We start from the raw sequence: 112,571 nt of genomic DNA, 5'->3' as shown, positions 1-112,571 counted from the left end.
TCAAAGCTCCCAGGAATAAAAATAATCAAACTTCCGGTTTCATTAAAATGTAATACATCCCACAATATGGCCACAAGGTGGCGCGTCAGGTTTGGTTTGGAGTTGACTATATACACATCAAATTAATAGTTCATAACTACATACTATACACATTTATGTGAAGCAAAATTATTTTCTTTACATTACAAGTGTGAACCATGACTTATTTTCAATAAATTGGACAATCAGTCCATTTAAGGGAATTATGTATATTTGATATTATATATGGTTTTCTTTTACTTCCTGTACTTTACTTTGTATTTCTTTATGTTTTGTTGGTGAAGTATATAATTATCTAAACACAACGCTGCATTTAAGGCACACTGGTGCATTTGACGCAAGAGGAGAAGGTGAGTAAATCGGCTCATTGCGCCCCCATGTGGTAAACGTACACATTGCATCTCAGTGAGGATGCGGCGTCCCATCCATCCTCCCGCAGCGACTCACTCACGCGAGATTTCAACTCACTCAGACTTCAAAATAAGTAACAACTACACCTATGAAAACAACAAATGAAACATGAATAACATCTCTATTAAAAGTCCAGGTTCACCTCTGCCCATATAGACAAACTAGCCAGAGCCTGTGTTTCGCCTTCTGAATCAGAACCTTACCACACAAACAGAGAAAGACATTCGCTGTGGTGAAGGACACTGCTGTCCGACCACTAGATGTCACTATTTCTTCTAAACAGTAGTACACCTTTTAACTTCAGCACTACTCGCACTGATATTATCCAAAATGGACTACTGGTCTTTAAATATGACCCAGAAGAGTTAACCTCTCACAGACAGTTAGTGAACGTGAAATATTGCAGTTTTATTCCTGTACATCGTTGTTTTCTGGTTCAGAGCCGCAGACAAACAGCTCTCTGCAGTCAAATACCACATCACGCATGCGCAGTGTGCGGATTGGCCCCTCGTCCCCTTCAACTGGGCAGGCGAGGTGGGAGGGAGAGGTTTGCGTTAACGCACAAGGGCATATACCGGAAACTAGTAATTTTGCTTTCAAAATAAAGCATCTTAATGTGATTATAACGTGATTATGACGCGATACTCACTTATCGGTGAACGAAAACGTCCTTGGTGACTCTGATACGATGAAAAGCTTATTTTAGAGCCAAAAACCCCAGACCGTTTAACAAATAAACCAGAAAAGAAAATGCTTTATTAGTTAGAGTAAAATAAATGGTAAAATCAGTTACTAAATAAGTAAATAATACAATAATTAATTGGTCAAATTAATATTCCACATTTTAGTTAACAAATTAAATAATAATAATAATTGTTGTAAATTCTGTTCTCGTCATATTTTGATTCTTATTTATATCTTACTACATTTTCCTACTACTTTTTTTTGGATTAGTTAATATTACTTTATAAAACTATTATTATATCATAATTACAGCATATAATAATATTTAGCGGCGCAATTCGTTCATTACACATACATGGACATTGATACGAAAGTTTAGTTTTGCACGCGTCAATGTGGGCCTTTATGTTGAAAAGCTTTTGCCGGAAGTCATGTCGTCCCTCTAAGCTAGCTTGACGATAGCGTTGGGGAGCTCGAGCGCGGCCGAGCAGGAGGGAGTGAGGGTGAGAGAGTGTGTGTTTCTGCGGCAGCTTTTAGCTTTAAGAAAGCAAACTACGGCCGGAGAGGAGAGGCACAAACCCCGCAGCAGCTTGAGACGACCTCGGCGCACCATGGATAATGCTAAGTGTTAAACAGAGGCCGGCAACGGAGGGCTGTTTTGACGACAAGCGGCTTATTGAACATCTGTAGAGCGTAATGAGGGCATCCGCTATCCTTTAACGGTGGTTTTTCCTCCGAAGGTTGAGTCAGACGCGGAGTGACAGTGTTTATAACTGCGTCGCTTTTCGGCATCCTCTCAAAGAATAGTCACAGCCTGCATATATTTAGTCATTCCCACCTTCCATGTCCCCCGGGGAGCAGTGAAGTCATTTGAGAAGAGGACACGTCTTAATCATCTCCATAGTTTTCAGTCCACAGTTTTTTTTGCGAGGAAAAAACAGAATTTTTTTCCCTCCTCGCACCAGACCTCCTCCGCTTTCTTTCTATTTTTAAATCTTTCATGGTTTTGTCGTTCTGAGCATTCGTCGCCGACGCTCCTGTGGGCATTTTCCTTGTTAAAGGATGCCGGATCAAATATCGGTGTCCGAGTTTCTCTCGGAGACAACAGAGGATTACAATTCCCCGACGACATCCAGCTTCACCACCCGATTGCAGAGCTGCAGGAACACGGTGAATGTGCTGGAGGAGGTAAGGCCACGCTGACAGCCTGTCTCTGATGGATGGATGGATGAATGGGTGTCGATGGAGATGGTTTATTAAAGGACACAAGCGTAACAGTTTAAACTGCTGTGGTTAAAATGTTGCCATTATGGACGATGCGTGAGATCATCGTCCATAATGGCAACATTGTGATGTCACGTATCGCGATAATAAAGCGCAATAATTGATCGTGGTGAATCTCCAGTGTTGAAGCATTCATGATTGGTTGGACACAGCTGTACATACAGTATGTCTAGCTCACCAGCATACAGTCTTGGTGATTTACTTTGAAGTGCCACAAGGGGGCGCTCACATGTTTCACATTTTTCTGAAAGCTCCGCCCATTTACGCTAAGTAAAGATATGTAATGTTTGGTCGGGATAACCGTGACAGGAAGTTTTTGTGTTGGTAGATTACCATAATTGATGTAATCCTGAATCGTTGGTGATTTGAAAATGTTGTCAAGTTGGCCAAAAATACAAATGTAATGTCTAATTTTGAAGTGCCACAAGCGGGGAAGTGGTGACATCTAATGGTAGGTCTGCAGATTGCAACACGCAGCTGACTTCTTCTTCGCTAACCCCTCCCTTTCCCTAGCATGTTAGCGAACTACGGTGGCCATCCCCTACCAGAAAGGATGTTGCTCGTCAAGTTGTCCGCCGGTTGATAAAGTTCAGTTGTTTTTGAATATTTTATCCCATTAGAAGCTAATTTACATCATTATAACATGTATACATGCTCCTTAAAGAACAGTAATTGCACCTGTTGAGCTATTAAGGTGCATTTTCGACGTTGTAATTTAAAAAAAAATTAAAATTAAAATGGGGATGTGTCTCCTCTTGAATGAATATGCGGAGCTAGAATGTAAAGGTGACCTCTAGTCCTGAGTGGTTTGACAATCTGCAGCTCTATCTTGCCAGATATGTAGAGTAATGATAATAATGAAAGGGACAGAAAGAGTGAGAGTGCAGGAGGAGGAGGGGGGGGGGGGGGGGTGGATGAACGGAGTGGTGTGCAAGAGTGGAGGGAATAGAAGGATGTGCACTCAGGCCTGCAGCTCTCTATGTTCACGATTACATAACTCAAATGTTCAGAGCATGCTGCCACAGTGTATGTGTGTGTAGTGAGTCTCTGGCAGTCAGATCTGGATGTAAGACAGTGTGTTTACATGCACACTTTAATTGAGCTAAGGCTGTAGTCTGACTAAGACGGGACATTCGGACACAGTCCGAGTATGCATGCGGAAGAGAAAATTGATTTATTGATCTGACTCCACCTCCATAGGTGGTGCTGTATCTCTCTACTGTATAAGGTAGTGAGTACTGAATCAGTTTTCCTGTTGACTGCAGTTTATACGTTGTCTATTTCTACTTCTGGGCCAAAGATCTGGGATGAAATAGTTGGTGAATGCGCAGAATGCCAAGTCCGACTCCAGTCCGACTAAGTGTATACATGCAGGAGTAATCGGACTATGAATCGCATTATCCAGGTATATTAGTCTCACTAAGACTAGCCCGCTTTTAGTCGGACTAACATGTTTACACAACATTAAGAAAACCAAATTATTGTCTTAGTCCGACTAAAATCTGACTTTTAACATGCATGTAAGCACACATGTAGTCTCCGCTCTCTCTCATAGGACAGGTGAAATGTTTCTCCGCGCAGAACGCCAAGTCCGACTCCAGTCCGACTCCAGTCCGACTCCAGTCTGACTAAGTGTATACATGCAGGAGTAATCGGAGTATGAATCGCATTATCCAGGTATGTTAGTCTGACTAAGACTAGCCCGCTTTTAGTCGGACTAACATGTTTACACGCCATTAAGAGAACTGAATTATTGTCTTAGTCCGACTGAAATCAGACTTTAACGTGCATGTAAACACACATGTAGAGTCTCGGCTCTCTCTCATGTTTCTCCTCAGAATAGTGAAATAGTGTGCAGTAACACACCTAAAGTAGGGCCCTATGAAATCCGTTTTATTTTTTTCCAAATTCCGTTTTATTTTTTCCCAAATTCCGTTTTTTCCGTTTTAATTTTTTAGAATTCCATTTTTTCCGTTTTATTTATTTTTTATTCTGTTTTTTTTTACCTTTTATACTTACTTTACCACCATAGAATGTGTGCTTTTTGTGTCAATGCAACTTTCTTCTTGAATCCACTGACTTCTCAATTGTTCAATTGTTTTGACTTAAGTTAAATCCTAATTAAGTAAATGCCAGTGAATCTTAAAACAAGCCATGCAATGCTGGTCACATTTAAAAGTAAAATAATAATAATAAACATAAATAAATAAGTGGTAGTGCCCCCTCATCTGGTGCAGACGGATTTCTGCGCACCGCCCCTGCGCTGTACTGTTCTCCCTCTCCTGCGCCGTGCGCTTCTCCGTATCCGACTGGATCGTTTCTCAACACGCAATATTACCTCTACAACGCTGTAATTAAGGGAATAACAGATGCATCAGATGAGCTGATGTCTTTAGTTAACTGTTCAAAGAGAGAGAATGTTCTCTGCTGTGAAGTGAAAGTCGCGGGGAGTTCATAAGTTTCACTTTTGCGCAGATACTTTCCAGCATTTAACAGGCGATGTTCCACAGTTTACTCGCCGTGGTTCGGCCGCCGAATTATCGGTGCATTCCTAAATACAACATCTTTATTGACAATAACAATATAACCGTAATAATGGCGTATTTGATGGTGTGACTTGGGTTTCAATCGGCACCTGGACAAGGAGACGCTCGCCGGTTACATGCGAGCGCAGCGCACTTGTTCCGCGGTTTAGAAAAAAAAAGTGTATATAAAGTAAATAAACAAGCAACACGCACTGGGGGAGACCCTGACCGGGTGAGTGTTTGTGGGGAGATACACGGGTGGTGCCACGAATGAGCGTTCCCCGGAACATTTCTCCAGACAAACGTTCTTTCTCCTCACGATGACAGCATTTCAGTCACATTATGTCAATTTCCGCGATATTCCGCGTTTAACATTAGATTCCGTTTTTATTGGCCAATTCCGCGATTCCGTCCGCGATTCCGTTAACACGGAAATCATAGGGCCCTACTAAAGCCACTCTCCCTCCCTCTCTCTCCCTATGATGCCGTGTCAACTTTGATCATGTAGGAGGAGTGTAATCAGGCCAGGCAGGTGGGCTGCGATGTGTGAAAATGTGTGTGTGCGTTTGTTTCCTTCTTCTCACCCTCTGCTGGCATCCTTCCTGCCATGATTGAATCGAACATCAGACTAGAGAGAACCATCACTGATGGACGCAAATGCCAAAACATGAGCTAATTTCCTTTCTTGAAGCGCATTTAGCTGCGGACGAGTGACTTCATTCATTTTTCTTAAGTGTGAGGTGTTTTCTGTCACGTAAAGCTGAAAATGTAGCACTGTTTCATTTATGCTCCCCTCAAAGTGATTAAGTCTGGGTTTAATTGTTGGTCGTATGTAAACAGTTATATGATCAGGATAGTAAGCATCCCCACCTGCAAACTGAAGATGTAAACTTCAGAGAAAATCATCACTTTTTTACATCCCAGCACACAGGAGCTGTTCAGCCACTGCTGCATCCATCACTAAGTCAAAGACTGTTATGTTTTGACTTTGGTGTTTGAAATATTTTCCTTGGATTAATCCAAAGTGTTACAAACGTACCAAACAAAGCAGCAGTAAGACCAGCAGCTCCTGTGTCCCTGTGAGGTAAAAATCCTCGCTGATTTTCTCTCAGGACTTCGGAATAGTTTACAAACTCTTAATTTCCATTTGGAAAAAGGAGTTTGACGGAAAGATAAAATCGCAAAAACTATGTATTGTGTGTCAACACCTCAGGCAACAACACTTAAAAAACTGAAGTATCCCTTCAGACGAGCCCTCTCTTCCACACACTCGCAGCTTTTGCTGCTATCCATCACTTTTAGCTGCACTTCTTTACAAGTTTATTACATCGTAGCAATAGAGGATCTACTAAACCAGAGCCAGGGCCATGTTTACTCTGAGCCCAGAGCACACTTTTGCGTCTGCTGACTGTAACAAGAAGAAGGCTGCTCACGTCGTGAATCACCTCTCTGGCTCTGACTGCAGCAGCACAAACGAAAAACATCTGTTCGAGAGGGCCGCCATGTGCGCCGGGCTTTGGTAGCCACTCTGGAATTTTTTTGCACAGATCACATGACAGTGGAAGAGCGTTATATTGGCACCAAAGAGCGCAGGAACATGCTCTTTCGGTGTTGAGACAAAAAAAAAAGACCCCCACCAGTGACTCAGACTGGGATACACCCATCACATGGAGCAGTCATCCAGGCCCAAGCCACGAACACTGTCAGATTATATAAAAATTAGCCGCCCTGTTCGAGATTTGCCCTAAAAAAGTAATGGTTTTCACTGCCTTTTTTTCCTCTGAGTCACTTCCTTGATATGTTGACAAGGTAAATTATGCAAAGGTACGGCGTGAATATTTAATGGTGTAACCCGAGGGCGAGAGTTGACTCCACAGGAGGGTTGTCATCCTCTGCTGCCTCCACTGAATCATCTGGAGGCGCAAAGAAGGAAAAAAAACAGTAGAAGAAGCCGTAATTCAGTGCCACACATCAATTACTGATCAGGGTGTAAAGCCACGAAAGACATTCATGAATCAACAGAGGTTTTCCCCTCTCAGAGGTCGAGGGGAAGCACTTTAAGATGTTTTCTGTTTGTACTTGGGTCAGAGCAGAATTATGGAAAACAATGAACGGCAAGATAAAGTCCCTAAAAATAACCTTTCTGGCCTGCTCTTCTGATTACTGCAGACACAGGAGACGGGGTGGTGGTGGTGGTGGTCGGGGGGGGGGGGGGCATTGTGTGTTGTTTGTGTGTGGGTGGCAGAGGGGATGAAGTGTCTGGGTGTTATTTTTGTGACATCTCTGCTGCAAATCTGCCATTGTTGTCGCGTTTTTTCCTCTGCAGTGGGTGGAGAGAGGTGTGGATTTTTCTGCGGTGTACGTCGGAGGAAATGAGTTTGTAATCGCTTTATTTTGATGCGAGAGATGAACTCACGTTTGGTTATTTTTTGCAAAGATAACTTGAAATAGCCTCCCACGCTCCATGAGCACGCCGCTGTTAAAAAGGGTTTGTCAGGGAGTTGAATGAGCACTTAATTTTACATCTAAAATATACGAGTGAAGTGTAAGCAGTGTTTCCCCCGCCATAGATCATTGAACACCTCGCACAATGATTAATATCAATGTGTCACTAAAGATTATCACTCATGACTTGCACAAGCGATCGTCGACATCTGCAAAATAAGATCCAAAAAACCAAAGTTGTTGAGCATTTGGACTTGAATGAATAATGGGCTGTGCTGTTGTGGGGGTATTCTCGTGGACACTGGGACAAAGGAACCGCTGCAGGGGAAATATTGCATGTGTTCAATAAATAGTTGAAGTTGCAGTGCAAGAACTTCTATTGCCCCCTGTAGACTTTGGAGTAATTACCACAACACTGTGGTTCCGATTTGACCTAGTTTTTCCTCCGCCCCCCCACTCCCTTTTCCACACACACATAAACAGAGAGAGTGACAGAAACGGAGCCTTCTGAAACTGATGTGTTGTTGCTCTGTGTCTTTTACTGTTGCGTTACTTGACCCTGTGGGGTGCAGATTGGGAGATTTGTTTCTTAGAACCACAGCTTTAAGATCAGAAATTGCGCGTCTTGGAGGAAACGTTTAGCAGAGTTAGCAGAGCATGGCTGATTTTGCAGAAAGTGATGCTCTTTTTCTGATAAATTAAGAGAAGAATGCTGGAAACGGGGTGAGCGACCTTGTCGAAGGACGACACAGGGGTTAATTAAACACTTTAAGTTTATAGCATGAGAGTGAATGGTTGTTCGTCTATGTTGACCATGTGATGGACTTATGACCTCCAGGTTGGACCCCGCCTCTCACGGATAAAGCGGTCGACGATGAGTAGATGGATGGATAGCCTTGTCCTAGTGCTCTGTTTGAATTGTTGATTTGATTTGTTTGGTGCACAGTAACAGATCCACTATTCAATATTTGACCCCATTGAAAGTGCATGAGTAGACTCTCAGCCAGCGCCTCTACCTTGTACGAGTGCAGGAAACAGTCAGCAGAGTTATTAATAACCAAATGAATCCCGATTTCCTACTTTTTTTCCCCCCTCCAATGACCAAAAGAGGAGGAAACATTGTGATTTAGGTGACTTAAAGAATTGCTCAGTAGAAAAACACGTCACAAACTGTCATTCAAAGACTCTCCAGCTTTTGTAGATTTCCTCTGATATTAGTTATTATTAATAACAGTAACACACACACATATGTCTATTGTCACTCCCTCCCTAACCCACAGATGGTACTTTGCATCACTCGGCGTTTCTTTCCCCTCCGTCCACACCAGAGCCACAGCAGCGACACAAGGGAAACCCCTCACTGCACTGGCATTCCTCTGAGCATGCCTTTCACACCACGTCACATGGGCCGGACAAGGAAAATGTTGACTTTTCACAGTCGCTCTGCTCAAGCGTGGCGGGGCTTGACCTAATACGCGCACGGGTCTTTTATACATCCCTACGTTTACGTAACGGCCTTTTCAGTCGCTGCATGTTTGAACAGCCCTGAGACTCTAAAGATAGTTTGATGCTTCAGCGGCTGAATGAGGAGTTTTATTCCAAACCACTGGGTTTTTTATGTTAGAAAGAATGAAAGTCATTGCATTAAGTCGTCATTCCGTGTGTATGTTGTAAGTCCGAGGAGAGGGCTTAACATTCCTGTCGTTCTTTAGATGCTCTAGTGTTTATTTACAGTATTTTATCAGCAAAGGTTGGTTATTTCACTGAGGAAATATGTAACACTTTTGTTTTGTTATGGAAAAGAACAAACACGCAGTTTGACATTGGGTAATAGGTGACAAGAAATAGCTCAAGGAGAAAAGATGATGTAAGCAATTGTAGTTTGTTTTAAACCATGAAAAACAAATGTTTCACTATGACTCATCCAGTCGGCAGTGGTGGATTTTAAGATTTTGAAATGTTGGTCAGTGGGAGACCAGCATTCACTGTGGTGTCTCACAGCCTTCAGTGTAGTGTAGGTTACTTTCTGTGCTGTGTGGGAAACAGTCATCATTTCTGGTAATAAAGGTCATCCAGAGAGTGTTGTTTGTTGTTAAAGATCAAAAATACTCTTATTTGTCATTTCAGAACTGGATTCAAGAAATCAGAATAATTTTACCTCAAACATAACAAAAAAAAAATAATCTAGTGTACATTTGTGTGGATTTCACAAAAGCCTCGTTGTTCGTGCTGAACAGTGTTTTGTCCGTCGTAGCTCGGAGTTGTTTGTCTCAAAAGCACCAGAGGCTGCAGCCTTTCACGACATGTTAACCATGTGAGGCTTCATCTCCGTCACATGTGACCTCAAGCCCACCAGCGAGGAGTCGGCGGTGACGGTTTCTGCAGAGCAAACGTACAATTATTGCTGTTGTCTGTCACTCATGTGATCGGTCATTTAGCCTTAGAGGACACAGTTGCACCGTTTCATTGATGAAATTTGAGAATGATCTGACTGTCAAACGACAGCAACCAGGGATTTTTAATTCCAAATAAGCTTTTTTTTTTTCTACTGCTTTATTTTGGAAGTATAGTCAAGCGATAGTACAGCTAGGTGAACTTAAAGTGACGCAACAAAAGGGATTCGACCTACTACAACAATCTACTTCACAGCATACGTCACAATTAGTTTCCCATTAGCTTCAGTGTTACCGTTTACAAACTGTAGGAGAACAGATCCTACTATGTGTTACTTAAAAGCATGTTTAAAAGAACAACAAAACTAATGTTTTATACCTAGTACTTTAATACGAAGGATACACATGTAACTACAACTCTATGAATGCTGGTCTCTCAGAATCCTTGTAGGCTTGAAAGGAAGATTCTGTAGGACCTGATCCTTGGGGGACAGGATAAGTATTTGGTCCATCTGAGGTCACAGGTATAAACACATTATACTTCTCCGACTGCGTAATGCGTTATCCAAACTGCGTAACCACTCTGACAGCCTCTCCGGCGACATAGAGGGGTCTCCGTAACCTACGTAGAGCACTTTACGCAGGAGTATAAATTGGGCTTTAGATACTCGACCTACGCATCCGCGAGAGTGGTCTTCTGGTTTCCTCCTGAAGCCAAACAGGAAATAAGTATATATTGGATAGCCAATAAGAATTAAGTTAATACGTAAATTAGCTTCTAATTCTATAAACATCAGTAAACAGGTAATAGTTTCCTCCAAATGGAGCTTTTAGACGATCCGTGTTGCATTTTCGTGCTTTCTTTTTGTCGGACGTCACTTTAGCAACAATGTCACAGTTTCAACAAACACCGAAACTAATACTCCGCATGACAACAGGAGTCACGTTACACCTTCGGTGTTAGGTGACGCTTACGCTGCAATTTCTGAATAAATGTGAAATGATGTAGGCCTCACGAAAATGATAGAATCGTGCCACAATAAATACAAGTGCATCCCAAAAAGAAGTTATGTGTGGGGGGGGAGGTGTGACTTTAAATCTCCTCCCTAAATATACTACCAAACGGACTCTGAGGCATTTTTTCTAATTTCTCCGCTGTCTCCCACAGCAGGAGGAGAGGCTGTGATGCGTTGCTTGTTTGTCGGCTTGTTTGCCGTCTGTGGCTGAAATCTGATAATCGGTCCGTGGGCCACAGCTGTTGGCCTACCTTCCTGTCACAGCTGCACTGTGTATATCATCAAGGGCTATTAGCCGGCAGCGGATTAGCCCCAGACCAGACTCTGCTCCGGCATGCTGATCCCCCTCTCTGCTCTTCCTCAGATTTAGGTGAGGAAGAGTGGGTCAGTGTTCACATCTGTCCGTCGCCTTCCTCACACGGATGGACGGTGTTAAGTTCTCCCCCCCCCCAACGACTGCCATTTCTTTAAGGAGGCACAGCATGATGTCAGCGAAGCAGGGATTCTTTTTCATGACACTTTCAGTCGTCGTTTTAATGATGTCAGCGTTCACCTGACACTTTCAGCTTATTTATTTATTTACTTACATTGTTAAATATTGTACTGATTATTAAACCTGGTGTCCTATAGACCTCATTTAGGCAACATTTGTGAACATGATTTGTGGCATAACCCAAAAAAAAAATGTTCCCATCGTCCTCAGGTGTACTTGTTTGTGTATTATTGTTAGCATGATTCCACTTTATTCCCTGATTATTGTTGTTTCTGTCTTACATTTACACACCCAGTTCTCAACAAAGTTGGAAACTAATAATTCCATCATCTTTTCCGACATAAATGTTTGTACATTCATGGCAAATTTTCACTTTTCTGTTTTTATTTAATCAGTTACTAAATTGCTAACACGGTAAATATTATTACCTACTTAAATGTCAGCATGTGGGCACTGTCAAAGTTGCTGATGTTGGCATTTAGCCCAAATTACCACTGTGTTCCTTCACAAAGTGACTAACACAGCTGGAAACCACCATCCTCCCCTAGTGTAGTTTTTATTTTAATACTTTTTTAGGCTTCAGGGGGAAAAACAACCTTCTCTCTTTGTCTTTTGTGGTCTTTTTTTTCTATGACTTATGTAAGTAAACTTGTTGTCCTCAAAGAATCAGGAGACAGTCAGTGTGTTTATGTGCATGTTAAAAGTCTGATTTTAGTCCGACTAAGACAATAGTTTGTTTTTCTGCGTGTCATTTAAACATGTTAGTCCAACTAATATCAAACTATTCTTAGTTGGACTAACATACCAAGATAATGTCATTCATAGTCTGATTACTCCTGTATTCGCTGAAACGGACTCGAGTCAGACTTTGGCAACACCATGGCAACAGCTAGAGCAAAAGCTGCGGTCCATCTTGCCCTTTCTTAAATCGAATTTCTCCTCCGTATCTATACTCGGACTCCGCAAGTTTGTCCGATTGCCTGACTGTGCATGTAAACACAGTGAGTTTTGTCATGTGACGGCCTGGCTGTGTTGTGTCCTCAAAGGTAAACAATGCGTCTCTGTGTATGTGTGTGTGTGTGTGTGTGTGAGCTTTCATGGCGTTTGACCCTGGACTGTCACATGTAAGTGCGTACCGCAGTTCAAGCCTTTACAAGGCTGTTTTGTTCAAAGTCACCTGCCTCAGAACAGCCAAGTGTCTGCAGAGATCATTGAAGGTCATATGAAAGGCAATGTTGGTCCTTCGCTAGGATTTGTTTTACATCGTTTCCTTATGCCATTTAAGGTAATAGCTCCACTTTTTTTTGCTATGGGTTTACGTGAGATACTGACAGCTAGTCAATGTGGACTTTGCTGACACGTAGATTTTCATCTTTACTGGAAACACAGTTGCCAGTCACTTAACAAAGAACTCGCCTGATAAAATCTACTCTACTCAAGAGCAGAACTCAATCAAATTATCTCACATTTTATCATGATAATTATCAATATCGACCGACTTATAACATTTTGTGGTCATATATCCCAGCCCTCACACTCCTGCAATGAAGTTCTTTGAGAAAATCAGCAGTTTTACATCACGGCACACATGAGTTGTTGTGTAATGTGTTATTTTATGACTTCAGAGTTTGAAATCCTCTATTCTGATATCACTAAGTGACACACAATTACCAAAAGAAGACAACACTAGAACAGCAGCTTCCATGTCCCCCGAAGGCTAAAAACACACATTTTGATGCTGGTGAGACATAGTCTTAAAGAGCCCATATTATACCCTATTACCCCAAGTTAAACTAGTTCCCGATGCCCTAATGAACATGTCTGTGTCATGCTTTAGTCAAAATATCATAAGGATGAAGCACAATAGCAGTTCAATAATCATAGATAGATATCATAAATCAGGTATAGGTTTGATCAGGTGAGCCTCTTTCCTGTGTGGCCAGTGTTGATTTATGTTTCAGAACCTCATACAACCTCAATTTTCTTTTAAAAACCTTGAATTTTCCATTATTGTCATCAGGAAAAGTGTAACACCACATCCTTTTTTTCACTTGTAAAGCCACTGTCAGCGTGAAAAGAGGGAACACAAGTTCCACAAGTGGTGTAAGCCTGTGTTGGTTGTCGGTGTCCCAGACAGTGAAGTCCTCTGAATGTCCAGTTGCTCGAATGTCTTAACATCCATTTGGTCAGTGGGAGTGGATACACCTGTGGTTTTGGAATAGCTGGTCTCTCACCCAGGCAGAGTCCAATAAAGTGTGAAATCTGAGACTTGGTCTGCAGGACAAACTCGGGGAATGCCTTGAAGCGCACCGTACAGTCCTCCACTGTGACTTTGGCCAAGGACTGGCGATGACTGAGCAGTGTTTCAGGAACATGAAAAATAATGCGACTTCTCCTTGTGCCTGTTTATCAAAGGAGTGCATTGCTTGGTGGTGTGCACTAATAGTTTTACAACACAGGGCGGCTGATTGGTGGGATGCAGAGCTGGCAAGCTTGTCAGTTGATCGATGATAAGAGCTCCAAGTCGTTTATTTTAGTTTTCCTTTGATCGACCTATGCAGTGCTGGGCTGTTTCAAAAGACCAACCTTGCTCTTTTTCAGGACGGTATTGCCTAAAATTGATATTGTGGAATAAAACAAACAAAGATATATAATTTTAAGGATATTTATTGTCCGGGCCACGAATCTCTGAGCGTTTTAATGCCAGAAAGCCGCTTTTCTTGACAGTTCGGAACGGCACCGTGTCTTTATACGGGTACAGAGTGATGGCTTTTGTAATTTCCCTTCATTTGTGACTTTATTTTGTCATATGGAGAACCTTTGGAAAATGCAGGAACTGTCACCTCGTCACATCTTGCAACACATCTTTGTCTGTTCTCGGTATGATTCTTTGAAACCAAACCAAGTCCATACGACTGACGTTACACCCATCTGTTTCACGAGTTCCTCATTCTCACTATACCCAGACTCATAACACTCATCTATTTAAAAAAAAAAACTGTGGTTGCAACTTTAGTTGTGGCTCACGTTGTTTGATTAAAATGGTCAAATTCATATCGCCCACCTCTACTTAATTAATCTGCAAAGCCTGATAAGTTTGTTCAACTCAAACTGTCTTGTATTATATATATATTATGTTTATTGACTCAATTAATATGAACTTAAATACAGTTAATTAAAGTAGCTAAAGTATTTGTTGTCAAGGTAACTTGGGTAGATTTAGTATATGGTGCAATTCAGATGAAATTACCTCTTTTATTAACACGTGCTTATGTGTTTTCTGTTGAAACAATAGGCCTAGCTTTCCTGTTTGACCTGTATCGTAACAGAGACAGAATAATAATAAAACTGCTGTCAAACATGTGGTCTGTAAAGTGTCCATAAACACGCAACAAATCCAAGTCCAAGATAATCCCCCCGAACCCCAAATTTTTATGATTCAAGGTAAAGAAACCATTTATTTTTGAAGTGTGATGATTCATTTCAAATGTGATACCTTTTAAAACAATGCCGTTAACAAATCACAAAGGCTATGGTTGAGAAATCTTTATTATTTCTAAAAGGATTTCAAGAGATATAGAGCACTGTCAGACACAAATAATTGCGTTAACCTCTTAAAGAACTCTTAGCTGTTAGAGAAGATGAAGACACTGTTGATACTGATACTGTTGCAAATGAGAGTCTTATGTCATACTACAGCTGTAACCATAAATGTATCGATCCTTTTATTAAATGGTCACTTCATTTATTGCCGACTATTTTAACAATCGATGAATCATTTTAAGTGTTATTTGTTCTCAGAGTATTTTCTGGTATTTGAATAAAACATTTAAAATGATTACTGTGTGATATTTGTGCAGATCCACGAGAAACAACCTAGTTTTCTTCAGTCTGTAGAATATGATGAATTTATTGGACAATATTTTATCGAAAATGGTCATTTGAAACGCATTTTGGCTATAAGAAATACCGTGCATCCTGCAATTTGAAAGTTGCAGTACAATTTTGATAAAATTTTGAATAATGAGTAGAAGAAATGGTAGTAGGGTTATGCGTGTCAGTGTTTTTGACAGTTTTGAATTTGCTATTTACTTTCAGACTGCTTCACATGAACAATGACTTCCTCAGTGCTCAATGTAATGCAGGTGCAGTTTTTGCTGCTTGTTCTAGGGTCGGTGAGTGTCACTCTACTGCAGCAGTGTGTGGGTGTAATTGTGAAAACATGCACATTGCTCGAAACAAGTGGTGGGCTGAGTGAGAGCTAGCGTCGCACCGGGGGGGGGGGGGGGGGGGAGCGAAAGCTGCCAAATCATGTGTGAATGCAACACCGCTGCGTGCACGGCTGGACTTTTCATGCACGTCAGTTCCTGCGCCAAGACTCTGGAGATGCACTGCAAAGAGTCGGCGTCCTGGCAGCGCGCAGAGAGTTGGCTCTCGTCCACCATGTGACCTCGCCAGAACTCGCCACAGAGCAGCAGCACAAGCAGCTGAGCAGCTCATTTTTGCTCTGTGGGAGGGCAGAGCTGGAAGCTAATCGCAGCAGTATATAATGGATTAATGGCTGACTTGTATTGACTTCTCTTAGTGGCCAGTAACATTAGCAGGTCAGGATTTGTGTTTATTAGAAGCATTCGAGCTGCTTAGGGTAGATGGTCCAACAAACTGCCAGACAGGATGTATATCAAAGGAGTATGCCGGTGGTTTTTGCACATTTTAGCCTTGGGCTGTAAATAAAGATGGACAACGCTTCTCCACTTCGTCCCACGGTGCAAAAACTAAAGCCAAAAAGCAAAAGGAGCTCCGTTTGGATGGAAGTTTATGTGAAAATGAGTCCATGTCTCACTTGACATCAGTAAAAAAAAAACTGTCCTGAGGAGTTATTGGTCTCAGTCTTTCTTCAATAGAACCTGGAGTCAAATTTGTAAATGATGTTCCCATGTGAGTGGACATGAGTGTGATGGACAGCTGGTATATCATCCATTAGGAGCCTGGATGCAGGTGGTTGTCTGTAAAAACCGACATGGCACCAGTCAAAAACGGTGAAAGTGGGGGATTTAAAGGAGACGTATAATGCAAAATCAACTTTTTAATCATTGTAATACTTATATTTGGGACTCTGGAGGCCCTATGAGTAGGCAAAGTGTGAAAAAAGATGACTCACTCGTGATTTTGTGGTTCGCCTCAGTCTAAGTACAGGAGATAAAACACACGGTGTTGACTTCCGCACTCAATTGTACGTCACAATGAGACATTCCTGAAATTGCGGCGCTCCGCGATGTCCCTAAAATACACGAGAGTGCAGGCCAGGGCAATAGTATCTGGAAGAGCAGAAGTCTGCGAAGTGTTCTATTCTTGGCTGCACAGTGCAGCACAGAGTTCTACACAAATTCCCAGCCTCAGAGGATTTACATTTTATACTTGGTGGCAATGTGCCGCTAAAATCACTCAGCACTCAAAAGCGAGCGTTCTGAACAGGGCTGTTTTAGGGTGATTGACCTGCGGTGGTGCTTCATCTTTAAGGTATTTTGACCAAATCATGTCACAGACATGTTCATTAGGACGCCAGGGAACTAGGGTAACTTGTAGAAATAGGCTATAATATGCCTACGGCCCACATTGTCCATTTTTATGTGCAGTGTGTGACTTTTAACAGCTATTGATTCAACACTGACACAACCATTGACCTTTTTGTGACATTTTAATATCTGTAGCCGCGAGGAGCTTTTGTTCACAAAACACAAATTGTGTTTTTTTTCTTGCTATCGATTAGAAGAGGAAACTCTACACTATCTTGAAATGTTGTGCTCATACTGAGCTGTAACCGCAGCCCATTCACAAAAAACGAAATCATCAGGGTTTAACTTGGAAACTCCAAACAAGATGTTGCGTGAGCTCATCCTTGTTATGTCAGTTGCCATGTCAGATACACGACGCTGGTCATGTGACCGTCCAGATGCACCTCAAACCAAAAGCCCTCGCAGTCTCCCTCTTTCATGAGAGAAAGAGGGAGCGTCAGACAAATAGGCCATCAGACCTCAGCTGCTTTTGGAAATGCTACATCCTCTCATTTTTCCCATTCCACAGGCCCAGAGAAAGGGATGTGCATTTGTTTCCTGCCAATGAAAACGACTCCCCTCCCTTCCTGCTTGACTCATGCCACATAGACTCGACAGAAAGAAATGACACACAGACTTATCTTTACTGTGACTTCTTCATTTTGACAGCACTCTAGTAGAAGCTGTTGTGGAATTGACAGAAAGGAAATGAGAAGTCCACAAATAAGCTGAAATGATTAAAAAAAACACAGATCTGCTCAGTCACTCTCCCTCAAAAATATATATACGACTGTGGGTGTTTTTTACGCCTGTTGTTTTGGCTCGTAGGAAGTCCTTTGATAGCTTTGGCCCTTCCTGTTTTCTTCTGAGGAAATCTTTTGCATATGAGCAGTTTTGAGACCTGCAAGTGTCCGTTTCTGCCTTGTTAGCAGCAACGACATCTACACAGAGCCCGGCTTTTTATTTAGAGCAGCGTCCTGCAATCTCAACAGCGAAGAAGAATGTGGAGCCGAAGCGCAAGATGGCTAAATCACATCTCCTTGGTAACGGCACAGTCGCCCGTCAGCATTGATGCCAAATGCTGGTCGCTGCAGGAGGAGGAGCCAGGCAGGAAGGATGAGTTCAGGGAGGAAGTGAGGACTTAAGAAAGTGACAGCGCAGGAATTTCGAGTGAATCAACAAAAAATGACTTTCGCCTGCTGCCAGAAAGTGTGTTGTTTTTGACTTTTTCAGCTGTCAGCAGAGAGCGGTCGGTGTCATTAGAAAGGGGGGCTGCCGTCCGACCCAGGACACGACACTGTCATGCCTGGCCGCTTCCTGCTTCCTGTCAAAGGACGGCTACAGGGGAAACGGCAGGGCTGCTGAGGGAGGATAAGGCATCGGGCAGGAAGCGTGAGGTCGAGACAGTGTCCAGTCGGTCATGCCGAGTCACCTCGGCCGCCAATTATCCCCCATGGTGGGCAGTTTGTTTGGAAAGTAGAATGTCGGCTTCATTCACCACACTGCCCACACCAGGGACAAGTTCATTTTGCAGTTATTTTCAGTTATAATTATGTAGTAGTGTATGTATCAGTACTACTTTTGTTTGTCTGATATGAGATCAGTATCACAAATTGCTCATCAGTCCAGTAGATTCTTTACCTTTTTATAGCTGCATTTCCCAGCCATTTCAGTAGTCCTCATTTATGCCACATGATGGTGGGTGGAGGTGAATATAATTTAAGCATTTACGTCATATTTATGGTTAAAAGGTTGTATCGGATTTGTCTTTCCTTCTGATATCCGATCCGGTTGAGTTTGGGCAGTATCGGATATCGATGCAGGGTATTGTATCAGCTCATCCCTAGATTAAGATAACAAACATGTTTTAAATACATCTAATTGTGGGCAGTACAAACACAGAGAACACTAAGAAGAGAGTGGAGCAAATGAGAGTGATCATCTTTTACTCTACTGATGCTATGATTGACTCAAGTGCCTCATCCATCTACTCGCCCAAGATTAACTGAAAGAATGGATGAAATGCCAGAAATGTGTTTCCTTCCTCTCTGTTCTGAATGCGAGACATTTCAAGGACAGTTCCTTTCAGACATCATCAAGAACATATCTTAATACCGAGGCGCCGCGCATGACCACAGCCCGTCACCTCCATTAACTTGGCCGTTGACCTCTTTCTGGCTCCGTCGCTGACAGACTTCTACTTAAAAGCATTCTGACACTGACGTGTTGGCTCTCGCAGCACAAACGGCTCTTCAAGGATGGATGTTTCTCTGAGGAATAGCACATGGCCGCGAAACATGTTCTTCTCCTTACGTTCTCAGCAGCGCTGAACAAATCGCACGAGGAGATGCGCGTCCCTCGCCGTTTGGGGTGGGGAGACGAGCGACCGCAGATGTTTTGGCATTGTCACGCTTGTTAATCCCCCCGCGGCTCGAGTGGGAGCTCGCTATTGGACGCTGGCGGATGAAAACAATCCATTGACTATATTCAATAGTTGTCGGGCCTTTTTAGAAAGCAAGAGTTTGGAGGCATTCTCGCCTGTTGCCAAGGGTTTGCAAAGACGGTGCCAAGACGGTGCTATTTCATTGATTTTTCTCCTCCTGAAAAGCGGAGCGAAAACAGCTTCTACAAACCAGATATTTATCACGTATCTGTGATCATTTGTTGAAAGAATTAACTCATTCTTGTTCTCCTGTCGAAAGCAAATCAGATTATTGCTTGGACGTATGGACTCTTAAAGCTGCACCCAAATATTAAATTAACAGCACAGACAGAGTGGATTATGGGGTGGCTCTTGGGTGGTTGGTGCCAGCTGCTCTCAGCAGGACCACCACAAAGGTCAATGTGCCTGCTCAGCTCCATGTGTTGTGCTCTTCATTCTAATCAGCACACAGGACGGCAGCCTCTGAATAATCACACTTTTCCTTTTGGAGGCGTTCAGCTGCAGACGGGAGTGAGTGGCGAAGGCGGGTTTTTGGCGTGTTGCAGAGAGAGCTAATGCGAGACAAAATGGAAAGAAAGAAAGAAAGAAAGAAAGAAAGAAAGAAAGAAAGAAAGAAAGAAAGAAAGAAACAGATTAATTCTCTTCCACCTTGTCTCAGACGAGAAAAAACTTTCTTTAATGCTACGTAGTCAATTGTGAATCAGAGTCAAACAAACGATGGTGAAGGACATGATTTTGGGGCGTGGTTATGATGTGATTGACAGCGGCTGTGGTGCACATGTGCTTGCATTCTTTGCCGGCTCCACCCTCTCGTCCAAATATGCAGGGTTGGAACTAAATCTGTTGATTATTATCTGGCCTCATTATTCAGTTGTTTCAGCCAATGCAGAAAATGCTGTCAATCGTCCGCTGGTGTTTTCCAAGCCTCAAAATGACAATGTTTTATAGTGTTTTTTTCTTCTGCGAACAACATAATTAGATTAATGTCACAGAGGAGCAAAAATATGGACATATTCACATTTAAGAAGCTGAAACCAGGGACCTTGTTGTTATTTTATGCAAAAAAAAACATGAATAATGGATAAATTGTTGTAGACTGGTAAATGCCAAAAGTGAACTACAATGTTCCTTGATGATATAGAAACATAGACACTCATAACAGTGGGGAATAGAAAGTCATTTTTGGTTCTCGGTGAAGCTCAAAAGTCTGTTTTCATACCGTTTGAAGGTTGAGATTATAGTCATTATGAAAATCATATACAGAGATGATATTGGCCAAGATAATGGTGCTATTAAATTTTCATTTTCGGTTCCACATTGGTTGACATGAACACACACACACATATGCAGAGGGCTAAGCAGGGAGGCGTCTGGGCAGATGGGATCAAAGGGCTCGGGTCTGGCAGGACTGGCCCTGCGGCGACAAACTACCGTTGCCATAATTGAGCGGCAGCCATGTTAAACTGTCCAGGGGGAGGCCAAGGAGGACTGCTTAATTATGAAGTTTTAATTAGCCCACTGTTGTGTGTGTGTGTGTTTGACTGACTGACCTTGATCTAATGTTGTTTTAATATCATCTGTGATGAGCAACGCTGTGATGAGTGTGTTTTTTAATGGGTAAAATGAGCTTGATATGGAATATTTGTGCTCTGATGACCACCAACACTGGCTTAAAATGTATATTATAGATTATAAATGCAGGTGGGTCTTTATGACTATACCTTGTTTGTCTTCCAATACCAATCAGAATCGGAATGATTCATTTATCCCTGCTGATCTCTGGCGTAAACAAGGCGACCATTCTGCACGACCTAAAAAGTACAAAACTGATGAAAATGAACACATTCACGTTTGAAAAGACGAAAAAAGAATGACGAAAAGTTGTCGGAGCCAACGCAACAGGCTGCATACACATTAGATATCCGTCTAGTGCAGTAGTTTAATATCTTTCTAAACTTGTATTAACCTTCTTACAGAAGATTTGTGCTGATGCATTTACCACAGAGTGTGCGTAAAATATTATGCTTCCATAAATAAGACATAAACAGTCGGGACGCTGTTATAATAGTCTCAGTTGCTAGTTTCAAGTCTCAAAATGTCAATAGTGTTGTAAATTATGTCGTCCAATAGGAGCCTGTGATTTTCCGGGTTGCAGAAACTGTCACGGTCACGTCAAATGGTCGCTCTTGATGAGTTTATTTCACAACTGAAAGACTACGTTCAATTTTTATATAAAGTCTATGGTTAAAATGCTGCTTTTTATTAACATCTTTATAGTCTGTGAATAGCGAAGCATTTAGATTTAAAGTCTTTTTTCTTGATATCCAATCTGATGATTAGATTATAACAGACTCTCATGTTACTGATGTGCACTGTGTGTGTGTGTGTGTGAAGTATTGTCGTCGCTGCTCCTCCGTGTATGAAGCAGATCACGAACACATAGTGTATTCTCACGATAAAAACAAATATGAGCTGTAAATTTCAATAAAGAGCACTCACGCTGGTCGAGATAAACGATCTTTCATTAAGTGTCCCCCTCTCTCAGTATTTACATATGTCAATCACGGTGGCAACTGTAGATTATCTCCATCATCGGTAAATCTGGCAATTATTTTCCTCAATGACTGCATTACTTGTTTTTGTACTTGTACAACAAATAAAGTGATTTTTCATATTATGGACAGATGGTGGTCACATTCAAAAGGATTTTTATTGACATGAATAATACAAAGAAATGTGTTAATATGCAGCCTGCTCAAGTAAAGTCTTATGTGTGAAGTATTTTCTTCTCTACTAGTCATTATTTTTAATTCCCCGTTGCTGTTGTTTCTGAACCGTGAGCGTTAATCTCTGAAAGCGCAGCGAAGCGGGACAGATAATTCACCAGGTCAGCCGCGTTGTTTATATTCCAAGCATTTAAATTGTTTCTCTGTGAATAATTATTTATCAGAATAAATAGCCTGAGCTTGAAAAAAAAAAAAGTATACGCTGCTTATATTTGCTTTCCGGTGAGGCAACAGGGAGAGATTTCTCCTGCAGTCATCAGTGCTGAAATAATGATTTATGCCACATTCAGGTCAAGCGCTGTATCGCGAGCACCGCCTGCATTAGTTCCATGTAGTGTGAGTGCATGCTTTTGAGTTGTTGTGCAAACATGAGCCCCTAGGCCCATATTTTTTTTTTAAACATGTTTTGCTTGCTCTTGATGTGATTATTTCCAGTTTGTCGTTAAAAGAAGGGAAAAGTCGTAAAAGTGTCTCCTCCCTTTTTCCTCAGGCGCTGGACCAGGATCGAACCTCCCTGCAGAAGGTGAAGAAATCAGTGAAGGCCATCTACAGTTCAGGACAAGGTGAAATATCCTGTTTCTAAATGAATCAAGGCTGCATTTGCTTTTAGTGGTTAGTTGGGTTCACAGTCATAACCGTTTCCAGAAGAAAACCCTTAGAGGAAAACCCAGGCTTTTTCTTAAAAGTCTTGAGTTATTTCTTTTTTTATTTCTCTTTTGTTGCACAGATGTTGTTTTGTGCGTATCCAGATCGTCCCAGAAATCAACACCTGAGTGTGCGTTTGCGTGTCGCTGTGACATAGATCCTCGGTAATCGTCCTGTGAATACTTCTGAGAGCAGCCTCCTCCCCTGCAAATTGACAGTTTCAGACGTTTGTTCACAGGGGAAAAAAACCAACAAAACAACCAAGTTTGTTTGTTCCTCACAGAGAGGAGTCACTTCACTGTCTTTGTGACCTGTAGATTCGGAAGCCACAGACGTCTCTGAACAACTGGAACCGATTTAAGTTGACTGTCTATTCATGTTATTGTGAGACAGTAGATGTGTATGGATTTATATTTATATAACATATTTAAAGCGCAGGACAACAAAATGTAGTGCAAGATCTGGATGTTGTGTGCATTCTGGTACGCAAAAGACGTCGGAACACTGCGGTCAGGATATCGATATAAGAAAAGAAATTTGCAATGGTTGCAAGTGTTTATTTTTATATAATTCCAGTTGTTGATTTGGCAAAGGCAGGTTTTACACTCTTAAGTGCCTCCTAAGCAAAAGTACCTCCTTTGTCAAAAGTACAACAGAAGAGAAACCAAACTCTCGCATTGTTTAAATAAGGACGCCAGTCCTTAAATGCATCTTTTTCCCCCCGTCACGTCCCCAGGAGTCTGATTTCAGGCTGCACACAGAGAATGACTTTTCCACACAACAGTGCAGTGTTGGTTACCTTGCCGAGGAGTAGGTGTGCCGCCGCTCGTCGCCTGCAACTCTTCATTCAACAGCTCACTGAAGCTGCACCTTTTTTGTTCCATTACGCCTTCAAAAAAATTAAAAATGATGTGCTGGTTAGGGGGAAAAATAAAAAATATATCACCTAAAACGATCACAGTCAGCATTAACGCGGGTGATGAATACTTTTAATTTTGTGTCACTGTAAATGTAACGCATTGTTTTGTCTGTGGGAAAGGTTATAGTGACCAGTTACGCTGGTATCAATGAAATGATAATAAAAATAAACACATTTCATTCAGGTTAACAGTTTAAAAAAAAAAACTAATTGTTATCTGACTAACTAACTAGGTTGGTAAACAGTAAATAACCAGATTCAAAAATGTAAATAAATGATTAACTGAGAGAACTGACCTCATGTCAGGTCTGTCGTTAAAGCTGTAGTGCGTAATTTTTAAGACCAACCAAATGTCCGTTATATTCAAATCATTATCATGAGTCATGATTAAGCCTGTTAGCTCCACAAGAATCTATCTGTGTGATGATATTTAGATCTTGTGTCACCTGGCGATATTTCCACACTGCACACAGGAAGTGAATTGTTTTATGTCGAGGCGGACGAGAAGAAAGAAGAAGAAGCCATGAAAAGTGTCAATAGTGAACTCTACTGCTCAAAAACCAGGTCTTTGAGCAGTTGGATGAGATAAACGCCACTTGTCCCCGCCCCTGTCCGACGCTGTATACCACAAGCGCTCCCTCAGTGAAGTCTCTTACGTACTGCAGCTTTAACTTTCCAGTTTAGTTTGACAAGGTTTCCAAAATGGCTGCAGCCTGAATCTGAACTCCTCTGTCTCTCCTCCCCCGTCTCTTTATCTGGGACTTTAGAATGGAAGGACGGACGGATGCAGCTGTTTCACTTCCATCTCATGTGTTTAAAATGTGTAAAAGATAATTTGATTCAGGCACTAAGTGATCAAACGTTTGGTATTTGACTGTCTTTTTTTTTTTTGATGTTTGTTTGTTTTTGACTTTTTAGACCACGTACAAAATGAAGAAAACTACGCCCAAGCTCTGGACAAATTTGGCAGCAACTTCATCAGCCGGGACAACCCTGACCTGGGAACGGCCTTTGTGAAGTTCTCCTCCCTCACTAAGGAGCTGTCTACCCTGCTGAAGAACCTGGTGAGTCCAGCATGTCAACGCTGACACTATAATTAAACTTAAATGCCTCAGAGGGCCTGTCCTGCTGCATGTTACTGGGTCGTTTTTGTCCCTGCATGGATAGACAGAGTAAGAGAGAGTATTTTTCACTGTCTTCACTGGGATAAGTGGTTTAGGATTTGGGTTTAGGGTTAAGTTTAGGATTAGGTGAAAGGTTAAAAATGCACATGTAAGGAAGACATCATTCTCTTTCTCTTTCTCTCTACACCTATACACACTGTATACAATCAAACGTGTCATCACATCCTGACAGTACAGTGTTTATTTTTCCAGTCAAGGCTCTTATCTGTCTGCTGTGGATTTCCCCTGATGTTTTTTTGGTTGAATATTGTGTCCTGTTTGCATCCTTGTGTGAGGCTCCATTCTCACCCTCGCTTCCTGTGTGGCTGACGGCAAGATTAGACTCCATAAATACTCATGGCAGCACCACGAACAACTGTGCCTGTGTCTGTCTGTTTCTCTCTCTCTCTGTGTGTGTGTGAGAGTGTGAGACAGTTGGGAAACCTAGTCATATCACCCACTTGTCAGTTCTACCTGCACGTTACTGGAAAAGTGAAATTGCCTCTCATCTTTTTTTTCTTTTTCTATTTTGGGTATCAGATTGAGCGAGTATCTCGACTTCAGTGGCGTTGCCCTCAGGGCTTCTGGTGTGTGCGCGCACTATAAATGACTATTGATGAACTCTGCTCGTTCAGGTCATGTCCTACATGTGTTGAACCGGTTTAAATGTAAGGATTTTGGCTCCTGCTGGATTTTCCTCAAAAAGTCAAGGATCCTTCCTGAATAGAGCAGATCCTTCCTGGTTGGTTTCCTACACAAACGAGGCGAGGTTCCCGCTCAGCGTTCTGGAATAGTACAGGCTGGTTGAGCTTCTTTTTGTCAGCTTTATTTAAATGTTTACTTTCAAATCACTCAGACACAGACATTAGACAAGAATTATGTACATAATAAATGAGGCATAATTGAATAAATAACGAGGATGTACGCAAAATGATGAAAATTCATCTTCATTCATTTTAGTGATTAGCATTTTTTTCATGTGGAACACTCACAACTTAATTTTTTTGGAATCTATTATGCAAAAATAACATCTATCCATTCATCCATTCTACCCCTTTATTCTCCATATGAGGGTTTTAGAGGTTGCTGGTGCCAATCCCAGCTGACATCCAAAAATAATAAATACTATAATTACTAAAATAATGAGTCACATTTTTCAAAATTGCACCAAAATATGATATTTCCTTTACTCATTAAGGGAGTTTGTCAAACTATGGGTAGAACTAGTAACGGTAGTTGTCACAATAGATATGGTCAGGTCATTGAGAAGGATTGTGTGTGTACTTACGCTGTGCTGAGGATACACAACAGACCTCCAATGGAACAGTCCTGTGGAGTCTGAAGATGTAACGTCCTTTAAATTCAACTATTAGAAAAGGGTTTCTCACTCCTGGTCCTGGGGAGCCATTTTCCTGCATGTTTTAGGTTTTTTTACACACCTGATTCAAAGAAATGGTTCATTATCAGGCTTCAGCAAAACTTACTGACGAGATGTCAATCAGGTGTGTTTGAGCAGGGAAAACATCTAAAACATGCAGGGCAGTGGCTCCCCAGGACCAGGAGTGAGGAACTAATAGCTGCATTCTTCCTTAAGATATCGTACAGTAAGATAAAGCAAAAGCGATGGAGACCGTTTCCAGGATGTGCTGTTAGAGTACGTCGGCATTTGGCCCAGCGGAGCGATTGATTCTGGCGTTGACCGTATGCAAGACAGGCACTTAAGAAACACATTAGCGCCCATTAAGTGTTGTTTACTTCCTTGACCCGGCCTGCTTCTGTGTTTCTGTGCGGACTTGGCTAACAACAACGGGGGGTGGGGGGGGGGTCTTAAATGCTTAGCACGGTTGTAAATGACCTTGCTGATCCTAATGGTTAGAGCTGATGAGCAAAAGCTGTGGCAACGCGAGCTCTTGGCATCGTCAACCTTTGGCAAATTCTTTAATAGACCGACTTGCACTTGCTGTTTTTGGCTGGACTTTTACTATAACGTCTCCTGCTGAGTGACTGTGTTAATGTGCTGCCCTGTTGATCAAAAGTTGACACTGGTATATATTTTTTTATTTCAATATATCTGTAAGCTCTCAATTTTGTGTCTGATACCAGTATTACAACCTTGATTATCTACTGATACAGTAGTTTTACACTTTTTAATCTGCAACACTCTTAACAACCACTTAGCCATGGGTTAGGGTTAACAAATAATGTGTAACAAATCATCTATAAAGAGGAAATAAACAGCCTTAAACAGGACTAAACTTAAGTGCTTTCGTTGATTTCTATTTCCATTCTTACAGTGTAATACGTAGTGATTTTGACCAGTATTGGACAGATACTCGCACTCCCAGTTCCTCCCTGCTGAAGCTGTCCTAATCAATATTTTCAAGACACATTTTTAACATTTTTGCCTTCATTTTTAAAGACACAGTGAAGGAGAGGCAGGAAATGGGGAGGAAGAGCGAGTCAAAGAGGGACATAAAATAAACGGTCAGGGTCATCCAGGAGACAAATCGGTCGTTTAAATTATAAAGATTCGGCTTGTGAGTGAACCCGTTCATCAATATAATATACTAACAATAAAATGTTCTGTCGTTTGGAACGAGGGTCTATTAGGAACAAACTTACGGAGATTTACGACTGATTCTGCATTTCCCTTTCATCACGTTGAGCTCTTCTTTAAGTTTTTTTTTTTTGCACCAATCCACAGACCAAGTTACGGAAGATGAAAGAGCAAAATAACTTTACTATACACTCTTAGAAATAAGGGTTCCAGAAGTGTCCTTCTACAAGGGCTGAGGTTCTATCTGGAACCATTTGCTTCTGTATTTACCTCTCACCTTGTGTTATCAATCAATCAATCAATCTTTATTTGTATAGCCCACAGTTTACAAAACATAGTTTGTCTCACGGGATTTCACGGGGTTGGTAACATCCTCTGTCCTTAGACCCTCGACCAGGGTAAGGAAAAACTACCAGGGGAAAAACCCTTATAACAGGGAAAAAAGGTAGAAACCTCAGGGAGAACCACAGGTGAGGGATCCACTCCCTGGGCGGACAGACGTGCAGTAGATGTTACCCAAAACATACAATACACAATTACAAAGAATAGAAATGTGATATGACATGCTGCATATGTTATGCTCATAAGAGGAGTCAGAAACTAACTTCCTGTGCCCCTCCCTCCTCCCCGCCCCTCTCTCTTCTGTGTGTCCTCTTTCAGCTCCAGAGCCTCAGCCATAATGTCATCTTTACCCTCGACTCGCTGCTCAAGGGCGATTTGAAAGGCGTGAAAGGGGTAAGATTCACTGTGAAACACTTTCTATTCTCGACGCACACTTTGCTCACCGACGCACACTTTGCTCACCCAGTCACGGCACATGTCAGCAGTGCATCGGGAAGACGCATCTCTATTCAGCTCTCACTTTCTGCTCATGTGACTCGGAGAGAGTTGACGATGAGAGATGGGGGTTGTTAGGAGTTCAGCTCTTTGTTTTGAAGAGCACACTGTAAATCTGGCAGAAATAAACATCGCCTCTGTGTTTTGCTTGAGGTGAGATGCAAGTAACTGGGTCATGAAAACTTGACGTTCGGGTACAATGGGGGGGGTGGGGAGCAGTCACTTGCTGTGCTTCCGGGGCATAAATCGTGAGCGAAGTGAGGCGTTCGCTGTGTCTCTGGTCGTGATCCAACTCTGCAAATACCTTGGTCCCCATGGAGACCTCGTTTTAGTTTGCTGACGCTTGTCCTCCCGTGTTTCTGCAGGACATAAAGAAGCCCTTTGACAAAGCATGGAAAGACTACGAAGCCAAGTTGTAAGTGGATAATTGAAGTCTGCTGTTGTAACGCTGCACATTTGCATCATGTCACTAATTGTAAAGTGAACTGAATAATGTATTGTGCGCTTATTGTGTTCGGCTCCTCCAGAAGTTGCCGGCCCCCCGGAAAACGTGCACGCAAAGTAAAGAACGTGTGAAACGGAGAAAACCCATTCATCGAGTGACTTGTCCTCTCTTTTATTCCAGTACAAAGATAGAGAAGGAGAAGCGAGAGCATGCCAAGCAGCATGGGATGATCCGCACTGAGATCACCGGCGCTGAAATTGCTGAGGAGATGGAGAAGGAGCGGCGTCTCTTTCAGCTCCAAATGTGTGAGGTAGGTAATGAAATGTGTCTGTTACCTCATTTACGGCTAAAAATAACACGCAATCTGTATGTGAATATCCTGTCTGTGTAGGAACAAAACCAGCCAGACCTGCTACACTGACATTTTAATAGATTCTACGTGATCCGGTGTACGGATGAGGAATTCTCGCAAATATTTGAATGAATTGAGTGAAAGTAATGCAGGGTTCACAGCGTGTTGGCGCGGTGAACGAGATGCATTCATGGACCCTGGTAAATTTAATGACTTATATGGTATCAAGATCATGTTTATCCTAGAGTAGCTGCTTCAAGATGGAGTAGAAATATTTGTTTTCATCAAGCGAATAATGGAATAATCAAATACTCATGGCCGTCCCTAATCCGAAGTGGGACTGTCTTGTCATGCTTTAAATTAAATCTGTATTACATGACCTCATTCTTGAGGAAAATATCCACCCGGCGCCGTTGTAAGGGTTACCTGCTATCTTAAGCCAGAGCAGCAAAAGCCACAAGCTATATCAGTCTTCCAGAGGCCGTCCTTGTCCTTGATTTGCCTCGACCTGAGATGCTCCGTTTCAGTTTGTGAAGTCACCCGCCCCACATACTGTAAGACATTTGCACTTAAAGATGTAATCGCAATGCGTTCCAGGATCAAGGAAAGAATGTTAATTGATACCAGTATTAAAGAGCCATTGATCTAACACCAGTATCATTGTTTAATAGCACGTTTAAATTGAACCAAAACAAAGACAGTTTATATGGCCTTCTGGGCGCTAATCAATCAACAAAGCAGCCTGGCTTTGTGTGCCTTCCAGTTATCCTTAACTGAATTATTGAAGCGGCTCTCACTCTTTGTAAATCATTGTGGATTACAGGAAATAGCTTCACATTGTTGTTGTGCTATGTCATGTTCAAGGTTTAGACCAGCAGCACTGCTTTTAAAGTTGTTCTGGCCAAGAAAGTAAATAAGTAAACCTACATACTGGTGGATCGTGGTCATTCAAACTAACGTTTTCTGGAACATATTTAATCTTCATACCGGTAGCTTCCATAAGTTCTCAATAATACAAAGTTGTGTTGGGTTTTTTACTAGTTCATCCGCAGCATTGGACTGTACTGTACTGTGCTGTGCTGTACTGGACTGGACTGTCAATGGTTAATACAAAATAATACAACACACAATACATTCTCATGAAACGTGATGAGTGTGTTTTAAATACTTTGAGCAGCTAACTACCCGTAAACACTGAGCCTGTTTGCTTTTAGTTTCTAAGTGTTTTCAGATGGCCCATTGTTTCTGTAAACTTGTCTGCCTTTGAGCATGTCGCAACACCCCTCGCTCTTAATTCCCAAAAGGCTGTTCTTAAAGAAAAGTGACAGTTAGAATTGAGTGCAAAACCAATGCAAGCTCTTCATGTGCCCGGGAGAATCAGAACAAACTGTGCTTTGCCAAAAACCTCTCTAGTGGTGGGTGGTGACGCCTACACACTCTCCACTGTTTTATCCTGCTGCTCTGCTGTTGGTTACGTGAATTATTATCTAGAAAAACAGTGTGTATCTGCCTCACTATGGTGATCTGCTCTTTTTGCACAAGTACTTCCTTTGTCTGCCATTTTTGCATTTACATTGTTTAATGTTAAATGCATGTTAAATGTCAGATTTTAGTCGGATGAAGACAATAATTTGGTTTTCTTAATGTCGGTAACACTCCAGTCCGACTAAACTTAAACATGCAGGAGTAATCGGGCTATGAATTGCATTATCCAGGTATGTTAGTCCAACTAAGACTAGCTCAATTTTAGTCGGACTAACGTGTTTTCTTGACATTAAGGTAACACTTTAGATTGGGTAACACATATGGTGAATATTAACATGCTTACTAACGTGCATATAAGTAGCATACCAGCCTTTTTTTAGTATATAGTATATAGTATATAGTATATATGTATTAATGTTTACTAATAAAGGGCTAGTACCTAGTTACTGGTGAATATGTGTTCCCTAATCTAAAGTGTTACCTTAATGTCATGTTAACGTATTAGTCAGACTAAAATCGAGCTTAGTCGGACTAACATACCGGGATAATGAAATTCATAGTCCGATTACTCTTGCATGTATAAGTTTAGTTGGACTGGGGCTGGTCTCTGCGTTCTGTGCGTCCACCAAAATTTCCTCCTTGGTCTTTGACCCGGAAGTAGAGGGAGATGAAGTACGAAATGTGGCGACCTCGTCTTTCTTCGGACAACACAGCAACCACATCGATGTTTAGTAAATATATCATCATTTTAGTCGTATACAGTTCGAAAATATTTAATTCCTCCAAGTAAAACTCCATGTTTCTTGCGTTGTGTGACTGATATCCACACGATAGCTGTGCCATTGTTCAAGCATGTCGAGTATTATGTGCTAATACCATAAGTCGTCTGATTTGATTTACTGTACACAGGATGTGGTGCTGGTCATCCATTGTGCTAATAATGGACTACTTTTCTCCGAGACAGTTTTTAGCGTCTCGAAAAGACAGTTAATCTCTTCATCATTTCAGTAGACCTCCTCATTAGTCACTGCATTATCCAGTTTTTTTTTTTTCTGTTGCCCGCCTCCGGTTGATGCAGGATGCCAGAGACAGAGTTGTAGCTCCCACATTTATATTAGCATTGGCTTCCTCTCTTGTTGGCCTCCTCACATTCAGATCTGAAATTCTAATAAGCTGCAGAGCTTTGCATGTTCAATGCACGAGCCAGGAATGTCTATACATGCAGTATTCAAATGTTATCTCGGGTTATGACATTGTAAATCCCCCGTTTACCAAACGGCTGCTTGATCGAGAAAGTCATGGAAGACATATCAAACAACAGTTATCCACGCTGTGGATATTTCTTGCTGCTGATGTGTGGTACAGTTGTGGCAGTCAGTCGTATAATCTGTTCATCTCACTTAACCTAATTTTCCCGTGTTGCATGCACTGTGTCGCTGTCAGGCTCTCTCTCTCCCCCCGTGTTACTCAATCACCAGATTACAGGATGCTCTCACTCTCTCAACCACCCCGCACCCCCATCTTTTCATCCTACGCTGTCACCGCAGGAGCGCGGAAAGGCCGGGATCAGCAGGCCGCATTATATTCTGCCCAGACACGGCAGCAGTTTGAGCGTTTGCCGCTCGTTCGCACAAAAGAGCTGAAATGAGCGCGTGCAGGCAGCAGCGCTCTCCACGCAAGACTCAGACAAAATGTGGATAAACTCCGATCCAGCAAGCACAGTCAGGCAGGCAGACAAAGGCACAGCACGCTTATATGCACGTGCACCCATGCATTCACATACATGATATAAGATATAATTGAAACTATGTCAGAAGCTTTGTGAAGCTACCTCTTTTTGTAGTCCTTTTTTTACTGTGGAGCTGAAAATGGCTTTAGTTTTAGCTGGGGACTCTGGAAATCCCGGTTGGATTGGTGCAATGTGGGATTAAGATTATCTTTGGTTTTGTTTGTGTAGTGGGAGCGCCGTCTAAAGACACTTGTTTTGAATCCTCATAAGCCCAGACTGAGCATTCAGACTGCAAAACACGCACAAAAAAAACCGCTGCTCTCTTGGCGAATGTAAAATGTATTTCAACACCCTTTCGAAACTTAATTTAGATGAAAAAGTGATGGTATTTCCTTGTAAAGCGTGTTTGTCTGTGTTCAGTCCCCAACTCTCAGTGTCAAGGCAGCGTTGGCAAATACATCAAAGCCTTCATAATATGTGCAGTCGGATGTGAAGAGCGTATTGCAAAGTGTACATATGACAGAGTTTATGGCAGAACATGAGTCTTTTCTCTGTGTACAAACACTCTCATCCTCTAACGACCCTGAATTTTAACTTCTTGATGAATTTAACATCTTTTTTTTTTTGCTTTGCAGTACCTGATCAAAGTGAATGAGATCAAGACCAAAAAAGGAGTGGACCTCCTCCAGAACCTGATAAAGTATTACCACGCACAGTGCAAGTAAGTACCACCTTTAATCCCGCTAACCTGAATTCATGAAGCTCTGCTGTCACATGCATCATACTCACAGAGAAGTGGATTCCCAAAAAAACAAAGAGAAAACTTTCGCTGCCTCTTTGCTGCTGTTAATATCTTTCCAGGATCCACAGATACAGATATATGAAGCTCATAAATATGCAGAGGTCATCATACAGATATGTACTGACAGCTGTGGGGCTAAGCGGGTAAATAAGTGGATGCGCTCCTCGGTGCCAGAACTGCAACTCGCAGCGGGCTGTCGCAGAATTACAAATTTTCTGTCAGGGTTGCTAGGTCCTGTCATAACAGTGGGACAAAACAATATACTTTTCTGTTAATCTGTTCAACCTGTGCCTCAGCGGAACAGAGAAAGCTGCACTGGTGATGGATTAAAACTGTAAAGGAAGTGAACGGAGAGCGAGTATAAAAACGGCTTACAGCGAAAAAAGAGGAAAACAGTTTGCGTTCTTAAACCATTTTCTTCGCACAATTCATTATTGGTTTTCAGGTCATTAAAATGTGCAGTCATGAGCCGTCCTCTCATGTTTGTTATTTCTGAAAGAAAAGTGAAACTCGAAAGCGAAAGTGCATAAATAGGTCGAGTAAGTGAGCTATAGGGATTTCCCGTGGATTGCTTTTGTTCTGTTTTTCACCGTCGCTGTAGCAAACATACCTAAAAGCAGATTTTTGACCACATCTAAGGCCATTTTATCCAAGCGGAAACGCAACTTAACCGCTACTTTTTGTTCTTAAGGGTTTTTTTGTAAAGGCGGCATCATTTCGAGAAATGTCCTCATCGACATAAAACCCCTCAGAACCGACTCCAAACCTATCAACTTGCTGTAACACTGCTACAGAGATACACAATAAAGAATGTGTGCTGTGTACAAATCGTTGTCAAAAAGAAAATAATGCTTTATTTGAATATAAACACAAGAAGCAACGTCAATATTGCAACAGCTAATGCAAGGGAGAGGTGGGGCCGTGACATCACTGGTTTCCCAAAGTAAAGTGTATGAGTTGTTTACACAACTCATACATTTGTTTTGAGATTTTCCCCCACTCTGGGACCCATTTCCTGGATTCTCCTGAATTCTCCTTGCGCTGCTTCTCATGCATGCGTGGTAGGTCTTCTGCTCACCTGCTGTGGAGCTGCAGTGTGGTTTCTGCTATATTATATATAGACTTTGCCTTCAAAAATCATAAACCATACTTTTAAATACCTATAAAATGCCAGGATTCTTCAGTATGGAACCTCAAATCCATCACTTCTGCACATATTTCACAATAAAACAAAGAATGAAATCAGGGAACTGAAACACTGAAGTACTTTTACTTTAGCATAAGCGGGAATGTGCTGTGTATGTGACATAATATGTGACAGATTTAGTCGCCGAAACTGTGAACAGAGATCATTTACAGTGTATATTTGCAGCTCGTGCGCGAAACGGGCGAGAGATTTATACCCAAATGTCGCTCTTGCAGCCAGCGTGAACGGTCTCATAAGTGAACCATGTGCCAAAAAATTAAAAGATTGACGCACTGCAGCCGTGCGTCACACACACATCTAGTGTTGAAGCAGGGCCCCGAGTCTTTTTTAACTGACCTTGGTTTTTAGCGCTGCTGCATCTAATTCTGGCAACTTGAGTCACTGACTGTGGCTACATCCACTACTACTCCCATTTTGTTGTTAAAATTCTGCTCTGCATACACCTGTCATCCACAGTGTTATTGAGCCTTTTTTGGGATGCACAATATTATTGGCACAACATTGGTTTTAAAATGTCCCCAAGATATGACTAAAACAGTAGGCTGAATAGGCTGCTAACTCTTTGACTTCAACCCACTCTTCCTTTTTAATGTTTATTATTTGCACAATGAAGAAAATGTTAAGATACATCTGCAGTGACATGAGTTTGCAAGATATTTTGTCAAATTCACGACAAAAGAGACTAAATAACCTCTGCATTTTGGCACAGGGAAAACAGCCCAAATAGTCCAATATTGTGCATTCTCGACTTTTGCAGCCAACTGCAGAGGAGAGAATCACCTGTTTACACCAGAACACTAATGTTTTCCCTAACTAAAATGTCAAGTAATACATTTTTAAGTCGTTTTAGTATGAAACCCGTTTTTTTTTAAATAGAACATGGATAAATGGAACATCGCCTCTTCTCACAGTATTTCCAAAGGTTCAGGTGCAGAGTGGGAATAAAAGAGGCTCCATTCTCCCTATGACAAGTCAGTGACCCCTCAAAAATCATCCTGGAGCTGTTATTATAAATAAAATAAAAAAGGTTGCATAGCTTTGCTTTCACTCTGTATCCTGACAGTCAGCGAGTACTTGACACAGATAGCCGGATGAAGTGCGAGGTGAGAGAGAAAAAAAGGTGCAGAAGAGTCAATAATGAAAAGAGGAAGAGAGAGAGACGTATACTCTGAAGGAGAGAGTATTAGCCTGTGGGTGGGAGGGGTCATTAGTCGTGATTTGTGGCTGCAGTGCTGTATCGAGGTGTGTACCACACACACACACACACACACCTGGAACGGATTTCAGGATGTGCTAAGCAGCACCTCTTGCAAAATCCTGCAGCGTCGGTCACCTGCGAATTCTGTGCCAAGAGGTAAAGGTGGGCTATACATTAAACATAAACTGCACCAATTTCTCTCGGCGTGACCTTCACGGTGGCGAGTGAGGGTCGTCGTGTGACACCTGACATTTAGCAAACTAGATTCCCCCCTAAATGACAAATGTGTCTCCATTTTTTCTCTCACGCGTCCCCTTTTTTTGTCCCGCAGTTTCTTTCAAGACGGCTTGAAGACGGCGGATAAGCTCAAGCAGTACATCGAGAAGCTGGCAGCCGACCTCTACAATGTAAATACTCCGCACTTTCACCTCTTTATCTCATCATCTGTCATCTGTGTCCTCCTCCTCCTCCTCCATCAGCTGTAGATATCATTCCACAGCTGAGTCACTGTTTATGTGTCGCAGGTCTGTGTCTGTGTACATGCAGACAAAGACTTATGGTAACGGCTGTAGTCGGAAGGAATTCTAGCAGAAACTAACAGAAGCAAATGGTCACAATAGCAAATCCAAGATTCATAATATCCTGGAAACCTTTTTAAAATCAGTTCACGCTGCACCTATTGTTCCCACATCAATCAAATGTAACACAGCAAAGTTCTGAACTTAATACTTGACCACCACTGATCCTCTGTTAAATTAGATTTATTCAGTCTTGGATTGTTCTCCAATATGAGGCATTTTTTTTTCTTTCATTAAAGCAAAAAATGACCTCTTGTAAACATAGCTGTCGCTTCTCTTGATGCATCTCTTCCTCATAATGGCATTTTTTTCCCCTTCCCTTTCAACAGATTAAACAAACTCAGGACGAGGAGAAGAAGCAGCTGACTGCCCTGCGAGATCTGATCAAGTCCTCTCTCCAGCTGGACCAGAAGGAGGTAGGCAAATCTGGGTTTTAACTCAGTCGCTCGACATTTTTTGGTAATTTGATGCTCAGCAAAAAGCTTAATGGGCCAATACAACGTCAATTCATGCCCTGGTGAAAAGTTTCAATTAGCTCCATTTAACCGAACACCTCCAGCCACCTCTCTGAGGTACTTACTGACATGATTTGTAGCCATATCTGTGCTAAATGTTCCTTATTTTTTAGATAAGATAGGCTTACAAATAGCGATAATTGCACTCAACACAGACAGAGTGAACACTTAATGTGTGAAAATGCATGTTTGTTTCTTTCAGATAGTGTTTTTTTTTTGGTATTTATTTAAAAAAACACATTTCTAACTATATTTTTATAGTCTTGCAGTGCACGACACGAATTGTTCCAGTAAGAAACATTTTGATCCAGAGAACCCTTTAAAACCCCTTTCCTGAATAAAGGTTTTTAAAAGGGTTCTTGGTGGAACCTTTATAAAAAGGTTCTACCTGGAGCCAAAAAGTGTTCTCCTATGAGGACAAGCCGAAGAACCTTATATGGTTCTACTTAGCACTTTTATTTCTAAGATTGTGGTGAGGACAGTCCCCTAATTTCACGACACTTTTGCAGGGATAATAAAAGTCTATGTAACTTAGAGCTGCAACTAATTATACATATATATACAAATAAATAATCTGTTGATTATTTTCTCGATTAATAGTTTTGTCCAGAACATGGCAGAAAATTAAAAAAAAAAACGTTGATCAGTGTTTGTCAAACCTGGAAATGTTGATGTTCTCGAAATGTCTTGTTTTGTCCACAAACCAAAAATGATTCAGTTTTAATGATTTCTTTGTCGTTTGGAGCAAAGAAACGAAGAAAATATTGACATTTAAGAAGCTAAAACAAAAATTAATCAAAAATCTCGTTTTAATCATGAGAAAAGCTTTAAAACGATGAATGGATGATTCATTTAGTAATCGATGTTCTACAGGTGAGAGGACGGTTGTTTCTGTCCATTTCTGTCCATAAACACATTTAAAATTGTCACACTATGATCAGGCCAGATTTGAATTAGCCCAAATGGAAATAATTATGCTATATTATAGTGTAAACATACTAATTGAACCCCCCCCCCCCCCCCTTTACTAAATTTGACCACGCACCCACTCTCACTCTGGCCACGACCAGCTTTTGGAGCTTGTCTCCTGCAGCACAGAGCGAGTGCCCAGTGCTGTACCATGCTGGTAGCCAGTGTGTGGTCGGCTTTGCTGGTGACCAGTGTTGTGCCTCACTGGCTGCTCAGTGGAGAGCACCTCACCACCGGATACACACACACACACACTCACACACACGTTTAAAACACAGGTTTTACCGTCCCCCTCGATTCACACTTTCGCACTCTCTCAGTCTTATCGCTGTGCACGAAACAAATCGTAGACTTCCTTCACTCTTCACTTCCACGTTCTGTAGCGTTTCTGGTTAATGACACCTGCTGTAAAGCAATACTTGAAGAACGCAAACCCTTCACGTTGTGGTCGTCGTTTAAGCGAGCACACAACACACAGTCTTTCACACCCACCGCCTTGCACCTGATCTGGATCTTTCACACCTCTCCCTCTCTATCTCCCCCCCTCTACTTTTGCCTTCTGCTTATCTGGAATCAAGTCTAGAAGAGTAAGTGCTGGTGCATGTCGCGCATGCTGGAACTCTGTCTGTTATGCTTCACAGTAGAGTGGTTTTTGCAGAGCATGCCCTTGTAGCACTTTCTCTGTGGTTTAGAAAAGTGACCTTGTACTTTTGCTGTCAGACAATCACTTTTTAGTGCGTGTTTGTGTCTGTGATGCACGTCCTTTTGTCGCTTCTCTCTGCACACAGGCGGTATTGTTTAACGTTTTAACGTGTCATACTCTCTGCACAGGACTCGCAGAGTAAGCAGGGTGGGTACAGCATGCACCAGCTGCAGGGGAACAAGGAGTTTGGCAGCGAGAAGAGAGGCTACCTGCTGAAGAAGAGCGACGGGTAAGAAGACCGTTGTTTTTGAAAGTGCTGCACTGCACCGCTGCTGAAGATTTAAAGAATCTAATATGGGTTTTCCCTCGCCCACACAGACTGAGGAAGGTGTGGCAGAGGAGGCAGTGCTCGGTGAAGGGGGGCATGCTCACCATCTCTCATGCTACAGTGAGTATAAGTACACACACACACACAAGCACACACACTACCTGACCTCCACAGGTACCTGTGAATCAAAGGCACAGCATCATCGTTGCAGGAAGGTTGTGTTGGACTTTCTCAATCTGGAGCCTGGAATGGAAGAGAGGAATTGACATAGATGGGTTGTCATAGCAACAGTGACCCCCTCCCTCCTCCCTCCACAACCACCCAAGCCCCCACCGCCCCTCCCCCCTCTGCCTGCTGCGCCTCGGTGACTCATCTCAGAGCGAGTGAAAGTGCGCCGTATATGCTGTCATGTCTGTGGCTGTCTCCGCTCTGCAGCAGCAGCAGCAGCAGCAGATACATTTCAGTGTGGTTTTATTTTCTGTGCAGGAATCAGGAAAAAAGCCGAATTTAGATCCGAGCGTATTCTGTAACACTTTACGGCCTCGTAGCTGCTTTCTGAACCTCAAAACGAGGTTTGTTTACTGGACAAAAAGGTGTCAGTAAATTTTGCTCATTTCCTCATCACACACACAGACAGGACTGTGAACAGACAGGAAACAAGGCATTTGGTTCCAGAAATGAACAAGAACATGTGCATTTAAAATACTGTTGAAATATGTGTAAATCTTGTATGGGCTCTATCTATTTTTTTTTTAAAAAGCTCAAAATGTCATCTTTGTACATTTGACCTCTGCGTTTTCTTCATTAGATTTGACCTGGAAAAGCGTGGACCCTGTTTTACATATTCTAGACTGTATAAATGTATATTCGTCACATATACGCTTACCAGTGGAAGTATTTTTAGGATCAGGCTCCTCGTCTCGTACTTCTGCAGCTGCAGCTGTGATATTTTCTGCTCTAAAATGTCTGGAGATTTGGGAGCAGTTCTCTTGAAAACACTCAACGCTGAAAACTTTCTATGTTTATAACTGTGATGCATTAGCGTGCAGGGACAGTAAAGTGCAGCGGTCAGGCGTGTCCTCTTTTTTCCCCCCAGTCACAAAAAATAAAAATAATACACACTCAAAACAGCATGGGTTGCCAGAGCAGCAGCGCAATAACCTACAAAAACACGATGAGTGTCATTATATGTAATTAGTATTTCCAGAATCTCCAAAATCAAATTACATGAGTGCATTTTTTGTCAAAAATAATTTTTAAGTGGTTATACAAAAATCCTACCCCTTTTATTGTGATTATACGCCGTATACCTGCATATAACATAGACTACACCACTGGTATTTACTGAACTCTGGTCCTGACTGTGCTTTAGTTCTCGTTCTCATTCAAATTCGCCAAGCTAAGATGTTGGTCTTGATAAACCTGATACCCGTGAGATGTCAGCATGTTAGCACTGACTCTGTAAACTTAAAGCGTGCTGATGTAAGCATTTGTTCGTACTCGTTGTGAGTCCACTTGTTGGTCTATCAGGATTTAAAAACAGATACAGGTGCTCCAGCTGGAGCGCCGCAGGGGAGCATCAGCTCGCACAATCTGTAAAACGATCATTTGATCATGAGTCCCGTGCAGCTTTATTGCTATTTTTTTTTCCACAGTGTGAGGGAGTGATCATGATGTTGAAACTCCATACAGCTGCTGCCTCAAACATGATGTCATCTCTGTCTGTGAGAAGAAGAGAGGCTCATGGGAAGTGGTCGTCTCACGTGTGATATGAAAGGTTTCCGTTTGTGTTCAGTCGATGGGAATACAAACGTGACTCTCTCTGCGGAGCCTGACCTTTTGCGTGGTCGTTACACAAGAGCTCATAATCAATCCCCCCCCCCCCTCTAGTGCTAGTACAAGTTTTATTTTAATTCTTCAGTCCTGACAGCGTTGACATGGCAGCAGGCCAGAAACAGCTCCAAGGCTCGTCATAGTCCGTTGGTATTTCATTAGCACGTGCCCTGGCACCTCCTCTGCCCAGAAACAAGCAAGAGACAATCCTCGGGTCTTCTTGTGCCAACTGGGCCCATTTTTTTTTTTACAGTTCACAGTCCGGCCAGCACTGTCCGGTGTCTGAATAAGGAAGAGAGCGGCCTATTTGGATAAAGAAGATGCTTTTTTTTAAAGTCTAAAGGACACAATTTTAGTTTTTTCCCAGTTTTTGTTGATGTTGAAGTCTATTTTCAGACATTTCCAGTGAGGTGCGGTTAGGTTCATGACTCATTCACATTTACAAAAAAAAGTAGCTTATTCATTATTCAATTGGCAGCACGGACATTGACTACTGGTTATGCTTCATAGCTCATCAGCATTCTTTACACACACATAGGTAAGTTACTAAAAAAAAAAAAGGCTAAAAAATAACTTTACATTTAGAGCAGGGGTCTCAAACTCAAATGACCTGGAGGCCAATACGTATCTACTGTGGTCAAGTGGGGACTTTATAATACTTTTTATGATGCAAAATGAATGTATTAATATCAAAAACAGATATTTATTTTAAATTACATAAATAATAGTGTGGACAACTGTATTAAAATTCGTACCAGGAGTCGTTTCGGCCACTGCCATTCGTGTAGTGTAGTGTATTTAATTGAATGTTGTATATGATACATTTAATATACAACATGGGGCCGCATGTAATCGATTGGGGGGCCTCATTTGGCCCCCTGGCTGCCAGTTTGAGACCCCTGATTTAAAGGAACAGCAGCAACAAGCACATGTTGGGCTTACATGCGCCCCCTTCAGTACGAAAAGCCACTGTCCTGCCTCACTTAGTGCCTTTTCAATGCAGTTTTATATCCGCATACATACAGTAAAGATAATAGCCTGTAGAAAGTGCCGCACATCTCATTTCTTCTTCTTCATGTCAAATTCAAGGATTTTGTAAATAAAAATGACCAAAATGATTGAAATCATACATAAAACATGCCTCCCCCTGACCGCACGTCCTTGGATGTTTAATATTTGTAGAAAATCATTGCTTTAATCAGATTAAGGCTTCAGTGTGATGCACTGTGTAAATCTGTGTAATCCTGAATGTGTGTGTGATGCTTAATCTGTTTGTCTGCAGTCCAACAGGCAGCCGGTCAAACTCAACCTGCTCACCTGCCAGGTCAAGCCCAGTTCAGAGGACAGGAAGTGCTTTGATCTCATCTCTCGTAAGTTTGCCGCTTACACACACACACACACACACACAGATATGTAGAACTACATGAGCGTGGTCTGTGGTTATGAAACAGATGAGCAGAATGGAAAGCACATGAGAAGTCACACTTCGTATTATTTGAACGGTGAACGGAGCCGTCTGATGATTTAGGTTTTAAAAAGCGACATTTCGTTTCAACACAATGGTTTCTCTCTTCTCTTCCACAGATAATAGGACGTATCATTTCCAAGCTGAGGATGAGCAAGAGTTTGTGATGTAAGTTACTTCAACACCGACGCTTGTAAAGTTGTGCTTTTTCCTCTTAAAAGAGATTGTTCTTGTACCGTATACTGTATGACCTTTCACCTACAACGTTCGTTGACACAGGATGTGTTTTTATTATTTCGTGAAGAGCTGAGAGACTGTTGAGAGTCAGGGTACCGGTGGCATTTGTGGTCTGCAGTAATTCAGGTCGTGGTACCTTGAAACCTGTTGGTTCCCATGTATTCATTCACATACTGTATAGATAGAAAGACTCTTTATCTCAGTATCTCATGTCCCTTCAGATGTTTAAGTGATCTTTATTGTGCCTAAGACGAGAGACATCCGTTTTTGTTAATATACAGTCTACTGTATGGCTTATAATACATTCCATGAATTAAATAAGAAAAGAATGACTGATTCATTTTACTACCAAAGGGTAGATTCCATCACACTTTCCATTCATTCGGTTTATTGTGTCAGGGTGGAATATCGGTTAAAAACCACAGTGAATCATCGTAGATGATCAGTCTTTGTTGTGATGTGTTTCTCTCTCAGTTCTCCAGAATCGAAACCTCAATTCAATACACGTGCTTCGTTTGAAGCGGCCTCTTTATTTAACAGCAGCATCCACTTGTCTCATGACATCAGGGGCTGTGTGCATCTTCACTGCGTCGTATGTGAAGTTAAATCTGAAGGAAATCCCCTCAAAAACGAAACAAGAGTGCATCTGCGAGTGAGCTGCAGCTTCAATCCGGAAAAAAAACAAAAACAACGAGCACTGTCGTGCAGCTATAATCGATCGTGTTGTTATTGCATTGATTCGGAGTCGTTCAACCGCTACCTTTCAACGGCTCGAATGTAAATACAACAAATAAATCGTGTTTCCTGTTATAGTTTGATGCAGAAACTCTGTAGATCATTCCTTTAGGGGTTTGTTGAAATAACTATTAACCTCTACGTTTAACTCATCCTTATTACAGAACAGGCAGCACTTAGCATTGGGTGCCTTACACTCTTAGAAATAAAAGTGCTAAGTCGAACCATATAAGGTTCTTCGGCTTGTCCTCATAGGAGAACACTTTTTGGCTCCAGGTAGAACCTCTTTATAAAGGTTCCACCTGGAACCCTTTTTAAACCCTTTATTCAGGAAAGGGGTTTTAAAGGGTTCTCTGGGTCAAAATGGTTCTTAGTGGGACCATTAGTGTTATTAAGAACCCTTGAAAAACCCTTTCTTCGGGAAAGGGTTTTTCAAAAGCAAATGGTTCCAGGTAGAACTTCAGCAGTTGTAGAAGGACCCTTTTGGAACCCTTATTTCTAAGAGTATACCTAGGGGCACCCCAGCCCTTGACCTGTCCTAGGATTTGAACCAGAGACCCTCCACTTACAAGCTCAAGAAGTTTACAGGAAGTGACACATTTAAATGTTTTAGAATCAAACAAACAAAGCTGCTGATAAACCAGTTTTTTTTTGTTTTTTTTTCTATCCATTCAGATCTGTCAGGGACTGAACCATTGACAGAAGACTGAATTCAGTCAGACTGCGTCTTTGAGAAGTCTAAGACTAAAAACCCTTTGATTTCCTCCACTTTGGTTCTAAATTTGCTTCAACTTTTGTTCTCCCTCTGATGACGGAAACTTTTGTTCTGGCCTCGCTGTGGTTGTGCTGTTTGGTTGAGCGCCGCTCGAACACGCTGTGCTTTCCTTGTGTGCGTGGTGTATTCCTGTGGGATCGGCTCGCTGCCTGCGCTGTCACGCACCTCCAACTGCACCAGCAGCAGCCTCGGCATCTTCATGGGATTTTCCATGAAATATTTAGTCTTCCTAAGGCCTCTTGCTGTAGGCGATCGTGCTCCTCTTCAATTAGGCTGTGATCAAATTCTAATTCATATGATTAAATCAACACACATCTTGCCGTGGCTCAGCAGCTGCACACCTACAGATCTGTGGATAAAAATAACATTCTTTTTTCCCACACTTACGCGTAAACTCACAGTCTAACACATCAGGCCGTGCTTCTCCCACTCCCTGTCTGGCCTCTGCCTTTACAAGTAGAGATGACAGAGGATCTGCTGACGTCACTCTCATAAAACCCACTTTGTGTGTATGTGTGTGTGCGTGTGTAGGACTGTATTTTTTATGACCTTTTCTGGCATAAAATGTGACCTTGTCAGGAGCAGTAGTCCTCATGCAGACCAAAACATGGTTCTAATGAGACTGAGGAAGTGTTAAAGATCTTTAAAATGCTTTTTTAGATTCTGGCTTTAGAGTCAGGGTTAGAATTGGGTTTGGTTAAGGTTCTGCACTTAGTTGTGATGGTTAAGGTTAAGGTAAGGGACTAGGGAATGTGTTCACTCTTAGAAATTAAATTGCTAAGTAGAACTATATTAGGTTCTTCATATTGTCCTCATAGGAGAACCCTTTTAAAACCCTTTATTAAGGAAAGGGGTTTTAAAGGGTTCTCTGGATCAAAATGGTTGTTACTAGAACCATTAGTGTTACCAAGAACCCTTGAAAAACAAAGGGTTCCAGTTAGAACTTCAGCCCTTGTAGAAGAACACCTTTGGAACCCTTATTTCTAAGAGCGTTGTGTATGTCTCTGATGTGTCCTCTTTAAAGGTGCCATATGTAAGAATGTGGCCAAAAACGGTGACTACATTTAAATTCCAAATACTGAGGTATTTTAGGTTTCGTTTTCTGAAGTAACTGGCAACCCGTGGTTGCTCGGCAGCTGAGACTCTACTGACTGCAATGATTGGTAGACCACATGCCAAAACATGATTTCAAAACATAAACATGATTTGCAGTCTGCAAAATATATTTTTTAATGCAAATATTTTGGCTGTACTGTTGTTGTTGGTGAGTTCAGTTTGTTTTGTGAACATTATTCCTGAGTCTCTGTGACATATTAGGTGGATTTTATTGCCAGTTGCTTTAGATTTAGACAAATTACTCATACATCCTTGTTTTACCAGATGTGGCGGAAGATTCTGTAATTGACTTGCCCTTAATTGTTTTTTAAGTTGAAATTCCAAGCTACAATGCCAAACATCATTGGCCAGTTTCCTGTTTCATTTTAAACACACATCGATGTTTTGTCGTTTTTTGACAGCTGGATCTCGGTGCTGACCAACAGCAAGGAGGAGGCGCTGAACATGGCGTTCCGTGGCGAGCAGAGCAGCGGCGGCGAGGACGGCTTGGAGGATCTCACCAAGGCCATCATAGAGGACGTGCTGCGAATGCCCGGCAACGAACTGTGCTGCGACTGTGGAGCTTCAGGTGTGTACTTCTGCTGCTGCTGCAGCTGCTGCTGTTTGTGTGCTCACAGAGGCTTTATATGTACTCATCGGCCATTTTATTAGGTACGCGAGACACTACATAATGTGTCAGGAGGAGCTCCCGTTGTGGTTTTCTGCTACGTAAACTTCAGTGTTCGACATTCAGAGATGATTTTCTGGATACCTTAGTTGTAAGAAGGCATTTTCACCAGAGAACTGCTGCTCTCTGGATAGTTTTGTCCTTTTTTTTGGACCATTCTTTGTAAACCATATATAGTTTACCTTAGATTCCCTGTTAGGGTAGATTTTTTAAATACTCTGCTTTTGATGCTTAGTTTAACTTCAGCAGGTCGTCTGGTCCTGATAAGATATTTGCATTTACAGTTGACCAGGTGTACGTAATAAAAAAGTGCACTGTACAGGTGTGTGTGTGTACTGTATATATATATATATATATATATATATATATATATATATATATTTTGCTTTGTCAACCCTCACCTTGCACCAGAAAAAAAAAGCCATACGCCATCACTTCAGCATTTTCAGATTCAGCTTAGACCAAGTGTTTTATTTAAACCCCACACACTTATCTTTAGTTTTTTTTTTTTTTTTTTTTTGCAGTGTCACTGAACAAGCTGCACTGTGCTATTTCCCCAGCAGCCTTTAGCGCAGGCAGGAGCGTGTGTGCACGTACGCGCATTGGCGTTGTTAGCATTCAGGACACAGCCCGCGCTGCTCAGTCCCTCCCCCACATTTGGAAGCAAAGACTTGCACAAACACACACACACACACACACACACACACACACACACACACACACACACACACACACACACACACACACACACATGTTCCCTTATGTCAACATAAACACACACAGCCGTCCGGGTCGACGGGGAGGACTTCATGCTCTGAAGGGAAAAAGCAAAATTGATATGTTTTGAGAAACAACATCAATGCATCACGTTGTCACATAAGTCACGAAAGAAATCTGCGATCTGTCAAGTCTTCATGAGCGTTAACATTTAGCTCACGCTGAGGAAATGCCGTGCCGACGCCTGCCGCCTTAAAATGAAGGTCGCCGGTTGAAAGGTCACGGCGACGGCTTGTAAAGGCCGTCTCTTTTGATTGAGCGGAAAAGAGGAGGATGACTCCATCTCCCTTTTAATATTCACTCGGGATCTCCCCTCTGTTACACACAGCTTTGCAGCTTTAGCATTAAGCAGCTATACGAGGTCATGGTGCATCAACTCTCCGTGCTTAGCATGCACTCTGTGACCTGTCACCAGCTCGCATCTGTTCATTGTAGTGTGTGTGTGTGTGTGTGTGTTATTAGGGTTGGCCGTTTGACATGTGCACGTGTTAAACATATTCTTCTAGTTCCCACTCAACGGGAAACATCTCATCTATTATTTTGAATCTGTCGTCTGGGTTTTTAAGTGGAGTTTTTCCACAGTTCGTTCATAATAGCGCCGGTCGAGGCTCCCACGTTTTTCTCTCAGGTTCAACAATCAGTTTCAGTGAATCAATGCGGAGACGCTGAGAAACCGATTTTCCACTCACAGCAGCGTTAAAGGGCGACAAAACAACGTAGCTGTACTCTCTATTGCAGGCTTTTTTATCACTAAAATCTCTTTTTTTTGTTCCGTGAATAGGATTTCCGCCTTTATCGCCTTTATTTTTCAATAAATATAACAATAAATGAATCAGAAATACACTGTATACATTGTTAATGTAGTAAACTACTATTCTAGCTGCAAATGTCTGTTTTTAATGGAATATGTACGTAGGTCAATGTCTTGACTATACTTTCTATTCATTTTGCAACTCTTTTAATGAATAAAAGTGTGACTTTTAATGGAAAACACAAACAAATTGTATAGGTGACCCCAAACCTTTGAACGGTAGTGTAACTTGAAATAGTTTTACCAGACCTACTCCGGCTAATCTAATGATCACACACTGAAGTTATATGATGATATTGTCTGTGTTTGCAGACCCTAAATGGCTTTCCACCAACCTGGGCATCCTCACCTGCATCGAGTGTTCTGGCATCCACCGAGAGATGGGAGTCCACATTTCCCGCATTCAATCTATGGAGCTCGACAAGCTCGGGACCTCTGAACTCTTGGTGAGTCCCAGATATTGTCCTGTCGTGTGCAACAGTAGTAGCCGTCCACACCTTTGACTATTTTTCACTTGTGAAATATCAAACTCTTGCAGAATGCTGCAGAGTTTGATCCCTAAAGCAGCCATGTTTCATACTGTCTTCATCTGGCTCCGATTGCAAGGAAACACTGCTGTAATTTTGAACATGAACATGTGATCTGGTGACTGATTTTTCCCCTCGTTCTTTTCCCCAGCTGGCCAAGAATGTAGGCAACAGTAGTTTCAATGAGATCATGGAGGGAAACCTCCCTCCCCCTTCACCAAAGCCCACTCCCTCTAGTGACATGTAAGTGCTGTCACAGTTCCACGTCCAATTCTTTTCCCTCTTAAAAACACACTTTACAAACCAGCGTCTCCTTCACAGGACGGTAAGGAAGGAGTTCATCAACGCTAAGTACGTGGACCACAAGTATGCGAGGAAGACGTGCTCGTCTGCCTCAGCTAAAATGATCGACCTGTTTGAGGCGGTTCAGTCCAGGGACCTGCTGGCCCTCATCCAGGTGTATGCGGAAGGGGTGGAGCTAATGGAGCCATTACCAGAGACGGGGCCGGTGAGTTTGACCTTTTTGAGATGATGGTTTCGTTAACCCTCAGGTTGTCGAATAAGAACTGGACCCCAGAACATTTTGGTCCCAGGCCTCAAGGAAAAGAATAATGTGATGTGAAAAAAAAGAGCTTAATAGGAACATCATGTGACCCTGATGTCTCACATGCTTCCCATCACCACAAAGAAACAAAAAAGTGTCTCGAGCTTAGGGCCAAAATGTTACCTGGTCGGTTAATAAAGACATTTTTCTGGGAACAACAGCTGATGTACAGACTTATCGCTTTTTGTCATCGCTCTGCACCAAGTGTCTATTAAAAGTGGATGTGCGTGCCTTTGAACCCGCTTCTTGAAGAGGTCATACACCTTTTAACTTTAGCCCTGTTTCTACCACAAGGAACATTTGCAGCTTCTGGTGCTCACTTTTATAAGTTACAAGTGGCATGTTGATATTTATTTGATATCATGTCAAATTTTAGCAGCGGAAAAAAGCTGCAGTGTGTAACTTTTTATTGATTTTTGTTGCATCTATTGCATCTATTTCTGAGCAGAAATTATTAGTGCTGGGCACGTTAACACATGGCGCGTGTTTCCATGACGACTGACGGGAAAAAGGCGTGCGCGACCTCGTGTTTATGTGACTCCAGATGGTTAAAAGGAGTCTCTAAAGTAACGCTAAACTTTAAAAACAGAGTCACACATACGCAGTACACAGGTACGTTGGTTATTTGTATCGCTGCTTTTTTCGTTTAATAAACTGTAGACTGTAGGCACGCTAACGGCGCTTAAGGAGCTAATGCAGCTAACGGAACTCACTGGTAAACGGTGCCTGGCTCCGGTGCCGCGGCACGTAAACGTGACGCCATGCGCGTCTTTTTCCGGTCAGTCGTCATGGAAACGCGTCATGCGTTAACGTGCCCAGCACTAGAAATTATGTTCCTTCGCTGTCTCTTCCTGAGCATTTGTGTGTATACAGCTGCAGGGTAGAGCCAGACCAAAGAAGCATTTATTTAGCACGTGGAGCGTTGCGTGAACTCATTTGACAATGATTTGAATGTAACTGACATATGTTAATATTTTAAAAGATGCACTACAGCTTTATATTCACAACACATTGAGACAGAGAGAGGACTCAAGGATGTTTGCAGCAGTGTTTACCAAGTCCAATCAGTGTTTACTGTCCCTAACCGTGCTGTGGTGAGCTGATCTGCTTTCTACCACTTGCTGTAAAGGCAGCTTTGGTCGGCCGTTGCTGTTGCAATTGACTTTTCCTGCTCAGCTCAGCACGGTAACATCCTTCCGTGACCCCCACCCACAGTATATATTTTCTATCACACTCTCAAGTGAGCTCATGCTCAAACCCCATGAAAGGCCCAGGAAATCACCTCACCACAGCTCTGATGCACATGCCGCTGCAGTGGTTCATCCTCATGTGAGATGTATTCCCATCGACCCGATGCTGACACATCACTGCCAGTTGGTGAATTACTTGGTGGGCAGGGAATGGGCGTAACATTAGGAAAAATTCTGAGTCATCAAGGGAACTTCACCAGCAGGTGGTGACAGCCTCCTCCACACACTGTTGGGCATAATCTTGGTCGAGTCTGTATTTATTTTAAATGACTGCATCTGTGTTGGCTCTGTGTTTCATGTGTCTGCTTCTTATTCATCCCCCGTTTTTTTTCTCTTTTTTTTCTCTCTTTGTTCGTTTGAAACAACGCGGGTGGTCAGACTTAATCTGACATAAATGGGTCAAGGTTTCATAACACAGACGTGGTTTTTCTCTCAATGAAAAAAATGAAGTGGGCGTTGATGCAACAGTAGAGGAGAGGATATGATGAGGTGACAGAGGGAACTGCTGCTGCTGCTGCTGTCTGTGCTATCAAAGTCTGACTCACCGATATCTGAACTGCTGCTGTCGGTGCGTCTGAACGGCTGCAGACAACACAGCAAAAATCACACTCTCATCTTACACTTAGACACAGACAGAGTGCCTAATTAAACGCAAGCGCCATTAATGTCACCGAAAACGCAGCGTCTTTTGTCTCCGTCGTTAATGTTGAATCCAAAGAAACTGCGGCAAGCCAAATCGCAGTTTCCTGCCCGCTTAAATATTATTTTTTAGGAGCCATTTTGTTTACTGCAGCTTGTTTAAATGCTCAAAGAGACACAGAGAGGCAGTGGATACAGAATGGATGCTGCTCAAGATTGTGTCTCACCGTGTCTTTGCTGTGTATGATGGCCCCCTGCAGGAAGCCGGGGAGACCGCACTGCACTACTCGGTACGGACTGCTGACCAGACCTCCCTGCACTTGGTCGACTTCCTTGTGCAGAACAGGTAATTTCCTTTTTTTTTTCCTCACTTGAGAACATTAGACGAGCACCGCATCGGCGTGTGGGTTTTTAATGTGAATTAAACAGCTGTTAAAATGACTCTCAAACATCAACAGCTAAATGATGTAGTAAACAACACTTTTGGGTTGGGGAAAACAGAGTATTCAGTGTGATCCGTCCGTCTCGCTGTGTGCGCCCCAGTCTGTGATAATAAAGCAGTGGTTGTGCAGAGGAGAGAGCTTAGTGCTGCACACACACACACACACACACACACACACACACACACACACACACACACACATAGCTCGGATCAGATTCCCACAAGGCAAAAAAAAAAGAAATGGGTCAAGCACTTGTTCTCTCTCTCTCTGCTTTAATTTATTCCTCTCTTTTCAATTGTTTACCCACCGCTGCTCCTACCGCACACACAGCCTTCACGCAGCAGAAGTGGAAGGAAGCCTCTCATTAATTAATAGCGGCGCTTATACAGTGTCATGCTTGGCCCCTCATTATTCAAAATTATGCAGAAGATGTGAAGTAGGTTATGTGACTGTAGTATTGAGGACAGTTTCGGCACACTTGTACATTTTTATCTTGTTAGACTACAGATGGAAAAGGTTTTTTTTTTTACATCACAAAATCCTCTGTAATAAGACTTGAACTGTGGAAAACACCCCCTGGCTCCTGACTAATTTGAACATATATATCTGTGTTTTTTTTTCTTAGTGGTAATATGGATAAGCAGACAGAATATGGGAATACCGCCCTGCATTACTGCTGCATGTACGAGAAGCCCGAATGCCTCAAGCTGCTCCTGAGGGGGAAGCCGGCGACTGACATCAGTGAGTCACTCGCATGTCGAGGTTCATCCTCGCAGTTAATGTCATCTGTGCACACGTGTGTGTGTGTGTGTGTGTCAGAGTCTAACTGTTGATTATCCCTCTGCTGCCCCCGCAGCCAATCACAACGGAGAATCGGCACTGGATGTTGCCAGGCGACTGAGGAACCCTCAGTGCGAGGAGGCAGTAAGTAACAACGGCCATCCCGGGCCGGAGCTGTGAGAGACGGCACAGGAGATTTGAACGGTCTTGAGGATATCTTTAAAATGAATCGAGATCAGACCAAAGGAGATGAAGGAACGATATACTGTGGTGCATACAAGTGTTGACCAGTCACTGGGCAGAGAATATAGGACACTAGATGGCAGTCAAAGGTCTGCTTCTAGCTGCAGGCAACAGAGACGGCAGAGTGGAAGTAAATGTCGATGTATGTTTGTTAATTTGTGGTGCAGACTGAAAAAGTAGCATTAAATATAGCGTTTCTTTATGGTTCGTCTAAGGACACAAAACAAAACCTATGGTACAGTGATTTATAATGTACCAGTTTTCATTATATATATCCCTGTAATCTTAAAAAAACGAACTTATACTGAGAATAATTAGTAGTCGCAGCCCTAGAATACCTTGACTTGAACATCCTGTGTGTTTTAGCTTGTGCAGGCCGCAGAGGGGAAATTCAACCCTCACATCCATGTGGAATATGAGTGGAGCCTCAGACTGGAGGAGATGGACGAGAGTGACGACGACCTGGATGATAAGGTGGGGACAGATCGCTCATTTTATTCTTTAAGCCTGAATTCATCACACTGGTGTCCACTCACATAATGCTGCTGTGCGTCATCTATTTTTAAAACTAGAGACTAAGTCCTTTGTGAAATGGTTACTGATATTATAAAAGCGATAAGTCGACTCACTTTCAATTTGACTGACATTCAAATTGAGCTCTTTTTTTTTTTCAATTTTTTGCCTCCCGGTGGCTAATTGCTACCTCTTTCTCCAGTTTCACTTTCCAAACTATAAGTTACTATGTAATCATCAGCATGTCGGGTTTTTATTTAAACCTCTGTTGATTTCCCCCCTCTCCAGCCCAGTCCCATCAAGAAGGACCGCTCCCCGCGGCCTCAGAGCTTCTGTCACTCCTCCAGCCTCTCCCCCCATGACAAGCTCTCCCTGCCGGGCTTCATCAGCCAAAGGGACAAGCAGCAGCGTTTGTCCTACAGCGCCTTCACCAACCAGATGTACAGCGCGTCCACTGACCTCACCTCCTCCCCCGTGAGTGACGGGCCACCCCTGCCACCCAGGAACCAGGGAAAAGGTCAGAAATGCCTGCTCCGAGTGCCTTCAACCCAGATAATGTTTACCTTTAAATGCTAAATTTACAGGTAGCCTGTAATGCTAAATAGCCTGTGTGTGTCTGATGACTTCAGAGCAAAGACAGCTTGTTAAATTGACTTTATTAACATCTGTTAATGTTTAATTTTGAGCTGCAAACGTAATCACTTTTCCTGAAAGTTTCTTCCGTCAGTCGGTCTTAACACACACACGCTGACAGATTTACACACACACCCTGCAGTGGCATGCAATTTGTCAACAGAGAGATCACAGGTGTCATTAAGACTTGCTTACATAGTGAAGCTTCAGGAAAACATGACTGCAGGACAGGGCAGGGTGTGTGGCAGCGGGTTTATTGTCAGGCGTGTGAAAAGGAAGCTGGATACACACTTAATCAGTAACCACAACACATTACACACACACACACACAGTGTAGCGTGGGCGTGCTGTCTCTGCAGTATTAGAATTAAAAATAACAGTGATCCCTCTGAGGAGGGAGGTTTGGAAGATTGCAAAAAAAAAAAAGCTGAAGCTGTGAAAACATCCATTCTAACAAGTCATTTAATCCATTACTCTGTGTTTTTTTGTCTTATTTTTCCTGAAATTCCACCTGTTTCCAGTGCGATTAAGACATGTTTTCACATGGGTTCCCAGAGTGCTTGAATTTTGTGCAAGAAAGAATTAAGTTGATATTTAGGTAAATGTCTCCCTTGTTTGTTCATGCTCCTTGCATTGTTTGATGTACATAGACCTCTGTCTGCACCATTGACATGAGATTCCATGCGAGTAACGTTAAGCAAGAGAGAGAGCAATTGATACGATGCCTGGGAAATTAAAATTCTAAGATCCGTGTCTCAAAAAAGAGAATTACAAAGACTGACTTGTCCTCTTAGAAGTTGCCCTCCCATCTTAAGCTGTGTCAGCACATCTAGTCTTCTTCTAGCTTTTCATAAATCTTAAAGGTGCCATATGTAAGAATGTGGCCAAAAACGGTTACTACATTCAAATTCAAAATAATGAGGTCAAAATACTGAGTCTTAGCTGCGCGGCAGCTATGTGAAGACATATGTTATGTGAAGAAATGCAAAGTTTTAATAGAAGTTTTTTTAAAGGTTTTTCGCAGAAATGATGCAACTCATAAATATGTTTATACAAGTCTATAAAACAAGTGGATTTTCACAGTCTTAGAATAAGTCCTTTTATATGTGCTTTAGCCGAGGTGCTTGTTTTATTGCGCCAGTCGTCCGAATGTCTTTTTTTGTGTTAAGATGTAGAAGAATACGATACAAACAAAGAAACTTTCTGACACGTGAGGGCCACCGTAGCTTCCTTAATGCCCTTGGAAAAGGGTCAGATGTGTGGAGGCGTCTACTTTGGACCTTGTTATGAAGCGAATTAGAAAGCAGAGGTGGAAAGTAACGAAATACATTTACTCAAGTTACTGTATTGAATACTTTTTTTGTGTATTTTGTATTTTTTAAGATCAGGATTTTGTATTTTACTTGAGTACGTATTGACTCAAGTATTGTACTTAGTTACTTTATAAATCCTATCCGTTACTGAGTAAAAATAAAAATTCAGCACAATGAAGACCTACAGGGGGGAAATATACACCAGAACCAGACGAATGATGATGTGATTAGCACCAGCACTGGCGCGTGAACATAGAGGGTGATGATCTCAAAAGTGATGTAATATCCTGTGTCGCGCCAGGCACGTGAGCTCCAAAATAGTTTTCTGGCCCCTTGTCATATTTCTACTACCCTCACACCTCACGCAAAGTAACTAAGTAACTTTTACTTAAAGTACATTTCAAATGAACTACTTTTTACTTCTACTTGAGTACATTTTCAGATGACTACTTTTACTTCTACTTGAGTAATACTTCATCAAAGTATTGGCACTTTTACTTGATTACAATATTTTAGTACTGCAACACTGGAAACAGGTGTGATTTTGTATTTTTTTTTGCAAAAATAAGATGAAACGTGAGCTGGGGTTAAATGTCGTACCACCCTGCACACTGTATAGATGCTAACTTTGCAGAAGCTCCTGATAAATGCTTCTCTCTCTTTTCTCTCTCTCACTCTCTGGGTGTTGATGAGTCCGCCCCAGGGCGAGCATCGCTCCGTTTCTCCTCTTCTTTTTTCTTCTTTTTTTTTCCTTTTGCTTGCCACTGACAAGATTTCATCTTGTTATTTTATAGTGTGTGGGAGCAGCTCTTTTTTTTCTTCTTCTTCTTTTTCTTTTTTTTTTCTGTTAAAATTGACATGCTGTAGATTCTCTCCCACACTCCTCATCTCGCTCTCTTTTCTTTCTCTTTATTTTTTGTTGTTTCTCTCTATTCTTTCAGCTCCACACTTGGCATTCCTTGGCTCTCATTCGCACTACGCCACACTGGCTGGCACTCGACCATACATCAGTGAATATCCTGGTTTTTTTCTTTACGTTCCCCCCCCCCCCCCCCTCTCCTTACTCGGCTGTGTGTCACATATACAGTTTTCCCCTTCCTTTATTACAGCTCAGTTTTTTTTAAAAAGGGTGGATTTTGTTTGGGACCACGTAGGCAAAGCGGAGTAAATGTTTTCTTGCCTACGTGATTTCTTGACCTACCATCCTTTGAGCTGTAAAAAAAAAAAAAAACCTTTACCACAGCTGATTCCTCTCTGGCTGAGCTCTCTATTAGCTGCTCTCACACGACATTTTCTCCCTTTAATAGAGAGGCGCAATCATAAAACATCTAAAAACTCACTTTTGAGTTCCCATAATCACATCTCCTCTCTGTCCATGTTTCATCATCCTCTCCTCTCTTTTAACTGTTTCTGGGATTTTAACAGAATGATATATATTTTTTATTTGGTTCGGTGGGCGGGGGAGTGGGGGGTCCTCGTCATCACCTCATGTGTCTTATGTATCCGCTCCTCCAGCTCCTCCCCCATCCGGCCCTCCCTCTACACTCACACCAGGAGGCAGCTCCACCCTGTCCAAGAAGAGGCCTCCGCCCCCACCTCCTGGACACAAACGCACCCTGTCCGACCCACCCAGCCCGCTCTCTCACAGTCCACACAGTAAAGGGGGCTTGACTGGGGGTGAGACACGCAAAAGCACACAGGAACCAGTCGGGCTGAGGCAAAAGTAGCACTCGACGACTCTCATCCCAGCTTATTCCAGATCTTACGACCATTTCATCAACCGAGATAGAACTCTACCGTAGAGAAAGCAAGGAAGCCACAATGGGGTGACTCAGCCGGGTTGCAATAAGACCTCATTTTGAATGAAAATCTATGGGAAATTGAGCTTTTGCCTGTCATCGACATCAGTTAAACATTTTCTTCAGTCGTTAATGGTCTCAGTCGCTAGTTTCAGGTCTTTTTCTATTGAACAGGACATCAAATGTATTAATCATGTCCCAATTTAGAGGGAAAACGATGATAAAACATTGCAATTATGATTTGACACTGTGTGATTGACGGGTAAAACTGTCGTGGCACATATAACAAATTGAATTTTTATTTTAAGACGACATGCATTTCTAAAAGAGCTGAAACTCGATTAATCGATTATTAATCGATTAGGTTTGAAGCTTTTTTCATAATTAAAACTAGATTTTTGACTGTTTCGGCTGCTTAAATGGGAATATTTTCTGGTTTCTTTGCTCCATATAACAAAGAAATCGTTAAAACGCAATCATTTTGGTTTGTGGACAAAACAAGACTTTCGAGAACATCGTCATTTCCGGGTTTCCAGGTTCTAACCAAACGATTGCTCGATTAATCGTGAAAATAATCAACAGATAAATCAATATGAATATGAAAATAATCGTCCAGTCAACACTGTTCCGTGATGGTGAAGACACTTGCGATGCTAATGAAAGTTCCAGAAGGTCCAGCAGGTGGTCACCTGGCAGTGTTTGAACATTTCCTAAACAGTGCATTTATTAGAGACTATTTTCAGCCGCGGATTCATTTGCATTGGACTCACTCATGAATATTTATTCGTACATTCAGGGCTGTGTATGCAGATTAGCGTCCATGTTCATGGTCATGAGAGAACATGACATTCAGAGCACAACAGTCACTGTTGTTGTTTTGGTTTTTTTAATCATACAAAGGACTGCACAACACAGAAATGTATCATGTCGTTAGATTAATTAATATTATATATATATATATAATATAATATAATAATATAATATATATATATATATTAATTATCATGTGCAGAATATCATCGTCTGTACTGAACTTTAAGAATACATTTTGATATTTGACAATTAAGGGAAACCTCTTTGTACCTTCTCTCATTGAGAGTTTAAAATGTGTGATTAATTCAATATTAAACCTACATTCTTGTTTTTCCAAATAAAGATTCAAGGTCAAAAAGGTGACTTTATCCAATTAAAACCCTCAAATTATCCATTATTTATGACTGGGAGAAACAGGGAATTAAATCAAACGCGCCTCATTTTGCAACCTTATATCCCATAAAGTGTATAATGAGGATTTTTTTTTTTTAAGTCATTATTTCACTTGTTATTGTTCATCCTCTGTGGTTTGGTGTTTGTGGATTCTTTGTCGCACACATTATTGTAACACCCAAAAACGCTAATTAAATGATGACACTTCATTTTGCACCATGTTGGCTTCCAAATAAGCCAGGGCTCATGGAAAGCTCAGCCAGATGACGCCTCCCTCATTATTTTTAATTTATTTATTTATTTTGTTTTCAAAGCCATCACAGCATGTTCATGTATTTCCACATTTACATTAATACAATCTCTCGGTCCGTGCTATGATGTGGTGTTGACTCATCAATGTTAATGTTCCAGGAAGTGACTCGACTCCGCCGCCCGTCAACAAGATGTCTCCTGTTTCTAACAAGTTTGAAGGCATTCCTCAACAGCAAAGGTACCAAACAAAAACACTGTGAAATCCCACAAAAAAAGTGTCACTCACTGAGACGAAAGTTTATTCCAGGGTAATAAGATGCAACCAGCGTCTCAGATTTAAGTTTTCAGTGCAATATAATGTGTAAATCTCTTCCCAGCACTACTTCAAGCAACACAAAGTCCACACTTGGTCCAAGGGTTCTTCCCAAACTACCTCAAAAAGGTAAAGTCAACCACACTGCTCTGTTTTTATTTAAAAATGCATAAATTCTGCTTTATTATGACCTGGTAAGACATGGTACCTTGAACCTCTCTTCTGAAATGTCCAGATATTGTGTATCTGAAGATGTGAGTAATATTATTTAGAGTTGTGAACAGAAGCCTTGAAGTCTGGATACAAAATAAAGGAAATTATCATTTATATTTGAATGAAATAGATGTGCTTCAGTGTTGGGACTCATGGAATGAGATCAGAAAAGCCTTAAAAGGCAAAAAATAATGAAGGATTATTTAAATTAAGAGAGAGCGAATGAAGTATTGTTGTTTTGTTTGTTGCTTTTTAACATTTTAAATTTGGTTTTGTGGGATTGTTGCTCTAAAATTCCATGGATGGATGTAGATTGCATCTGAAACAGAGCAAAAATCCTAATTTGGATGATTGAAAACATGGTCATGTGGATTGAGCCTAAAATATCTCATATTCAAACCTGTTTTTACTGTAAATATTAAGCCCATAATTTACCTTTTTTATCGTCCTTTTGTCGACATTTTCCTATAGTTTACTTTGCAATGTTATAACTGAGGGTCCATATACTGCTTTCCACAGTGGCGTTGCGGAAGATTGACACCATACACCACCCGTCTATCGACAAACCCAACCTTCCTCCAGAGGTCTTCCAGAAGTCCCCGCCTGCGACTGACACCCCACAGAAGGCTCCTCTGGCAGACAGGCCCCAGTTGGGCGACCTGCCCCCCAAGCCGCAGCCGTCTGAACTGCCCCCGAAACCCGGAGAACTTCCCCCAAAGCCGCAGCTGTCTGACCTCCCCCCTAAGCCGCAGCTGGGAGACCTTCCGCCCAAACCGCAGCTCAAAGACCTCCCTCCCAAGCCTCACCTCGCAGACATCCCCCCCAAACCCGGAGCGGCGGAGTCCGCTCCGAGGCCGCCTCCCGGAGACACGCCGCAGAGGCCTCAGACGCAACCGCCTCCTCCGCCGCAACCTCAAGTTCAGCCGCAGCCTCAACCGCAGCCGCAGCAGCCGCAGCCGCCGCCGCCTCCTCAAGCTCAGCCGCAGCCTCAAGACTCGCCCTCGCCCAATCAGCAACCAAACATAGCCACGCCCTCCCACCAACCTGCTGAGGACACAAACGGGACGCCAGCGGGGACTGCAGAGACTCCTGTGCCACTACCAAGAAAGATCAACACGGTAGGGATGATGCTTAACGTTATATTTTATAGGCAGATTATAAATATACTAACATTTGAATACTGCTTTACTGAGGCGGGCCATCTTGTGCCGGCATGTTTCTATAGCAACACAATCAGGCAGAAACAGCCAGTGTGTGTGGAAGTGGAAGCTTCCATTGGAAAAGAGGAAGAATGACATGTTTGTTGTATTTGAGGACATTTGGTATCAGCAGTCTCACCATTAGGTGTCACTAATTCTTACCACCTGGAATAAAGTCACAGTTAATTGTAGTTTTTTCTTAAATCTTACTTAAATCTTGTAACTATTACATTTCATGCTTTTCCTTTTTTAACAGAAATATCGGGCTTTCCTATGGAGAAGTTTTATTAAACTTAAACTGTAGAATTTCTGCTGAATTTAAGTATCAATTTCATCCCTCTGCTGTTTTGAAAATCCCCTCAGGCTGTACGTTCAGTCAGTTTTAAATCATATTTTTAAAAAATTCCCACTCGCAATACAGTAAAACTGAAAGACTCATGTGATCTGAGACGTTTGGAAATCACCTTGTGGTGAAATGGCATTCTTATTTGACTAGTTTTCTTCTCTTTTTTTGATTTATTTGATCCTCTTTAACCCTTTAAGGTACAACTCAACCATTTGGTTGACCACACTTTATCTCATTGAAAAATGCATCAAGCTGAACTCACTAACACTGACTTGTTCTGAATGTTGTACTTTATAAATTATGCAAACCAGGTTTATTATGAACAGACTTCTCAACCGTTTGGTAGAGGCCTGTATCTGAAATACTGTAGGGTCTAATTAAAAAAGAAAAAAAAGATTGTCGTTATTGTTATCATAACAATAACGACAATAAAATAATTAAAAGAATGCAAATAAATAATTTTCCCTTTGCTTTTTTCTTGGTGCGTACCTTAAAGGGTTAAGGAATATTGTCCTGAACCTGGGTTAATTTGTGGATTTTTACCTTTTTTTGTCACTCTGTCAGCTCAATAATGTTTTCTCAGGTGGTACTTAATAAAAAAAGTTTGAGAACCCCTGCTCTAGACTTTTATATTAATATTTATATTAAAAGTGGTGTTTATTTGTGTCACTTATAACAGTTTTGATGGTGTTTTACATTCAGGGGAAGAGTAAAACTCGCCGGGTGAAGACCATCTACGACTGTCAGGCCGACAACGACGACGAGCTGACGTTTGTTGAAGGAGAAGTGATCATAGTTACAGGCGAGGAGGACCAGGAGTGGTGGGTAAGTCCAGCCTCGCTAAGAGAGCTCTGTGGTCTTCAGGTAAAAAATAAAATAAAAAACACCCACCACTTTATGGCGGATTATAATCTCTCTCCTTTCTCCTTCCAGATCGGGCACATTGAAGGAGATCCAGACAGAAAAGGGGTGTTCCCGATGTCTTTTGTGCACATCCTGAGTGACTGACAGATAGACTTGCACTACGCCTCTCCCTAAAGCGGAAGATCCTGTAAATAGCGATCATAACTAACACCTCTTGTCACGTGACAAGTGTCTGAAGGAAAGAAAAAAAAAAAACAAGCAACCCCTCGAGAAGGATCATGGAGCCGTGGATGGATGCCTTCATCCATGCTGTACAAAGAATGTGTGTATTCTTCCTCTACCAGTATTATCTTAACCCTATAGCACGGCTGCGACGGAGCCACTCTCAGAACCCTAGCACTTAACCTAAAGAAAAAAAACAAAACAAAAAGTCTATGTTTATGCTGTTACTGTGTATATATGTATGTAAATATATATATTTGTGTGTGAGTGTACATACATGTTTTATTGTACAAAACATGTAACCACTGCTCTGCCGCCCCCGCTCCGATTAAGCATCAGGGGGCGGCAGAGCGTGAATTTTATCTGTATTAATTTTACTGGCCCTCGAGTAATTATTATTATTATTATTATTATTATTATCAGCTTATATTTCCAGGGGGTAAAGAAGAAAAGATAAAAAAATAAATAAATAGGAAAAAGGAATGTGAAATAGGTCATGTCACTATTTGTGTCTTGCATCCCTGTTTGCCACCATAATTGACCGAAGGAGGACGGGAGTCTCTACCCACTGATCTTTCCCGACGATGAAGACTTTTCATTCAATGTACTCCTTGTTCTTGCTTGCTTTGTGTGTGTGTGTATATATACACGTGTTACGGTTGTTTTACAGTATAGAAACCTGCTGCTACTGTGTGGTGGAACATCAAGGCCTGTGGTTCACTGTCGGTCACTAATTTTACGCCCCCCCCCCTCGTTACACTGTTCACTGTGTGTGTGTGTGTGTGTGTGTGTGTGTGTGTGTGTGTGTGTGTGTGTGTGTGTGTGTGTGTGTGTGTGTGTGTGTGTGTGAGAACTCCCCATCTCTCCACGGTCCCTTGACCTTTTTTTTTTTCTGTGCATGGCGTAACAATGACTGGAATGGAGCGGAGTGCTGCGTTCAAAGACGCTCACCTCAGGGGTTTTTGAAGAGCCACTATTAATGAAGCAGGAGCACGCACGCACACACACACACACGTGTGGTGTCCTGTTTTTTTTTAAAGCCACTATATTAACATCGACAAAGTATGGGAACCCTAGAGAGGACATCTTAGCAATAACTTGATTTCCTGACAGGCTAGAACATTTCACATCAACCTGTGTTGACAATTCAGTGTCTTGTAAAAACCTCATGAGCTTGAATTTTGTTTTATTTTTATTTTTTTTATTATGATTATATATTTCATTCGAGTCATGTAATATCATTCCATGTTACTGGATTCAGTACATTTCCTAGGTTTGCTGCATGTGAACCAGAGATGTTTTTGAGATGAAGAGTGGACTTTGTAAAGGAAAAAGAAAAAAAAAAAAAAGCCAGAGAGCTGATGTATTTTCACCAGATCCTCACTTGACTTGCAGTTTTTTCCTCCCCCTTCCATGTTAAGGAAATAAACCCCCATCAACCCATTGTATCATTAAAGTGCTGTACTTCAACCCTCAGCCTGCTCCTGTACTTGTTACCACATTATTCAGATTTGTTCGTCTCCTCCTGGTATTTTAGAAGAGAAAAAGGTGTTTTTAATATGCTACAATTGACAATTTGCTAACACATGCAATTGATTGTGCCTTTTAACTTTGAGAAACTCAAAATCAAATTTATCACCATGTCGAATTCCATTTTTAACCAGCAAGGATTATCTTCTAAACATGTAATTTTGAAGGACAAGTGGCGTAAAAAATTTAAATTGAGAATCTTTTCCGATGATTTAAGACAGGATTTCTCAATCCTGGAGTTCCCTGTATGTTTTCAGATGTTTCCCTTGCTCCAACACACCTGATTCAAATAGTCAGCTCATCAGCAAGCTCTGCAGGAGCCTGATAATGACTGATTTAAAACATGCATGCAAGAGCAGGGAAACATCTGAAAACATGCAGGAACTCCAGGATTGAGAAATCCCATCTTAAATCATGAGGAAAAGTTTCTCCATTTTTAGGGAGAACGACAGGGCAGTGGCTCCACAGCAGAATAGTTGAGAAATCCTGATTTAAGAGACCAACCAGGTTAGAAAACACCCTGTGGACATTTTAAAAGCCAGCAAGAGACCAAGTACTTGTATCTTAAGTAATTCTCAACATTCCCCTTGAAATATACAACATACAAGACAAAAATTTGCCAAACAATTTATTTGTCATCTCAATTCTGAAGTTACATTTTAACAGAAATACATCATCCAATTCTTAAAGCTTCTTTTTTTGGATTTAAACACAGGAATAACTATACATGTCAAACACAAAAATGCATATACTTTGTGTCCAAACACAAAGATTCAGTCTTAATAAAATAAACTGTACACTTAATGCACTAATACCAAAATCCTGGTAAACAAACAAAAAAATTACACTTATTTAGACACTTGGGCTTTCTGTGGTCTGGAGCCTTGCTCCTTCACCACCGACTTGATGACGCCCACAGCGACCGTCTGTTTCAGGTCTCTGGCTGCAAAGCGACCTATGGAGAACACAAAACGGGTTAAATGACCACAGAAGTCATCTAATATTTTTTTTTTACCAAACACTTAAAAAGCTGTGATGCTGTACCTAAGGGAGGGTATGTGAAGAAGCTCTCCACACACATGGGCTTGATGGGAACCAGTTTGACAGTGGCTGCATCTCCAGACACCAGCACCTGGGGCTTGTCCTCCAGCTTCTTGCCCGATCGACGGTCGATCTTCTCCTTCAGCTCGGCGAATCGACAGGTGACGTGGGCAGTGTGGCAGTCCAGCACGGGCGAGTAGCCAGCTTTCACCTTCCCTGGATGGTTCAGGATAATCAACTAAAAAAAAAAAAAAAAAAAAAAAAAAAAGACTGTCAGGAGATGAGTAGAACATTTTAGGGTCACAGATTCTGCTTTTACCAACCTGAGCTTCGAAGCTGCCGACGTCAGACGGAGGATCCTGTTGAGCGTTGCCGGCCACGTCTCCGCGCCGCAGGTTCTTGACGGACACGTTCTTAATGTTGAAGCCAACATTGTGTCCCGGGAGAGCCGTCTGCAGCCCCTGGTGGTGCATCTCAATGGACTTGACCTCAGCTGTGATCTTGGCGGGGGAGAACATCAGGGTCATTCCAGGTTTGAGGACACCGGTTTCAATCTTGCCCACTGGAACGGTCCCAACACCTGGAAACGAGAACAATCAAGCACCTGAACCTCATTTTTGACCACCTAGAATTAATCAATTGATTCCAATAACTTGAAATACCTCCAATCTTGTAGACATCCTGCAGAGGTAATCGTAAAGGCTTGTTAACGATGCGCACAGGTGGCTGAATCGAGTCCAGAACTTCCAGTAGAGTTTTTCCGCTTGAACTCCCTTCTCGCCGTCTGATTTTCCATCCTTGGAACCAAGGCATCTGCATGGAAACATCACTTAATATGTTGCAAGTCATCTCTCGGGTGATCAAGCCAAACATTTTTACCTTCTGTGTCGCAGTGATCATGTTCTCCCCGGTCCAACCAGAAATTGGAACAAAGGGCACGGTGGCAGGGTCGTAGCCGATCTTCCTGAGGAAGCCGCTCACGCCTCGCGCCACTTCGTCGAAGCGTTTCTGACAGTACGCCGGCTCGGTCAGGTCCATTTTGTTCACGCAGACGATGATTTGCTTGACGCCCAGCGTGTAGGCCAGCAGGGCGTGCTCTCTGGTCTGACCGCTTCTGGACACGCCAGACTCGTACTCTCCCTTGGCTGCCGAGACCACCAGGAGGGCAACGTCGGCCTGAAATCACATTATACATCATTAAATTGGATAAACATGCAAGTGGAACAATGTATGCGTTTTATTTATTTACCTGTGAGGTCCCTGTTATCATGTTTTTGATGAAGTCACGATGGCCTGGAGCATCGATGATAGTCATGCTGTATTTTTGGGTGTTAAATTTCAGCAGCGAGATGTCGATGGTGATGCCACGCTCCCGCTCTGCTTTCAGCTTGTCCAACACCCAGGCAAATTTGAAGGAACTCTTCCCCATCTGGAACAAAAACAACATTTAAAACAAATTAAACAACTTTTGTATATATTTGTGGGGCTTGGGGTTTGGGGTTTGGGGCTCCCCCCCCCCCTTCTTCCTTACCTGTGCAGAAGCTTTCTCAAACTTCTCCAGTCGCCTCTGGTCCACGCCGCCACACTTATAGACGAGGTGTCCAGTGGTGGTGGACTTGCCGCTGTCAACATGGCCGATGATGGCCACGTTCACGTGAGTCTTCTCTTTCCCCATGGCTGGAAGGCAGCAGGTCTGCTCACAAACTGCAGGGTTCTTCTGAGATGAGATGAGATGAGTAGCGTTGTAGTTGTCGTCTTTCGTCCCAGTTCTTCTGTCAAATGGATTCGAACCTTTTCGCGCCGACTTTTAAACCCTTCAAGGGGCCAATCAGAAAACGGGGGCATGGCTTAATTAATTAAGCTTGATTGGCACCAGGTGGGAGTAGTTTGGAACCTGGGGAATAAAAATCTGCAATGCTTTGAGAGTCATTCACAATACTTCGTTCTTTTTTTATTATTATTTTATTTTTTAACAACTATTCACATTAAGAAATGGTGAAAATGCTACAGCCATGACTTTAATCAGTGCTGCAGTGAGTTTGCATTAAAGTTCACGAGCATGAATGATGTAATGGGCACGTAATCACCTCATATTACAGCCAAGTGTGTGACTTTAGATAGATAGATAGATAGATAGATAGATAGATAGATAGATAGATAGATAGATAGATAGATAGAATGAATTAATGAATCTGGGGGGTTTTAAATTACAGAACGTTGACGTGATACTGCAAATGTAAGTACATTACAGTATATTTAAAACATTTCCATATGTATGAAGACATTACTCAAGCGCTAAGTGTTGATAAGTATATTAATTTACCTGGAATGAACTGAAGAAAATATTTGAAACTTAAAGGCTTGGTCTAACCAGATGTTGAAAAAAAATAGATTTTTAATGTCAATGTGTAATAAATAAAGGTAAAAAAAAAAAAAGTGCTATTCATCGCAAGTATTACAAGGACAATATAGTGTTTAAATAATACCAAATAAAACCTAATAATCTGGATGTTAGCCCATTTTTTCCACATTAATAACAGGGAAATCTTTTACCAACCCTGTGCAGTATGTGACCTGAGATTAAAAAAGGAGCATGAAATAACACAACAGCGCCCTCTGCAGTTTGTTATGCCCCAATATTAACATCTTGCTCACGCTTAAAAGAAAACTTTGAGATTTTCTGATTCGAATATGTTGTTTAATCTGTTTTCTAACAGTTGCAATTGCCTAATTTGGTGAGATATATTATCGGTGCGGGTCACCGTTGAAACACATCCAACGGGTCTCCGTGAAGCGGGCGGGTACATCTTGAGCTGGGTGGTGAAAAGGTGTATCCGCCCCCCCTCTCCTCTCCGTCCGCGCTCTAAGGTGCAACAGAGCGAGCTCCCCTCCGGTTTGACGTTCGATAACTAACCCGGAAACAGCAGCAGCCACAAATCGCTTTTCTTCTTCTTCTGCTTTCAGCTCGTACCGCTGCCCGAGTGTGAGAGCGTGGTGTGTTTCCAGCTCGTCCTTTTCTCCACCACCGTCAAGGTAAATGATAAAAACCAGAAAACTACCACTTCTTTATTCATTTATGTCACACATTTGTGTCTCCTTAACTGGCCGCGTTTACTACCCACCGGTTGCCATTCACGCGAAGCCCCGTGTCCCTCGTTGCTGAAATGAATGGTGAATCGTGAACGTGAGTGGCGAAAAAAAAATCAAAACGCACGCATCGCTAAGTTTTGTTCAAAAGAAAACGGGGATAAAACATCACGTATCGGTTTGTGTCACATCATCGGAGCACCGTAAACTTCCCTCTTTTCGCGTCAACGCTCGCGCATCAACGCCGTGTTTTTGCCTCTTTATTCCACCACTGGCGTTGAGTGTTGTAATAGTTGACCCGATTTATTCGCAAAGCCACGTTATCGCACGTGCAATAAAGTGAGCCGAGATGATCCGAACTGAAACCCTTGTGTCTTGGATTACTGCTGCTCGCTTACAGGCTGTTTATGGGATGCTTCATTAAAGCTGCATTAAGGGAAATGTACACGCTGACAGCTGGGGGCTCGGTTCACGTGAGGGCTGTCGCGATAAGACGCCAGACACGATACGATTATTCGAATCAGTCATCTGGGAAATTATCGCGAGAATTGATTGAAACTTGCTGTTAAACCCCAGTTGTTTGTGGTTTTAAATTGACTGGTTGTTGATGGGGGATTGAGATTAAATGTTGTGTTGCATCCAGTTGCAGTTGGAAGTCGGAATTTCCGTTTCATAGCTCGGAAAGTAAATTTCATAAACCAAGATTTACTCAATCGAAAAACCTGAAGCTCCTGGACACTTGATCTTCACGGTCAGCTGACTGCAAAGAATGAGCCAACATGTCTCAATCTACTACAGCCCATGAGCAATCACATTTTGCGAGTTTTGTGTATGAAAAAGGGAAATTGGAAGACCATTGCATGTAAACTGTGTGAACTGCTGCATTTCTTGATCGTGCCACTCGACACACAGATGGGGGGGCACAATGATGACTTCAACCTGGATGTGAGGGAAGAAGATGGCAATGGCTTGTGTTTTGGACAAAAAGACCTCGTAGTGATTCGATTGCTTTGTTTTTGTGTCTTTGCGACGAATGTCCTCACTTAAAAACCCTAAACACACGTTGCTATTGTATCTTTACTGGGGGTGTGGGCGATATGGGCTAAAAACATCTCTATTTCTTTGGCGATAACAATAATTAGTTGATATCCTAACCTTTAAAATTTAGATTTTAATTGTTTGTCATTAATAGTTAGTAATAATTATTAATGATCATTACTAGAATGTAAATAAAACAGTGCTTCATTGGACTCTGGGTAAATTGTCTTTCAAACAAACAAGAGCAAATAATAAAGTAATTTCAAAGTCTTAGTTGCGGGGGCTGGTGTCGCCATGTTGTCTCCCTGTTAGCATAACCACATGTGGCTAACCTGTATGGCAGGGAGGATGCTCATGAGAGGTCACGTGATCTCGTAGGCTCACTAATGGTCATGTGACACTGAATCCTACTTCTGCTGCATGCTGCATCGTCATTTAAATACTCAGTAATTTCAGTTTGCATATCTTTTAAAACGATTATCTTTGACGATATATTGTGCCCACCTCTAATTATTACTGGAGCAACAATTAAAATACTTAAAGAGAAAGATGTTCCTTTAGACTTCCTTTTTAGAGGAAGTCTAAAGTATGAGCCATTTTCCAAACCTCCAACTCAAAATGTTTTCTGTTGACGTGACACAGACAGCCAGCAAACTGTCATATTTTAACCGCAATTATTATTTGACCATCAAAATAGTTCTTGTTAATTTTATTAATCATTGCAGTTGTGCATTATATATAAGCCTGCAAATGATAAGAAAAGTGCAATATCACTCACTGAAATGCAGTATGAATCAGCATGAATTGGAAATCTTCGTTACAATTTAATGCTGTACAAAAGTCAATCATCTCAACACATTTAATGTGTTACTTGAATCTCATAAGGCTTTTCATTTGGTCCACTGATAAATCTGTCCCTATCTCACAGTAGCAGAAAATGGACCCGGATTGGAGTGAAGATTTTTGGTTTCTTGCATCAGTGGAACCACTGAGCGGAAGTGTGTTATTTCCTTTCTGCCTAGTGTCTGCATAGCTTCTGAAAGTGGAAGTGAAACGTCTTGAAAGCCAGATTTAATTCTGAGTGTTGACAAGCGTGAGTTACTTTTGGATACATGCAATTTATCTCGGAGGTGTTGCAGTGTATGCTTGTGGGAACTAGGCCAGTCACTGAAGTGAAGTCATTTCTGTCAGTGGTGGTTTGTGGACTCATCCATTCTCGCACAGAAACAGACATTTTTCTGATCGGATCTTTTTCTTTTCTTTTCTCTTTTTTTTTTTTTTAATATAAACACTGCATTGTCTCAAGAAATGTCTCATCATATTCATGAAATCTGCAACAGCACCATGTATGTGATGTCTAGTGGGGTTAAGGGTTAGGTTAGAGAGGTGGGGCTATGATATCATTGTTTTGCTGAAGTTGCACATTTGTTGTACACATGGAAACTCAATGGTAGTATATTGAGATCTTTTTCACTCTAGGACCAGTTGTGTATCATCCTTAACTTGTTCTAGTGGCAGTCCTTCAGAGATGTCTTGCCTTTACAGGTGTGGCTCTCAAGTGTGTGTTTGTAGGGGATGTAGGAGATCCCCTTTACATTTACTGTTGAACATTTTCAGACACTTACTGTCATTTCCTTTTATACATCGAGACAAACTTCTGCTCTCATAATGACATTTTGGACTGAAAGCAACATGACAAATACCCATCTTTTCCCACAGATGTAGAGCTCGTAGACAAGGTGCAACTTGCTGCTGTGTCTCATACCCTCTCTGCAGTGGTGTGAACAGATGCCTGACTGCTCAAGCACTTCACTGCTGTTCTCACTCAGAGCCACCTCCTCCCTTCTTTGATTTATATATGGAAAAAAAAAAAGTGGCAGCAGAAGTTGCAAAAGATTGCCAAAGTGAGAGGAAAGGCTACTTGCCACAAAAGAGTGACATTGGGTGTTGCTGCAGGAAGTCACATGCAGAAGTTTTTTACTCTTCTTTGGTTTGTGAAACGAGCATGTAATGAGAAAGTGGCTCATTTGGCTCGATGTACGCCCTCGTAAATCAGCCCCGGTGCAGGCAGGGGCATGCAGGTTGTGTTAGGCATGACCTCTCTAAGAAATTAAAAATTGATTGGATGGTGTGCTGCTGCGTTGCCAATGCCATGCACAACAAAGGTTTGCTTCCAGGTCAGGAAGTGGTTATCTTGAAGCTTTTATTTATTACTGTTTAGTTAAAATCTAAAAGTAACCTTATCCATGAGTCATAAGGAGTTTTGTTTAGATGTTTGTGTTGGCATTAGATTGTATCTGAATCAGTGTTTACATAATGGGTGCTGAAAAAGAGGAACAAATACATGTTGAATATGGTCAAAATAGCCTGTCTCTGTGCTGTTAATGCAGTTATAAAGAAAAAATAATAATTCAGTAAAACCACATAGTTTCTTCAGCAAATGTATTTTTAGTTTGAACTTTTGGAAGAAAACTGAGTTGATGGATTATAAGAGAATAGAAGAAGCATGATGGCAGGTAATTTTAATTATTAATAATTTTTTCCAGGAGTCTTAAGTGCCCTTAAGATGGAGATGTAAACGGACTCGCATTAATCCCTTTTAAAAGTGATTTTTCGTTTCTTGTGTCCGTGCATTGATTGGAAATACATTTTGAAGAGTAAACCCCATAATTTCAATTGGGCTGGGTATTGTTACTGATTCCCTGTATTGATTTTAATTCACATGCCAATTTTGCTTGGTTTTGAAAGAGATGTTCACCGAGCTGATGCTGGAAAAAAAAAAAAATCAAGATTACACACACATTTTGGGGTTTTGGGACAGTTTTCTCTGGGTCATATCAGGGAGGGCATCAGATGTAAAACCTTTGCCAAATTAAATATGCGTACCACTGAAAACAATACAGAGGCAGATGATTGGCTGTGGCAACCCCTAAAGGGAAGTGTTGAAAGAAGAAGAAGAAGAGACACAGTCTCCAGTGACTTCACAGGAATGTCCCAAAGCATCTTAGGGGTGAGGACCCACTGTCAAACAAACCCCACTCGCCCGCCTGACACACCCAGTGTCACTGAGCTGCTGGCGTCAGATTGAGTTACGCTCCTGGTATGAGGTTCATTGAAGTCTTCTGCTGACAGACTTGAACTATTTATTATTTTCACGGCAGTAAATGGATACACTCACACACGTGTTCACCCTGAGTGCATGTCTCATCTAGCTGAGTCACTGCTGTAACACATTCAGCTCATGTACCATTGTGTAGTTTTACTGCGTAGTTGTAGCAGACATTTCCTGCAGCTAACGTCTTTATTTCACCACAGTGAAAATGCATCATTGACCAATTTAATGTTCTTTTATAGCCATTTATTCAATGCTTCTCTATGCTTCCCCCCCCCCCCCTCCCATCATCCTTGTGGTTTGACACAATACCATAATCATTTGAGTGATCATGCAGCCTCAAAAACAATCAGCAGCTCTGCGGGTCAAATAAAGCAGTATTTTAAAATGAAAACAATTCTGCAGAGCAGGCAGCGGGTCTGTCCAGGTGCTGCTCTCTGCACAACGGAGCCGTATTGATCCCTTTCTCCATATTGCTGTTTCTGCAGTTATTTGTATTAACTTCCTCTAAATGATTTGGCCTGTTCAGCGTTTTGCTTGAACATGATCACGACATGGCTCAATCCATAGGAGGATGAGCCTTCTCTTGTTGTGATAGACGTTTTATTGACCATGTTTGTGAAAGAGAAAGAAAGCCCTGAAAAACTGAAAAAGCATTTGTGTGTATGTGATTTGTTTAAGAGGATTATGGTGGGAAATTATAATGCTTAAGAAAAGACCCGTCTGACAGCATAGTAAACCTCTGAAAATCGTTCATAGATCACACCGTAAGAATGTTACACTTCACATTTGCACTGCTGCACTCTAGATTTTCCAATCTAGGGCCACTTATTGAAACTACACAAATCTGGTTTGAAAATTAGGGTCGATGTTTAGGGTCCTCCCAGCCCTGAAAAATATCAGATATGAGTTGAATCGGTGGAAATAATAGGAATTGAACATAGTCAACAACATAGATTTTTGACTAAGTTGTTCAGTTGTATTACTGCCCTTGCCCTAGTACATCCCAGCACTCGATGGGAATCAATTAATTGAATGAAGTGTGTCTGCACCCATTTTCAGCTTGTTGGTATTAGGCAGTTTGAGGTTTAGCTTGCAGCGAGTAGTTGGCATGTTGAGCGCCATTGAGAGACGTCCAACTGTCTGTGAACTTAAAAAATATAAATGTCTTGAAGCTGACTGGCCTGAAAATTGCACTGGCCTGATATTTGCCAGGTTTCTGTTGCTGATGTCTTCTGTGCACTGACTCCTTTTATTTCTGTATTTAAGCAGAGGATGGGACCAGCAGTGCACGCAAAGAGCGTTTAGGCCAGATTGAGTCCAACTGAAGGTGAGCACGAACAAGTAATTCGACTCTCAATCACATTATCTGGATATGTTATTAAGTTTTACTGATCATCTCTGCAGAAGAATGTCCTATACCTCAACTCCAAACACACCCCATACTGTCCCTTTAATTGGCACACTTAGGTTAATGTTGCAGAGTTTGTATGGTTGACAATTCAGAATAAATCAGTCACGGACTCCTGTTGAGAAATCTCATTTACGACTCGAGTGTACACACTTCTCCCTCTTCCATCACTGCTGCATGCCCGCTCTTGTCCACGAGCAGATCATAGCTGAAGTGATGACACTCGAATCAGTCAGTAGGAAAGGCTGACTGCTCGTGCACCCCCCTCCCTGAACCTCCCACCCCACCCTGAGAGGAGGAGGTCTGTGTGTCTGTCTGATTCAGCTTTACACGATCCCTTCTCTGAGTGAGTATACAGTAAAGGATTGTATTGCATGTTCTTGTAGCCTGCCTGTATCTCGACCAAGACACTCCTGTACAATTTTCCCATTATCCGGCTGTAAACTCCTTATTCTTCAGCCAGGTAACTTTTAAAGTTTCCCTTTAAAGACATGAAGTAGCGACGTCCAGTGAGTGAGACTGGCAGGGACTTAAGTTAATAAAATGTTTTCCCAAGCGTATCATATAATATTATCATATTGGACGAGGATATACCACCAAATAGAATATTGTGACCCTAAGCTATTCACTTGTAGGAAGCGTTTATCCTATAAGATGACATTAATGCTGTTATCAGCCTAATACGAGACATTATCACTGTATCCGTTATTGTAGCTAAGTGGTAAATGCACCAATATAAGATGTCTCGTCAACAGCGAAGATGTTAAAGAGATGAAATAAAAACTACTTTGGACAGATATCGGTAATGGAAGATACTGAGATACTCAAGGTTGTGATGTCAGGATAGTATTGGAAATAAAAAAGTTGTATCGAGCCATTCCTAGAATCCACTTCTGAAACTTCTTGTCGACACTCGACTCCTGTTACAAACATCTTGCTCTTTCATTCTTGCCTTTGTCAGTATTGATGTAAAACGAATCACTTCCTGTGTGCAGTGCTGGCACAACACTTTCTGAGTACCACAGAGAAGCTGATGGGCTTCATCAACATTGTGTGGAAATGGCTTTAATGACATTTGTTTTTTTAATAATTGCAAAGCCTTAACTTGCTTTAAAATATAATTTTGATTTAGTGATTGTGAGATAGTTTTGACCCTTTTTGCCGCCTGCCTGCTCGTCAGCCCACAGTTGATGTTGTGTATTGAAGCAGAGAGGGATGGTCTGGAGCTGTGGTGCTGGTGTTTTGTAGCCTTTAGTGGCAGTGGTGAGTTTTCTACTTTTGATGTCCACAGTACATGGAGTCTCTGATGTAGATGAATCAGTGTGTGTGTGTGTGCCCGTTTGTGATCTGCTGTGCTGCTAGACTCAGAGCATTCCTCTCAACTTTCTCACTTCCGTCCTGTGATGTTGGCTGATCTGAAGCCTTGAGCGCGTGCATAATGAGAAGAGAGCGAAGTCTCTGATCTTTTTTCTTTTCCCCCTCCTCTCCTGTAGGCAGCCTATCATTCAACAGGATGCTTTCATTTATGTGTAGCACCAGCTTTTTAAGAGTAAATGTGTGTGGGGGGGGAAAAAGGCCAAGTGGACTTTGTATTGACTCTCTCAACATAAAGCTATAAATATCATGGCCCATTAAAAAAGAATGGGTGGGAACAAAACAACAATAATGGGGATTTAATGTACCTCTACGCCCACACACCTTTCACACATTCAAAGGAAATTGCCTCGGGCTGATTGCCAACAGTTGAGATCAATCTTTTCTGTGGAAGTCAACGATTACTCAATATTCCTACTAAAAATCAAGAGAATGAGTCCCTTAAGAAGTGTTCAGTAGACAAAAATGAGCCGTTCTCTATTTCTGTTGATGCTATTATTGTAGCATGTAAAAACATGCTGACATGAGTTCCTCACTTTGCTGCCTACTGTACATGTTAGTGTGGACATGCACAGGGAAGGAGGGAGAGCGGGTGTTGCTACAGATGGCAGACCAGCAGGAAATGCAGTTTTTTGTGTGTGTTGCCGCGCAGCCCCCGCACCAAACCTTCATGCTCACATAATGTTCGACAGTCACACAAACCCGTGGTGAAATTGTGTCCCACTTAACTTTGCTTTTAATTAATTAACCATGTCTGGGTTTTGATGATTAAAATGCTCTCAGTACTGAACACAAGTAAAAGTAGTGATGATATATGTTTGGAGGTTAGTTAATTCCTTCTTTTTTAATGATGGGACATCAGTAATTAATAGTGAAACAAAAAAGCTTCAGTAAAAAAATAAATCAGTAAAACATATACATTAATATAGCTTTTTACAGCATGCACAAGGTATCCCAAAATACTTATTGATTAAAAGTTGTCAGAATATCACAAACGATAAAAAATTTAACATGCAATAAAATCAATAAAGTACATTTAAAATCACTTGAAGGCGCATTATGTAATACATCTAAAGCAACTGGCCATAAAATACTCCTAATATGTCACAGAGACTCGGGAATTATGTTCATATCACATACTGAACTCGCCAACAACAATGGTACAGCCAAAATATTTCCATTAAAAGAAATATTTTGCAGACTGCAAATCATGTTTATGTTTTGAAATAGAGTCTCAGCTGCAGAGCAACCACGGGTTGCCAGTTACGTCAGAAAACGAAACCTTTTGGTCTTTTAGGTATTTTGAGGTATTTTGAATTTGAATGTGGTAACTGTTTTTTTGAGATTATAGAAAGGTCCTCTTTGTTTTGCTGTTATACATAACCAGCACATCATTTGTTTTTTTTCCTCCTGCATGCAAAAATCTGAAGTTACAATCATGTCACTGTATACCTCGACGTGAAACTCTTATCCAATCCAACTTTATTAATAAAGCACTTTAAAAACGAACAACAGCTGAAACAAAGTGCTGTACATCAAATATAAATGAATAATACATACAAATGTGTGACCTAATAGAACAAACAATAAGACATACAATAAGACATACAAGAAAATACTGTCATACAATAAAGTACAAATGGGACAAGAAAAAATGTAAACTGTGCTTCTTAAAAAAACAGCCCTGACTCGTATTAATAATTAAAAGAAATATGGAACATATACAGTATATACAAACAACTGTGCCACTGCTCGTCTGGTTGGATTGACTGTGATCACTTGGTTTGATCTAAACCAGTGCTGGGGTTGTGGAGATGAAAGCAGCTCTCCACAAGTTTATTTGTTGTGACATTTTTACTTGGAGCGTCTCCAGTCATTTTCCACAGAGGCTCTGCTGTGCTCCGCTGGCTTCGGCACCTTCAGTCGATATCCCAACTCGACTTGCCAGAAGGGGAAGGGGGGGGATAGAAGTTGTCATGGCAACTTGAGCTTTAATGGAAGTTTTATTCAGCGGTGTCGAAACTCACACCACGAAGGGCCGAGCCGTGTACCAGTGCCTTGTGCTTCAATTCCGTACAGGCTGCTCTTCAATAAAACACACACACACTGAGGTTTGTGCAGCTTTTCTTCTCAGGACACTGCATTGAATTCCATTCATTTGGACAGTGTAAACAAAGCATTATACAATAACCAGTTGATGTGTATCCTTACCCTAACCACAAGTCAAACTTTTATCCCCGACTGGTTCCTCAGAAATTAGATTCTGCCTCATCAGGACCAGCTTACAAGAACACATGCATACACACTGTGCAGTTATAAAGTAAGATTTATTAGTAAATAAATGGAGTCTTAAATATGTTTCATGCGTCACGGCAACAGTCTCACCACACTATCCAGTTACGACCAGTTTATGACACCATTTGATCAAATCATGGCAGAATGAGTTGCTCTGTTGCTGTGCAAGTTATTAGAAATTCAGGGTAACTTATGTTACAAGATGCATTACATGGCCCATGGTAACGGTCATGTGATATGACCGTTACCATGGGCTAGGGATGGGCCTTATGATTTGAATATTCGAACACAAGAGGAGTGAACATTTTATTAATGCAATTGTTGGAGAAAATTAAAAAAAAATAATGGATAGAATTGAATGTTCATGCTATGTCTGTTGAATTGGAGTGTACAAAATGGCCGATATCTGGAGTTGCATTATTTCCATTATTAAGCTCACTGTGAACAGTCATCGCATGAAGACTTAGTGGAGAATTTTTGTTGCAATTCTATAGTTAAATATTGATGTTTTTTGGCGCTAGAGTATTGATTAGGTGTATCTCATGACAATATATTGGTTTATTGATCACATTTGCTGGTTTTTTGGATACTTGAAAGACTTTTAATTGACATGGACTTCAAAAGTATGATTCAAAACCCAGTATTGACCGCGGTGGAAGCAAAACCAATGATTTAAAAGGCATCTATATCGGGGCTCTCCAATGCGTAGCTCTTTTTCCAAGTAGCTCGCTAAAGATTTCAATAATCGAACGTAAACCTGCTTTATATTTTTGTACAATCAAGCAAGAACACGTACACAAGTAGCTCTTGGCCATTTTCATTTTGTCTCGGGAGAAAAAAATGTTGGCGACCCCTGCTCTATATTTTTCATATTTCACCAGAACTGTAAGCCTCAGGTTATGTGCGTGACAAATAGACAGACTGCACATATAGATCCTATTGATTACCTGAGTGTTTCTGTCTATAGGCAGATTCAGCACAGTCTGTAGCCGGCCCACAGTTATTGACCTCCTTTTACGTGGTGGAATGAAGTTAAAGGGAAGCAAATGTATGTGGCATGTTAACGACATGCTGCTTCTATAATGTGGAAATGCTGCGATGTGCATACATTTTTCATGTGTGGCTTTATGTCGACACAGATGCTCTGGAAGTAAGTGACGCATCAAAGCGAGCGAATAAGCGTTTGAAACAGCAGGATGTGAACATTTTAGTTCAGTGAAAACACTCTGAGCAACATTAGTTTTATTGCTTCTGATCCCGTGGGAATAAAGCCGCATGAGGTTAGTTGTGTTTCTGAGATTTTAGGGCATTTCATTTCTGGATCTTAAGCTTCAATGTCTTGCTGCTCTGACTCGGTGTCATTGAAATGACTTGGTGAAGGTTTTTGCTCCTGCAGAACAAAGAATTTATCACGTGACAAGCAGATGCCTCGGAGGTATTTGAAACGGCAGCTCCGCTGTTTAACTGTGCTCCAGCTTATTTTCACCGATGGCCTGGATTTAACTGTTGCTTGAAGGGATGAACAAGGTTGAATCAACACACACACAAAATTCCACTGAGTCATGAATGATCTCATCATGTGGGTCTCCTCTGTCGTCAGTTGTGAACGATTGAAGTCACTGGAGATTTGCTAATTTATCAGTTGTACCTTGGTGTCACAGGATATTCACCTTTTTCAGCTCATTGGCCAAAATAATCCTAATAACACATTCACTGATAAAGACGTTGATATTTATTGGTGTTGTACGTTCTACTAATTGAATGTGAAGTTGCATTTAAGATAGAAAAGTCTTTAAAACTCTTTTTTTTGTGGTCGAGGTTGGAAATAAGTGTTATTTAATACATTTGTATGATTTGTTTATTCAAAAAAGTAGTAGTTTTAGCCCTTTGTCCAGGTGTGTAGCAACGAGATGACGAAATTAAAAAAGACAAACAAACCTCTTGCATACTGTTTAACGTGCAAAATAGATGTTTCTGTGTACATATTAAACATTACGTTTGTTCAAAACAACTGTATTTTTTTGTAGTTTCCACTTTTATGATGAGATATCTGGGGGAGTAGATTAAAAATATTAAACATGATGCTCCTCACACTGTAACTGTAGCATCTATAGGCTTCAGTCGTGGTTGTTTGGTGGTGGATTTGGTCAGTTGTTGTGCCCTCCAGCCATAGGCATGACTCTCATGATCCTCATACTCCCATGATCCTCTGCCACATACTGTATGTCACACAGAAAGTCAGACCTCTTGGATTAGGAGCAGGTCGCGGCCAGTTAGCAGGGAGGAAAAGCCACTGTTACACCACCTTTTTTAGGCTTTTTCCTCTTTATTTTCTACAGTTTGTCCTTGTGCGTTTTGAACTCGAATGAGAACCATCTTCGTCCTAAATTTCTCACGGTCTCTTAAGCTTGTTCTCACAGCTTTTGGCTCGTAGTTGAACCTAAGGACTGAGAATTATGGCGTGACTCACTACATTTAAAAGGTGTGTTTCAGATTAAAATTTTTTTTTTTTTTTTTTTAAATGCTTGTTTAGTTAGCAGTTTGGATTGTTTGCCTCGTCAGTGAGTGTACACAGTGTGCACACAAAGCATGAGCTGGCTGGAGTGTATTTAGTCATGACACTGGTACAGGAGGAAGCAGGGAGGTTTGTGCTAAAAACCTGAAGTGAATCAGAGGAAGCGTTGTGCAATAGGAAGTGGTGTGTTTTTATGCACGTCTATTTGTTCCAAAAGAAATTTACACTTGGCTCGTACTCCACCAGGAAGGCTCGGCAGTGCATGAGGGCACATCTGTATTTACAACCTTACCATGGTAACTGTTAAATATCCGGTCATTTTATTTCTCTTGTGTGGATTATACATTTTTTTTGTTGTTGTTGAGCTGTCTCGTAGAAAAAAAGAGAACTGAAATATGCATGTCATATGATAAGGCAGAGACAGATTGTCTGAAGGTTTATAGATGGTTTAACTTAATTTTACATTTTCAGACGCTGACACCTGCGGGAGGACAGTGACCCGGGGCCACCTGCCAGGCCGGGCCTCCCTGCTCCTGACTGACGGTATCACAGCTCCACTGCTGGTGAGTCCTCCTTTAATTCTCACCTGTGAACCTGATTCATCTTGGGCTACAACAGGGGCTGAACAATTAAATTTCCATAGCTAAAATTGCCATTTAAAACCCCTAATATTGAGTTTGAGAACTACAACTCGGTAACAGTTGGAAAAATGTGTGAACAAACACTGTTGGATAATTTTCCATTGATCGGCTATCAAACTATTTTTATATATTATTTCAAAGTGATCCCTGCATCTTAATCTGTCACTGTCATCATCCCTGCTCTTTGTACTGGATGATCTAGCAGTTTTAATCTAATATGAGAGGGACATCAGTAGTTGTAATCTTTAAAATCAAGTGTTTCCTCCAAATTTAAGTTGTCTTTAAGACGATAAGTGGGGAACTTCCTGTTCAAAATGGTTCAGTTTCGGTGAACAGTTTTGTCCGTGTCCCTGCATTACACTGTGGACTTTGTCCCTCATCTCTACTACACGTCACTTCATCAATGCAAATTTCACCTTTCATATTGTAAGCGTCAGCCAGCATTCAAGATTACCAATCTACTGTACAGTATCTATATTTGTTTCCATAGCTATTTACATCTATTTTAAGGACATAGATCATATCTGGTCATGATTTGAATTGACCACGATGCTGGAAAGGCGAGTCATTGTGAGCAGTGGACGTACTATTCCTCATCTGTTCTGTTTGTGTGCCTGCATTTCTCCCATTGTTTCTAATGGAATTAAGGCCATAGGGCAACACGGAACACACACTTGGAATCAATGAGGCGTTTTTGTGAACTGCTTTGGAGTCGCAGGTTTAGCTTTTCTTTCCACTGGAGGTGTTTTCCATTCTGATGTGGACTTGGTGCAGGTGGGAGGAAAAACTGTCTTTGAGATGTTGTGTACAATTTTTTTTGCGGGGGGTAAAATGATGCTTATTGTCGGTTAAACATCACATCAATCTGTATGGGCATTGTTCCCCAGCATGTACAGTTTGAATTTTGACACTCATGCAAAAAAGCTTGAACTTGAACTAATTGGTTTCCTTAAACATTATTTAAACGTCATACATAACTACATAGATGCAGTTTGAGTAGCTGTCTCTTAAATGTTGTTGTTTTAACCATGATATTTTTGTTGATATCTTTATTTTACTCGTGTCTTTATTTGCTAGTTTCTAAGCCCCTACTTAAAAGTGTAAAAAGTAGGTGAGTTTTTATTCATTTGGCAGATATTGAAGATAAAATGATTATACTTAATTTGGTTTTCATTACCCCAGAATTAGGCTTTTTTTAAAAATTGTATCAGGTGCTGAGTCACCTCTACAGAGGCAGCAATCATGTCCCACAATGAACTCAGTATATTTTGAGTTTTGACGTCAACTGAAGGCTACATAGGTTCTGTAAACACTTGAAATTAAAATGCTTGACTACCCTTTAAGATACACAAATTAAATATGAAGTATAGTAAATGCTAAAGCAATAAACATGTAAAGAAAAAAGATCTGTGCTCTTTTTGTTCTTCTGGATTAGCTCAATCTTCTCAAAAACATTTCATAGTACAACTTTATATGCTATCTTTTTGTCACTGAGGTTTTGAAATCTGAGCAGAACTTCAGTTTTAATCTTTCCAGTTATGGCTAATGTGCATCAGTGCAGACTGTGTCATTATGTAAGAGCGTCTGTGTGTGTGTGTGTGTGCACCTATGCCTATTATTATAGTCTTAATGTGCCGTGCTGTGGGCGTACGTGCGATGCAAGCGCAGGAAATGAAGGGCATTGTGTGCCATAAAAAGGGAGCAGAGTAATGTACAGTAGGTGCTCTCCTCGCTTCCTGCCTCCTCGAGGCCAGTGTGTTTGTGCAACTGCAGGGCACAGGGTCACTGCTCTGTCATGACAAACTGTCCAGTATTTCTCTTACACAAATGCTTATTCCATGTTTTTCTAAATGTGTACTTAATCTGTGGTGTTGTTCTTTAGTGATGGACCTCTTCCTCTTTTTTTTGGGCAGGTTTCTTTTTATTTTTCCCCCTACGTCAATTATTAACTCATGTTTCCTGTTCACGTTTCCCTTTTTTTTTTTTACATTTTTAAATTCTCATCTCACCTGCTCACAGCTCCCATCGTCTCTACCCCTGCTCGCCTGTCTGACCATCCCTGAAGTATTTTTCCTGCTTGGAGATTGTTACCATGACAGCTAAGCCTCAGGTGGTTCGATGAGTATATGGTTGCTTCACTAAGTCGATATATCCTCGTGAGAAAGCCACTGTGTTTGGTTTGTGTTATATAGGCTGTAACACCAAGCTGCCCTGGCTGTGCCCTTATCAGACTCGTATCCATTCACAAAAATAGCCTGCGTGACGTGCTATTTTACTTAGCATGCAGGACACGACCCTGTGGCGGTGCAGGCGAGCAGTAGACTGCATGCTGCATTATAAATGGCTGTGTTAATGCAGCAGACTGAGTTTTGTGTGAATATATATCCAGGATGGATTACCTCGCTAAGCCAGGGGAGGAGGAGGAGGAGAGCAGCAGGAAGAGATGCTTTTCTTATCTCTCCTGTTGCTAAGATCATAAATGGGCCGACACTGCCCCCAGCTGGCGAAGCCTAGTCTTGACATACCTGTGTAGATGTTTAATTATGTATTAAAATATGTAGTGTGTATAGATGGTGTCAGATTTTGTTAGGTTGCTTTAAATATATTAGATTTATTCCCCAAATTAAGCCAAGCTTGGCCTAACCTCAGTGCTGTGGCAAAGTGAAAACATTGATTAATTGATTAAAAACAACTAAAATATCACATTGACATTATTTCGTAACCTTGATGAAGGAAACCTGGTAGTTACGGCTCTGTGTCAAATCGTTGGGGTGCATGTTGACTGTTAATGTCCTTTAAAAACATCCTGGTACATCTTGTTAAGGAACTCAGACTGGGCTGAAAGTTCACCTCGCAAAAGGACAATGACTCCACAATGACACAGCTAACATAGCCATGAGATTAATTTCATCCTCAAAGCTCGAATCTACTTCTGCAGAAGAATAGCCTACTTAAAAAATCCCCAAATCCGGGTGTGCAAAGATTCTCACCAACCCCTGCCAAAGGTACAGGAGTAAGGTCGTGCATATTTGGGTCAAAGTGGTAGTTTGACACCTTTTCCCCATTTACCCTCCCTCTAAAATTCAGTTTTTGCCGTTACGAGGTATTATGTGAAATTAAATGTAATTTATAAAGTTAAAAGTAAGAATAAAATGAATATCGGACAAATATGAAAGATTTTAATATCCTCTTTTGCTCTTACACCATCAAATAAACCACAAAACAGAATGAAATATTACTTTGCTCCACTCTTTTAAATCAGCATATAGAAGACGCTGCTGCTCCCCGTCAACCCCACTGGCTGCATAGGTAATTTGAGATAATATGTCTAAGTGGGTGTAATATACAGAGTGGCTTGTTATGTCAGCTAAAAGCTCCCAGCTTCTCTATTATTCATACCACTGGAGGGCTGACGCTGTAACTTCCCGTCCGAGTTTTCTTCTCGTGCGCGTTGGACGTCCTTAATGTCTGGCAGATTAACATGAAATTGGTGTTTTAGTCTGCCTTTCTTTTATCTGTGTGTGTAAAATTAAATTAGTCCCTCTCATCTACTGAAGTGTGTGTATGTGCATGTGGACAGCAGATGTTGCTCTTGGATCAGTCATCAGTGCTGCTCTTCTTATTCTGAATGAACCAGCACGTTATTATTATTATTATTATTGTTAAAATGTCTGCAGCAAATGTGACAGATTTTACAACAACTCACCTTTAAGACTCTCAATGGTGGCCTGCATTTTTTTTTTTTTTTTTCTTTTTAACATAGCATCCCTAAAGCTGGCATGTATAAGGTTTGGGAGTGGTCTCCCTCTACATTTTTGCACGTCTGTTTTCAACCACCAGGTGGCAGTCATGTCTCACTGAATGAAATTACAGGAGTGGCACTCAATCTGATGGGCATCATCCCTCCAAAATCTTTACTGTGCCCCACCCTAATTTCTCGAAGTGTAATTTTGTGCTTGGGGGGCAAAAACGACAACTTAATGCTATGTTGTTTTTTTAATTCAAATTGTAATTTGTCATCTTTTAATATTGGGACGAAGCCAATTGGGTGAATGTTGAGTGAGTGAGTGACTCTTGAGGATGCTGTAATGTCAGTGAGTTAATCAGAAGGTCAGGAGAGTAATGCCGGTTCTGGGCTGTTTTGTGCACTTGAAACTGGACGGTGAGCCGTCTGTGAATGGGTTTTGGAGGCGGTTGCTTGCGTATAGCGGCCGGCAGTGAGTCAATATGCCCCCCCGTCTTCTAACGATTTCCTAACACGTTCTACTTGGAAGGAGTTGGAGGACTCTCAAGGGCAGAGTGGGGAGGGCCTCTCTCTCTCTGAGACAGATGTTCAGCGGATGCAGAGGAGAATCAAGAGTGGTGAAAGAGTTCGTAGAAACACCGTATACTGGTTTTTACACAGTGCATCTGTCATTTCCTGGCTTTATCTGATTGTTGTGGTGTTGCCATTTTAAACGATATCAAACCGCAAAGCATGGAATTCAGTTGTTCTATATAATACATGTGGTAATTCTTGACTCTTAGTTAATGTCCTTGTATTAGAGTATATTAGTTAATTAGTCTGGTGGTAATACTGCACAACAATGAATATTGAGCTGAGCCTTCATCCCCTGATGCCACTAATCATTTCTGACTCATGTCGGCCAAAAAATATAGACAAGATCTGTCCTGTGGTTTTTTGTCCGTCTGTCCGTGAGCAGCATAGCTCACAGACAGACGGACAAACCCCGCCACCAAAAAACCACGGATAAAACAAATTGCAATATCCGTCGGAACACAATTAGACACTTTCCCGATATCATTCAGCCCTCGTGTTGATTTAGCATCTTTTAAAAATCAGTTATTCTGATATTAACACCATGCAGGCTGCTTGGTTAGTGTGTGTGCGTGTTGTGATGGCGTTAAGTGTTGCCTCGGTGTAAGTGGCGCTAATAGCCTCCTTTTTATAGAGCTTGATTTCAATGGAGCCACAGCATTTTAGCTGACTCTTTGTGTACGTGCCTGTTGCCATGGTTTCCAACTTTCATCAGATGCAAACGTCTAAAGAGAAGGGGAGGCTTAGCCGAGGATGAGGCGCTCCCCACTTTCATCCTCTTCTTTTTCTGATCTGCTGCTCCGGTCAAACGACCAGGTTTATGTGTTAATTTGTATTCATGCTATTCATGGGTTCATCATGGCGGCAACAGAGGTGGAAGATTTTTCGGAGGAGTTGATTTTCAGAGGGGGGGGGGGGTGTATTTTTAGCCGCACATATGTTTTGCAGGAGTAAGACGATATAGTTGCTGTCACTGGGAGCATCTCCGTCAGTCTTAGTCATTCGGTTTGTTTTGATTTGACAGAAACTGGGTAAGGGGGGCAGGAGCTGATGTTTACGCAGGCGTAACAATGCCAAGGCGTGGCTACGAGGTAATCAAGTTCACTCGCATAAACAAACAAATGGCATCACTTCCCCACCGCCCCTTCTCCTCCCCACCATGTGTCTCCTAAGCCACTTTTAGTCAGCTGGGTTGAATTGGTAGTGCATGTCTGCGGGGGGGGGGGGGGGGAGAGGGCAAAGGGAGAGAACGCATGCCAGCTTCCATTTGGGAAGTGCTCTCCCCTATATTTCTGCCTGTCAAAGCGGGGCCATTGCCGGTGAGCTCCGGCGGGTCCAGGTCTGACTGAGTGGGCTAATGCGATGTGGCGTGTCACCCGGGGAATCTAGGTCAAGTTTAAAGCTGCCTAGCTCTGCCCGTCTCTGCCGCATTGTGACGCCTCAAATCCCCTCCCCTTAATAATAATAATACACACGTCCTCCATCCACGTTCCTCTTTTTTATTTTTTATTTTGGACGTAAAGCTCCAGACAAAAGCCAGTCCATGCATTTTTATTTCCCAGACCTACATTTATAGCAGACGTAAACACTGCTCTGTCTCCCCATCCCCCCACCCTCCACACCCCAGGCGAGCTCTCAGCCGCTCCACGGCGGAGCCCCACGTGATGCGCCGCGCGGTGTCTATGCCCCGGCTTTGGGGATGGGGAGGGCGTTGTTTTTTCCATCCATAGTAAAAGCAGCAGGGGCACGTGGCTCCTCATGCTGCAGCCGAGTAGTGGAATGTCAGCACAATCCTTCCCTCACATTAGCCAGCCGTCGCCCCCCCCCTCACTCCCTCCAGCAGTTTTTCGTATAGGATGCTGCCGCAGTGCTGGGTTTCAGCTGTGCCCTGCTTCTCTGAGAGCAGGGAGATGTTTTAAAGGCAGTGCCATCCAGAGGTCAGACTGCTGCATGGGTGTGGCACAGTTTTTGGTGTCTTTTGCCCTGCATTCTGCATTCAACAAATAGTACAGTTTAGCAAATTGCAAGTCCTCCAATTTTGATTATTCTTTGTTCAATGTAAAAAAAAAATGTGATATATAAATTCATATCCTGAAGTAGTTCAAATCTGTAACAAAGTAAAAAAAAAGTTTTACATAAAAAATTAAATATTAACTCAAATCACACCAGTGAAAATCATCTATTTTAGAAGAATTTACCCAAATTATTATTATAATTATCCATTATTTTTTGGACGTTTTATTGACGTGTTTAAATTTTAACAAAGTGACATGTCCCATTTTATATTCATCAATATTTCTTTCCCTTTTTAAAAAAGCTGACTATGCCAGTTTGCTGTGCTCTATATATAAATATACTTAAAAAAATCGAATCACATTAAATCACTGGGTGCTCAGTGGTGGAATTAAACATTTCTCCCCGCTCCCCCTGCTAATCCGCTGTTTTTGGCGCATTACCTCATCTGTATTAATATATTCATGTGCTTTCAAGTCCTACTACTACTGTACTCGCTCCACACCGGGTGCTCGCTCCTGATTGGCTGCTGCAATGTTGTCAATGGCACTAAATTTTTTTGACTCCATGGATACAGTGAGCTGTTGGTAGATCCGTGCAGCCAATCGGAGAGCGGTGCAGGCTCCTGCTTGTCAGATTCTGCTCCTGGCCTTAGAAGCGCCCCCCCCCCCCCCCCTTTCCTTAAAAATGAGCACGCGATGGCTCAGTAGGTGGGTGGATGGGGGGGTCAAAACAACAACACGGCTGTTGTTAGGCTCCCTGTGATGCCCAGGTCATGCCAGCACTGCTACATTCTACTACTACTACTACTACTGCCACAGAGAGCGAGAGAGGGAGGGGGCTTCAATTCCTCGATTTCTCTCTCTGATACTGTATCTGTGTACTCTCTCTGTCTGCACTTCTCTTTTTCTACACCGTCACCAAGCAACCAGTGTACACACAGTCACTCATGTATTGAATTTCACTCTTTAATAGGAGAGGCAGCTACATCATCATACGCTGAAGCATCAAAGCTCGTGTTGATCCGCGTTTATGTGAACTGTAAATAACACTTTGACAGGAAGAGTGATGCATAAAAAGCTGCAACAAGATTTAATCTGCTCTTCTTCTTCTACTCTACTTGAAGATTCTCTTGTGGTCTTTAAAATGCGGCCACATAAATCCCTATCCTAAAACCGACCTAATTTTTAAAAGGCAGAGAGTTGCACGGGGGCCTACAAGTGCCGCCAGTGCCTGTGTCGTAGCCCTGCGAGCGCTGGCAGCTCTGCCAGGCAAAGACGGTCTGACAGCGGCTGAAAGGTGGCAGTAGAGGACCAGCGGAAAGCCCCGGCGATGATGGGCAGTGCCCGCCCTCGTCCAGCAGGGGCGAGGGCGGGCACTGACGGCCTTCTCTAACCCCCTTCTGAAGCTGGATCAGGTGCTGTTTTCCAACAACCAGTGAGATGCCAGCGTTGGCACAGTCAGACATTCAGGTCACATTAGTGGACGGTAATATGATGAGGCTGGACAAGGCAGGTGGGTCTTTGCAGGTGACCAGTGCCCAGAGCGGTCTTTGAGGAGGATTTTGAAGTAAATAAGTCTGAAGACTGAGTTTTATTGATCATAAAAGATAAATAAAAATAGAAAAAACATTTTAGAGCCACAGTAATTTGACCTTTTTAATTAAAAATGAAGAAATATTTCAATCAATCAAGTTTGTCAGCTCTTTCTGTCATTGTTTTGCTCTTTGAGTGTACTTTTAATTAAGTCCTTTTGTCTGCAAACTGTTGATACTGGCAAAAAAAAAAAACCTTGTCAAACCCAGTAGGTTTTCAAGATGCAGGGAAACATGTCACTGCTCCCCTAATGTGCGCTCATGCATTTTAAAACCTCTCAGCCCTAACCTTCTTGCTCCTGACTGCTGACTGTGTAGCTCACTCTGTCGCAGAGCCTCCCTTGTCTAGCAGCTTTACCCGTGTTTGGGCCTGATTCACCTCATGCACTCACCCTCTCTCTTCACCTGTCGTTCATCACAGCTGACATCTGTCACCTGAAGTTTATCACTTTGCATCCTTCCATTCTCTCGGGAGAACATCCTGAACGTCTCTGCCCCGTCACCGAGGGTTAAATGTGTCTCCGCTGACTTAACTCTCCCCAAACTGTCACTGATCCTTGACTCGGTCACGTCTGTTGACCTCTGCTACTGAGACTTGTGCTCTCTAGGAGTCGGAGGAAAGACGGCTGGGAGTCGCAGCCCTCGGCTGATACGTAACTCCACATTACGTGGGTGTATATGTCTCATCAAGGAAGCAGTGGGTGTGACTTTCTAAAGCTTGGACACATCAGTCCTCCTCATCTGTCATCTTCTTCCTTGAGATGCAAGTCACCTCATAGGAACAGTGGCAGAGAGCGATGACGGCCACAGTTGTTGGATCATGTGCACAACACAGTGAGCATGAATGGAAATCCAGAACTTTAATAAAGAATGAAAGTATACAAGGAAGTAGAACTTCATTTCAGTACCATGATGTACAATGATGGAATTCTCCACAGAAATAACCTGAGCACTAATTTATCTGCTCATATTCATTTATTATATTGTTTCTGATGCGTTTGATTAAATTTGGAACTTGACAGTGTCTTGTCTCCTTGTTTAGCAGGGACACAAATCTTTCGAGATAAACAAATCGGCCAAATTATTTTAAGCTTCAGTAGTGGCTCAAAATGTTATAATCCGTGCGTTATTGTTATTCTCCACACAAATCGGAACTTCCCTTTACATTAACCCGTTCATTTCCACGTTTATTGTGAATCATCTCAATCACTGATTAATTGTTGATCATTTTAGCTTCATAATCAATAATCGGTGTCTTTTTTCATTGAGTTTAATGTAGTAGAACATTAATCATGGCTGTTTTTTTTGTTGCCTCTGTGGTAAACCTAAGGCTTTTTACCACTTGTGCTGTAGGTACTATGGTTTTCTATGCTCTGTGAAATATTAATGTCATGTTTCAACACTTGTGACCTGATACTGCATTGCACTACCGCTGTGATTCTGGGGATAAGACGGAGTGCCTTTCAAAGCCCAGCAGACGACCTCTGAATCACAACCAAGCAGCTTTATAATCCCTTCCTCTTGTGTTTTCTACATGACAACATCCTCCTATAAAAGTTTAATTGGTTGCTCTGTTATGTACAGGAACCATTTATCTACTGTACGTGGAGACGGTGAACGGTTACATTAGATAAGATTTCCCTGTGGAGGCTTGTGAAATGGATTATTTTGCATACGGCTGCCCGTAAATGTTTATGAATTGCCGGGAAGACGCGTAACTTTATCTTTATTTTTGGGACTTTCTGGTTTTACATCTGGTTGGTGAGCGCTTGGGCACAGGAAACACACACTGCTGTGTGTGTGTGTGTGTGTGTGTGTGTGTGTGTGTGTGTGTGTGTGTGTGTGTGAGCAGTGGGCACATCTGTTACACCGCCAAGTTCATACACTCAGTGAAGCAGATCGGGCGTGAGTTGGATACAGTTGTGTATCACCCACCTACTCACTTTTACTTCTGAACTGTTCCTTTTTTCCCTTTATTGATTTATTTTTTTCTCTCTTTTTCCTCAACAGGTATCATAACATGGGGAACCTACTGAAAGTTTTGACATGCACAGATCTGGAACAGGAGCCCAATTTTTTCCTGGATTTTGAAAGTGAGTTCTCCTCTCCAGTAATTGCTCCCTCTCCGCTGATATTGATCACATGAATATCTTAACATAACATTATCAACTCTTTATCGGGTTACTCCGCATTCCTCACCAGCGGCAACGGTAAAATCTACCGTCGGAGCTTCTGCTCTTTTTTTCGTCACCCTTCCTCTTCCACACAGGAGTGTGTGCAGAATATCAAACAGGGGCTGAGTTGCAGCAGAGCCCCCCCCCCCCACCTCCTCAAATATAAAGCACTTAAGTTCAGCTGCTGTGTAGCCCAAGGCCCCTTCAACATGGCTTGATCCTGCGCTGTACTATTCTCACACTTGGCAAACCCAGGAACTGTCATACCTTTAGAGAAAACAATGCCTCACACTGCTCCAACTTTGTCTCGAAACATCGAAATTTTCTACTCTGTTGTGCTTTCTTTTAAAGATATCTATAAATATGCCCCTTTTTTAAGGTGTGTTTTTTCCTATTTAAATGCCACCACAAATTAAAATAATGATTTAAAGATAATTAACACAACACAGTAGTATAAGCAGGGGTTTTACTTCTTCTGCAAGGGAGCAGGAGTTTAGTCAGCGCACTTGGCAAGGTGTTCTTGCTTCAGGTGGTGGAAAAGGGTTCACAGCAGTGCTGCCGTTCTTCAGTGCCACTTCTCTTAAGGCAAAATAAACTCTGAAAACTAAACTGGTCTCTAAACGGAGAGCTTTTTCAAAGCTATCAGAATATTCTGTCTAGTTTTGATATCATCTGTATTTCTTGGCTTATGGGAAGAAAATATGTGTTGGATCATTTCATTTAACTTTTAATTTACACAAGTGAAAGTTTCTTTTATATCAGAGGATTTGATTATTTCCTGGAGTATTTTGAAACTGTATTGTGGATGTGGAATAAATCCCAGATTTGCCCTGTTGATCTTGTTGTTGTCGTCCTTTGCAGATGCCCAGCCCACAGATGCTGAGCGAGAGGTTTGGGAGCAAGTCGACGTGGTGCTGAAGGATGCGAAGGGGATCCTGGACGAGCTGCAGGCATACAAAGGAGCGGGACAGGAAATCAGAGAGGTAACATGGTTTTAAACTGTGTTTTGTTTCTGACTGGCGCTAACACACAGAGCTGCTGCGTTCGTGAAGAAAAATCATGGAAAATATCACATACTTCTTTAGTTCATAGTGGGGGTCTCTTTGGATTAAAAGTCAAATGAATCACGTTGGCACAAGATGCGACTACTGGGGATAGTTATAACATCAGTTCAGATTTCTCGCCTCGGTGTGTAACCACCAAATCAAACCTGACACTACAGACGTTTTCTTTTTTATTAAATTTCCAACTGAAGAAATCCTAGCATCCAATTTTTGGTTTCCACACAGACCCCGAGTGTGAATGACAGTGGTTTTGTGAATTAAAGGGTTCAGACGAACGCTGTCTGCAGCATCAAAAATCGGGCACACTGTGAAACTTTTAGGGGGCACAGAGTGAAAAATGTTTCCATTTTCTTTTAACTGAAAAAAGGTAGAACTTTTCTGTTTTTGTTAAGCTGTCCAATAACACTGTCATGATGGGGTGCAGGGTGTACTGAGGCGTGAACTCTGACTTTACTATGAACTTTCCCTCTTGCTCTCCTCCTTTGCTGTCCTGTCAATAAAGGTTAAATACTTCATGGAGGACAATTGAATAAAAACATAAACGAATCAAGGAGCACAATCTTGTTAATAGGACACTTAATAAGGGACTTATTTAAAAAAAATAAAAGGACAAACTCAAAATAGAGTGGCTGCTGCATATTCTTTACACATTCTTCATGGATGAATATATTTAACAGTAAGTTATGGTGTATAAGAAAGGCCTGTTTGTTGTTAGAAGGGCTGGATTTTAGCTGAAGAGCTTTTAAAATAAAAGAAAAAATGAATTCCCGACTAGAGTTAGGTGTTTTGTCTAATAAATCCTCAAAAACTGTTTCTGAATATCTATTATTTCTTTGTAAGGGTTACTATAGAAATTTGTGGTTGTCTTAAATTGTATTTTTGGTCTCCCAGGCGATCTCAAATCCAAGCGATGAAGCGTTACAGGAGCAGGCGTGGGCGGCCGTGGTTCCACTGGTGGGAAGACTGAAGAAGTTCTACGAGTTCTCCCAGAGGTTAGGTATGTATCTGCCTGTGCTTCGTCTGCAGGAACACTGTGATTGTGTGAGTGGGCGGGTGGAAGTAATATCACAGCCTCTCTCTGACTGAAGCTCAGGTGTCCTGTGAGATTATGCTTTAATGCTCATAATTTTATGTCTTCATTTAATTTACTTCCACCAAGGGCGTAATATTTTCATCAAAATTTTGGTAAGAATTAAGCCACCGACAATGTCACAGAGAAGACATCATCTCTGTCTAAACATTGTATTTATATCAGACTAAGATTACAGATTTGGCGGCAATTTAATTTCAGATGCCTGGATCTTGGCAACATCTTCAGATCAGGATGAATTTTGTCACGCATATTTAAGGTGGTAGTAGCGATAAATAGATAAAGATCTATACAGAACCAGAAAGCTTTCAGGATCCAGTGGATCTAAATTAGAGCTGAAACAATGAATTGATTACTAAATTAATCGTCTAATCTATCTTGATCGATTAATGGGTTTGAAGCTTTCTTCATTATTAAAACAAGATTTCTGATTGTTTTAGCTTCTTAAATATGAACATTTTCTTCATTTCTTTGGTTTTGTGGACACAACAAGAAATTTGAGAACATTGTCATTTCCAGGTTTGGCAAACACTGATCAATGCTTTTTGACATTTTCTGGACCAAACAATTAATCGAGAAAATAATTGTTAGTTGCAGCTATAATTGTAATGTAAAAATGTCATGAATTGTATCTAAAACACAGGTGACCGGTGTCTGTGCTCTCTGAGTGCTCTCGTTTTAAATGTGAGCATCATCCAAAGACCAAAGTGCCACACTTGACACTATCCAAGGACTTTTGACGTAAAAGGACAAAGCTCTTCGTCCTTCAGACACTCGCCCTTCATACGTCACCTTAATTGTTTGCATGTGCGTCTGGAGTATTGACTGCTGAACTGCAAAAGTCAACAACAGACGCATTTACAGCTCAGCCCGATTTAAACAATCTCAGAAAACTCCCCACAGTCGCGCTTTTCTCAACACACTGCTTGCGTTGCACTGACCTATGTGACGCTATATGTTGTTTAATTAGCATGGATACAGGGGGGAGGGAGGGAGGGAGGAGTCGGCTTACTGCTCCCTGATCTTCTTATGACCCTCAGGCTGAAGGGGAGGGGGCGCCCGCCATGCCTCAACGCCCTCAGCCCCATAATCCCAGTGGCGGTACAGAAGGGAGTCAATGAAAGCAGTGGGCGGGCGGCAGCCTGGCAGTGGCTGTTATGTAACGAAGTAGGTCACCTCGCAGTTGTCGCGGTTACTGCTCTATTTCTCTGCCTTGACTTTTAGGCTTCGGGGGCCGCGATGTCCTCAACCCCCCCCATGTCGAGTCTGATATGCATGAAGCTCGGGATCCTTCTCCGCAAAGTGCGACTATGGAAGACGGAGGAAACTATATAGGGAATGTTGTCACTCACTTGGAGTCAAATATACATTTTTTTACAACTTAGATGCTTGTATAAACTCATATTTCAATTAATGTAACTTAACATTTTGTAATATTCCTGACTCTCATTTTTATGGGGCTGCAACTAATTTCATCATCAATCCCTCCGTTAATTTAGTTAATTAATCGATCAGTTGTTGGTTCATAAAATGCAAAAAACTAGAGCTGAAACTATTAATCGATGACCAAGTTAGTCGTCAACTATTTTTCATGATTAAAACAAGATTTCTGATTGTATTAGTTTGTGAAATGTGAATATTTACATTGTTTCTTTGCTCCACATAACAAAGACATCATTAAAACGGAATCATTTTGGTTTGTGGACAACACAAGACATTCTACAAGGTCAGATGTCCACCGATCGTTTAAAAAAAAAAGAAAAAAAAACATTTTCTGACATGTTATGGACCCAATGATTAATCAATGAATCGAAACAATAATCGACAGATAACTCGATTACAAAAATAATCGTTAGTTGCAGCTCTACTAAAAATAATGAGTAATTGTTGGTCATCTGTTTTGTTTTTGGCCAGAAATCCAATACATTTAGTTTGCTGTCACAGAGGAGTAAAGAAACCTGTTATAATTCCCATCTCATGAGCTCACTTAACCCAATTAGTTGATTGGCAGTTAATTAATTTCATAGTCTTGTAATCATTGATTAGTAATTGCTTTTTTTTGTAGATGCATCCCTACCTAGAAAAAAAAGTCAGTTTTACTAAAAGAAAATGATCTGACTTTGACTCGGTGTGATTCATCTGAGATTGCAGGGTCCAGACCAGACTAAAATCCCGCCGTCCTCTGACCCTTGTAAGCGGCTATGCCCGCATTTTACTTCTCTGCTCTGCCGTGACCTGATGAGCTCAGACATAACCACCACCCCCTCCCTCCTCCTCCTCTTCCCAGAATTCCCGTCATTCTAGAGTGGCTCATTTCTGGCGACCTGAAAACGCCGCTCTGAAAGCGTAACCTGTGTTTTGACTGGGGGACGTCGAGGGGGAAGAAACTGAACTATTCGTTCATTTCATTCGTGCCACTTTGCTGCGAACGCTGGCTCAAACAGATGGGAGTCATTACCAAATGTACTCAATTTACTGTGCCTGTCTCTCCCCATATGATTATCTCCAGTAGACCGCGGTCTGACTCTGCCCGTTTCTAGGTTATGTTGACACACTCGTCGTCATACGTAATCAGCGAGAATAGTAAAAGTACTCAGAATAAGTCTGTGTAGTACGTCTCCTGCGTCAGATGCTGAGCTCCTCTGGGTTATGTCATCATTATTGAACATGTCTAGACTGGATTCTGAGCACGGTGTTGCATCTATAAATAAAAAAATCCCCACTCGGTTTAAAGGATTTTCTACTTTCTCCCCCCCATTTGTTTTTAATAACGCTTGGAAGTCGTTCACTACGTTTGACTTGATGGTCTCCTAATTTCCCTGCTGGGGCCTAGTCATGCGTGCTTAATTATTGGTCTTTGGATATGTCACTGTATGTCAAGGCATGACGCAGTCTTTGTATTTACTTAATGTCAAAACAGTTGAATGTAATTCTGCTTGAATGAAATCATGTCTCCCCCCCCCCCATCCCTGCCCTCTTATTTCAATACAATGAGATAATTAGTTCAATGTCTTTGCGTTTGAGGCGGAAAAAATCTCTGTTTTCCTCCTGAACACACACACACACACACACACACACACACACACACACACACACACACACACACACACACACACACACACATACAGATATTACACTAGCCTAAGCAAATATCTGTAATTTAACCACAATTTGAATCTTAGACAATAGACATTAGGTTCTGCCTTTTTAGGACCCGGTTTCTCCTTGAGGACTACTGGTCCTGACAAGGTCAGCGTTTATGCCAGAAAAGGTCCTGAAGAGCTTAACAAATACAAGTACACACACACACACGTGCGCACAAATGCTTGAATGCACCCCAGGACTGGCACTGGGCCCTCTGCAGTTCGGGCACAACCGCTGGCCCATTATCTGTCTGTATCCTAATCAGGATGCTTCAGCTTTCTGACACTCCAACTGTGGTGATAGTCTACTCTAAGAACTTCTCTATGAGACCAGCACAAGAGACTCTAACACAAACACATTGACATGCATCTAAAGAAAAATGAGCAGTCTTTAAATTATTCAATTTAAACAACAAAGTCACAATATAACAAAGCTACAGCTATAACTACATTATATAAATGTCTTTAAGTTGTGGAAAGTACCAGTCACCATTTCCCCAACAACCCCCGGCAACAGACAAAAACCTAAAAAGATTAAATTAGAACAGAGAAATGGTCAAAAGAGTCTTTGATTCAGTTTTGTGGTGTTGTAGTTTGGGTCAAATAATGACAGAACTGTGTTAACACAGACGTCATCTGACTGCATATGACGTACTGTTTCCTATTAACTGTACTTTTTGGTAATGAATTGGCTCTGTTTTGTGTCTTTTTAACACAAACCAGCACATTAATAAATAAGATTCTAAGTTATCAAGTTGTCTGTCATTCTGCATTTAGTTTCTTCTTTCTCATTACCCCAAAGTTTCTCATTTCTTGAAGGTAGAGCTGATTCTTCAGCTGTTAACTGAAAAGTAAAAGGAAACTAAATGTAAGAAAAGAGAACTAAACACAGTCTAAGACCTTCACCAAAGGTCAAATATTGATATTTCTCAGAGAGGCATGGGTTTTTGGTCATGGTGCTGTACTTCCTAACACGGAAATCATATTTTTCCTCACAGAGGCGGCACTGCACAGCCTTCTGGGAGCTCTAACCAGCGAGACTTACGACGACCCCACTCAGCACCTGGAGCGGGAGCAGGCGCTGGCTAAGCAGTTTGCAGAGATCCTGCACTTCACCCTGCGCTTTGATGAGCTTAAAGTAAGACACTCTGGCTTCTCCAACACATTTACGTGTCACTTTCTGCATTCAAACTGCAAACTAGTCTTTTTGAATGTTGCTCTAACCTCTGCGCCTTTCTCCTGTGATACAAACCACACCACTTACAAGCTGCTGATGCCCTCGTGTTAGCTTTTTTTTTTGCCATGTGCAGTTACAAACTGCAGTCAGTGAGTGCATAATTAGCATTTAATTAGAATCCTGATACTGCCCTGCTGCTGAAAAAACACGGTGCATGTCAGTGGAATGGATAATAAGGGTTACTGCAGTTGAAGAGGTCTGCAAGTTGTTGTTGGTCCCGGGTGTCGTCCTGCATAATGTCAGAAGAAATGTGGTGTTTAATAGGGATGGATATGAATATTTGATTATTCACTGATCAAACTTGATCCGTCAATGTGACTATTTGTTCATTTAAGTATCTTTTTAGTATTTGCAATGTTAATCTATAATTGATCAATCGGTTTGAAGTTTTTTTCAGTCAGAAACAAGATTTCTGATTGTTTTAGCTTCTTAAATGTGAATATTTTATATATATAGTTTCTTTGCTGCACATAAAAAAATCATTAAAACTAAATCATTTTGGTTTGTGGACAAAACAAGACATTCAAGAGCATCGTCATTTCCAGGTTTGATGACACTGATCAACGTTTTTTAACATTTTCTGACAGTTTATGGACCAAACGATTAATCAACGGATTGATCGATTGTGAAAATAAATAAGTTAGTTGCAGCTCTAGACTGCATACACTAAGTGTTTGCAGAAGTGACATCTTTCTAAGTAAAGTAAATTTACCAGGGTCTTTGAATGCGCATCTCCTCGTAGCTCAACATGCTGTTACCCTGCATTACTTTCACCAGCTCTCATGCGCTGGAGTCTGTTGTTATTTTGGATTATTTTCATCCAACAAAATTATTCTTAACATTTAAATTCAGTCACAAGTGCTGTTTTCCTCCCCTCATAAAACCGTGATGAAGTCCGTTTGATGTTGTTTTTTAACATACTTGCATACTCTGCTTGTTTCTCATAAACTTTACATGGAGGAATGATAATCAAACGAAAGGCAAATTATCCATCGAATATTCATTTTTGCTTAAATGTCCATTCTTAGTATAAAAGATAGAGGGGTGGTGGTAGTAGGTTATTTGGCTTGAATCCAAGTTGCTCATATACAACCCAGAAAACTCCAGGGATCCAGTGTCTCTGTCGGTTGAATGCCCAGTTGTCAAAAACATAATAGCGTGAGTGGTCATGATGAAAGTGGGAGAACTGGTTCTACAAACCCCTTCTTTCTTAGATACAAAAACTTGTATTTTTCTTACACCCTGAGGCAATCGTCTGTGATGTCCCAATTAGTGCCCACTAGCCAGGCAGGATAAAAACACAAAGGTAGGGGGTGCAAAGTGGCATGCCAGGTCTAGTCATCAATCTTTAACACTGGTGCAGGGGCTTCTGACCTAGTTTTGGTTTTTTGTCGCGTGCAGCCCGTCTCTCCTGGTGGACACAGTGGACACAGGCTTAGTACCAGTCTGTTGTTGTAGGATTAGCTTGAAGCTGAAACGTGACACACTGATATAGGAGTGACAGTAATTAGCCAGGCGATCGGCTCTCACGAGCGGTGGCTTTTGAAAGACACTCCCTGATTGGCTGGTATCTATTTTAGGAGGTCACCTCGGCTTCATTCATCAGCAGATGAGTCATATTTGTAGGAAGTGGTGTCAAAGAAAATCAACTGAATTTTGTGGTTCACTATTCTCACCCTGACACTCCCAAATGAGGACCCTTATACCTCTTTTTTGGCAGCTTGGTAATTGTTGACCCCCTTGTCACATACTATACACAGATGCACGGCTGGACTTAAGAGGAAAAATAAATGACTGAATCTCTCCTGACAGGAGGGGCGTGGATGTTAAAGGGGGATGAGTGACAGAGGATTCAAATCCACTTGAGCAAATGAAACTGTAATTGTTTCAGTGAACGTTTTTATGTCATTTCCCCCCCTAAAGCTACATTTCTGCCTTCATTCTGTCATGACATTGGCCTGTTTGATATAGAGCTTAATATCCTGCAGCCATGAAAGAAAACTATCTCTCTCTGATACAATTTCTGTTGTGTGTTGTGTTTTTTGCAGATGACAAATCCTGCCATTCAGAATGACTTCAGTTACTATAGGAGAACACTGAGCCGCATGAGGATCAACAACGTACCGGTAAAGAACATTGTGTTCTCTCTTGGTAGTGATGATGTTAAAGAAAAACTCAACTCAACTGTAGAAGCACCTATAATCCATAATCCTATATCAGTGTTGGATCTATTGAATACACAGAGAATTATGACCCAATCCTGCAGTTTCCCCCTCAACTTTACACTCACAGCAGTTACTGAGGATCATCATCATCGCTCATCTGCTGTCAGACAGTGGTCTTTTTTTTTCTAAAAGCAGCCGAAAATGACACAATGAGAGTGGAGCGAGTCAACCAGTACAATAAAGTTACAGGTCGTCGTCGTCGTCGTCGAAACAATGAGCTCGAACTCGCCATATGTCTTTGTAGAGCAGAGGCAAACTGCAAATTCATCACGAGTGACCCCTTTCACGTTGGCATGATTCATTGTTACTATAAATAAATCGATTCATAGTTTGCCACAGAATTAAGTTCATCTGTAGTGAGGATGCACACGTACAGAGTCACTTCCTGGAGTGTGTTACTGCATTTACATCAAACGCCAAGACAATTTTCCTAGCTGGATCATTGGTTTGCTACACCTTGATCAACTTATTTGTTTATTTCTCAAAATGGATTCATTTAGAGATATTCCACTTTCCATACCGGTTTTTCTGAGAATACATTTAGAATAAATGGTACACAATGTTGGTCTCGTGCCACACGGATCATTAAAAGGATCTCAAAGTAGCTACGTTAATTCCATATTTTATGTAATATGACCACACAGTACAATCTTGACAATTTGAAGTAATTTCCAAGTTGTCCAGCAGAGGGCACTCATCAGAAGAAGACAATCGTGTGTTACGATGTTTTGATGCGACGATTGCCTACATGCATGGAGCGTCACTTATAACTTCCGCTAAAATATGAGCCACTTACTTCCGGTCAGTTTTCGTCAAAGGGAAACTTGGAATTTTTAAAGTAACATTGGCAATTAAAATGTCCAATATAGATGTTTTAGTAGTTGGCCTTGAGGGATTCAATATGGCCTAAAATTAAGAGTTTTAACATCATGAGGGCACAAATGTGGCATCACTGCTGCAATCATTCTATAATTCATCGTTCAACCCTCTTGGGAACGTCTGCAGACACCGACTGGAGATATCTTTGGCTGACAGCTTCCTGGAAATAGTCGGGCTGGCTCATTGAAAACCAGGAAGAGGCCATGAATGTAGTCAACTGAGGACACAAACGATCTAAATTGTCTAGTGTGGAAGTATTTCTGGTTCTACACCGTAGGTCAGGTGAAGTCTCGTGTGATTGCGATAGTCTCATGAGATTTGTGGAGGAAAAAAACGATTTTTTAGCCTCGTCTAAAAGATGGCTTGTAAGGTTTGTGTATGTGTGCTTGTGCACGTTTGTAGAGATGAATGCTCTTGGTTTGGATCTTTTTTGCCATTAGGCAAATGGGCCCAGACAGACACAGACACTTGTCTTAAAAAACGTGTCACTGTTGAAAGGAGCTCAGGCTTCCATCCATCGTGGAAGCTCAGACTCACAGCAGCGTTTGAGTCGCCACTCAAGACGACTGAATGATTCAGACAGAAGATGAGATGAAACGCTGTCTGTCCCCCGTGGTAAAGAAGTCTTTGTGCTCCATGTCATCATTTGTTAAAAGCCATTGAAATTGTTCCGTCAAGTGTTCAGACAAAATGTTCTCATTGTTTTAAATATGCAGACGCATTTAGAACAGACTGTTCAGAGACACCTGTGTGTTCAGAGTCTAAAATTGTAAATCAGCTGCGTGTTCTTCAGCTGGGAAACCAGAAGGTGTAAGAGGACTGAGTTTGTCGCTGCACTTCTTAATTCATTATTTATATATATTAATTGTTTTTCATCTGTCATATGCCAAACAAAACATCACAGTTTCCACAAAGCATTTTGTGTTTGTGCTTCAATTTTCCAAGAGGGGTTTCAATAAACAAAAAGGGTCATTACACATCATTAATTAACTTTAACAAAATGGTAGTCAAGTCACAGGGACGAGAACATTGCTATCTTTATCCTTGATATGAGACAGAAAAGTTGACAAGTTGTAATTTAGTTGTCAACTATTTTGAGAATCAATTAATGGGGACTGAGTGTGTTTTTGTTTTCAATAATTAAAACAACTTTCAGATTTTACAGCTTCTTAAATGTGAATGTTTGTTGTTTTTGCTCCATATAACAAAGAAATCATTAAAATTTAATTAAAAAAAACTGAGACATTTGAGAGCATAATTTCCAGGTTTGGTTGACACTTTTACGTACCAAACTAGTATTCGATTAATTGAGAAAATAATTGACGTATTCTGAAAATAATAACAATAATTATAAAAAAGAACTTCACTGTAGTGGTTTGCTCTCACTGCTGTTTTTAATGCAAAGGATTGCAAGAGAAAGACATACAAATCAGTCCAGTCACATTAAAATTAACATTTATGTATGCGTTTTTAATTGTTTTCAGGCGGAAGGTGAAAATGAAGTAAACAACGAGCTGGCCAATCGGATATCCCTGTTCTACGCCGATGCCACGCCCATGCTGAAGACATTAAGCGACGGCACGACGAGATTTGTATCAGAGGTGAGACTGACGGGAACATGCAGTGAGGTGTTTTTGAGACTGTGAAAGCAAATTGTAATTTTTGTCATTTTCATATTTTTTTTGTGTCTTTTTATAGAATAAGAACCTGCCTATTGAAAACACGACAGACTGTTTGAGCACAATGGCGACAGTGTGTAAAGTCATGCTGGAAACACCGTGAGTGTTTCAATGTCACCATTTCACTTTCTTCCTTTTTTTTAAATATATAATATTTGTGGATTTTAAAGCTTCGTTTGTGTCTCGTCAGCGAGTACCGCAGCCGATTCACCACAGAGGAGACGGTGTCTTTCTGCCTGCGGGTCATGGTTGGGGTCATCATCTTGTACGACTACGTCCATCCTGTAGGAGCTTTCGCAAAGTCGTCCAAAATCGATGTGAGTACGGCTACGTTGGAAAATTCTGGAAAAATCATCATTATCTAGGAGGATGCAGGATTAACTGTGGAAGCTGTTATTGTGTATTTATTTTATTTTTTACACATAACGGACCCCCATCTTACACAATATAAACACTGACAAGCAAGTTATTAGTTTTTCTAATTGTTAAAATGTTAAGTGGAAAACCAATGTTTGAAAATCTTTTACATTTTTTCCCCTCACACACACAATCTCTATTAAAGGGCTCTGCATTGACTTCCATTCATTTGGACAGCATAAACAAAGCAGTATCTCTAAACATTAAATGACAAACCACAATTCAAATCTAAGCCCTAAAATTCACCAGTTACTCAGAAATGAGCGTCCCTGATATGGTCAGATTTTATGCCAGAAAAACACATGTATGTACACATACACATCGGCAAAGGACACACATGGGTACCCACTTTTTAACGATGGCAAACTACTGTGACCCAAATCACAATATAAATCATGGACAGACCAAATTTGTACACAATGTAAAAGGTAATATACAACCATATCTGTAACGCCTGTATTATTTTGAATTGGTAAACAAACCATTCCCAACAGACGGTATTGTCAAACTTAATTTTATGTTTTACTGGGCTCCAATTAAACAAGCTTGACAATGTTTTGCACCTGATTTTTGTGCGTGTTTTGGGGTGTGATTTTACGCCCAGCTGTTCTAACAGTGTTGTTCTGGTCTGCAGATGAAAGGCTGCATCAAAGTTCTCAAAGATCAGCCTCCGAACAGTGTGGAAGGCCTTCTCAACGCTCTCAGGTAAAACTCACTCTGAAATCAAATCAGGTTTTTTATATTTTTTTTTCCCCCTCTGCAGCTCAGCGTATAATGTGATTGTCGTTCACCAGGTGTGGGGAAAAAGAGACGCTGCTGAGAGTTGGATGATATTGGTTGTCTGTTATGTGCAACAGAGAGAGATGTCTTGGTTTATCTCACTGGCCCCTCACTTTAGTTTGGGTGTTGAAGGTTCCTCAGAAATGCTGATTACATCTGACATCTCGTCCAATCAGAGTCGGATTCATTTTACCCAGAGTCTGAGAAACACTCATCGCTGTTTTAGCCGACAGGTCCGACCTTACGTCTGTATCTGTGCCTGATCTGGGTCATTTTCTTGCAAAAGCTGCCAGATTTTCCGGCAGAGGAAGGCGAAAATATATTTTAGATGTTTACCCACTCAGTGGTGGAAAATTTAAAGTACAATTCTGACAGGATTGAGCTGTGAGTGCTTCCATTTTATGCAATTTTGGATCTAAACGTCACATTTCAGAGGGCGTTGTTCTACTTTTTACTTCACTTCTTTGACGGCTGTAGTTATTCAAAGAAAAATACAGATCACCGGAATATGTGATTTGTTTTTTTAACTTCTTTTTTTTTAATGATTTTCAGGTCCATACAAACAGTAGTAATACCTTTCTTACTACACAATACACTTACTTCACATTTAGTCAACTGACAATGTACAATTGTAGCTCACAGTAAAGTATCACAGACACAATAAGCAGTGTAAAATTGTGCAAGGACCCATTCACCCATCCAATAATATACACAAATAAACTTTTTTTTGTTAATATAGTAACATAAGAACAAGAACTTAATAAACAACAAAAAACAAAACAACTGTTTTTTTTAACTTCTTACATAGATATATAGATATACCTGTACCTGATTTGAATAAATCTTCTGGAATTTTGATGTGTGGTTGAAATGCAAACCACACAGATTAGATTGCAAATTATTTACCCCTGTTAATAAAAGTTCCTGGATAGCTGTTTTTGTGTGAATTAGCTCTCAGCTATATTTTTTAACAGTTCACTGTCCCGTTGAAATCAATTGAAGTGAAAAGATTTCAGAAATAAGCAAACTATCAAGTCTTTTGTTGAATATAATCACAAATTATGGAAAATGAAATATCAGTTTGAGAATTTCTGATAAGAAACAAGTTGATTAAAAATGTTCCTGATTAATATTTGTGGCTTGAACCGCGCGTCAAAGAGATAATTGTAGTTCTTTGTCACAGCAGCCATGTTGGCATGAAGTCGTCAGTAAACACAGGTGTAACCAATTACATTAATGGAGGCTCGGAGCCTTGATCAATATGATTAGTCACACCTGTGTTTACTAGTACGATTTCATGCCAGAATGGCTGCGGTGGAAAAAGATCTAGTCAAGTCAAAAAAAATATTCAGTATTTCACAAGAAAACCAACAGGAAGAATGCACATGAATGAGTAATAACTGGTGATTTAATCCACAAAAACAGTAGTGAATATTTCACTAATGCAGGCTTGTTATTATTGCAGGTACACAACCAAGCATCTGAATGATGAATCGACCAACAAGACTATCAAGAGCATGCTACAGTAGGACTGAGCTGCTACAACCGCTTGCCTCACACTCTGCTGGAGGGAGACGCCACTCTCCCGACTGATGTCGGTGCACAGAATGTTTTTTTCTTTTTGGTTTTCTTTATTATTATTATTATTTTTTTTGGCTGTTTTTTATGGTAAAAATAAAAAAGAGCTACAGCTCCGCCCTCTTTTATATTGCAAAATGCTACTGCCAGTATGAACGTCTTTTTCTGTGCCAAAAAGATGTTGCTGTAATGTTTTTCGATAAAAGGCCATGCTTACAGTGGCAGCTAGTGAAAGCATTGCGAAATCCTCTGGTGTTTTTAAAAATGTCTTGTCGTTTTTTTTTCCCTGTGTAAGGGACGGGAGTGCTTTTGACTTGAAAATTAAAAAGAGAGAGATATATAGAGAAGTATATATTATTTTTGTTTGATTCGTTATTTAATATTACATCTTCTGCATGATGAAAATGTCTTTTCTTTGTATTTAAAAGAAACTAATGGTTCAGTTTGATTTGTCTGCTCTATTGTGCATTATTAAATGTTTCATTATTGAAATGGTACTTGTCAAAATGAGATTTAAGAGTACTGTTTTTATATTTTTTATAGGTTTTAATTTGTGCTTATGACTTTTTTTTGTTTTTCATAGTTGTGTTGTATTTTTCATTTGAAAACTTTGAAACTGTGATGTGTGCAAAATCAAAGTAAAATGGGAGTGTGTACTGTAAATGAACAGTATGTTGTGGCCCGGAGATATTAAAAGGAGAACTCTTGTTTTCTACATCAGGTTTGATGTCTTATTCTTGTCGTTGTTGTTGTTGTTGTTGTTGTTGTTGTTGTTGTTGTTGTTGTTGTTGGGTGTCTGTTGTGATTACAGAGCTCCACAGGTCATGTTTGGTCAGTTTGTCTCCGCGGCCATGATGGCAAGAAAAGCTTTTGTATTAATCCAGGTTTATCTGACACAACATTGCCTTTGTCAGGACAGTGGAAAAGCGGTGTATAGAGCGCAAGGTCCCAACTGGTCGACGAGCCTTGGCTCGAGACTGGCAGCTTAAAGTGGACCTCCGGAAGCAAGTTTCCAGAGTACATCGCAAGGAAATCTCTCAGGCCAGATATGGTCTTAAAGCGGAACAAGACCGGAAGTTCCAATTAACGCTGTTTTTTAGTGTGTATCTGCGTCATTACCTTTTTTACGAAGCCCTGAAGTTTCGAAACGAACAGTTCAGCCATTGCTGAGAACGCTGTGTTTTATTGTAATCTCGGGGCTCAGCGAGATCTCTGAAAATCCCGTTATAGTTACGTAAACGGTGGTTCTCCGGAACAGCCGATCGTCCTGCTCCGGACACTAGTCCGGGCACATCCGGTTGCGTACATTGAACCGCAGAAGAAGAATAACGTCTGTTGTGGAGGTGTTTCACGAGCGACAGTGTCTTCTGACTCTGGGTCTGACTCCGGGTCAAAGTCATAAAAGGGACTGCGGAGGGGAGAAGCTATTTTTAAACATTGTTAAAACAATGTTTTGATAATGAGTAGCAGTGCATCCACCGTTCCAGAGGGGGGAGCTGTGCTTCTGAGAGCGGGTGTGCTGAATATGTCACTTCAGGGTTGAGAGATTTGAGTCTCAAGTCTCGCGGCTGGGAAACTGGGAGGATTTATATCGGCTCGTTTGCAGCAACTAGTATGGTTTTTTGACCATAAAAACAACTTAATGTATGTAAGTAGACCTCCATAACTAACATATACGGCAACAGGACCACTCTATGTGACCTTTAACATCAGAGTGTAAGTTCCAACAGCACCACTTGCTTCGAACAGTCTACGAAGACCCGATAGAAGAGGCCCATGAACGTAAGAGGGCCAAATATCTTGGGCTGTAAAGGCCTGCAGAGCCAACAGTTGGAGGGTCTGCTGTGAGCCGATCAAGGTGGGTTGCAGGGGGTTTCCGGGGGCAATCTCTGCACCAAGTGCTAAGGCTGCTTGAGCATACGAGGGCTGCCAAGAGAGGAAAGCCACCAGAAACATCAGCGATGCGTGGATCAGGAGGGGCGAAGCATGGAGTAGAACGCTGCTTGGACACAAGCCAGTGTCTGATCAACCCCGGATGGGTCATCCAGTTGAGGGTGTCTGATGATCCGAAACCAGAAGCGTCCATCACTGATGGTGTCCAAACTTCACCTTCCAGGTGTTTCCATGAACTAGAAAAACTTTTGGTAAGTTTGTGTCACCAGCAGCTCCAGTGGCTGCACGAGCTAAAAACGCAGGAGAGTGAAACGTTGGAACTTGCCAGAAACAAGGAAAGTCATCATTCCATCAGTGTCTCATAAGGTCACACTTAGAAAAAAGTACAAGAAACAACATCCAATGACGCAGTAAATGAATAATGGTGAGTGAACATTACAGGTTGATTAATACCTTATGAAACATTTTGTTTTTCTCTGCTAATTATAAAAAACATCCATTCGTTATTTCACTCCATGCTTTTTCTTTCTTCTTCTTCCATTTGAGCCATGTTCTGTTCACCTTTCATGACCACTCACTGTCTACTGTTCCTAATGGCTCATAAAAGCATGATGTCAATGACAAGTAGATATTTTCCTTTTCATAATAGTAATAATAATAATAATAAAAAAAGCTTTTCTGTCTATCACATCTTCCCTCTCCACATTCAAGGTTTTTTCTTCTTCTGAGAGCTATAAGAACCCTTTTCAATTCTTTTTTTTTTTTTTTTTTTTTTACTCCTGACATTTCAGTCTTTTCTCTTTTCAGCAGTGCTTCAGATGGAGAGGTGGAAGTGTGCACTGCAGCACGAGGAAGCTGCGATACAGAGAACTTCTCAGGGTCAAGGAAAGGGAGACAAGGAGGCAGCAGAGGATGGAAGGGTGTGTCCTCCTCTGCAGCATCACTGCACTAACGGACATTGGGGGGGAAGAAAGGAAGTGGGAGGGAGGAAATAAAGTGGGTTTAATGTTGGGTGGGTTTGAAGTCCTTGAGGGATAGATGGATAGATTACATGTACTTTATTGATCCTGGGGTTGTTGTGCTACAGCAGCATGGTTTCAGGCAACTCTGTAAATAGGAAAAAAAAACAAAAGATAAAATAAGATGTTAAGGAAGGTTTAAATAAAATTGGCAACAACTGACATGGTGCATGGTTTAAAAAAAAAAAACTTCCTCTTTTGCAGCTTTTTAAGGGAGTGACTGTAACTCAAACGTGTTTACGGGACACAGAAAAACCTGTCCATCTGTCACAGTGACATCTCAGTGGTCAGTGGGTTGCTTTTTTCTGCAGCTCTCCCACTGTGACCAGATGCAGAAGCATTAACTCACTCACGCTGCTGCTGCTTCTGCTGCTGCTTCTGCTGCTGCTTCTGCTGCTGCTTCTGCTGCTGCTTCTGCTGCTGCTTCTGCTGCTGCTTCTGCTGCTGCTTCTGCTGCTGCTGCGAGAGACGTGTGTTATATTTAATGTAAGTGCAGGTCGCCCCTCTCTTCTCCGGGGGCTTTTCTTTGTCTCGTCTGAAGATTGTGAAGAAACAAAAAAAAAAAATCACATTTTCGGGCGCGGCTGCTGAAACAAAAGACAGAAACTGGTAAAAAAAAAAAAATATATATACACATATATATTTTAATGTTTATACCCATTATAGAATAAATAATATATATGTTGTATTTGACACCTCTTTAGGACCTTTTCTGACATATACACTGACCTTGTCAGGACCAGCAGAGACGATGGAGCCCAAAACCTGGTCCAGAACTTCATTTCTTTGTTGTCGTGTAGAGGTAAGATTTGTTGTCAAGAACAACAAGCTTCGTGCTGGTTGTACGAGAGGCTGACAATTGCATTTGAATGCAGTCGCTTGTGTTTGACCAGAAGGAGGCAGTACATTCTTTATTTATTTATTTTTTATCACAAACTGTCAAGATTTTTGCATCTGGATCGGTAAAAATAACATGAACTAGAAACACGATGCACTGGTTTACACCTGAAGAAAGTGGTTTAGTGGTTTTTGTAACACTTTAAGGGCCAACTTTCATTTCACCATTTCCTGTTGAATTCAAGCGAATGCTGCGTTGTCCTACTGCCCCAGTGGTGAAGAGGAAACAGAGTGAAACCACATCAACATAAACGTGAGTGGAGTCACTGTTTTTTTACTCTGTAATCACTTTAAACATCAGAATGGTCTAAAAGTGTCAATGTCAATTTTTTTTTTTTTACACTAAATGTCCTTTTTGTCTGTGAGTTCTTTCAACTCCGAGGTTATGGGTTCGATTCCCGGCTCCGCTGGTCTACATGCTGACGTTTCCTTGGGCAAGACACTGAACCCCGACATGACTGAGTGAGTAAATGGCAAAACTGACACGTAAAGCAGCTTTGGGTGGTCCTCAAAACTAGAAAAGCACAATATACATGCACACCATTTATCTTTGTAAGACATAGTATTTCTTAATCATTTACCTTCCTGGTTTAATTAACATATTTCAATTAAAGCTGCACTGCAGGACGTCTTAGACTGTTTCTAAGTGACCAAATGAAATATTCACACTTTCTCAAACACTGAGGGGTTAACATTACAATTTTGTCTTTGAAACATTGGGCGTCTGCTTTTGCGGCCTTGCCTACAAACCTGGCAACCGGGCGACACCAACACCACTGCTTGAAACTTTCTTTTTCGACACTTTAAATCCCACAAAGTTGCTATTTTAAATCTCACGTTAGTTAACGTACTAAACCTGGTTAGTATTCAAAATGGATTCTTTACATTTCAGGCTCTGCAGTTTTGTTTATTTTAATTTTATTGATGTTAATGAGTAGTACATTGTTTCTGCTACTGATAAAACTCTTAAAAAAAAAAAAAAAAAACATTTAAATGTGCATTATCTGGGAAATCATCTTCATCTTCTGCTGCTTCATGACGTGTCACTCGCTCGACTTATGACATGCGTATGTGGGATTAACTCCCATCCCCGTTTACTCGCACCGTGTGCTTCTGCCACCCCGCCTGCGTCAGTCGTGATGTAAACCGGGTGACGACGTTCATCACGATGCGATGATGGCGATTGTCGCGAAAAAGGACCCAAAGAGAGCGTCGCCTCGCGGGAATGATTAGAAACATCCATCTTTTTTGAGTTCAAGGCCTCCTCCTCCTCCCGACAATAACGGCGTCTTAAATACACACTGAGGGTTGAGTAATGTTCCTGTCACGTTGCTTGTGACAGTTTGACATTTTAGATTATTATGTGCCACAGTGAACTGGCACAACTGTCAGTTATTTCTGAGTAAAGAGTTTCTCCTTTCATTCCGGTGAAAACACGATGCAGCCTGAGAACTGAGTTCTGTCCTTAAACCACAAGTCCCTAACACATTGCTCATCTGTCTCTTGGGTGAGACAAGTTCACTTTTCTGAGAAAGACAACGGCTATCCTCCAAAGACCACCCCACCACCCCCTTCACACACAAACACACTGACACAGATGCAGAACCCCCCCCCCCCCCATCCTGAGAGAAAAAAAAAATCCCACTTCCTTCTGTACGTTGCTTTAATCGGGGGAGTCTATCAGTCGTGTCAAAACATTAACGGCTCAGCGAGGATCACGTTTCATGCCAGAAAAACTGAAACGAGCTGTGCTGTAATCTCGGTCCGTTGGACAGATAGGACTTTTTTTTTTTTTTTTTTTCTTAGGGCAAATCATCGGCTCGCTTTTATCAGGAACTGCAGCGAAAGCGTTGCCACACGTCAGTGAGAGCGAACAGTGCCAGGCCTCCGACAGAAGACAGTGGACCGGGAAAATACGTCAAACCCTGATCTTTACATGTTTTACATTAAGACTGATTGATCCCACGTTGAGAACATTTGAAAGAAAAGGACCAAGGGAGACGCGTATGGACAGAATAAACAATGAAATAAGAGAGAAATTGTCAAGACTTATCAGTATAATGTACAAAAAGTATCTAAAAAAGTATTTTGACAGTGACAGGGTCCAGTAATCTTGCCCCCCCTGAGAATGATGATGTTCCCACAGCAGTAAACGGCGTCATCACTAATGTTTGTTCATGCAGAGATTCTCACGTAAACAGCTTTTTACAAGAGAACAGAGTGTGTATTTCACTGAGAATAATTTAATTGCAGAATCATCTATGGACGACAATTTGTTTCCATTTACTATTTATATTACAAATATATTCCAGTCTGTATTGAAATAAAACACATAGTGGAGTATAAACACACACTGACCATCACAACTTGCTTCATTAATCTTTGATTTGATTGATTTTTTTCCCAGTTTTTCCAAACACAATGTTCTGATTTCAAAGTAATAAAAACATCGGCTTAGACATCAAACTATTTTTAACCAGATTCAAAAAAAATCTTCCACAGTCACACTGACATTCACTTCCACTAGTAGTTGTGATACAGCCTGTCTAATGCAGTTTCCTTAGACGGAGGTCCCTCCTGACCGTTTTCTGTCTCTCTGTCTCTGTCGGACCATAAATCATGGCTCACAGTCCTGATGACTGTGCAACTGTTGTCTCCTGTCACTGAGTAACATCCGACAGAATGGCGCAACTTCCAGACAGGAGGCTGCTGTGGTCTCACCAGGTTCTTTTGGGTGGGTTTCATTATCCTGTTCATTCACAATTCATCCAGTAGTTTCAGTAGAAGTAAGTCCTACAAATGTCATGGTATGTAGTAAGGTGTCTAACATCCTCGATGAATGTCATAGTATAGCAAGGCGTCCAAAATCCTAGAAAAAAAGTCTTAGTATAGTATGACGTCTAAATTTTAAAAAAAGTCATAGTATAGTAAGGCGTCCAAAATCCTACAAAAAAGTCGGAGTATAGTAAAGCGTCCAAAATCCTAAAAAATAGTCATAGTAGAGTAAAGTGTCCGAAATCCTAAAAAAAGTCTTAGTATAGTAAGGCGTCCAAAATCCTACAAAAAGTCATAATATAGTAAGGGTCCAAAATGATAAAGAAATTCATAGTATAGTGAGGCGTCCAAAATCCTAAATTTTTTTTATCTTATAGTAAAGCGTTCAAAACCCTAAAAAAATGAGTCGTATAGTAAAGCGTCTAAAACCCTAAAAAAGAGTTGTAGTATAGTAAAGCGTCCAAAATCGTATCATATTGTTACGACCTTTAATGTAATAAACCTAAGGAATGTATCAATCTGAGAGACGAAGAAGACCTTCCCGTGTTTTTCTTACAGTATAATAAGGCGTCCAAAATCCTACAAAAAAGACCGGATCAACCTCGCGGTTCGGTCCCACAAATCTGGTCTGGTGGCTCCAGTACTGCAACCGCGGGTTTGATCCGTTTCAGCCGGGTTCGGCACCGCAGCGGCGGAGTTAAAAAAGTCTTGTTCTTTACAAGAATTGAACCCATGACGTATGACTTCAGATTATTTGGAAGCATAGCTCTCACCCACTGAGCTACATCCTTGTTGATCTCTTCAGGTTTTCTCTGAGATTTTGACGCTTTACATTGAATCTTGAACTAAAAAAAACAAATATCACAGTGGGATTTGAACTCACAACCTCTGATGTGCAAGTCTTACTGTTACAGCTTACACTACTCTTACTGAGCTGCATGAAAACACTTTTGTGATTGTCAACTTCTGATGGACTGAGCATAGCAATTCATTGAAACACACTTGAGTACATTTTATGCTGAATGGTTTTAAGGTTTTTAACCTCACTTTCTGAATACATTTTAGCTCTAAACACTGTGATGACAAACAAACAAACAAACAAAACAAAGACAAACAAACAAAAAAACAAAAAATGTCACCACATATGGGATATACTTTATCACAAAAGCGAAATATTATAGCGTAACAAGCAGTATTTCTGATTCTTTATGGGTTAGGCAGTATAAATTACTAGTTTTACTATTATTAGTTTAAAATACGTATTTCAAATACAAAATATTATTTTGAAATGTTAGTTATAGATCTTTAAGGTCCCCCTTGTTTTGAGTATTGTTTGCCAGGATTACAAAAGAGCTGTCGGTAATTCACCGATGTCAAATGTCATCAGATCTGTTCCAGTATGAAGAAGAAGATCATCTGTGAACGTGCAGCACGTGGAGCAGATGACCAACGGCACGGACACTTTATAAGGTTCACATGAAAACTTAAAAAAACGTGACCGGTGTGAGTGTAAAATAAATCTGACTCGACTTGACCGACGCGTTTACCAGATCGGTTTCACTCGGTGACATTTACCTCATTAAAAGATTCCGATTTCAGCTGGATGAGACCTGTGTTTCATCAGTGACATGGTTAGACCTCCGCTATCGGTTTCAATCGTTCTTTCCTTCACAGAGGGGTTTTGCCAACTCTGTTTATAGTGTCATGCACAGTTGTATACAGTGAAATACACAGTCAGTGCTGACTTTGGAAAATAAAAGACAGTGAGAAATCTGATCAAATGAATACTTCCAACGCTATTATTGACGAGAAAATGTAGTTTTATTTGATTGGCATTGATTTCAATCAATTAAGGTCTTTAGTTTCAATCAAAAGCTACTGTGGCTCTACAGTTTCCCTCCAAAAATGGATGGAGAGTATTCATATTTAATTATAAACCGTGCTCTGTGACTGACTTTAGCCTGAGCCGAGCGGCTCCAGCTGCCTCTAAGCGTTCACATTACTGTAATCAAGCCCCGGTTGGCACCGGTGACACCGTTCCTCTCACCTCCTACGTGCTTCAGAATTATCTTACATTACTAGAAAGGGCGCAGCAGAAGACGTCCAGGCTTCACGGAGGAAATCTTGGCGAGGAGGTTTTTGCACGTGAGGTTCGTACCTCATGCAAGTTCCAGTTTAATTTTAGATTTTACTTTCAGGAGTTCTTTGAAAAGGGGAAACTGGAAGTGTGTGTGTGGAGGGGGGGGGTAAGACATTTAATAATGTCACCTTGTACTTTCACAAAGTCATTACTCTTCTTCTTTCTTCCACTATTTTGAGGATCGGTAATAATCGAAAAAATGAAAAACTCCACAGTGGCTGAAGCTCTCGTGGGTTTATTTATACAATCCGATATTAAGGCTGCACAGATGCAGTGCAGTGGCTTCACCAGCTGCACTGCATTGACCTGTTCCTCTGCAGGGGCGTGTCATGAGAGGAATGAATGGACACCAGCTGCAGTGTTACCTGCAAAATGCATATTTTACAACCTGGAACACATCCCTCTTGTTAAAAAAAAAAAAAAAAAAAGTGATATGTATAGCAATTTATAATTCAAACCTTAATGATTTTTTAATGCACCTCTTAATTTCTCTTTGGCACAGTGTTCTTTTTATGGACACAGCAACAATGTTTCTGGAGGGAAAACATTTCTATATCAAGATAATGCTGACTTTTCCCCCCACTTCCCCACTCAGTTCCTCAGAAATGAGGTTCTCCATCTCCAGATTTGGTTCTCCATGAAGACGACTGGTGCTAACAAGGTCAGTGTTAATGCCTGAAAAGGTTCTAAAGAGGCATCAAATACAAGCACACACATACACACACACTTGGTGTGGAGCCTGCAGGTGGTGCAGTAGCATCAGCTTTGGCTCAGCGCTCTGTGTGTGTGTATATATCTGTCATCCTCTCTCTCCCTGACTGGAAGAAGAGCTGCTGACTGGAACACATTTCCTCTGCGTCGCCGCCTCTGCTGCGCTCTCTGTGCTGCAGAGTGGGAAAACACTGATTCAGCTCATATGGGAGAGCCCGGTCTCTGGGGTTAGTGGTGTTGGGATAACACCGGCACTGCTGTAGACACTTCCACATCAGTCTCTGACACAACAGACTGCACACACACATTGAGATTTAAAAAATAAATAAATAAATAAAATTGAATTATACAAGAATTTATTTGCTTGGCTAACGTGCACATAATCAAATTTGGCTTCTGCTGATGCTTTTTGCTCATTTATTCTGTCCGATAATAGAAGCCCAGGTTTTACCGTTAAGCTCGACTAATGTGTCAAAACTCTATTTTGCTGTTCGCAGTTTTACAGCGTGGCCTCGAGGTGATGATAAGCGACCGAGCCCAGCTGTTGTGTGGACGACCTTCTCCGGTCTTTACAGCCCGACAACACCCTTACACCTTCTCATACCCCTGCAGAGCGTAGTATCAACCCCTGCTGCTGCTCCTCCTTCTCCTCTTCTTCCTCTTTTACAACACTCCTCCTC

General features: G+C 41.4%; 3 protein-coding genes across 9 annotated transcripts; 2 read left to right on the top strand and 1 right to left on the bottom strand.

Annotated features, from left to right (window-relative positions):
* Window positions 1-2,196: 2,196 nt before the first annotated feature.
* Window positions 2,197-60,390, top strand: asap1b (ArfGAP with SH3 domain, ankyrin repeat and PH domain 1b; the record flags this gene model as incomplete). Of its 5 annotated transcripts, none has more annotated exons than XM_083901697.1 (29): window positions 2,197-2,322; window positions 22,565-22,637; window positions 24,557-24,702; window positions 28,019-28,093; window positions 28,561-28,610; window positions 28,821-28,950; window positions 32,842-32,927; window positions 35,745-35,820; window positions 36,321-36,407; window positions 38,307-38,407; window positions 38,497-38,566; window positions 41,562-41,649; window positions 41,864-41,912; window positions 45,009-45,175; window positions 47,175-47,308; window positions 47,541-47,632; window positions 47,711-47,897; window positions 50,143-50,228; window positions 50,951-51,066; window positions 51,182-51,249; window positions 51,715-51,822; window positions 52,150-52,378; window positions 54,749-54,817; window positions 55,323-55,484; window positions 57,224-57,302; window positions 57,442-57,506; window positions 58,110-58,708; window positions 59,838-59,960; window positions 60,069-60,390. In XM_083901697.1, 29 exons carry the CDS (start codon window positions 2,197-2,199, stop codon window positions 60,141-60,143), a joined length of 3,516 nt encoding a protein of 1,171 aa, XP_083757823.1. In that variant the 3' UTR covers window positions 60,144-60,390. The 5 variants fall into 5 exon arrangements, with proteins under 5 accessions (XP_083757823.1, XP_083757825.1, XP_083757826.1 ...); XM_083901699.1 differs by having other exon boundaries at window positions 55,323-55,502; XM_083901700.1 differs by lacking the exon at window positions 54,749-54,817 and having other exon boundaries at window positions 55,323-55,454.
* A 2,209-nt stretch (window positions 60,391-62,599) lies between these two features.
* On the bottom strand, window positions 62,600-64,467 carry eef1a1l3 (eukaryotic translation elongation factor 1 alpha 1, like 3; the record flags this gene model as incomplete). Its single annotated transcript, XM_083901874.1, has 7 exons — window positions 62,600-62,706; window positions 62,796-63,030; window positions 63,116-63,372; window positions 63,455-63,605; window positions 63,672-63,968; window positions 64,042-64,221; window positions 64,324-64,467. 7 exons carry the CDS (start codon window positions 64,465-64,467, stop codon window positions 62,600-62,602), a joined length of 1,371 nt encoding a protein of 456 aa, XP_083758000.1.
* Window positions 64,468-65,730: 1,263 nt separating this feature from the next.
* On the top strand, window positions 65,731-103,135 carry fam49bb (family with sequence similarity 49 member Bb). Of its 3 annotated transcripts, none has more exons than XM_083901875.1 (14): window positions 65,731-65,825; window positions 71,299-71,359; window positions 71,642-71,786; window positions 78,096-78,187; window positions 88,201-88,283; window positions 89,226-89,347; window positions 90,320-90,425; window positions 94,660-94,799; window positions 96,947-97,024; window positions 99,487-99,603; window positions 99,701-99,780; window positions 99,872-99,998; window positions 100,733-100,803; window positions 102,344-103,135. In XM_083901875.1, exons 5-14 carry the CDS (start codon window positions 88,211-88,213, stop codon window positions 102,405-102,407), a joined length of 978 nt encoding a protein of 325 aa, XP_083758001.1. In that variant the 5' UTR covers window positions 65,731-65,825; window positions 71,299-71,359; window positions 71,642-71,786; window positions 78,096-78,187; window positions 88,201-88,210; the 3' UTR covers window positions 102,408-103,135. The 3 variants fall into 3 exon arrangements, with proteins under 3 accessions (XP_083758001.1, XP_083758003.1, XP_083758002.1); XM_083901877.1 differs by having other exon boundaries at window positions 71,299-71,373; XM_083901876.1 differs by lacking the exons at window positions 71,299-71,359; window positions 71,642-71,786 and having other exon boundaries at window positions 65,756-65,825.
* Window positions 103,136-112,571: the final 9,436 nt, after the last annotated feature.

This window comes from Microchirus variegatus (assembly GCF_963457635.1).
Source record: "Microchirus variegatus genome assembly, chromosome: 15".
Taxonomy (NCBI): domain Eukaryota; kingdom Metazoa; phylum Chordata; class Actinopteri; order Pleuronectiformes; family Soleidae; genus Microchirus; species Microchirus variegatus.
Note: the sequence above shows the minus strand (reverse complement) of the source record. Positions and strands in the feature narration are given on the sequence as shown.

Coding starts and splice junctions, on each gene's coding strand:
- fam49bb (XM_083901875.1), top strand. CDS start 88,211: ATGGGGAACCTACTGAAAGTTTTGACATGCACAGATCTGGAACAGGAG. Junction 94,800..96,946: donor TGCGCTTTGATGAGCTTAAA/GTAAGACACTCT, acceptor TGTTTTTTGCAG/ATGACAAATCCTGCCATTCA. Junction 99,999..100,732: donor CAAAGTCGTCCAAAATCGAT/GTGAGTACGGCT, acceptor TCTGGTCTGCAG/ATGAAAGGCTGCATCAAAGT.